The sequence below is a fragment of the Sorex fumeus genome, unplaced genomic scaffold, assembly GCF_029834395.1.
Source record: "Sorex fumeus unplaced genomic scaffold, SorFum_2.1 ptg000101l, whole genome shotgun sequence".
Taxonomy (NCBI): domain Eukaryota; kingdom Metazoa; phylum Chordata; class Mammalia; order Eulipotyphla; family Soricidae; genus Sorex; species Sorex fumeus.
Genome location: NW_026606158.1, coordinates 638,218 through 781,239, shown reverse-complemented (window position 1 = coordinate 781,239; position 143,022 = coordinate 638,218). Strand labels below are relative to the sequence as shown.

The window sequence follows — 143,022 nt, the reverse complement described above, 5'->3', positions numbered from 1 at the left end:
GCAGATGACTGGGGGGTAGGGGAGGAGAGCACAACCCTGAGAAAGCCAAACTGTTGAGAAACCACAATCCATGCAGAAAAACAACGTGTGGGACAGGGAAACGCAACAAGAATCATGGAGCATGAACTTCAGGAATGGAGTCCATCATGGAGTCTGTCAGGTCCCGCTCCATACCCAACAAAATTAGGCCAAAAAATGAGCTTGAATAGCTGAGCTAGAGGTGGTTTGTGGGTGTGGCTCCCACATACCTAACTTTTGGCCATTTTATTTCTTGGTAAACTTGGTGCCCAAGTTGTTGGGGTCTGGCCATAGGCACAGCAGCAATTTTGGGATACAGTGGGTTATCAGGAAGCCTGAAGGCACCATCAGGCTGCTGATGCACTCGTCCCTCAAGTACAGGTTGACCTACTGGTGGCACTCTAACCCCAGGCATACATTATTTATACACACTGTCCATCACAGAATACCTGCTTCTCTCCATCAGTATCCCTTGGGCTTCTCACAGACTCCCTTCTTCCCACGGGACAGTTTTATGGACAAAATCTTTAGTTCTGATGACATTGGTCCTTTGTTGTTCCCTTACTGTTTCTTTCTATCCCAAATGTGAGAGGCTTTTAAAATATTTATTTTTTTTGCTTTTGTTTTTATTCACAACTGGAGATGCTAAGGTGGAACCCCTGCTAAGGAATTACTTTAATACTTAGTAATTACTTAGTAATTCCACACTAAGGAATTACTCCTGGAAGTTTTGGGGGAGTGTACGTGATGCAGGGGATGGAACCCTGGTCAGCTGTGTGCAAGGCAAGTGTCCTGTCTACTGTACTATTGTTCTGGCACCAGATGGAAGTTTCTTTTAGTCACAAAGGACTGAGAAACAAGAAAAGAGATAAAACTTGAACAAAATCTTTGTGTTGGATTGGAATTAGAGATATTATTATAGAATCATTGTTGAATTTTCAGTACCCAATTGAATCTTCAATACAATATAAAATTAAATGAGGTGTTTGTGTGGGTATGTGTGCATTTGTGTGTGTATGTGTGTGTATGTGTGTGTGTGTGTGTGTGTGTAGTGTGCATGTGTTTGATGCAAGGGAGGAAGAAAGTAAGTGCTGGAGTTGAACAACAAACATTTGGGAAGAGTTAAATCTAGGGTGTGCTCTAGAAAAATTGCACAAGGAGGATTTAATTGTTGATGTTTCCTCCAGATCCAGAAACAAAACACTCCCATATAGATTTTAATTTATCTTTTCCATTCTGAGAGTTTTCTTTTATCAGTGACTACTCCCAGCTGTGTTCGGTTGTTGTGGTTGTCTGTGCTGGGGCACCCAGTGGTGCCAGATATGAAATGTGGGCGTCCTGCTTGCAAAGCATGCCCTTAGCACATGGACTATCTCTCCAGCCCACCTTCTCCATTCTGATGGCATTACATTTTTCAAAACAAAGGCAACATATACATCTGCATAATTTTCTGTTGTGGAGTGGTGGGGAAGGCTGGGGGTGAGAGAAGGGAAATTTGAGTTGCCTCTTCCTCTAATCTCTGATAGAGAATGCCAATTTTGGAGATGGCGGACATGTCTAGGGCTAGGGTTAGGGTTAGGGTTAGGGTTAGGTTTAGGGTTAGTTTAGAGTTACAAAGTGAGAGAAAATTTATGATAAAGTTAATAAACTACTCCAGGGGGTTAGGGGCCCCAAGGAGCAGTATCAAGAACCATCTGATCTCATGACTGCACTCATTTGTGGAATATAAAGTAACACAATAGGAAACTAACACCTAAGGAAACTAGAGATAAGGGTCAGTAGGATCATACCACGGCTTGTAAGCCAGACTAACTTGCGGGGGGAACAGTTAGTTGGTGTAGTGAAGGGACCACAAAGTAAATGATGGATGGTGGGATCGCTCAGGATAGGAGATGTGTGCTGAAAGTAGACTATGGACCAAACACGTTGGTCTCTTAGTACCTGTATTGCAAACCATAACACTCAAAAAGGGAGAGAAAGAAGGAATGTGCCTACCACATAGGCAGGGGTGGGAAGTGATGGGGTGGCAGGAGGGATACTGGGAACATTGGTGGTGCAGAATGGGCACTGGTGGAGGGATGGGTGCTCAATCATTGAATGAAACGTAATCATGAAAGTTTATAAGTCTATAACTGTATCTCATGGTGATTCAATTAAAAAAAACAAACAAAAATGAAATGAAAAAAAAATCTGATCTCAAATCTGCCTTGCCAGTACATGAAGGGATGCTGAACATAGAAGAAAAAAAGGTTGAGTGTGAGATGTTTTTTCTTGGTCTCTTTTTCATGATGAGTGACACATGGTGAGGGGCTTGTAGCATAAACAAGCATGTGCCCAGGGTTAGTCTTCAATCATGTTTGGGTACATAGGCCCACAGATGCTTGAGTATTTTCCATTTTCTAAATTAAAATGCTTTTGATTTACAAGAAGTTCACATCTTTGAAAATTTCTGGAGTTGGGCTTTCCATCTCCATGTTTGTGTGAGATTTAACCACACCCCACTGAAATCTAGAGTCCTCACACTATTCAAATGCCTCTGTTCCTCTCACTCTCCCTTCCCTTTCCGTCTGGTTTCTGTGATAGTTTTTAGAGTCCCAGGGTTTAAATGAAATCTTTTCTGTCTTCAAAATTTTTGAGAATTTTGAGTTTAGTTCCTGATGTCACCAAACTTTTGCAGATTGTGTTACTGTATTAGTCTAATGTTAGACATTTTAAATGCCTGACCACAACTTTTAAAAAAAATTGTATCTTTGATATAGATTTTTTTAAAAAAATGAATCACCATTTAAAATATTCTCTTTTCTTCTTTTTTTTATTGAATCACTGTGAGAAACAGTTACAAGTTTTCATGTTTGAATTACAATCACACAATGATCAAATACCTATCCCTCCACCAGAGCACATTCCCCACCACCAATATCCACAATATACCCCCCCCATTCCCACCCTCCCCCTGCCTCCATGGCAGACAATTTCTCCCATACTCTCTCTCTACTTTTGGACACCATACCTTGCAATACAGATACTGAGAGGTTATCATGTTTGGTTCCTTAATACTTTAAGAATACATCTCCCATCCCAACTGATACCTCCAACTCTCATTTTCTTAGTGATCCCTTCTCTATTGCAATGGCTCCCCCTTCTCCCCACTCCCCCGCTCTATGGAACAATCTTTCTGGCTCTTGTATCTACTGTCATTTAAAATATTCTTAATGTTTTATTTTTTTCTTTTGGGTCACACCCAGTGGTGCACAGGGGTTACTCTTGACTCTGCACTCAGGAATCACTCCTGGCAGTGCTCAGGGGACCATATGGGATGCTGAGAATCGAACCCAGGTTGGCTGTGTGCAAGCCAAATGCCCTACCCACTGTGCTATTGCTTCAGCCCCTAAAATATTCTTAATAGAGTTTTTTTTTTAAATGGAGCGTCCTACATCATTAATCACCAGGGAGATTTAGATCAAAACAACAATGAGATATCATTTCACACCATAGAGAATGGCCCACATCCAAAAGAACAAAAGCAACTGGTGCTGGCGTGGATGTGGCGAGAAAGGAACCCTCCTTCACTGCTGGTGGGAATGCCGACTGGTTCAGCCCTTCTGGAAAACAGTATGGACGATTCTCAAAAAACTAGAAATTGAGCTCCCATTTGACCCAGCAATTCCACTCCTGGGAATATACCCCGGAGATGCAAAAAAGTATAGTCGAAGCGACATCTGCAATTGTCTGTTCATTGCAGCACTGTTTACAATAGCTAGAATCTGGAAAAAACCTGAGTGCCCAAGAACAGATGACTTGTTAAAGAAGCTTTGGTACATCTACACAATGGAATATTATGTAGCTGTCAAGAAAGGATGAAGTCATGAAATTTACATACAAGTGGTACTACATGGAAATTATCATGCTAAGTGAAATGAGTCAGAAAGAGAGGGATAGACATAGAAAGATTGCATTCATCTGGGGAACATAAAGTAACAAAATAGGAGACTAACACCCAAGAATAGCCGAGGTAAGTACCAGGAGGATTACTCCATAGCTTTGAGGACAGCCGCACACGCTAGGGGAAAAGGCAGCTCAGATGGAGAAGGGAGCACTAAATAAAGGGTGTTGGGAGGTTCCTCTCAGGATGGGAAATGCGTGATGAGAGTAGACTATAGACCGAACAAGATTGCCACTCAATGTCTCTTTTGCAAACCACAGCACTCAAAAGGAGAGAGATAACAAAAGGGAATGCCCCGCCACAGTGGTAGGGTAGGATGGGGGGAAGGGGGGTGGGAGGGATACTGGGACTGGTGGTGGTGGCGAATGGGGCACTGGTGGAGGGATGGGTATTTGATCATTGTATAACTGAAACCCAAGCACAAAAATTTGTAAGTCTACAACTGTACCTCATGGTGTTTCACTAATAAAAATTTAAGGAAAAAAATGGAGCATCAATTATTTATTTGATCTTTGGTTTTTGAACAACACCTTTATATGCTCAGGCCTTTCTCCTGGATTAGTATCAGGAATTACTCCAGCTGTGCTCTGGCTATCATATGGGGTGCTGGGAATCCAATCTATGTTGGCAGTCCATGTTGGCAAGGCAAGGACTCTACCCACTACTCTCTCCAGCCCCTGGAGTGCTTTTAATGGAGCCGTGGAATTTTTATGAATGTTATCTACATTTTACACACGAATACTGATAGCATATTTTCAGTCACTTGTATAAATATGACGCCGAACATATACAAGCAAAGCATAACAATTTTCACCATTTTACTAATGTGAATTATAATTCTAAGCATATGGGATGCTTCAGAAGTGTTTTGTCCTTCCTGATTCAGAGATGTATCACCATAGCATAATATAATTTTATAATTTAGTATTTATTTGAATGGTTGATAATAATGTAATTGGGCAAGCAAGACTTCGGTTCTCAAATGCAAGTGCCTACAGGTGATTTCACAGGAAGACTTCTTGGTAGCTATGTTCCTCTTCTCTTTCTTTTCTCATGACCTCCAACTTGATGAACAACCCTCAAGTCCAGCAGCAAATATTGCATCATCTCAGAGGGCCACACCCCCTGGGAACCCAGCCTCTGGGAGAAGCACGTGGGCTTCCTCCTCCAGGAGGGCCCAGCAGCTACGGCCGCATATGCAGACACCGGAGTGGCTGGAGCCGCCACGCAGCCAGATGTGGAGTCGGATGCCGGTACGTACCAGCCAGGATGTACCAGCCAGGATGAGCGCAGGAGTGACCCCGGGGCCCAGCCCGCAGCACGCTGCCCTCGGGGCTGCTCCAGAAGAAAATAAAGACTCAGACCTGTGCTCGCTGGGGCTCATGATTCTTCTGGTTGTCCTTGTCCTTGACTCCCTCCCTATTTTTGCAGTCCCACAGGTCCCCGGGTTCTCCAGCGGGCACAGACCCTGACCTGCCCCTAAAGCTTTTCCAGCATTAAGGGGAGGACCTCCCGAACAGCAGCACCTGGCAAGTGTCGCCCTGCGTCCCCCAAGCCCTGCCCGTCTTCAGGGACCTCGAAGCGGTCACGTGCTAGGGCCGCTGGAGGGTCGCGTTGGTGTCAGGTTCTTGCATCCCCTCGGGTCAGCCTAGAAATATGACTGTGGTGCCACCTGCCACCTCCAGGGAGGTGAGCAGAGGGTCCCCATTGGGCACAGCCCCGCACTCCCCCATCCTCCAGAGTGGTCAGGGAAGTGGGCGGGGGGCAACCCACTGCCCTTGGCACCCCTTCTCCACCAGGGCTCTAGATGAACTTCGTGTAACCAGGGAAATAAAGGTGTGACTAAAAAAAAAACCAGTTCCTCTTTTCTTTTCCTTCCCATAACTTCTATTTGGTTTACAACTTCCGATTTTTATTACATTCTTTTTCTTCTGAGTTTAAGGGCTATGACTTTTGCTGTGTTGATCTCCACTATCAAACCTCTGCCTGAGGGTATTAGTTCTCATGCGATTCCTCTGAGCTCTGTGTGGTTTGTAGGACCTCGGTACTCCTGCAGAGCTGCTTTAAGTTGTTCTCAGAGTGAAGGGAAGGCTGGTGTGAAGACAGCAGAGCATCTCTCCTCAGTATGCCCACAGAGAGCGAGTGCAGTGAAATGAGATTCAAAAATGGACCCAAGCCCTTGGGCACCCCATCACAGGCTCCTGCAGGTAAGAAACGTTTTCTGCAAAGCTCGTAATGAGAAAAAGGATGGGGAAGGAAGAGTGTCAGCGAAGCAGAGGGGATATCAAGGGCTATTTTTTTCAGATAGGATGCAATTGGGAAATGTAGAACATGATTCTTTTATTTTGGGATCTCCCTAACAATGCGCAGGGACCCTGAGAGTCATTCCCAGTGATACCTTGTCAAGTGTCTGAACAGTCCAGTGCTAGGTCTTGAGACCATCATGTTGCTGGGCGCTGTGTGTCAGATCCTCTGTTCAGGACCACATTCTGCAATGTCTAGAGAATGACGCAGGGTCTAGCAAATGCCCTTGTGCTTTTTCTCCCATCCCAAGAAGAGAATAATTCTTAAGTGGGAATTATTAACCAAATAGGTGAGACCTTAGTTTTATGACATGATAAAGGTTAACTCTAAAGACTTAGCTGCTGGCTGTGGCATTACTTAAGGATGGACAAAATCTTGTGGAAAAATCTAGATAATTATTTGCCTGTAAACTGAAATACTTTGCAATACAAAAATGAGTGTTGGAAAACTGCAATAAAGGATCTTTCTGGCAGTGGAATGGCAGTAGAACTTTGGTGGTAGGTATGGTCAGACTCACAAAATATACAATTGTGAAGATAACTCCCTGAAATTCCATAATTTTGTAAATCAATGAAAAATAAATATATTTACCATGTGTTCCATGTGTTAAAAAGTAGGTCCTGCTATGGACTGAACATGTTTGCCACTCAATGCCTCTTTTGCAGACCACAACACCCAAAAGGAGAGAGAGAACACAGGGGATTGCCCTGCCACAGAGGCAGGGGGGATGGGGGGATGGGGGTGGGGGGATATTATCCATGGTGGTGGAAAATGGGCACTGGTGGAGGGATGGGTATCTGATCATTGTATAATCAAACCCAAGCACAAAAAATTGTAAATCTACAACTGTACCTCATGGTGTTTCACTAATAAAAAAAAATAAAAAAATTAAAAAAAAGTAGGTCCTGAAATAATATGTAGTGACAAATCATTTTTTAAAATGTCGCTAGATGAAAATAGTTCATATCTTAATAAGAAATATTTGCATTGTATTTAGATCATATATTTAAATCATTGTAGTTAAACATTTTACAATTAAGTGACATAGACATATTTAATATTAAAATGTGTTAAGATCAAAATATGAAAAACAGGAATCCTTAATAGTAGGAACTTATGCTCTGATGTGTTTTCATAAGTTTCTACAATGAATATCATAACTTGCTTTTCTTTTAAGTGTCATATTGTTTGCATTAGTCCAAAACAGGGAGAAGAGGAAAAGAAACTGGCCTAACTGTATTATTGATGAACCTAAATTAATTTCTCTTGCAGCTCCCAAAGAGAAGACTAAGTTTCCAAAGCTGAACACTTGTCGCCCCAAACTACTTCTTGCTGCATTGCTGATTCTCCTTTGCTGAAAATTTTGTTTTTCACTACCTTTATCAGTAAGTAGCTGATTAAATCTAGATGAGGTATCACCCTTACCTAAAGAGATAGCATCCTTTAGACACTGGCAATTAACAATGGATTTAAACAAAAAGCTGAAAGAGAAGTCTTTTCTAGGTGAAATATAACAAAGAGGCATCCATTGGAAACTTGGTTTTTTTTTTCTTTATTATTATTGATTCACCGTGATGTACAGGAGCAAAACTTTCATGTTTGAGCTTTGATCGTATAGTCATGAAACACCCATCCCTTCACCAATGCACGTTTTCCACCACCAAAATCCCCAGTATCCACCCCCCTTCCCATCCATACCTCCCCCTGCCTGTGTGGCAGACAATTTGTACAATACTCTCTTTCTCTACTTTAGTTTCCTTCAATATTTCAAGAGCGGACTCACTACCACTCACTCTTGCCGAAAATGCAATGCTAGACAATGTGTTTTATATTACTTGTTTGGATACAATATATTGTGGTGTGGTCAAAAGAGCAGCTGCACACCCTAGGAATTCTAAAATTCTAATAATTAGGGTCTGAGAGATCGCTGCATCAAGTTGCTTGGGTCTGAAATTCATTCATATGTCTTTGGATTGTGGCCGTGTGTGGGCTTAAGTAGATGGTGGCCAGACATGGTGTCATCTCGAAGTTCCATTGGGGCAGGGGGTAGGAGAGGGGACCACTCCTCCCCTGTCTCGTAAGTGTTGGCATTTGCAGCCACTGCCACTCGTATCTGGAGCTTGTCGCTGACATCTATAAAATGGAGATTGCCGGAACTCCTAGAGGGCAGGCAGAGGGATGGCACCTGCCCCAGTCTGGAGCAGCCCAGTGGAAACAGCCTATTGCAAAATCCAGGGCCATCTCTGCAGCAAGTTGTTCGGGTCTGAGATTCGTTTGTGTTGGATACTTGGTTCTTTATTTGAATTTATTTGCTCTTCCATGAAATAAGGCAACCAGTTCTATTTGGAGAAAGTAAAGAGTAGCTGTATGTGCACACATTTGTGTTGTAAAGTGAAACCTATAGGGTATCACTACCTACATTAGATTGTTGGATAAATGAGGACAGATGTTTATTCCTTAATTGTGTTGTTCAGGCCTTTGTAAGTGCAGATACATAGTTTGGGATGACCAAACAGAAAAGGAAATGGGAAAAAATATTTCAGGCAATATTTCCTATTGAATATTTAGCTTATTCCTTTTTTTAAATCCTACCCTATGTAGATGTTCTAAAAGTCAGTTGCAAAGAGGTAGATATTCATATCCTGCTATTTGCAATGAGCATACTCTTGGCTTAAATTAAAAAAAATTGGGCCATACCCAGAAGTGTTCAGGATTTACTCCTCACTCTGTTCTCAGGGATCACTCCTGGTGGGACTCAGAGAGCCATCTATCTATATATTATGTCTTCGGCCCTTAGATTTCAGTATTTATAATACTTTTACCTGTACATGTTTGGATGTACATTTCATTCATTTATTTGGTAATGCAACATCCAATGATGGCTACCCACTTTTATTTTTCAGCACTTGGGACAATCTGAAAATCCAAAAAGAGCCACAGGGAAATTTTCTTATAATACCAAGAAGTTCAGTGAATAGTAGAAAATTGTCGAATCATTGTTTTCAATCCTTAATAGGTGTGTGGGTGAGAAACACAGAGACAGATAGATTTCCTGAAGGAAGAGTTTTCTAGAGCCGTGTGCATTAAAATAGCAGAGAGGCATGATAGCATAGGAAAATCTGGACAATTTAATTGTAAATAACTGGAACATGTAATGGTAAGTGAACTGTGAGAAATAAAGTTGTAGATGGAAAGAATGCCCCTCAGAGGGGCTGGAGCAATAGCACAGTGGGTAGGACGTTTGCCTTGCATGTGGCCGACCCGGGTTCAATTCTCAGCACCCCATATGTTCCCCTGAGCACCGACAGAAGTAATTCCTGAGTGCATGAGCCAGGAGTAAATCCTGTGCATCGCCAGGTGTGACGCTGCCTCCCACTCAAAAAAAATGGCCCTCAGAGCTTGAAGAGTACTGTGTACAATACTAATAGTCTGGAATTTTTGTTTGATTGATTGTTTTGGGGTCTTACTCCATGATGCTCATGGATATTGACTCAGAGCTTGGGGTTGCCCCACAAGATGCTGAGGATGGAGCCAAGAGCACCTGCATGGAAAGCATGCAGTCAGCGCTTTGACCCATTTCTCCAGTTCCAAGTCTGTTTTCTCTTCCTGAAGGGAAAAGAGATAAATGATTTTTTAAAAATAATCATCTTCTCAAATTTACAATACAGCTTCCACTTATTGGTTAAAATAACAAGCATCTGTTTCTGTGATTTGACAGTTTTCGTCAATCAACTGGGAGGTTCTTTTGATTTGACTGAAATCATTCCCACATAAGCAGTCAGGTAGCAGTTAGGGACAACTTTGTGTTTGAGGAAGAGTATGCCAGTTGGCAATTTCATCACATTTATTTCATAATTTCCCAGACTAGCCTGAGTTTATCACACAAGGTGATTTTTAGGTTTACAAGAATGAAAGTGGAAGTCAGAGAAATTTCTTGAATCACAGCACAGAACTGATAAGAATTGCGCTATATATTCTGACGGTTAAGGAAGTTTTAAAATCATCCCAGTTTTCCGGTCTTCTCTCTCCTCCCCAATATCGGGCTGTGAGGGACTGCATCCAGGTCCTCACACATGCCACACAAACATTCTACCATTGATAACAAACTCCCTCATGCAAGTTAAAGGAAGTCTTAGAGCCATCTCAAATTGAAGTGATGTAAGATTAGATTCCTCTTGTTGAGGAGTAATATTGAACATGAGTGTGGCTACAGGAAAGATGGAAACCTTTGGACATTCTTGAATATATTACTGTTATTGAGAGTCACTGTAGAATTTAAAAACTGGAAGAGATATGATGATCAAATGTGACATATAGAAGAAATATGCATTTGACAGTGTTAATTGAACTTTGCAGGACAAAGTTGAAAACAGAGAATAGAATACCAATTCATTATCCACTTGCAAAACAGTGAAAACTTGTATAAGGTTTGTGGTAGTAAAGAGAAGAGGCTCATGGAAGGTAGTGATGATGCCATCAATTGAATGACGATACCACATCATATTATTTAAATGATAATGAAAAGGTAGAATCAAAGATATAAAGACTTGATGAGTACTGAGATCTAAAGATAAGATTTTTTAAATTGAATCACCGTGAGACACAGTTACAAGCTTTCATGTTTGAGTTGCAATCATATAATGATCAAATACACATCCCTTAACCAGTGCACATTTCCCATGACCAATCTCCCCAGTATACGCCCCTTTTCCACACTCCCTCTTACTCCTTGGCAGAGAATTTCCCTCATACTCTCTCTCTATTTTTGGGCATTAGGGTTTGCAATACAGATACTGAAAGGCCATCGCCTTAGGTCTTTTACCTACTTTCAACACACATCTCCCTTCCCGACTGATCCCTCCAACCATCATTTTCTTAGTGATCCCTTCTATATTCCTAAAGATAAGGTATTAAAAGAACTCAAGAGTGGCTCAGGTATTTTCAGCTGATGAACTCAAAATGGAGACATTCACAGAGGTGTCTACTATAGAATGGGTAGCACATTTATGAGTGAAGATGGTGTATTAAATTTGGGTACATTGAGTTTCAGAACCTCCAGAGGACATGTCTAGTGGGAGATATTGTCTGGATTTTGAAAAAGAGTCTGTAGTTCAGAATTATAATTACATGTAGCAGATGTAACTACTCATGCTACATCATCTGGGGAGATGCTTTCCAATGAGAGGGAAGATAAGAAATGTTGCAATTGAAAGAAGATGGATAAAGAGGAACTTAAAAGAATTTAAAAAAGCATGAGCAATAAGTGTGAGGAATATTAGATTTTTAAAAGATGCAAGAAGACTAGAGATTAAGAAGCATCAGAAAGGGATGGCAAGTGGAGGGGTGATGGAAGGGAATCTGGGGACACTGGTGCTGGGAAATGTACACTGGTGGATGGATGTGTGTTGGAAAAATGAATGACTGAAACTAATGAACAGTTTTGTAAAGGTCTATCTCACAATGATTCATCAAAATGTCAAAAAAAGAAGTATCATAGAGAAAGATGAGATAGTATCAGGAAACTGTGAGGTCCCATGAATGAAGTGAAGAGAGCTGAGTTCAAGAATTGCTAGAGGTCAAGAATCGCAAAAGGTCAAGAAGAAATTGAAACACCGTGACATACAGTTATAAAGCTTTCATGTTTGAGTTTCAGTCATACAATTATCAAACACCCATCCCTCTTCCAATGCATATTTTCCACCACGAATGTCCCCAGTATACCCTCTCCATCCCAACCCTCCCTGTGTCTCTATGGCAGACATTTTCCCCCATACCCTCTCTCTCTACTTTTGGGCATTATGTTTTGCAATATAGATACTGAGAGACTATCACGTTTGGTCCTTTACCTGCTTTCTGCACACATCTCCCATTCCGATCGATCCCTCCAACTATCATTGACTTAGTGATCCCAAGAAGAGAACCTTTAGAAATGTTCCAAGCATGTGGATGGAATATTACAAGAGTGGAGTATGAAGTGGAAGGCAGCATTGTTGGTCAGGGAGACAGCGGGAGGTGAGACAAATTTCATATTTACAGAAGGAGGTGGGTCTATCTCTAAATTGTGAGGGACTGAGTATACTGGTGTACAGAGGAGTGACAGTGGGATCGATGAAAAGGAAAAGGATAAAGAAACAAATGCTCTTCCCTCCTAATTAGATTTTTAAAAAATTATCTACAGGTAACCTAGGTCTCACATTTGATGGTTTTCTTCCCCAAAGACATAATTTTACATCTTCGTATGGAAATGTTTAACCATTTCTCACCTCTTCTCTCTTCCCCAAGGCTTAGCATTTGCATGTCTTTCACCCACTTATTGTTGAACATGAGGGTGGATAATTAAGTCTATTATATAAGAATTGTCATAGCATCCTTTATCCCATTTGAAAAATGTATGCAGTTTCAACATTTGTAGGTTTAGAATGTGTTGACTGCTTTGCAATGAGACATTTTTCACAGCTAGTATATTTCTACTTCTTTTTTTTTTTTAAAAAATTTGTATTAGTTGGTTTCATTGAAGAAAGTAACAGTAAAAGGAAAAGCCTTAGCAGTACGATGAAAATGAATGGTATAATTTTTTTTCTAGCTTTCTTTCAAAACTGTCTTAAACATGTTCAAGAAGAAACATTTACCCAAGAAGTGATTCACACTTTGTTGGAATGTAGGAAAGAAAATTTGATCATGGAAGGTAAGAACTAATAGGCACATAATGAGTTTCTGAATATAAGGGTAAAGATAAAAACAATCAATAGTTCCAGTAAGGTTCATGGGTAAAGCATACGTAAGTATTGTTTCAAAATTGTTTAAAGTATAATATATATCAAGGTTAAGTTATTTTGTGAGCATATCTTTGATTAATCTGTGAAAATGTGATTGCATAACTTTGGTTTCTTCTCTTTTTTGCCATATCGGGTGGTGCTCAGCACTTAACCTGTTTCTTCATTTAGGGATCACTTCTGGTGGCTCTGAGTACATTAAGGGAGTTTCAGGGGTAAAATCCAGGTCAGATCTGTACCTATATGTTTATTGCAGCACTGTTCACAGTAGCCAAAATCTGGAAACAACTCAAGTGCCTTAGAACAGATGACTGGTTAAAGAAACTTTGATACATCTACAAAATGGAATACTATGCAGCTGTCAGGAGAGATGAAGTCAAGAACTTTGCTTATAAATGGATAGACATGGAGAGTATCATGCTTAGTGAAATGAGTCAGAAAGAGAGGGACAGACATAGAATGACTGTGGAGTATAAAATAACATAACATGAGGCTGACACCTAAGGATAGTAGATACTTGGGACAGGAAGATTGCTCCATAGCTGGAAACCTGCCTCAAGAGCAAAGGGGAGAAGGCAGCTGGAATAGAGAAGGGATCACTAAGAAAAAGATGGCTGCTGAATGCCCAAGAACAGATGACTGGTTAAAGAAACTTTGGTACATCTACACAATGGAGTACTATGTAGCTGTTAGAAAAGATGAAGTCATGAAATTTACATACAAGTGGTACAATATGGAAAGTATCATGCTAAGCGAAATGAGTCAGAAAGAGAGGGGTAGACATAGAAAGATTGCATTCATCTGGGGGATATAAAGTAACAAAATATGAGATTAATACCCAAGAATAGCTGAGATCAGCACCAGGAGGATTACTCCATAACTTAGAGGCCAGCCGGGTATCCTAGAGGAAAGGGCAGTTCAGATAGAGAAGGGAGCACCAAATAAAGGGTGTTTGGAGGATCCTCCCAGGAGGGGAGATGCATGTTGAAAGTAGACTATGGACTGAACATGTTTGCCACTCAATGCCTCTTTTGCAGACCACAACACCCAAAAGGAGAGAGAGAACACAGGGGATTGCCCTGCCACAGAGGCAGGAGGGGATGGGGGGATGGGGGTGGGGGGATATTATCCATGGTGGTGGAAAATGGGCACTGGTGGAGGGATGGGTATCTGATCATTGTATAATCGAAACCCAAGCACAAAAAATTGTAAATCTACAACTGTACCTCATGGTGTTTCACTAATAAAAAAAAAAAATCTAAGAAAAAAAAAAAGAAAAAGATGGCTGGAAGAAGCGGCCGGGATGGAAGATGTGTGCAGAAAGTAGATAAAGGACCAAACATGATAAACTCTCAGTATCTGTATTGCAAACCATCATCCCCAAAAGTAGAGAGAGATCATGGGGAATCATGTCTGCTATGGAGACAGGGGGAAGGTGGGAAAAGAGGGTATACTGGGGATATTGGTGGTGAGGAGTGTGCACTGGTGGAGGGATGGGTGTTTGATCATTGTGTGATTGTAACCCAAACATGAAAGCTTGTAACTATCTCATGGTGATTCAATAAAATCAAAAAAAATCCAGGTCATCCATATGGAAGGCAATTGCCCTGCCCACTGTACTATCACTCCATTGGATTTCTTCAGTCTATGTTCAATCTTATTTCCCTCACATGTATGTTAAAACTGACTTCCTCAAGAGAGATCTAATACAGTTGTTTCTTAAGAAAACACAAATCTTTCATGCATATAAATGGTTTCTTAGAGAATATGCAACAAACATTTCTTCTTTTTGAAAGGTCAAAAGTTTTACTAGGTTAAAAGGTCCTACTCTTCTGACTCAACTTAACCAAGCTTATTATCTAAAAAGCTCTGACTCTGAATATAATCTCATTGAGGTTCACAGTTCCAGCCTATGTGTTTAGGGGAACACAATTTAAACCATGGCCATTTTTGAGAATTCAGTGGTTCTTGCTGTAAAGAGAAATTTTCCATTGAAAATGGGACACTTTTGCATTTTCTTCTGAGATTCTGAATCTTTTTTTTTTTTTGGTAAGGTTTCCCCACCCCCCACATCCATTTTGTGGTTTTCAGGGATACTCCTGGCACTACACTTTAGGATCACTCCAGAGGAGGACCAGGGGACCATTTTTGGTACTAGATATTGAATTTGGATCTTCCAGGTACAGGAAAGCACCCTACCTACTGGGCCCTTTCTCCAGCTCCCAAGTCCGGGACATTGAAAAATATTTTGGTTCTAGCTACCTTTCCTGACTGCACAACAGGCGAGGAAATGGGAAAATGCCAGTTGCTGCCTGATGCAGGTGGGTTCAACCTACATGAGGCCTGATAGGGACGGATCCTGCTTATTATTCGGTGAACACGGGCATTGTGATTCCACAAGATCTCTTTTTCTCTTTAAGTTTTAACAGCACACATACTAAAAATTACTTTTCTCTGGCTCAGTCTTGTATGTGTTTAACCATGGTTTTATTTCTAGCACCAAATATGACCTCCTAAGGACCATCAATGCTCACTCATGAGCATAGAGCCAGGAGTAGCCAGTGAATACTGCTGGGTGTGATCCCCAACCAACAACAACAACAACAACAACAAAAAACATCACTTGTCTTATATTGTACTAATCTGGCCAAATGTCAACACAGGGAAATCCTGGAGCTGCTGCCCGAAGAATTGGAAGCCATTTCGTTCAAATTGCTACTTTTTTTCTTCTGAGAAAAAAAATTGGACTGACAGTGAGAAGCACTGTAGAGGGATGCGGGCACATCTGCTGGTGGTTGACAGCAAGGAGGAGCAGGTACTTTCTAGGCAACGTTGGAGTCACGGTCTTGCCAGCTCTGTCCCCTGCTCCTGCTTGGGAGGAAGTTCTCATGGTCAGGGGTGTTGCTGCCGAGGAATAAGGCCTTGGATAAAATAGATGGGATTGGGCATCAAGTCTTTGCATTCTACATCTTCTTCTGATTCTATTTAAATCCTCCCCTTGCACTCCCTAATAATATTGTGGGAAATTGAGAGTACTATATGGAGGATTTAATGAAAGATGGGTATATTTGAACCTGAAATATTAGTTAATTATATGAACCTACATCACAGCGGTAGGGCGTTTGCCTTGCATGCAGCCAACATGGCCAACCCAAGTTCGATTCCTCTGCCCCTCTCGGAGAGCCCAGCAAGCTACCGAGAGTATCTCGCCTACACGGCAGAGCCTGGCAAGCTCCCCGTGATGTATTCGATATGCCAGACACAGTAACAACAAAGTCTCCAATGGAGACGTTACTGGGCGCGCTTGAGCAAATCGATGAACAATGGGAGGACAGTGACAGTGACAGTGACATACGTTTTATAAATCTTACTGTTTCAAAGGGGCTATCTCTGGCCGCATTATTGCAGGTTGCTCCTAGCAGTAGGATCTGCTTGTTGTGTGTCAGCCTTAAGCTTGATCTCCAGCGTTTTGTAGCCAATTGAGAACTACTGGTGGGGTAGGATGGCCTGGCACTTATGTCTTCAAACACTAATAAAGTGACAACAGTTGCCACAAAAACACAACAGGAAGAGAAAATAAACAATAAATGATCAGTTAAGAAAAGCCATAAAGTGAAATAGGAAAGGAATAAACATCGATGAAGTGAAAGAAGTTAACAAAGGAAAGAATTCATGTCAATAATTTCTCTCCAGAGCTTTGAAAACTCCTATCTCCTACTGATGCAATGGGGTTTAGTGTGAGATGATGATTCATGTGAACGCGCACAGATATCTCTGCCCTGTATGCTGGGCACTGCAGTTCTCTAGTGGATTCTGAATTCCTAAATTAAAATCCTAAGCATGAAGGGATATAGGCAATTATGTTAGTTGAGAATCCTTAGATATGAGACAAGCGCCTTCATGAATGGTATTAGCGTTCTTAGAAAGCAGACCCCTCATACTTTTTTTCCCTTCTCTCCATATAACCTCAGATGAGAGAAGTTTTGAAGAGGCAAGGGGTCTTTTCCTGATCATACTGTTGTTCTGTTCTGGGAACTACTTCAATTGTTTATAAGCTGCCCTGTTTGTGGGGCTTGGTGAAGAGGCCTGAACATAATCTTCCCAAGAGATGCCTTTGATCCTGTATTGTTCAGTTAAAAAAGACCTAGACCTCTGGGCAGACGCTGGTGACTTTTCATGGACTCTTTCATTTTGGTGTTATCTTTTTCCCTATTGCTATGAAGGACTCAAAATCTAGGTGGATGCTTTAAGTTATAACTCACTTCTGTTCTTTCCTAGGAATTTATTATAAAAAATATAAACAAGAATTATGCTTATCATTTGGGGCTGTCAGGATTGAAGAATGGTCACTGGGAATGGGTTAATGAGACACCATACAATAAAAATGTCACGTAGGTATTAAATTGTGTAAGGGAAACCTAAGTCCTGCAGAATGTAGGGACTTTCAGGTGCTCTAACTAGCAGCTTTCAGCATCAAGTCACTCCTCATGTTGAGATCTCGAACCAGGTACACATAACTGCTGCATTCAGAGATGTTCGTTCCAATCAGAGCAAATAGAACATTAGGAACGAGTCCATTTCTCATGAACATTGTCTTCATGAGATTCAGCTGCAGTCTGACCTTTCCACACTCACAGTTGAAATCGGCCAGCATTTGTGTCCCTTGGCTAATGTGTGGTGTTATTAGAACGATGTAATCAGTGAAGTAGAGGTGGTGTAGTTGCCTACCATCTATCTTCACTCCCATTTCTTCCCATTCCAGTTGTTGCATGACATTCCTGAGGGTGGCACTGAAGAGTTTCAGTGAGATGGTATTACCCTGCCAAACCCCTCTCTTTATGTCAATGATCACTTTCTTGTAGAATGGTGAGATCCTGGTGGTAAATCCATAATATGGCTCACAGAGGATCATGATATACTGAGTTTGAATGCCCAAGCACAAAGATTTATAAGTCTATAACTGTACCTCATGGTTTTTCACTAATAAAAAAATAAAAAATGTTTTTGTGCTTGGGTTTCAATTATACAATGATCAAATACCTCCACCAGTGCCCATTTCTCACCACCACTGATCCCAGTATCCCTCCCACCCCCAATCTCCCCCAGCTCACCCTGCCTCTGTGGCAGGGCATTCCCCCTTGTTCTCTCTCTCTTCTTTTGGGTACTGTGTTTTGCAAGAGAGGCATTGAGTGGCAATCATGTTTGGGCTATAGACTACGTTTAGCATGCTTCTCCCACCCTGGGAGGGTCCTCACAACACCCTTTATTTGGTGTTCCCTTCTCTATCTGAGCTCCCTTTTACCCTAGCATGTGTGGCTGGTCCCCAAGCAATGGAGTAAAATTCCTGGTACTAATCTCGGCCATTCTTGGGTGTTAGTCTCCTATTTGTTACTTTATGTTCCCCAGATGAATGCAATCTTTCTATGTCTGTCCCTTTCTTTCTGAGTCATTTCACTTAACATGTACTTTCCATGTAGTACCACTGGTTCACACCATATTTGAAGCACATCAAATGCACTGCACTGTCCTCCCATTGTTCATCTATTTGCTAAATCAGGCCCAGTAACATCTCCATTGTAAGACTTGTTGTTACTGTGTTATGGCATATCGAATATGTCATGGGGAGTTTGCCAGGCTTTGCCGTGCGAGCAAGATACTCTCGGTAGCTTGCCGGGCTCTCTGAGAGGGTGGAGGAATCAACATATGGTGCGGTAATTATTGAAAAAAGGGGTAGAAAGTGTCTTATGTTGTATTGGTCCTGAAAGCAGCCTGGAGCATGGGCAGCAGTTGGGTAGTGGAGGCTGGTCAATGAGAAATTTATCTGGCACCGGCAGGGTGGGTCTTATGGGTGTGACCCCTGGGTCGCTAGAGATTGGGGGAAGCAGGCAGAGGATCTCTGTTTCTGGGTCCTGTTGAGCCTGGAGTCCAAGGTCACAAAGTTTCGCCTTACCGGGTTCTGTGGGACTTCACTCATAATATCCTATGCGTGTGAAATTTATATATTCAAGACAATGAAATTCCTGTCAAGAAAAATCATAGCCATCATTAAAATATACGCCCTGCCATAAAGCAATAAGCTAGATTCTGAAGTCCTAACGTATCTTGTATTTATGTATGTGGAAAAAACCTCATAGGCCAGAGCCATAGTATAGTCGGTAGGGTACTTACATTGCATGTGTTATCCCTTGTCCCCTGGATCTATCCCTAGCAATCCATATGCCCCCTCAAACAATTTTGGGGTAATTCCTGAGTGAAGAGTCAGGAGTAACCCCTGAGCAATGGTGGGTGTGACCTAAAAGGCAAAACACAAAAAAATCCAACTCTTAGATCCTTTAGTACAGTATATTAAGTTAATACCTTAGACTCATATGAGCTATGTGAAACGTATAGGGATAGACTCTAGTTTGATTTTTTTAGATTAAGAACAGAATAATATACAATGATCTTAGATAACAGTAGTAGAATCAGAGATATTTATTCTAAGAAATGTAATTTTATTTATTTTTAAAAATTATTGTTTTCCCCTTAAACAATATATAAACACTGGAATATACAAAGTGGTTCATGATGATTTGTTTTACAGGCACTCACTATTTCAGCACCAGTCCCACCATCGTATACTTTCCCTCCACCATTGTCCCCAACTTCTCCAACCACCCCTTCAGCCTCATAGCAGGCCCTTAATAATTTATTTTATATTGCTTGTTATCAATAGTTTGCTAACATAATGATCATAAAATATTTCCCTAAAAGAAAGCTAGTGAAGATTGTTGTATCTCACCATGGAGCCATTAAGTTCTTGTATAAGAGATTACTAAGATGTTGATACAAGTTAAGCCTTCGTTTTATATTTTTAGTCGAGATTGGTTGCCTTCTACATTACATGCCATCCAATCTGGTATGCTACTTCTGGTAGCATATCAGTTTATAGAGTTTGAGATGTTGCGCTGTTGCAAAGGCTTCAGGAAGTCTAAACTTTTGAATGGGGAGATACAGCTGGAGGAGTTAAACTTTTAACTGGGTGGCAGCTTTGGAGCCTGTGTGTGTGACTTCTGGGGCCTTGGAAGTACAGGGGAGTTAGGGGAGGTAGCCCATAGCCAAATATGTAAAATCATAGATATTTCAGTTGCAAAATCTGCATAGCTGAATTCTTCTTCTTCTTCTTCTTCTTCTTCTTCTTCTTCTTCTTCTTCTTCTTCTTCTTCTTCTTCTTCTTCTTCTTCTTCTTCTTCTTCTTCTTCTTCTTCTTCTCCTTCTCCTTCTCCTTCTCCTTCTTCTTTTCCTCCTCCTCCTCCTTCTCCCCCCCTCCTCCTCCCCCCCCTCCTCCTCCTTGAATCACCATGAGATACAGCTACAAAACTTTCATTTTGATTTTCAGTCATACAATAGTTGAACACTCATTACTCCACCACTGCACATTTTCCATCACCAATGTCTCCAGTATCCCCACCTCACCTCCATCCCCAAACTTCCCCTGCCTCTTTGGGCAGACAATTTCCCCCATACTCTCTCACTACTTTTGTGCATACCTAAGCTTTTCCTGTGGATTCATTTCTGGGTGAGGCTCGTCCTGAGCAGTGGAGTCTGGCCAGGAGCATGGTGGCGGATGTGGAGTGTGCTGCTGAAGTTCTGAGTGGGCGCTAGGTTCACCCAGCCCTCTCTGGGGTGCCCTTGATGACTCAGTCTTTTGCAGGGTCTAGAAGCATCAAATCAAAGATATTTTAAACAAGTGTCACACTCCAAAAGTATCACTGTCATCACTGTCATCCCATTGTTCATAGATTTACTTGAGTGGGCACCTGTAACGTCCTGAGTTCTTCCCAGTCCTGAGATTTTAGAAACCTTTTCTTACTCATCTTTCCTAATGATTGGACGCTCATCCAGGGTCAGAGGAATGAGACCTGTTATAGTTACTGTTTTTGTAACTATATTGAATAAACCACGGGGAACTTGCCAGGCTCTGCCCGTGCAGGCAGAATACTCTTGGTAGCTTGCCGGGCTTTCCAAGAGGCTATCTATCTATCTATCTATCTATCTATCTATCTATCTATCTATATTTCTCTCTATGATTTGTTGTCTACTCTCTGAACCCCATCAAACATTATGTGGTGATTATAGAAAATGGGTAGGAAGTGTCTTATGATGTTTCTGGAGAGTGGTTTGGAGCATGGCAGTGGTTGTGTAGTGGAGGTTGGATGCCAGGGTTGGGTCCTTTGGGGCGCGGAGGGCTCTCACCTGCCCCCCTCTGGGGGAAAACAGCCTGAAGCGGAGTTCCAAAAATAGTACAGAAAGAAGCCCACACCATCCATATGACCCAGATAAATTTTTTGATCGATAAAGAGAGCCTATGCAATCAGGGCACAAGCATGGACTGAGAGAGGCAGGTCTGCAGGGAGGGTGTCTGACACAAGGGGATGGGGCAGCTCTGGGGGTTGGCAGCCCTGTTTTCAGGGGAAATGCCAGCAACAGATGGATAGGCCATGTGCGAGGAGTGGGAAAGCATTAATTTGTGTGTTTCTGACCTGACCTCCATGACGTTCTATGGTAGCCCTTAGTTTCACTGTCTCTTTTCAAAGACAGCTTGAGAAACATACTTACCCTGTTCTCTTTTTTTAGGTTCTGGCACCCAGGCGAACCCAATAAAGTCAATTATCATTGTGTTGTGTTAGATTTTGATTTCCAATCCTTCCGCTGGGGCTGGAGTAATATCCGTTGTTACTCATCTCAGTATTCAATTTGTGAGATTTTGAAGATCTACTTATGAATGGAACATTCTCCATGATCCTGTGGTAGAGTTGTCCTTGTTCATTACAGTGAGAGTAATTTGCTTTTGTGCATCTCTTATAAGCGATCAACAAAGAAGCTCTCAGCAGTCTACAACTTATGACGAATCAGTGTACCTATTTCTTCATTTTTTTTCATTTAAAAAACCAACAAGCTTTGAATATTTTCCAGTGAAGACACCATATCGAAGAACCTTTTCATCGACAAGTAGAGGGAACCTGAGTGTCCCAATTTTTGTCCAGTTGCTCAGGGGTTAGCTGTGATTACATTATGTGGCTCCTTATCTCCAAATGCTCTCTTTATGGATTGATCAACTATTGATTATTTCTGAGTTAGATAGGTCATTCTGAACTTAAATCACATTATGAAATATTTGAAAAATGATACACATTAATGGAGAAAAACTGTAGCTTTGATGCAGTACATTCTATATTTAATCATTTTTTGGTTGATGAACAGACTAATATTTCTCAGGTATTTTGATATTTTTAAAGCATATGCTATTTTTAAATATCAGTTCTGAAGACTGAGATAAAATGAAAATCTTTTCTGGGGTGGAATAGGGGCTTCTGGGATTGGTTGACCTTACCATGAGGGTCCCAGAATAGGCAGGAAAATCCAAGGAAGACTTTTAAAACCAGAACCCTTTCTTCTTATCCCTAGGCACCAGAACTTTTTTTGGGGGACTGGGGGGTGGTGGCAATAAAGTTATTATTAGTACATTTCTTTTTCCTTCTTATTTTATTAAACAGTGAGATATGCAGTTACTTATAGTTGAGTTTCAGACATACATTATAGCATCACTGATCCCCCCACCAGTGCCTACTTCCCTCCATCCTCCACCAGTATTCCCAGGTTCCCTCTCATACTCTCTCCCCGCTCCCCGAAGACTGTCCTCTTGTCAGGTACCATTCTAAATTTGGTTGTGGAAGTCTTGATTTCAGTGTGGTTGATCGTGTGGTTTGCATATTTGGCTCTATCATTCTTTCTTTTTTTTCCTTCTTGGGTCACCCCCAATATCACAGGGGTTCCTCCTGGCTCATACCCTCAGGAATTACTCCTAATGGTCCTTGGGGGATCATATGCTATGTTGTGAATGGAACCTGGGTCGGCTGAGTGCAAGGCAAACACCCTTCCAGCTGTGCTATCACTTCATTCCTGGATCTATCATTCTGTACCTCCACCTTTGTACCTTAATCCCCCGATCTGGACCCTTTTCTTTCTCCCCTCTAGTCTTTTTCCTCTCTGTACTCTGGGCCGAAGGTTGATATTGGCTCTTCCCCTTTAAAACATTGCATTTATATGTGATATTGAGAATAACCAGATAAAGAACGTTTATAATTTAATTGTCTCTCTCCTCCAGATCACCTCGTAAGAACCTGGTGCTCAGGCTGTGGCCTGGGTATTGAACCAGAAAGCTATAAAGTTCTTTTGAGAACCAGTGTTTGCTACCAAGGCACTCTGGGTATTCCCACTCAAGAGTTTTCCTCGTATCAAGGAGAAATAAACCTGATTTCATGTGCCTCAGCCCTGTCCTTTGATTCTGCTCCCATGGATGGACAAGAGCCCAGAATCATGAGGCTTTCTTGGCAATAATTTTTGGTCTCTGTGTCATACTTGTTCTGTGTGGAATTCTGGTCAAATGGTATATTTACATTTTCATTTTAGTAAAGTTCTTACAATATGCTTCGGAGAGCCCGGCAAGCTACCGAGAGTATTCGATATGCCAGACACAGTAACAACAAAGTCTCCAATGGAGACGTTACTGGGCCCGCTCGAGCAAATCGACGATCAACGGGAGGGCCTTACAATATGCTACAATATAAAATAGCATATTTGATAGAGTGGGGCCCCTGTCCATTGCATACACAGGGACAGAGACATTAGAAGTGAAGGAATAGAAGTTTATTGGGGTGCTTTCCTGGATGGACTCTACATTGGTCCCTGGAGTGGTTGGGTTAGAGCTTGACCTGGAGAGACTAGTCAGGCTTTAAAATGTCTTGTGGGGGGAAAAGGTGCAAACATGGTGGAATGTGTTAGACCTGGCCTTCTGTTATCTGTAGGGGTCCTGTTGTGAGGAAGCATGGAATGCAGTCTCGTAGCTTTCTAGGTGGGTTATAAATCCTGTCCTCTAGCTGGGTGGGGGGTGATTTTTCGATTCTGGGAATGTTGTTATGTCAGTTCCAGTCATCCTGTGGCCATAGCAAAACTCACAATATTTATAGTAAAATCTATAAATATTGTCTATTATGTTCATTGTAATTAATCACGATGAATCTCTCTCTCACTGTGGTTATCCCGTGGACTTGTTGAGGCTATGTGCTTGATGCAACCAAGTAATCGCACTTGTCACCCTCTTTTTAAATTCATCTTAAGACTAGTCATTTTTATACATATCTAAATATGTCCATGGTATGAAGGATTTGCCAGTTTACTTTCAAGAAAGAAATTTGCATTCTCTGGTAATAAGGAACTGATTTACAATAATTGTAGGGAACTATGATTTCAGCAAAATTGGGGTGGAATAAAGAAAGATGAAAAACCTTGGGAGTAATTTCTTTTTGGAAAAGTAGAGTTTAGCATGAAAGGCAGTGTAGTAGAGATAGTGATATTTGTCAATCACACAACTCTCTTTCCTCTAGTTGCTTTTTATAAATCTGGGTCAGAGGCTGTTTCCTTTCATTTTCTCTAGAGTCAGTATCAAATTCTGTTCATATAACTGACTATGTGAACTTTGTGTTTAAATGTGATATGTGGTGGTATGGTACCACCAACAGGTCAACCTGTACCTGCAGGGTGAGTGTATCAGCAGCTTGATGGTGCCTTCAGGTTTCCTGACACTCTAAAAATTGATGCTGTGCCGTTGGCCAGAACTTAGCAACTTGGAACCAAGTTTACCAAGAAATTAAACAGCCAAAAGTTAGGTATGGGGGAGACACATCCACAAACCACGTCTGCCACAGCTATACAAGCTCATTTATTGGCCTCATTTCAGAGACACATTGGTCATCTCGAAAGAGATCAAAATCCACAGTTAATCTCAGACCTGTGCATGGATGAACAGATCTGGGTAAATTGGGGGGAGGTGGTTGGCCTGATGGACCCCCTCAAGCAGATCTCCTAGCAGCCACTTGATTCCACAATCCAAAATTGCTGCCATACCCCTGATGACCCCTGCCATACCCCTGATGATGACTCCACCTTCTTAGATTGGATCTCACCAAGATATAATCTCTTGATAATTTTGGTATGTGAGTTTTGTGACTGAAATCTCCAGACTTTCCCAGAGTTGGGGTGGGTACCGCTCCTCATTTCCCAGTACTCCTGGAAGCACTGGCAGTCACTCCCATGAACCAACTCTGGTGTCACCTTTTAAGCTCTACTACTAGCCTTATTTCAGAGACCTATATATAAATCTTGAAAGAGATCAAAGGCCTCAGTTAAGCTCGGACTCATGCATGACTGAACAGACAGGGGTAAATTGGAGGGAGGCGGGGTGGCCTGTGCCCGCCCAAGAAGGGGCCCCAGCAGCCACTTGCTTCCACAATGCAAAATCTCTGCCATACCCCCGGCCTGACTCCATGTCTCAGGATGAACCTCACCAAGCTGTTGAAAATTCGGATATGTGGGTTTTGTGACTGAAATCTCCAAGCTTTCTTGGAGTCAGCATGGGTTACCTCCCCCTGCCTCCCTGTATTTTTCGGAATCCTTGGCAGCCACATCCACATCCCAAATCTTCCACCCATTTGAAAAGCTACTTCAACCTTACCATCTCCATAGAAATACTGAATGCCCTGAATAAACACCAAGACCTTTTATTGCCTGTATTGCAAAACCAAATTTCACACCAAAAAAGGAGAGAAAGAGCAAGAAGGAAACTACCTCTCATAGAGGGAGGTGGGGGTAGGGGTTGTGGGGTTTGGGATGGTGATGGGAAAATGGGGGACATTGGTGGTGGGAGATGTGTACTGGTGGAGGGATGAATGCTGGATCATTGTATGACTGAAACCTAATTTTGAACAACTTTTTAAAATGGTCTATCTCACGGATATCCAATTATATTTTTAAAAAAAAGTAGTGTGGAGTTCATGCCCAATTCAATCAGCTAATTCAATGACTAAATATATAGCAGTTCTTCTACATAAAAACAATATTAAAAAATAAAAATAAAATAAAGGTGATATTTAAGTGAAGATATATCTTTAGAATTCCAATCAACAGACAGAACTTTAAAAAATAACATAGCTCTTTATATTTATTTTAAAAATTTTACTTTTTTTGGCTCTTGGTGTCACACTTATCGACGCTCAGGGATTATTCCTGGCTCTGGACTCAGGATTTACTCCTGGCAGTGGTCAGGGGATTATATTGGATTCCTGGGACCGACCTGGGTCAGTCGAGTGCCAGGCAAATGCCCTACCTGGTGTCTTATTGCTCTGTCCCAAATAGTCTCTTTTAAATACAAATTAGAAATCTTTTTATTCCTGTGGAAAAGAGAGCATAATTATATTGAAAATAATATGCTTTATTATGAATAGTAACAAAATGTCCTTAGGGTATTTCATATGTGTAAAATGAAAGATTCTTCATTATTCTCATAGCTTCATATGACAACGATTTCTTTTTGAAAAATTAATTTTATTTTATTAAAATATTTATAAATTGAATCACTCTGAGATAGGCCATTACAAAGTTGTTCATGATGGGGTTTCAGTCATACAGTGTTCCAACACCCATCCATCCACCGGTGTACACTTCCCAGCTAATACTTGTTTTTAAACACTAAATTCAGAGGTGGCTTTTTGTTCTGTAATAAAGAACTCAAATACATTAGAGTTGAACCACAATTCTACCCAAAAAAGAAGCTATTCAATCAACTGCTATCTCTGAATATATCAATAACAATTTAAATGAAAGTGTAATAGTGTTACCACAGTGAATAAAGTGCAGAATGTTTCATTTCAATTGATTGAATTTAATTATATTTTTTACATAGCAGATACTTTTTTTAAATTTTTTTAAATTTTTTTATTTATCTATATTTCTTTCTTTTTTTTTTATTAGTGAAACACCATGAGGTACAGTTGTAGATTTACAATTTTTTGTGCTTGGGTTTGATTATACAATGATCAGATACCCATCCCTCCACCAGTGCCCATTTTCCACCACCATGGATAATACCCCCCCACCCCCATCCCCCCATCCCCCCCTGCCTCTGTGGCAGGGCAATCCCTTGTGTTCTCTCTCTCCTTTTGGGTGTTGTGGTCTGCAAAAGAGGCATTGAGTGGCAAACATGTTCAGTCCATAGTCCACTTTCGACATGCATCTCCCCTCCCTCCTGGGAGGGTCCTCCAAACACCCTTTATTTGGTGTTCCCTTCTCTATCTGAGCTGCCCTTTCCTCTAGAATGCCCAACTGGCCACTAAGCTATGTAGTAATCCTCCTGGTGCTGATCTCAGCTATTCTTGGGTATTAATCTCATATTTTGTTACTTTATATCCCCCAGATGAATGCAATCTTTCTATGTCTATCCCTCTCTTTCTGACTCATTTCGCTTAGCATGATACTTTCCATGTTGTACCACTTGTATGTAAATTTCATGACTTCATCTTTTCTAACAGCTACATAGTACTCCATTGTGTAGATGTACCAAAGTTTCTTTAACCAGTCATCTGTTCTTGGGCATTCAGGTTTCTTCCAGTTTCTGGCTATTGTAAAGAGTGCTGCAATGAACAAACAAGTGCAGATGTCACTTCGACTATACATTTTTGCCTCTCTGGGATATATTCCAAGGAGTGGTATTGCTGGGTCAAATGGGAGCTCAATTTCTAATTTTTTGAGAATCGTCCATACTGTTTTCCAGAAGGGCTGAACCAGTCGACATTCCCACCAACAGTGAAGGAGTGTCCCTTTCTCGCCACATCCGCGCCAGCATCGGTTGCTTTTGTTCTTTTGAATGTGGGCCAGTCTCTGAGGTGTGAGATGGTATCTCATTGTGGTTTTGATCTGCATCTCCCTGATGATTAATGATGTAGAGCATTTTCTCATGTGCTTTTTTGCCATTCGGATTTCTTCTTTGAGAAAGTTTCTGTTCATTTCATTGCCCCATTTTTGGATGGGGTTGGATGTTTTCTTCTTGTGGAGTTTAACCAGTATTTTGTATATCCTTGATATCAACCCCTTGTCAGATGTGTATTCGGCGAATATCCTTTCCCATTCTGTAGACTGTCTTTGTATTTTGGTCACTGTTTCTTTGGAGGTGCAGAAGCTTCTTAGTTTAAGATAGTCCCATTTATCTATCTCTGTTTTCACTTGCTTGGCCAGTGGCGTGGCATCTTTGAAGATACCATTAGCTTCAATGTCATGGAGGGTTTTGCCAACTTTGTCTTCAATCTACCTTATGGTTTCTGGTCTGATGTTGAGGTCTTTAATCCATTTTGATCTTACTTTTGTACACGGTGTTAGGCAGAGTTCTGAGCCCATTTTTTTGCATGTAGCCGTCCAGTGATGCCAGCACAATTTGTTAAAGAGGCTTTCCTTACTCCACTTCACATTACTTGCACCTTTATCAAAGATTAGATGATCATATGATTGAGGGGAGATGTCAGTGTATTCAACCCTGTTCCATTGGTCTGCAGTTCTGCCTTTGTTCCAGTACCATGCTGTTTTAATTATTACTGCTTTGTAGTAGAGTTTGAAGTTAGGGAGGTTGATTCCTCCCATTTTCTTTTTCCCAAGAATTGCTTTAGCTATTCGTGGGGGCTTATTGTTCCATATAAATTTCAGGAGTGTTTGCTCCATTTCTTTGAAGAATGTCATGGGTATCCTTATAGGGATTGCATTGAATTTATACAATGCTTTCGGTAGTCTTGCCATTTTGACAATGTTAAGTCTCCCGACCCATGAGCAGGGGATATCTTTCCATTTCCTCATGTCCTCTTTTATTTTCTGAAGTAGCGTTTTGTAGTTTTCTTTGTACAGGTCCTTTACTTCCTTAGTTAAGCTGATTCCTAGGTACTTGATTTTCTGGGGCACAGTTGTGAATGGGATTTTTTTTTCATGTTGACATAGCAGATACTTTATGGTAAATTTTCTATGTTAAATAGCATGCATTTAAAATTTTTTAAAAAGAAGTATTCCCAAATTACTCTTCAAATGACTCCAGTTAAAAGTTCTGCTTAATCACCTGCTACAGAGGCAGCCAGGGGATGGGAGGTGGGGGGGTGATGAGAGGGAACCTGGGAACACTGGTGCTGAGAAATATACACTGGTGAAGGGATGGGTGTTGGAATACTTTATGACTGAAATCCAATCATGAATAGCTTTTCAAGGGTCAATCTCACAGTGATTCAATTAAACAATTGAAATAAAGGTATAAAGGTAAAGGCCCTCCCATTGATCGTCGATTTGCTCAAGCGGGCCCAGTAACTTCTCCATTGGAGACTTTGTTGTTACTGTGTCTGGCATATCGAATACGTCACGGGGAGCTTGCCAGGCTCTGCCGTGCGGGCGAGATACTCTCAGTAGCTTGCCGGGCTCTCCGAGAGGGGCGGAGGAATCGAACTCGGATCGGCCATGTTGGCTGCGTGCAAGGCAAATGCCCTACCGCTGTGCTTTCACTCCAGCCCAAACAATTGAAATAAAATAAAATAAACAAAAAAATAGTTCTGCTTAGCAGGGCCAGACAGACCTAAGAGTGGTTAACGTTACCTGCCTTACATGCAATTAGACTAATTTTTAAAATAAAATATCAGATTTATTGAAGTACTAAGATTTACAACACTATATATAATTTTGAGGCATACATTATTTAAACACGCCTCCCATCACAGAATACCTTCTTCTCTTCATCAGTATTCCTTGGGCTGCTTGCAGCCTCCCTTTTACCCAGTGAATAGTTTTATGGACAAAATCTTCATTCTGATGATTTTGGTCCTTTGTTTTTCCCTTAGTATTTCTTTCTATCCCACATGAAAGAAAGTATTTTACAAGTATAAATACTTGTAAAAGTATTTATTGTTTTTGCTTTTGTTTATAGTCACAATTGGACTATAATCACTATTGGTAACATCTGGCTCTGCACTAAGGAATTAGTCCTGGCAGTTTTGGGGGAGCATAAGTGACGCAGGGGATGGAACCCTGGTCAGCTGTGTGCAAGGCAAGTGTCCTATCTACTGTACTACTGCTCTGGCACCAGATGTAAGTTTCTTCTAGTCACATAAAGGACTGAGAAACAAGAAAAGGCAGAAAACGTGAAAAGAATCTTTGTGTTGGATTGGAATTAGAGATATTATTATAGAACCATTGTTGAATTTTCAACACCCTATTGAATTTTCAATATAATATAAAATTAAAGGAGGTGCTTGTGTGTGTATGTGTGTTTGTGTGTGTGGGTGTGTTCGATGCAAGGGAGAAAAAATAAGTGATGGAGTTGAACAATAAACATTTGGGAAGAGTTAAATCTAGGGTGTTCTCTAGAAAGATTCTTCAAGGAGGATTTACATTGTTGATGAAACATTGTTGATGTTTCCTGCTGGTCCAGGAGTAAAACACTCCCATGTAGCTTTTAATTTATCTCCTTCTCCATTCTGAGATTTTTCTTTTATCAGTGACTACTTCCAGCTGTGTTTGGTTGTTGCGGTTGTCTGTGCTGGGGCACCCAGTGGTTCCAGATATAAAACCTGGGCATCCTGCTTGCAAAGCATGCCCTTAGCCCATGGACTATCTTTCCAGTCCTTCTTCTCCATTCTGATGGCATTACATTTTTCTAAACAAAAGTAACATCTACATCTGCATAATTTTCTGTTGTGGAGTGGGGGTGGGGGAGGCTGGAGGTGAGAGAAGAGAAATTTAGAGTTGCCTCTTCCTCTAATTTCTGATAGAGAATGCCAACTATGGGAGATGGTGGACATGTCTATGGCTAGGGTTAGGGTTAGCTTTAGAATTACAAAGTAAGAGAAGATTTATGACAAAGTTAATAAACAACTCCAAAGGGAAAGGGGCCCCAAGGAGCAGTGTCAAGAACCTCTGATCTCATGACGGCACTCATTCGTGGAATATAAAGTAACCCAATAGGAGACTAACACCTAAGGACACTAGAGATACTTGCCAGTAGGATCGAACCACAGCTTTGAAGACGGCCTCACATGCTGGGAGAAAAGGCAGCTGTGATAGAGAAGGGAACACTAAGTAAATGATGGTTGGAAGGATCGCTCAGGATGTAGATGTGTGCTGAAAGTAGACTATAGACCAAACATGTTGGCCTCTTAGTACCCGCATTGCAAGCCATAATACCCAAAAGGAGAGAGAGATAAAGAGAGAGAGAAAGACAGAGACAGACAGAGACAGAGTCAGAGGGAGATAGAGAGAGTAAGAGGGAAGTTCCTGCCACAGAGGCAGGGGTGGGAAGGAATGGGGATGGGAGGAATACTGGGAGCATGGGTAGTGGAGAATGGGCTCTGGTGGAAGCATGAGTGTTCTGTCATTGTATGATGGGATAGAACCGCCATCTCCTTCTTGCAAAATTCTACTTCACAGAGCGGGGAGAAAGGGCTGCAAAGTTTAAGAAGAGAACTCCAAGAATGACCACCAACTGGGAGCTCTTTGGCACTATTGTGGCAACATGGGAAGATGCTATTGTTGACAAGACCGATGAGGAATATGATCGACTGGTTAAGCACCTCTATGATTGTGCAAGGAGTGCAGAGAGTGGAAAAGCCACAAACAAACGCCTGTCTTCGGAAACTCTCGAGCTCATTTCCCAACATGGTTTGGCACGAGCTTCAGGCAATCACAAGCTAAGGTCTGAGCTCGCAAAGCTGTGCAGAGAAGCAATACAAGAAGTCCTCAGAGAGAGACAGGCAGCAGTGTTGGATCCTCCGTGAGCTGTATTGTGGATTCACTACCAGGATCTCACCATTCTACAAAGAAGTGATTGTTGATGTCAAGAGAGGGGTTCGGCAGGGTGATACCATTTCACCGAAACTCTTCAGTGCCACCCTCGAGAACATCATGCGACGACTGGAATGGGAAGGAATGGGAGTGAAGATAGATGGTCGGCAACTACACCACCTCCGCTTTGCTGATGACATTGTTTTAATAACACCAAACATCAACCAAGTGACACAAATGCTGGCCGACTTTGACCGTGAGTGTGGAAAGGCAGGACTACAGCTGAATCTTACGAAGACAATGTTTATGAGAAACAGCCTCGTTCCTGATGCCCCATTCGCTCTCAACGGAACGACCATCTCTGAATGCAACAGCTATGTGTACCTAGGTCGAGAAGTCAACATGACAAATGACCTGGCACCAGAGCTGTGCAGGAGGAAGAGAGCGGCTTGGAACGCCTTCAAGAACGTCGAAGAAATAGCTAAGAGGACGAAGAACCTCCGGCTCCAGGCACATCTCTTTGATTCCACTGTTCTTCCTGTATTAACATATGCCTCAGAGACCTGGGCCCTATGCAAAGAGGATGAGAACGCTATTCAGGTCTCCCAAAGAAGAATAGAAAGAGCTATGCTTGGAATATCACGTTTCACTCAAATGAGAGAAAGAATCTGAAGTTCTGACATCCGTCGACGATCAAGAATCAGGGATGCTGTCTCGTTTGCCAAGGTGTCAAAAATCAGATGGGCTGGTCACGTAATGAGATTCAAAGACGACCGCTGGACTAGAGCTGTTGCTGACTGGATTCCACAGGATGTCAAAAGACCGCGTGGCCGCCCACCTACCAGATGGTCAGACTTCTTCATCAAGATCATGAACGATCGGTTTGAGGCTCTTCATGTTCCCAGAGCGAACAGATGCCATTGGGCTACACTAGCACGCGACAGGGACAAATGGAGACGTTACTGGCGCCCGCTCGAGCAAATCGACGACTAACGGGAAGTTAAGTGATTAAGTGATTTGATTCTGTTGAGACTGAAGCAGTCATCGAAGCCCTAGCCAAACAGGGCATTCAAACTCAGTACATCAGGATCCTCCATGAGCCATATTATGGATTCACCACCAGGATCTCACCATTCTACAAGGAAGTGATCATCAACGTAAAGAGTGGGGTTCAGCAGGGTGATTCCATTTCACTGAAACTCTTCAGTGCCACCCTCGAGAACGTCATGCAACAACTGAAATGGGAAGAAATAGGAGTGAAGATAGACGGTTGGCAAATACACCACCTCCGCTTCGCTGATGACGTCCTTCTAATAACACCAAGCGTGTGCCAAGTGGCACAACTACTGGCCGAGTTCGACTGCGAGTGTGGAAAGGTTGGGCTGCCCTGAATATCACAAAAACAGGGTAATAAAATTTTATAATTTAGTAATTATAATACTAAATAATTTTGTAATACTGTAATTGGGCAAGCGAGTTTTTGATTCTGAAATGGAAGTGCCTGTGGGTGATTTCACATGAAAGATTTCTTAGTGCTTATGTTCCTCTTTTCTTTCTTTTCTCACTATGTCCAACCTCATGAACAAACCCCAAGTTCAGCAGCTCATACTGTATGATCTCAGGGGGCCACCCAACACCCCCCCCTGGAGCCCCCAGCCCAGCACAAGCAGAAGCGCTTGAGCAACTTTTGCCAAGCGGTCCAGCAGCTGGCCCAGCAGATGCAGCCACAGCCACAGACGCTGGAGTGGCTGGAGCCATGGCGCAGCCAGATGTGGAGTCAGGTGCCGGGTACCAGCCAGGACGAGTGGCAGGAGTGACCCCAGGGCCCAGCCTGCACCAGAGCACGCTGCTCTGGGGGCTGCTCCAGAGGAAAACAAAGACTCGGACCTGTGCTCGCTAGGCTCATGATTCTTCTGTTTGCCCTTGTCCTCGGCCCCTCCCCCATATTTTTGTAGGCCCGTAACTCCCAGGTCCCTCAGCGGGCACAGACCAACGCCCCGACCTACCCCTAAAAGTTTTCCAGCATTATAGGGAAGGAATCCCTGGACAGCAGCACCTGGCAGGTGTTGCACCATGCATCCCAAGCCCTGCCTGTCTGCAGGGATCTCGCAGCAGTCACACTCCAGGGCCACTGGAGTGACTCATTGGTGTCCGGTTCTTGCATCCCCTCGGGTCAGGCTGGGCACATGACTGTGGCCTTCGGGAGCCCAGGAAGGGACCTGGTGCAACTTGCAACCTCCAGGAGGGTGACCTGAGGGTCCCCACGAGGCACAGACCTGCATCCCACACTCCCCACAGTGGTCAGTGGGGTGGTAACTGGCCATCCACACTGGTCACGGAATCCCATCTCCACCAGTGCTCAAGATATGCTTCATGTATCTGTGGGAAATAAAGGTATTACTAAAAAGAAAAGTTCCTCTTTTCTTTCCCCTCCCATATCTTCTATTTGGTTTCCAAGTTCCGATTTTTATTACATTTTTTCTTCTAGTTTAAGGCCTATGACCTTTGCTCTGTTTGTCTTAGGGTCAAACGTCAGGCTGAGGGTTTTTATTCTCTTGCGCTTCCTCCTAGCCTGTGTGATTAGGGCACCTCGGTGCTCCTGCAGAGCTGTTCAAAGTGTTCTCAGGATGATGAGAAGGCTGGTGTGAAGAGAGCACAGCGCCTCTTGTCAGTATGCCGATGGAGAGCAAGTGCGGTGAAATGAGATTCAAAAATGGACCCATGTCCTTGGGCCCCCTATCACAGGCTCCTGCAGGTAAGAAACATTTTCTGCAAAGTTCATAATGAGATAAAGGATGGGAAAGAAAGAGTGTCAGCGAAGCATAGGTGATATCAGGTGCTGTTTTTTTTAGATTGGATGCAATTGGGAAATGTAGAACATGATTCTTTTATTTTGGGGTCTCCCTAACAATGCACAGGGACCGTGAGAGCCAGTCCTAGTGATACTTTGTCAAGTGTCTGAACATGTCTTGAGACCATCAGGTTGTTGGGTGCTGTGTGTCAGATCCTCTCTGTTCAGGACCACATTCTGCAATGTCTAGAGAATGACGTAAGGTTTAGCAAATGCCCTTGTGCTTTTTCTCCCATCACAAGGAGAGAATAATATTTTTTAAAATTTATTTATTGAATCACTGTGGGAAAAACTACAAAGCTTTCAGGTTTAAGTCTCGGTCATGAAATGATCAAACACATTTCCCTTCACCAGTACTTATTTTTCACCACAAAGAACCCCAATATACCCCCTCCCACCCCTCCCAATGCCTGTGATGCAGATGAATTATACTTAACACTCTATCTACTTTGATTACATTCATTATTTCGACAAAATATGCACCATTGTTGTTTACAGTTTACATCCAACAATCAGAACTGCTGAAAAGGCATTGTGAAATAATTTGTTTTCTACAGTTAGCTATGAGAACCATATGATGCTGCGCGGCCGCAATAGCAATTTTAGATTTCTGATATTTTACTTATTAAGCCTGGAAGTATTTCTGCCAAGAGACAGGTAAGTACAAGATTGGTTTCTGTGGCCCTGGAGCCATTGCCGTGCCGGAGAGCTGCTCGTGACCTCAGTAGGGCGTGAAGGACGAGCCGGGAACGCGCCCCTTCCCATGAGGTTTCAGTTGCCCCGTCACTGCCAGCTCATACCTGGCTTTCCAAAAAGCTCCAAGGAGGCCGCCAGAAGAGAGTAAATCTTAAGTGGGAATTATTCACCAAATAGGTGTGACCTTAGTTTAATGACATGATAAAGGTTAACTCTAAAGACTTAGCTAACTGCTATGGCATTATTTAAAGAAGGACAAAATTTTGTGGAAAAATCTAAATAATTATTTGCCTGTAAAATGAAATACTTTGCAATACAAAAAAGAGTGTTGAAAAACTGCCATTGAAAGATTTTTCTGGTAGTGAAATGGCAGTAGAGCTTTGGTGGGAAGTATGATCAGACTTACAAAATATACGATTGCGAAGACAACCCACTGAAATTCCATAGTTTTGCAAATCAACAAAAAATATATATACCTACTATGTGTTAAAAAGTAGATTCTTAAATAATATGTAGTGATCCAATCATTTTGTAAAATAAATGTTCAATTAAAATTGTTCATATTTGAATAAAAATACTTGTATTATATTCAAATCATATATTTAAATCATTGCAGTTCAACATATTACAATTTAGTAACAGAAATATTTAATATTAAAATATATTATTATCAAAATATTAAAAATAGGAATCCTCAATTGTAGGAACTTATGCTCTTACATGTTTTCCTAAATTTCTACAGTGAATATTATTACTTCCTTCTCTTGTAAGTGTCATATTGCTTGCATTAATCACAAAAAAGAGAGAAGAGAAAAGACTGGCCTAACTGTATTATTGATGAACGAACCTAATTTGATTTCTCTTGCAGCTCCCAAAGAGAAAACTAGGTTTTCAAAGCTGAACACTTGTTGCCCCAAACTACTTCTTGCTGCATTGCTGATTCTTCTGTTGCTGAAAATTTTGTTTTTAATTACATTTATCAGTAAGTAGCTAATTGAATCTAGATGGGGTATCACCCTTACCTAAAGAGATAGCATCCTTTAGACACTGGCAATTAACAATGGATTTAATCAGAAAAGTGAAAGAGAAATCTTCTCTAGGTGAAATGTAAAAATGAGGCATCCACTAGGAACTTGGTTCTTTATTTGAATTTACTTACTCTTCCATGAGATAATGAAACCAGTTCTACTTGGAGAAAGTAAAGTGTGTTTGCCTGTGCCCACATTCGTGTTGTAAAGAGAAATGCCCTCTAGGACATCACTACCTACATTAGACTGTTGGGAAAATGAGGAGAAATATCTGTTCATTAATAGTGTTGTTCAGGCCCTTTAAATGCAGATACATAGTTTTGGATGACCTAACAGAAAAGGAAATGGGAAAAATATTTCAGACAAGATTTCCTATTGAATATTTAGCTTATTCTTTTTTATCCTAGCCTATGTAGGTCTTCAAAAAGTCAGTTGCAAAGATATCCATACCCTGCTATCTGCAATGTGCACAATCTTGGCTTTAATTAAAAAAAATTAGGGCATACCAGGAAGTGTTCAGGATTTATTCCTCACTCTGTTCTCAGGTGCCACTCCTGTTGGGGCTCAGGGAGCCATCCATCTACTGTCCTATGTCTTCGGATATTAGTTTTAAGTATTTATAAATTTTACCTGCACATGTTTGGATGTATATTTCATTCATTTATTTGGTCATTCAAGATACAATCATGGCTGCCCACTTTTATTTTTCAGCACTGGGGGGGCAATCAGAAAATCCAAAAAAAGCCATAGGGAAATACTCCCGCAATATCAAGAAGTTCCGTGAAGAGTAGAAAATTGTCAAATCATTGTTTTCAACACTAAATAATTGTGTGTGAGAGAAACACAGAGGCAGATAGATTTCCTGAAGGAAAGATTTTCTGAGCCATATGTATAAAAATAACAGAGAGGTAAGATAGCATAGGAAAATTTGGACAGCTTAATTGTACATAGCTGGAACATATAATGTTAAGTGAACGGTGAGAAATAAAGTTGTAGATACAAAGAATAAATGGTCCTCAGAGCATGAAGAGTGCTGTGTACAGTACTAATAGTCTGGAATTTTGTTTTATTGTTTTGGGGATATTACTCCATGGTGCTCATGGCTATTGATTCAGAACTTGGGGTTGCCCCATGAGATGCTGAGGATTGGACTCATGAGTAACTGCATGGGAAGCATGAAGTCAGCACTTGGAGCTCCTTCTCCAGCCCCAAGTTTGTTTTCTCCCCCTGCCGAGGGAAGAGATAAATGATTTTTTTTAAAAACAACTCTCTTTTTAAATGTATAAAGCAGTTTACACTTAGTGGTTAAAATAACAAGCATCTGTTTCTGTGATTTGCAGTTTTTTTTCCCTTTATTTTATTTTATTTTTTTTAAAGTTGTAGATTTACAATTTTTTGTGCTTTGGTTTCAATTATACAATGATCAGGTACCCATCCCTCCACCAGTGCCCATTTTCCACCACCATGGATAATATCCCTCCCACCCCCATCCCCCCATCCCCCCTGTCTCTGTGGCAGGGCAATCCCCTGTGTTCTCTCTCTCCGTTTGGGTGTTGTGGTCTGCAAAAGAGGCATTGAGTGGCAAACATGTTCAGTCCATAGTCTACTTTCGACATGCATCTCCCCTCCTGGGAGGATCCTCCAAACATCCTTTATTTGGTGCTCCCTTCTCTATCTGAACTGCCCTTTCCTCTAGGATACCCGGCTGGCCTCTAAGTTATGGAGTAATCCTCCTGGTACTGATCTCAGCTATTCTTGGGTATTAATCTCATACTTTGTTACTTTATATCCCCCAGATGAATGCAATCTTTCTATGTCTATCCCTCTCTTTCTGACTCATTTCACTTAGCATGATACTTTCCATATTGTACCACTTGTATGTAAATTTCATGACTTCATCTTTTCTAACAGCTACATAGTACTCCATTGTGTAGATGTACCAAAGTTTCTTTAACCAGTCATCTGGTCTTGGGCATTCAGGATTTGCAGTTTTAACCAATCAACTGGGAGGTTCTTTTTATTTGACTGAAATCATTCCCACATTAGCAGTCAGGTAACAGTTGGGGACAAATTTGTGTTTGATTAAGACTATGTCAGTTGGCAATTTGGTCACATGTATTTTATAATTCCGCAGACTAGCCTGAGTTTATCACACGGTGACTTTTAGGTTTCGAAAGTGGACATCACAGAAATTTCTTGAAACCACAGCACAGAACTGATAAGAATTGTTCTCTATATTCTGATGGCTCAGGAAGCTTTAAAATCATCCCAGTTTTCCAATCCTCTCCTGTCTCCCCAATGCTGATGTGTGAAGGACTGCACCCAGGTCCACACATTTGACATGCAAACATTCTACCATTGATAACAAACTCCCTCAGACAAAGTAAAGGACGTCTTAGAGTCGTCTCAAGTTGAAGTGATGTAGAATTAGACTCTAATTGTTGAAGAGTAACATTGAATATGAGTGTGGCCACAGGAGAGTTGGAAACTTTTGGACATTTTGAATATATCACAATTATTGAGAGTCACTGTAGAATTTAAAAACTGGAAGAGATATGGTGATCAAATTTGACCTATAGAAGAAATACGCATTTGATGGTGTTAATTGAACTTAAACAAAGTTCAAACAGAAAATAGAATACCAATTCATTGTCCATTTACAAAACAGTGAAAACTTAGCTATTCGATTTTTAAAAGATGCAAGAAGACTCTTGAGATTAAGAAGAATCAGAAAGAGGGTGGATGGAGGGGGGTGATGGGAGGGTACCTGGGGACACTGGTGCTGGGAAATGTACACTGATGGAGGTGTGGGTGTTGAACACTGTGTCACTGAAATCTAATCATGAACATATTTGGAAGGGTCTATCTCACACTGATTCAGTAAAAATGTTTAAATAAAGAGATATCATAAATAAAAGCGAGGCAGAAACTGGAAACAGTGGGGTCCCTCGAATGAAATGAAGAGAGTTGTGTTCAAGAATTGCAAGAGGTCAGGAATTGCAGGAGATCAAGAAGAAAACCTTGTTTTTTTTTTTTTTTTTAAAAATTGAATCACCATGAGATAGTTACATAGCTTTCATGTTTGAGTTTCAGTCATCCAATGATTGAACACCCATTCCTTCACCAGTGCACATTTTCCATCACCAATGTCCTCAGTATACCTCCACCATCCCAGCCCTCCCCGTGCTTCCATGGCAGACTATTACCCCCATACTCTCTCTCTCTACTTTTGGGCATTATGGTCTACAATATAGATACTGAGAGGCTATCATGTTTGGTCCTTTATCTACTTTCAGCACACATCTCCCATCGAAATTCCTCCAACAGTTATTAACTTAGTGATCCCAAGAAGAGAATCTTTAGAAGTGTCCCAAGCATGTGGTTGTAGCACTACAGAGTGGAGTGTGAAGTGGAAGGCAGCATTGTTGTTTGGGGAGATAGAGGGAGGTGAGGAAGAAAGAGACAAATTCCGTCGTTTACAGGGGGAGGTAGGTCTACCTCTAAATTATGAGAGGTTGATTGTACTGGTGTGCAGCGAAGTGACAGTTGGGATAGATGAAAGGGAAAGGGATAAAGAAACAAATGTCCCTTCCTCCCAATTAGATTTAAAAAATTGTCTGCAGGTAACCTATATCTCAGAATTGATGGTTTTCTTCCCCAAAGACATGATTTTACATCCTCAGATAGAAACGGTTAACTATTTATCACCTCTTTACCCTTCTCCAAGGCTTAGCATTTGCATGTTTTTCACCAGTTACTGTTGAACGTGAGGGTGGATAATTGCCCTTAGGTCATTATACAAGAATTATCATAGCATCTTTTCTCCCATTCTGAAAAATGTCTGCAGTTTCAAGATCTGTAGGATTAGAATGTTCTAAATGCTCGGCAATGAGATACTTTTTTTCAGTTAGCATATTTCTACATTTTTTTTTATTAGTGGGTTTCATTCAAGAAAGTAAAAGTTAAGGAAAAAGCCTTAGCAGTACGAGGAAAATGAATGGTATTATTATTTTTTTAGGTTTCTTTCAAAGCTATTTTAAACTTGTTCAAGAAGAAACGTTTACCCAAGAAGTGATTCACACTTTGTTGGAATGTAGGAAAGAAAACTTGGTCATGGAAGGTAAGAGCTAATAGACCTATAATGAGTTGCTGAATGTAAGGGTAAAGATCAAAAATCAAATGTTCCAGAAGGTTCTAGGGTGAGGCATACTTTAATGCAGTTTCAAAATAGTTTTAAGTGTACATATATATCAGGCTTAAATTATTTTGTGAGCGTATCTTTGATTAATCTGTGAAAATGCGATTGCATAGCTTTTGGGTTTCTTCTCTTTCTTTTTGTCACACCTGAAGGTGCTCAGGGCTCAACATTGGTTCTTCATTTAGGGATCACTCTTGGTGGCTCTGAGTACATTATGGGGTGTCGTGGTGAAATCCAGGTCAGCCATATGGAAGACAAGTGCCCTGCCCTCTACTACCACTCCATTGGATTTCTTCAGTCTTCATTTCTTATGTTCACTCTTATTTACCTCACATGTCTGTTAAAACTCACTTCCTCAAGAGAGATCTCATACAGTTGTGTTTTAAGAAAGCAGAAATCTTTCATGCATATAAATGGTTTCCTAGAGAATACACAGTTGGGTAGGGTTGAAGCTGTGATATTCTGTTGTGTTTCAGTTTCCTCCACTTTTGAAGGTACCAGAATGGCAACACAATGTCACTGTGGGTTGCAATGACACAACAAACTGAGCACCTTAAACAATTGATATTTATTTTCTTCTAAACCCTGAAGAGGCTGAAGGGCTGAGGTCAGGTACCAACAGGATTGGTTTCTGTTGAGGAAGGTGTCTGGCTCATGGGTAGCTGTTTTCCTGCTGCGACCTCAAATGACTTCTCATCTTTTACATAGGGCAGGGAGAGAGGAGAAGGACAGAAGGAGAGAGGGAAAGGAGGTGAGAGAAGAAAATGAAAAGAAAGAGAGCGTAGAAAGAGAGGAAGAAGGAGATATGGAGAAGAGGGAGAGAGGGCAGGAGACAGAGGGAGAAACATTTCCAGTACATCTTCCTCTTTTAGAAAGGTTGAAAGTTTTCCTGGGTTAAAAGGTCCTACTCTTCTGACTCAACTTAACCAAACTTAAACAAACCAGAGTGTTTTATTTTCTAAAAGACTCTGCTCTAAATCTAATCTCATTGAGGCTCACAGTTCAAACATATGTGTTTTAGGGGAACATAATTAAAACCATGGTCATTTTATTTCATTTTTTTCTTTTTATTAGTGAAACACCATGAAGTACAGTTGTAGATTTACAATTTTTTTGTGCTTGGATTTCGATTATATAATGATCAAATACCCATCCCTCCATCAGTGCCCACTTTCGACCACCAACCATGGTCATTTTTGAGAATTCAGTGGTTCTTGTTATAAAGAGAAATTTTTCCATTGAAAACGGGACATTTTTGCATTTTCTTCTATGATTCTGAAATTTTTATTTTAAGTCCTCCCACATATACGTTTTCAGGGCTACTCTGGCACTATGCTTTGGGGTCACTCCAGGTGAGAGCCAGGGAACCACAGTGGTACTAGATACTGAATTTGGATCTGCCATGTACAGGCAAACACTCTACCCATGGACTCTTTCTCCAGCTCCCAAGTCCTGAACATTGAACAATACTTTTATTCTAGCTACCTTTACTGACTACACACAGGCAAGGAAATGGGGAAATGCCTGTTCCTGCCTGATGCAGGTGGGTTCAACCTACACAATGCCTCAAGGGGACAGATCCTGGAACTATGCAGTAAACATGGGCTCTGTGATTTCACAGGATCTCTTTTGCTCTTTAATTTTTCACAACACACATACTTAAAAATACTTGTCTCTGGCCAAAGGGTTAAACTAGTCTTGTATGTGGTTAACCATGGTTTTATTTCTGGCACTAAATCTGACCCCCTAAAGGCCAACAAAGCTTGTTCCTGAACATAGAGCCAGGAGTAGCCCCTGAACACTGATGGGTGTGATCCCCAAATAATAAAAACATCACTTGTCTTATACGTACTAATATGGCCAAGTATCAACACAGGCAAATCCTGGAGCTGCTGCCCAAAGGATTGGAAGCCATTTGGTTCAAGTTGCTACTTTTTTTCTTCTGAGAAAAGAAATTGGACTGGCAGCAAGAAGCACTGTGAAGGGATGCAGGCGCATCTGCTGGTGGTCGACAGCAAGGAGGAGCAGGTACTTTCCGGTCAACGTTGGAGTCACGATCCTGCCAGCTCCGTCCCCTGCTCCTGCTTGGGAGGAAGTTCTCATGGTCAGGGGTGTTGCTGCCGTGGCATAAGGCTATTTTAATAGATGGGACTGGGCATCAAGTCTTTGCATTCTACACCGTCTTTTGATTCCAACTAAATCTTCCCCTTGCACTCCCCCATAATATTGTGGAAAATTGAGAGTATTATATGGAGGCTTGAGTGAAAGATGGGTATATTTGAACCTGAAATATCAGTTAATTATGTGAACCTACTTGCATTTTTTAAATTATTACTTTTTCTTTGGGGGCTATTTTTGACCGTGTGACTAGAGGTGTTCCTAACAGAGAGGTTAGTCTACTGGCATCTGAGCTGGTTTTGGTGTGACAGCCTTAAGCTTGACTTCTAGCATTTTGTAGCCAAAATTTAGAACTTCTGGTAGATCAGGGTGGCCTGACCCTTATGGTCTTCAAGCACTAATAAAATAACAACAACTGCCACAAAAATAAGCAGAAAGAAGATATAAACCATACATGAACAATTAAAAAAAAGCCATAAAGTGAAATCGGAAAGGAAAAAACAGTGATGAAGTGAAATAACTTCAGAAGTTATCAAAGGAAAGAGAATTCATGTCAATAATTGCTCTCTAGAACTTTGAAGTCTCCCATCTTCTACTGATGAAATGGGGGTGGGTGTGAGATGATGATTCACTGTGAGCACGGACAGAAACCTCTGGCTGGTGTGCTGGGCACTGCAGTTCTCAAGTGGACTCTGCTCTGAATTCTCCGAATAAAAATGCTAATGCTGGGCTGCAGTGATAGCCCAGCGGGTAGGGCATTTGCTTTGCACGTGGATGACCGGGTTTGATTCCCAGCATCCCATATCATCCCCCAAGCACTGTCAGGAGTAATTCCTGAGTGCATGACCCAGGAGTAACCTCTGCTGGGTGTGATCCAAAAAGCAAAAAACAAAACAAAACAAAACAACAAACTTCAAATTGTCAAAGGGGTAAAGGAAATTGTGTCAGTGGAGCATCCTTAGGTATGAGACAGAACCCTTCAGGAATGGAATTTGTGTTCTTAGAAAGGAGAACCCCTCATACTTCTTTTCCTCCTCTCCATATAAGCTCTCTATGAGAGGTATCAATTTTGAAGAAGAAAGGGGGTCTTTTCCTGATCATGCGGTTCTTCTGATCTCAGGACCTCGTACTGCATAACTACTTCAGTTGTTTATAAGCTGCCTTGTCTGTGGGGCTTTGTTGAGAGGCCTGAACACCTAAGATAAACATCATCTTCCCAAGAGATGCCTTTGATCTTGTATTATTCAGCCACAGAAGACGTAGACCTCTGTACTGGACACTGGGTGCCTTTTCATGGACCCTTTTTTTGGTGTTCTCTATTCCCTATGCTTATAAAGGTCTCAAAATCTAGGTGAAGGCTATAAGCTCTAATTCACTTCTAATCTTTCCTAGGACTTTATTATCAAGAATTTAAAAAAGAATTGTGATTATTATTTGGGGCTGTCAGATCTGAAGAATGGTCAATGGGAATGGGTTAATGAGACACCATACAATCAAAGTGCCACGTGAGTATTGAATTTGGTAAGGGGATCCTGACTCCTGCAATCTGTAGAGACTTCAGGGTGTTCCAACTAGCAGCTTTAAAATAATATAGCTCAAGCATAACTTCCGGACATTAATTTTTATATGTAAATTTGCATTCTGCTACTAATCACCTCAAGAACTGAGTAAAGCATTATTTTCTTGTTGTCTGTGTAGAAATGAGGACATTGAATTTAGATTACTCAGGAAAACTTTCCTGTAGTGGCAATGATTATCTTCCAGCCCACGTTTATTTGATATGAACGCCTGGTTTTTTTGATATTTATATTTGCTCGAGTGGGCCCAGTAATGTCTCCATTTTGAGACTTGTTGTTACTGTGTTTGGCTTATCGAATATGTCACGGCTAGTTTGCCAAGCTTTGCCGCGTGGGCGAGATACTCTTGGTAGCTTGCCAGGCTCTCCGAGAGGGGCGGAGGAATCGAACCTGGCTCTGCCGAGCTGGCTGCACCCAAGGCAAACACCCTACCACTGTGCTATCACTCCATGATAATAAAGTTCATTTCAAGAAAAATCACAGCCATTCTTAAAATGTAAGCCTTGCCTAAAGCAATAAGAGAGATTCTGATAGTCCTTTCTACCTTATATTTATGTAGGTGAAAAAAATCTCTTAGGCCAGAAATAAAGTATAACAGCTAGTGTGTTAGCCTTGCACGCCCTCCCTCTTGCCCCTGATCTATCCCTAGCAGCTCATATGGTCCCTCAAACACTTACAGGAGTAATTCCTAAGTGAAGAGTCAGAATATCCCCTGAGCAATGCTGGGTGTGACCCAAAAAGCAAAACAAAAATAAAAACAAAAAGCCCAACTTGTAGATCCTTAAGTACAATTTAGTTAGCTTATAGAGACTCATAGGAACTATTTGAAATGTATAGGGATAGACTCCAGTTTGATTATTTTATATTAAGAAGAGAATAAGATCCTATAATGTTAGATAACATAGCAGAATGAGAGAAATTTATTATAAGAAATGTAATTTTATTTATTTAGTTTAAAATTGTGGGCTGGAATGATAGCACAGAAGTAGCGCGTTTGCCTTGCATGCGGCCCACCCAGCCAACTCGGGTTCAATTCCTCCGCCCTCTCAGAGAGCCCGGTAAGCTACTGAGAGTATCTTGCCCGCATGGCAAAGCCTGGCAAGCAACCTGTGACGTATTCGATATGCCAAACACAGTAACAATAAGTCTTACAATGGTGATGTTACTGGGCCCGCTCGAGCAAATTGATGAATAATGGGAGGACAGTGACAGTTAAAAACTGTTATTTCCCCTTAAACTTTATATAAACACTGATCTATACAAAGTTGTTCATGATGATTTGTTTTACCGGCACTCAACATTCCAACTCCAATACCTCCACCATTGTCTCCAGCTTTTCCAACCAGCCCTTCAGCCTTTCAGCATGCTGTCAATAATTTATTTTATATTGTTTATCATCAGTGGTTTGCCAACAGAATGATCATAAAATATTTCCCTAGAAGAAAGCTAGTGAAGATTTTTGTATCTCACCATTGTTCCATAGGTTCTTGTATAAGAGATTACTAAGATATTGAAACAGGTTAAGCCTTTTTTCTATATTTTTTAAATTGAGATTGGTTGCCTTTTCCATTACATCGCATTCAATCTGGTATGCTATTCTTGGTTTATCATTGTTATAGAATTTTTGATGTTGTGCACCCTCAAATGTTTCAGGAAGTCCAATTTTTTTTATTAGTGAAACACCATGAGGTACAGTTATAGACTTACAAATTTTTGTGCTTGGGTCTCAGTTATACAATGATCAAGTACCCATCCCTCCGCCAGTGCCCATCCTCCACAACCATGGGTCCCAGCATCCCTCCCACCCCCCGTCCCCCTATACCCCCTGCCTCTGTGGCAGGGCATTCCCTTTTGTTCTCTCTCTCTCCTTTTGGGTCCTGTGGTTTGCAAGAGAGGCATTGAGTGGCAATAATGTTTGGTCTATAGTCTACTTTCAGCATGCTTCCCCATCCTGGGAGGATCCTCCCAACACCCTTGATTTGGTGCTCCCTTCTCTATCTGAGCTTCCTTTTCCCCTAGCACATGTGGCTGGCCTCCAAGTTATGGAGCAAAATTCCTGGTACTAATCTTGGCCACTCCTGGGTGTCAGTCTCCCATTCTGTTACTTTATGTTCCCCAGATGCATGCAATCTTTCTGTGTCTATCTCGTTCTTTCTGACTCATTTCGCTTAACATGATACTTTCCATGTAGTACCATTTGTATGTAAATTTCATGAGAAGTCCAAAATTTTTGATGGGTGATATGGCAGGAGTTAAATTTTTAACTCAGGCAGCCTTAGATCATGTGTGTATGAGACAAAAAGGGTCTCCAGAGTACAGAGGGATGGAAGGAGGTAGACCATCCCTAAATCTGTGAAAGCCTGGAGATTTCAGTTGCAATATCTGCATACCTGAGCGTTTTTTAAAAATTGAATCACCATGAGATACAGTTACAAAGCTTTCATTTTGAGTTTCAGTCATACAAGGATCAACCACACATCCCTCCACCAGTGCACATTTTCTACCACCAATGTCCCCCATATCCCCCTACCCCCATCCCAGCCCTCCCACTGACTCTATGGCAGACACTTTTCCCCATAATCCTCTCTAGTTTTTGCATTTCTGAGCTTTTCCCATGGATATATTTCTGGGTGAGGCTCATCCTGAGCAGTGGCGTCTGGCCAGGAGCATGGAGGCAATTGTGGAGTGTGCTGCTGGGGCTCTCAGTAGACGCTAGGCTCATCCAGCCCTCTCTGGTCTGTCCTCGATGACTAAACCTTGCGAGGGGTCTAGAAGCATCAAATCAAAGATATTTTAAACAAGTCTCATACTCCAAAAGTCGTACATAAAAAGCCCATGCTATCAATATAAACAGAATAATTTTTTTTTTCACTAAAGGAGCCCATGAAATCAGGGCATAGCATGGACTGAGAGAGGCAGGTCTGCAGGGAGGGTGTCTGATACAATGGGATGGAGCAGCTCTTGGGGACTGCAGCCCCATTTTCAGGGGAAATGCCAGCAACAGATGGATGGGCCTTGTGCGAGGAGTGGGGATGCAATGATTTGTGTGTCTCTGACCTGACCTTCATAACGCTCTATGGCAGCCCTTGCTTCACTGTCTCTTTTCAAAGACAGTTTGAGAAACATACTTACCCTGTTTTCCTTTTTCAGGTTCTGGCACCCAGGTGAACCCAATTATGATAATGAACATTGTGTTTCGTTAGATTTTCGTCTCCTAGAGCACTCTTGGGGCTGGAATGATATCTCTTGTAATGTGCGTATGCATTCAATTTGTGAGATGTTGAAAATCTCCTTATGAATGGAACATTCTCCATGATCCTGTGGTACAGTTGTCCTTGTTGATTTCAGAGAGACCTAATTTGCTTTTGCGTATCTCTTACAATGAATCAACAAAGAAGCTTTCTGTCGTCTACCACTTATGATGAATCAGTGTACCTACTTCTACATTTATTCATTCAAAAAATCAACAATTGTTTCTCAAAAAATTAGAAATTGAACTCCCATTTGACCCAGCAGTACAACTTCTGGGACTATATGCCAGGGATGCAAAAAAGTATAGTAGAAATAGCATCTTCACCTGCATGTTCATTGAAGCACTGTTTGGAATAACCAGAATCTGGAAAAAACTCAAGTGCCCGAGAACAGACAACTGGTCAAAGAAACTTTGGTACATCTACTCAATGGAATACTAAGCAGCTGTCAGAAAAAGATGAAGTAATGAAAACTTGCATATAAGTGGATCAACAGGGAAAGTATCATGTTAAGTGTGTTAGAAAAAGAGGGATAGGCATAGAAAGATTGCACTCATTTGTGGAATATAAAGTAACAGAATGGGAGACTAACACCCAAGAATAGGAGAGATAGGTACCAGAAGGATTGATCCGTGACTTGGAAGCCTGCCTCACATGCTGGGGGAAAACGCAGCTCAGATAGACAGGGGACCACCATTAAAAGAGTCCTTCGAGAGCCCTCTCAGGATGGGACATGCGTGCTGTAAGTAGACTATAGACCGAACATGATGGCCTCTTAATGCCTGTATTGCAAACCACAACCCCCAAAAGGAGAGAGAGAGAGCAAGTGGGAATGCACATTTCACAGAGGCGGGGTGGGGGTAGGGGAGAGATACTGGGATCACTGGTGGTGGAGAATGGGCACTGGTGGGGGGATGGATACTGGATGATTGTGTAACTGAAATGTAAGCATGAAAGTTTGTTACTGTACTTTATGGTGATTCATTAAAAAAAATAAAAAACAAATCAACAGTTATGGAACATTTTCCGGTGAAGACACCAAATCAGAGAACCTTTTCATTGACGACTAGAGGGAACCTGAGTCTCCTAATTTTTGTCTAATTGCTCAGGGCTTAGCCGTGCTTACATTATGTGGCTCCCTATTTCCAATGCTCTCTTTATGGATTGATCAATAGAAAAATAATCCCAAGTATTGATTTTTTTCTGAGATAGATATGTCATTCTGAACTGAAATCTCATTATAAAACATTTGGAAATCAATACATGTTTTGAAAGAAAAGTTTTAGTTTGATCCAGTACATTCTATGTTTAATCATTTGTTGGGTGATGAACAGACTGTTTCTCAGGTATTTTGATATTATTTTGGTGTTATTATAGCGTATGATATTTTAAAATATCAGTTATGAAGACAGAGATAAAATGAAAATCTTTTCTGGGGAATAAAGGCTTCTAGGATTGGTTGGCCTCACCATGGGAGCCCAAAATAGGCAGGAAAATCCAGGGAAGACTTTTAAAACCAGAACCCTTTCTTCTTAACTCCAGGCATTGGAAAACAGAGCTTTTATTTGGGGGAGGGGTGGCAATAAAGTTCTTTATTAATAGCTTTCTTTTTCTTTCTCCTTATTTCATGAAAACAGTGTGATTTACAAAGTTACTCAAAGTTGAGTTTTAGACATACAGTATAGCAGCACTGATCCCACCACCAGTGCCTACTTCCCTCTGACCTCCAGCAGTATGCCCAGGTCCCCCCCCCCCCCCAACCCTCTTTCCACCCCCCAGCTGCCCTCTTGTCAGGTACCTTTCTAAGTTTGGTTGTTGAAGTCTTGATTTCAGTGTTGTTGACTCTGTGGTTTGGATATTTGCATGTATCATTCTTTTCTATTTCTTTTTCTTCTTGGGTCCCCTCCAGCATTACAGGGCTTACTCCTAGCTCATGAAATCAGGAATTACTCTTGGTGGTGCTCAGGGGACTGTAAGGGATGCTGAGAATGGAACCTGGGTCGGCCTCATGCAAGGCAAATGCCCTACCAGCTGTGCTATCACTCCAACCATGGATGTATCATTCTTTATCACCAGCTTTGTACCTTAATCCCCTGATCTGGTTCCTTCTTTCTCTCCCCTCCAGTCTTTCTCCTCCCTGTACTCTGGGCCCAAGGTTGATCTGGGCACTTCCCCTTTAAAACATTGCATTTATGTGATATTTCGAATAAACGAATGAAGAATGTTTATATTTTAAATATCTCTCTGCTCCAGATCACCTTGTAAGAACCAGGTGCTCAGGCTGTGGCCTGGGTACTGAACCAGAAAGCTATAAAGCTCTTTTGAGAACCTGTGTTTGCTACGAAGGTACTCTGGGTATCACCACACAAAATTTTTTCTCTTGTCAAGGAGAAATAAACCTGATTTCATGTGCCTCAGCCCTGTCCTTTGATTTTGCTCCCATGGATGGACAAGAGACTAGCATTACGAGGCTTCCTTGGCAATAATTTTTGGTCTCAGTATCATACTTGTTCTGTGTGAAATTCTGATAAAATGGTATATTTATATTTTCTTTTTAGTAAGGTTCTTACCATATGCTACAATATAAAATAGCATATTTGATAGACTGGGGCCCCTGTCTGTTGCAGACATAGGGACAGAGACAGAAGTTCAGGAATAGAAGTTTATTGGGGTGCATTCCCAGATGAACTCTGCATTGGTCCCTGGAGTGGCTGGGTTAGAGCTTTGACCTGGAGAGACTAGTCAGGCTTTAAAGTGTCTCGGGAGGGAAAAAGTGCAAACATGGTGGAATGTGTTGGACCTGGCCTTCTGTTTTCTGTACCGGGCCCTGATGTGAGGAAGTCTCGTAGCTTTCTAGGTGGGTTATAAATCCTGTCCTCTGGATTGGGGGGGGCGTGATCTTTGATTTTGAGACTGTTGCTATCTCAGACCCAGTCAACCTGTGGTCACAGAAAACCTCACAAAATTTATAGTAAAATCTATAACATATTGTCTATTATGATCATTGTAATTAATCATGATGAATATCTTTCTCACTGTGGTTATCCCATGGACTTCTTGAGTCTATGTGCTTGATGCAACCAAGTAATCGCACTTGTCACTCTCTTTTTGAATTCATCTGATGTCTAGTCACTTTTATACATACTAAATATGTCCATGGTATGAAGGATTTGCTAGTTTATTTTCAAGAAAGCAATTTGCATTCTCTGGTAATAAGGAATTGATTTGCAGTAACTGTAGGGAAGTATGATTTCAGCAAAATTGGTTGGAATAAAGGAAGATGAAAAACCTTGGGAGTAATTTTTTTTGGAAAAGTAGAGTTAGCATGAAAGGCATTGAAGTAGTGATAGTGATACTTATCAGTCTCACAATTCTCTTTCCTCTGCATTGCCCTTTATAAATCTGGCTCAGATGTTGTTTCCTTTCATTTTCTCTAAAGTCAGTATCAAATTCTGTTCATATAACTGACTATGAAAACTTTGTATTTAAAAGTGATATTTGGTGGTATGGTACCTCCAACAGGTCAACCTGTACCTGCAGAAGAGGGTGTATCAGCAGTTTGATAGTGCCTTCAGGTTTCCTGACACTCAAAAAATTGATGCTGTGCCTTTAGCCAGACCCTAGCATCTTGGAATCAAGTTTACGAAGAAATTAAACAGCCAAAAGTTAGGTACGAGGGACACACATCCAAAAACCTCCTCTGCCTCAGCTCTACAAGCTCATTGTAATCTTGAAAGAGATCAAAATCCACAGTTAATCTCAGACCTGTGCATGGCTGAACAGATCTGGGTAAATCGAGAGGAGGGTGTTGGCCTGATGGCCCGCCCAAGCAGATCTCCTAGCAGCTACTTGCTTCCACAATCCAAAATTGCTGCTATAGCCCTGGCCTGACTCCACCATCTTAGGTTGGATCTCACCAAGATATAATCTATTGATAATTCTGGTATGTGAGCTTTGTGACTGAGATCTCCAGACTTTCCAAATTGGAGTGGGCTACCTCCCCCCACTTCCCAATACTCCTGGAAGCATTGGCAGTCACTCCCACGAACCATCTCTGGTGCCACTCTGTAAGCTCTACTACTGGCCTTATTTCAGAGACCCATAAATAAATCTCGAAAGAGATAAAAGACTCAGGTAAGCTTGGACTCATGCATTGCTGAGCAGATGGGTAAATCGGAGAAGGGTGGGTTGGCCTGTGTCCGCCCAAGAAGAGGCCCCAGCAGCCACTTGCTTCCAATAATCCAAAATCACTGCCATACCCCTGGCCTGACTCCATGTCTCAGGATGAACCTCACCAAGATATAATCTGTTGAAAATTCTGGTATGTGGGTTTTGTGACTGAAATCTCCAGGCTTTCTCGGAGTCAGCATGGGCTACCTTCCCTGGCCTCCGTGTACTTCCGGAAGCCTCGGCAGCCACATCCCAAAGCTTCCACCCGTTTGAAAAGCTACTTCAGCCTTACCATCCCATGAAAATAACAAATGCCCTGAACAAACACCATGACCTCTTATTGCCTGTATTGCAAAACCAAATTTCACTAAAGGAAAAGAAGAGAAAGAACAAGAAGGAAACTACCTCTCATAGAGGGAGGTTGGGGTAGGGGTTGGGGCTAGAGATGGTGATGGGAAAACAAGGGACATTGGTGGTGGGAGATGTGCACTGGTGGAGGGATGGATGCTCGATTATTGTATGACTGAAACCCAATTTTGAACTTTTTTTTAATGGTCTATCTCATGGATATCCCATTATATTTAAATAAAAGGAATGTGGAGTTCATGCCCAATTCAATCAGCTAAATCAATGACGGAATAAATAGTTCTCCTACATAAAAATAATATTAAAAACAAAAATAAAATAAAAGTGATATTTAAGTGAAGATATAGCTTTCGAATTCTAGTCAACGAACTGAACTTTAAAAAATAACATAGTTCTTTGTATTTATTTTAAAAATTTTACTTTTTTGGCTCTTGGGGTCACATCACACCTATCGATGCTCAAGGATTATTCCTGGTTCTGTACACAGGAATTACTCCAGGAAGTGGTCAGGTGAGTAGATGGGATTCCCAGGATCCAACCTGGGTCAGCTGAGTGCCAGGCAAATGCCCTACCTGATGCCTTATTGCTCTGTCCCAAATAGTCTCTTTTAAATACAAATTAGAAATCTTTTTATTCCTGTGCAAAAGAGAGCATAATTACTTTGAAAAAAATATGCTTTATTATGAATAGTAACAAAATGTCCTTAAGAGTATTTTGTATGTATAAAACGAAAGATTCTTCATTATTCTCATAGCTTCACATGACAATGATTTCTTTTTGAAAAATTAATTTTATTTTAAAGGCCCTCCCGTTGATCGTCGATTTGTTCGAGCGGGCCCAGTAACGTCTCCATTGGAGACTTTGTTGTTACTGTGTCTGGCATATCGAATACTCTCGGTAGCTTGCCGGGCTCGCCGAGAGGGGCGGAGGAATCGAACTCGGGTCGGCCATGTTGGCCACTTGTAAGGCGAACGCCCTACCCGCTGTGCTATTTTATTTTATTAAAATAATTAAAAATTGAATCACTATGAGATAGACCATTACAAAGCTGTTCATTACGGAGTTTCATTCATAGAGTGTTCCAACACCCATCCATCCACCGATGTACACTTCCCAGCTAATACTTGTTTTTAAACACTAAATTCAGAGGTGGCTTCTCATTCTGTAATAAAGAAATTCATTAAAGTAGAGTTGGAGCACGATTCTACACAAAAAAGAAACTATTCAATCAACTGCTATCTCTGAAAATATCAATAAATATTTAAATGAAAGTGTAATAGTGTTATCACAGTGAATAAAGTGCAGAATGTTTCATTTCAATTGATTGAATTTAATTATATTTTTTACATAGCAGATACTCTACGGTAAATTTTTTATGTTAAATAGTATGCATTTAAAATTTTTTAAAAAGAGGCATTCCCAAATTACTCTTCAAATGACTCCAGTTAAAAGTTCTGCTTAGTCACCTGCTATAGAGGCAGCCAGGGGGTGGGAGGTGGGGGGGTGATAGGAGGGAACCTGGGGACTCTGGTGCTGGGATATATACACTGGCGGAGGGATGGGTGTTGGAATACTTTATGACTGAAATCCAATCATCAACAGCTTTGCAAGGGTCTATCTCACAGTGATTCAATTAAACAATTGAAATAAAATAAAATAAAAAAAATAGTTCTGCTTAGCAGGGCCAGATAGACCTAAGAGTGGTTAAGTTTACCTGACTTACATGCAATTAGGCTAATTTTTTAAATAAAATATCAGCTTTATTGAAGTACCAACATACACAACACTATATATGCTTCTATTTATAAGAAGGTATTCTGTGATGGGAGGCAAACATTATTTACACACGCCTCCCATCACAGAATACCTTCTTATCTCCATCAATATCTCTTGGGCCACACGCAGCCTCTCTTCTACCCAATGAACAATTTTATGGACAAACCATCTTTCTGATGACTTTGGTCCTTTGTTGTTCCCTTACTGTTTCTTTCTATCCCACATGAAAGAGACCTGTAAAAGTATTTATTGTTTTTGCTTTTGTTTATAGTCACGATTGGACATGCTCAGGGGTTACCCCTGGCTCCGCACTAAGGAATTACTCCTGGCAGTTTTGGGGGAGCATACGTGACACAGGGGATGGAACCCTGGTCAGCTGTGTGCAAGGCAAGTGTCCTATCCACTATACTATTGCTCTGGCACCACAAGTAAGTTTCTTCTAGTCACATAAAGGACTGAGAAACAAGAAAAGGGAGAAAACTTGAACAAAATCTTTGTGTTGAATTGGAATTAGAGGTATTATTACAGAACCATTGTTGCAAGGGAGAAAGAAAATAAGTGATGGAGTTGAACAGTAAACATTTGGGAAGAGTTAAATCTATGGTGTGCTCTAGAAAGATTCCACAAGGAGGATTTAATTGTTGATGTTTCCTCCTGTTCCAGGAGCATAACACTCCCATGTAGCTTTTAGTTGAGCTCCTTCTCCATTCTGAGATTTTTCTTTTATCAACGACTAGTTCCAGATGTGTTTTGTCTGTGCTGGGGCACCCAGTGGTGCCAGATATGAAATCTGGCTGACCTGCTTGTCCTGCTTGTAATGCATGCCTTTAGCCCATGGACTATCTTTCCAGTCCTCCTTCTCCATTCTAATGGCATTACATTTTTCTAAAAAAAAAAAAGTAAGATCTACATCTGCATAATTTTCTGTTGTGGAGTGGGACGGGGGGAGGCTGGAAGTGAGAGAAGGGAAATCTAGAGTTTCCTCTTCCTCTAATCTCTGATAGAGAATGCGAACTTTGGGAGATGGTGGACATGTCTATGGCTAGGGTTAGGTTTAGGGTTTGTTTAGAGTTACAAAGTGAGAGAAGATTTATGATAAAGTTAATAAACAACTCCAAGGGGAAAGGGGCCCCAAGGAGCAGTGTCAAGAACCATCTGATCTCATGACTACACTCATTCGTGGAATATAAAGTAACACCATAGGAGACTAACACCTAAGGATGGTAGAGATAATTGCCAGTAGGATGGAACCACGGCTTGGAAGAAGGCCTCATATGCTGGGAGAAAAGGCAGCTGGGATAGAGAAGGGACTACTAAGTAAATGATGGTTGGAGGATCGCTCAGGATGTAGATGTGCGCTGAAAGTAGACTATGGACCAAACATGTTGACCTCTTAGTACCTGTATTGCAAACCATAACACCCAAAAGGAGAGAGAGACAGAGAGACAGAGAGAGACAGAAAGAGACAGAGAGAGAGACAGAGACAGAGAGGGGGAAGTGAATGTACCTGGCACAGAGGCAGGGGTGGGAAGGGATGGGGGCTGGGAGGGATACTGGGAGCATTGGTAATGGAGAATGGGCACTGGTGGAAGGTTGGGTGCTCTTTCTTTGTATGACTGAAACATAACCGTGAAAGTTTGTAAATCTTTAACTGTATTTCACGGTGATTCAAATTAAAAAAACACACACACAAACATAAATGAAATGCAAAAAAAAAAAAAAAGAGAGCCATAAGATCTCAAATCCTCCTTGCTGGTATATGAAGGGATGCTGACTGCTAGAAGAAAGAAAGAAGGTTAACTGTGTGCTGTTTCTTCTTGGTCTTCTTTACCCTGATAAGTCACACACGGTGAGGGACATGCAACATAAACGAGCATGTGCCCAGGGTTGGTCTTCAATCGTGTTTGAGTGCATAGGCCCACAGATGCTTGAGTGTTTTCCATTTTCTAAATTAAAATGTTATTGATTTACAAGTAGTTCAGGTCTTAAAAGTTCTGGAGTCGGGCTTTTCATCTCTATGTTTGTGTGAGCTTTAACCATACCCCACTGAAATTCTAGATCCCTCATTCTGATCAAATGGCTCTCACTCACCCTTTCCTTTTCCTCTGGTTTCCATGATAGTTTTTAGAGTCCAAAGGTTTAAATGAGATTTGTTCTGTCTTCAAAATTTTTGAAAACTTTGAGTTTAGTTCCTGACACCACCAAACTTTTGCAGGTCTTGTTACTGTGTGAGTGTAATGTTAAATATTTTAAATGCCTGAACACAATTTTTTTAAAAAAATGTATCTTTGATATAGTTTTTTTAAAGATAAAAATAGTGAATCACCATTTAAAATATTCTTTTTTTTATAATTTATTTCTTTATTGAATCAATGTGGGAAAAGTTACAGAGCTTTCGGGTTTAGGTCTCAGTCATGTAAATATCAAACACATTTCCCTTTACCAATATTTATTTTTAACCGCAAACCCCAATAGAACCCCACCTCCCACCCCTCCCAATTCCTGTGAGGCAGTTGAGTTCTAGTTAATACTCTACTTTGACTAGATACCTTGTTTCGATAGAAGATGAACAATTATTGTTTAGGGTTTACGACCCCCCCCAATCAGACACGCTGAAACAGCGTTATGAAATGATTTGCTTTCTACAACTTTGTTTAAGAATAAAATGATGTCGCGCGGCCGCTATCGCGGGCGTGCGGTTTTGGATTTCTACTATTTTACTTATTAACCCTGGAAGAATTTCTATTAAAAGTTAGATAGTTAAGAGATTGGTTTCTGTGCTCTGGAGTCGTGGCCGTGCTGGAGAGCCGCTCGTGGGGGGCAGCTGGCGACCTCGGTCGGGCGTGAAGGACGGCCCATTACGCCCCCCCTTCCCATGAGGTCCCTGCCGCCCCCCCCTCCCGCGGCTCAAACCTGCTGTCCACAAGGCTCCCGTGTGGCCGCCATCTTTCTTTCCCGAGAGGATTGGGCGAGTGGGTCAACACCCTTTCCCCCTCCGGGCAGGCATGCTGGCGCGGTTTAACACATAGTCCATTTGCTTTTCTGCTCCAAGCGGGTGGCTCTCTGTGCTAAGTCCTTGTGCCTCCGGGGCCGTGGCCGTGCCAGAGAGCCGCTCATGGGGGGCAGCTGGCGACCTCGGTCGGGCGTGAAGGACGGCCCATTATGCCTCCCTTCCCATGAGGTCCCTGCTGCCCCCCCCCCCCTCCCGCGGCTCAAACCTGCTGTCCACAAGGCTCCCGTGTGGCCGCCATCTTTCTTTACCGAGAGCTAAAATATTCTTAATAAAGATTTTTTTTCCAAAAAACAGGAGCGTCAATTATTTAGTTGATCTCTGGTTTCTGGACAACACCTTATATGCTCAGTGCTTTCTCCTGGCTCTGTATCAGGAACTATTCCTGGCTGTGCTCGGGTATAATATTGGATGCTAGGAATGAATCCTTGTTTTCTGTGTGCAAGGCAAGGCCCCCATCCACTACTCTCTCTAGCTCCTAGAGTGTTTTTCACGGAGCTGTAAAACTTTTAAGAATACTATCTATATTTTAATAATGATTATTGATAGTATATTTTTAGCCACTTCTATAAATATGACACAGAACATGTACAACAAAGCATAACAATTTTCACCTGGTAATAATCATTTACTAATGTGAATTATAACTGTGATTAAATGGGATATTTTGGAAGAGTTTTGTCCTTCCTGATTCATGGATGTATCACCACAGTTGTAATATCACTTGTATCACTTGTCATCCTGTTGATCATTGATTTGCTCGAGCGAGCGCCAGCAATGTCCCCATTCATCTCGGTCTGTCGCATGATAGAGTAGCACAATGGTGTCTCCTCCCTCCAGGAACACGAAGAGCCTCAAACCGTTTTTTCAGGGTTTTGATGAAGGAGTCTGACCATCTTGTAGGTGGGCAGCCACACGTTCTTTTGACATCCCGTGGAATCCAGTTGGTAAAAGGTCTAGTCCAGCAGTCATTTCTAAATTGCATTATGTGTTGGGCCCATCTGATTTTTGACACCTTGGAAAATGAGGCAGCATCCCTGATCTTCAATCGTCAATGGAAGTCGGAACTCCTTGAGTGAAGTGTGATACTCCATGCATAGCTCTTTCTATTCCTCTTTGGATGATCTGAATAGCATTCTTGTCCTGTTTTTGTAGGGTCCAAGTCTCTTAGGTGCATGTTAGTGCAGGAAGAATGGTGGAATCAAAGAGGTGTGCCCAGAGCCCAAGTTTCTTCATCCTCTTAACAACTTCTTCCATGCTCTTGAAGGCGTTTCACGCTGCTCTCTTCCTCCTGCACAGTTCTGGTGCCAAGTCATTTCTTATGTTGAGTTCTCGACCCAACTGCTGTATTCCGAGATGTTTGTTCTGTTGAGAGAAAATGGAACATCAGGAACTAGTTCGTTTTTCAAGAACATTGTCTTGGTGAGATTCATCTGCAGTTCAACCTTTCCACCACCGCCCACGCTCCAGGCCACTTTCTGGACTGTGTGTAGAGCCTCATGCATGAGTGAAGTTCCACAGAACCAGGTAAGGCAGAACTTTGTGACCTTAGACTCCAGACTCAATGGAACCAGAAACAGAGATCCTCTGCCTGCTTCTCCCAATCTCCGGAGACCCAGGAGTCACCCCCATAAGACTCACCCTGCCAGTACCAGATAAATTCCTCATCACTGACCTCCACTACCTAACCACCGCCAATGCTCCAGGCCGCTTTCCTGAACACAACTGGCCACGCGATACATCATAAGATACTTCCTACCCATTTTTCATAATTACCACACCATATTTGATGGGGTTCAAATATGACATAAACCATGGGAACACCTGTAAGGGTGATTAGAGGCTGCCCTAAAAGCCTCTATCCCTCTTGGAGAGCCCAGCAAGCTACCGAGAGTATTCTGCATGCATGGCAGAGCATGGCAAGCTATCTGTGGCACATTCGATATGCCAAGAACAGTAAAAACAGTGGTCCTCATTCCCCTGACCATTACAGAGTCCCCAGTATGGCAACATTAAAAAGGATGAGCAAGGAGAGGCTGATAAAACCTCAGAGCCAAACTAGGATGCCCAAACGAAGAACGCTAAAATGACTGTCTGTAGTGTACTTTCAATGCACGTAAGCTGGCATTGGAAGCATCCATCGAGGACCTGATAATGCAAGTGCAGATGATCACATATGACATCATTGGTCTGACCAAGACGAGAAGGCATCAATCACATTACACCATTTTTGACACTGGAGAGGAACTATTCCTCAGAATATGCGATGATAGAGGTGTTGGTGGTGTTAATGTCCTTGTCAACACAAATTTGGCCATGAGCATTGATTCATTTGAATGCCTAACAGCCTGAATTGGACGATTACAGTGAATAGATGTGGCTCACTGCCAGCAGTTTCTATCTTCATTGTCTATGCACCAACATCCAAATATGATGAAGAAATTGAGAAGTTCTACATGGAGCTTGAGAAGTTCTATAAAGAAGACCGCACCTTCCACAAGATCACTGTTGGTGATTTTAATGCCAAGATAGGACCAGGAATGTCACCCTAAAACTCCACATTGGGACCCATGGCCTAGAATGGAATGAACAGGGTGAGAAACTGTCTGAGTTCATCATGTCGACCAAGACCATCCATGGTAACTCACAGTTCCAGAAGGCCGAATCTAAACGTTGGACATACGAGTCGCTTGGTGGACAGTTCCACAACGAAATTGACCATATCATATTCAATAGATGGTTTTGCCTGACCGATGTCTCTGTAGTCCCCAAATTCCAAATGGAATCTGACCACCATCTCCTTCTTGCAAAATTCTACTTCACAGAGCGGGGAGAAAGGGCTGCAAAGTTTAAGAAGAGAACTCCCAGAACGACCACTAACTGGGAGCTCTTTGGCACTATTGTGGCAACATGGGAAGATGCCGTCGTTGACAACATTGACAAAGAATATGATCGACAGGTTCAGCACCTCCATGACTGCGTGACGAGTGCCGAGAGTGGGAAAGTCACAAACAAACTCCTGTCTTCGGAAACTCTCGAGCTCATTTTCCAATGTGGTTCAGCATGAGCTTCAGGCAATCACAAGTAAAGGTCTGAGCTCACAAAGCTGTGCAGAGAAGCAATAGAGGAAGAACTCAAAGAGAGAAGAGCAGCAGTGTTGGCTGATGTGGCAGAAGCCGGGAAAAAGTATAAACAATGATAAGACCAAGGTGACTGATGGATATATCACATCTTCCAGAAGGGCAATGGAGAAGATTATCCATGACTTCTACTTGGATCTCTTTGATAGCCACGTCCTCCTGCCCACATACCAAATTCCGCAGGGTGGATTTATCATTCCCAATGTTCTCCCTTCCGAAAACCGACATGCCATTCAGTCCGTAAAGAAGAATACAGTTCCTGGTCAAGACAAATTCAGATCCGAACACCTGAAGAACCTGCCACCAGTACTCCTCAATACACTGGCTCAGTTCTTCACACGCTACCTGTCTGAAAGTTCCTGTCCCGTTGGAAAACCAGCAGGACTGTCCTGTTGTGCAAGAAGGGAGACATCCACGACATTGGCAATTATAACCCGATCTGCCTGTTGTTCGTCATCTACAAGTTATTCACACAAGAAATCCTGAATAGGATTGGCAGAACACTAGACAAAAAAAACATGCAAGCAAGCTGGGTTCCGAAAAGGATTCAGCATGATCGACCATATCCACATGGTGGCCAAGCTCATTGAGGTTTTGTGAGAGTTCAAGATGCCGCTCTGTCTAATGTTTATTGATATAAAGAATGTCTTTGATTCTGTTGAGACTGAAGCAGTCATTGAAGCCTTAGCCAAACAGGGTGTTCAAACTCAGTACATCATGATCCTCCATGAGCCATATTACGGATTCACCATCAGGATCTCACCATTCTACAAGGAAATGATCATCAATGTAAAGAGTGGGGTTCAGCAGGGGGATACCATTTCACCAAAACTCTTCAGTGCCACCCTCGAGAACGTCATGCAACAACTGAAATGGGAAGAAATGAGAGTGAAGGTAGACGGTCGGCAACTACACCACCTCCACTTCGCTGATGACATCGTTCTAATAACAACCAAGCATGACCCAAGGTGGCACAAATGCTGGCCGACTTTGACTGTGAGTGTGGAAAGGTCAGACTGCAGCTGAATCTCAGCAAAACAGCATATTATAATTTTATATTTTAGTATTTATAATACTAAATAATTTTGTAATATTGTAATTGGGCAAGCAAGTCTTCAGTTCTCAAATGCAAGTGCCTATGGGTGATTTCACATGAAAGATTTCTTAGTGCCTACGTTCCTCTTTTCTCTCTATTATCATGACTCTCCAGCCTCATGCACAACCCCCAAGTTCAGTACCTCATATTGTATGATCTCAGGGGGCCACATCCCCTGGGAACCCCCCGCCCAGCACATGTAGAAGCACCTGGGCAGCCTCCTTCAGACACTGGAGTGGTTGGAGCAATGTCACAGCCAGATGCCATGTCCAGCACCAGGTTCCAGCGAGAATAACTGGCAGAAGAGACCCCAGACTCAGCCTGCACCAGAGTACACTGCCCACAGGGCTTCCCCAGAGGAAAAAGAAGACTCGGACCTGTGCTCGCTGGGGCTCGTGATTCTTCTTTGCCCTTGTCCTCGGCTCCCCCCTATTTTTGTAGGCCCACTGACCCCCGGGTCCCTCAGTGGGCACAGACCAACACCCCAACCTACCCCTAAAACTTTTCCAGCATTAAGGGGAGGACCTCCCCAGACAGCAGCACCTAGCAGGTGTTGCCCGCAGACCCAAAGCCCTGTTCGTCTGCAGGGACCCCGCAGTGGCCACCCGCCAGGGCCACTAGAGGGATGCATTGGTGTCCGGTTCTTGCATCCCCTCGGGTCAGCCTAGACACATGACTGTGGCCTTTGGGTGACCCAGGAAGGGACCTTGTGCCACCTGCCACCTCCAGGAAGGCGAGCTGAGGGTCCCCATTGGGCACAGACCTGCATCTCACGCCCACAGAGGGGTCAGGGCAATGGGGTGGCCACTGGCCGTTCCCCACTGGTCACGGAATCCTGTCTCCACCAGTGCTCAAGATATGCTTTCTATAACTGTGGGAAATAAAGGTGTTACTCAAAAAAGTTCCTCTTTTCTTTTTCTTCCCTTATCTTCTATTTGTTTTACAAGTTCCGATTTTCATTACATTTTTTCTTCTGAGTTTAAGGCCTATGATCTTTGCTCTTTTTGTCTTTGGGTCAAACCTCTGGCTGAGGGTTTTAGATCTCATGTGCATCCTCTGAGCCTGTGTGATTAGGGAACCCGATGCTGCTGCAGAGCTATTCTAAGTTGTTCTCAGAATGATGAGAAGGCTGGTGTGAAGAGAGCAGAGAGTCTCTTGTCAGTATGCCGACAGAGAGCAAGTGCGGTGAAATGAGATTCAAATATGAACCCAAGTCCTTGGGTGCCCCATCACAGGTTCCTGCAGGTAAGGAACATTTTCTGAAAAGTTCATAATGAGATAAAGGATGAAGAAGAAAGAGTGTCAGTGAAGCCTAGGTGATATCAGGTGCTATTTTTTCAGATTGGATGCAATTAGGAAATGTAGAACATAATTCTTTTATTTTGGGATCTCCCTAACAATGCGCAGGGGCCCTGAGAATCATTTCTAGTGATACTTTGTCAAGTGTCTGAACAGTCCAGTGCTAGGTCTTGAGGCCATCACGTTGTTGGGCACTGTGTGTCAGATCTTCTCTGTTCAGGACCACATTCTGCAATGTCTAGAGAATGACACAGGGTCTAGCAAATGCCCTTGTACTTTTTCTCCCATCCCAAGAAGAGAATAATTCTTTTTTTTTGTTGGCGTTTTGAGTCACACATGGCTATGCACAGGGGATACTTCTGGCTCTGCACTCAGGAATTACACCTGGCGGTGCTCAGGGGACCATATGGGATGCTGGGAATCGAACCCTGGTTGGCCAAGTGCAAGGCAAATGCCCTATCCGCTGTGCTATTGCTCCAGCCCCAAGAAGAGAATAATTCTTAAGTGTGAACTATTAACCAAGTAGGTGTGATCTTAGTTTAATGACATGATAAAGGTTAACTCTAAAGACTTAGCTGCTATGGCATTATTTAAGGATGGACAAAATTTTTGGAAAGAAATCTAGGTAATTATTTGTTGTAAACTGAAATATTTTGCAATACAAAAATGAGTGTTGAAAAACTGCAATAAAAGGATGTTTCTAGCAGTGGAATGGCAGTAGAACTTTGGTGGTAGGTATGGTCAGAGTTAAAAAATATACAATTGTGAAGATAACCCCCTAAAATTACATAACTTTGCAAATCAATGAAAAATAAATATACCTACCATGTGTTAGAAAAGTAGGTCCTGAAATAATATATAGTGACAAATCATTTTTTAAAATGTTGCTAGATTAAAATAGTTCATTTTAATAAGAAATATTTGCATTGTATTTAGATCATATATTTAAATCATTGTGGTTAAACATATTACAATTAAGTGACATAGAAATATTTAATATTAAAATGTGTTAAGATCAAAATATGAAAAACAGGAACCTTAATAGTAGGAACTTATGCTCTGACGTGTTTTCCTAAGTTTCTACAATGAATATTATCACTTTCATTTCTTTCTTTTTTTCTTAAATTTTTATTAGTGAAACACCACGAGGTACAGTTGTAGACTTACAAATTTTTGTGCTTGGGTTTCAGTTATACAATTATCGAATACCCATCCCTCCACCAGTGCCCATTTTCCACCACCACCAGTTCCAGTATCCCTCCCACCCCCAACCCCCCATCCCACTCTACCTCTTGTGGCAGGGCATTCTTTTAAGTGTCATATTGTTTGCATTAGTCACAAAAAAGGGAGAAGAGGAAAAACTGGCCGAACTGTATTATTGATGAACCTAATTTGATTTCTCTTGCAGCTCCCAAAGAGAAAACTAGGTTTCCAAAGCTGAACACTTGTTGCCCCATACTACTCCTTGCTGCATTGCTGATTCTCCTGTTGCTGAAAATTTTGTTTTTAATTACCTTTATCAGTAAGTAGTTAATTGAATCTAGATGGGATATCACCCTTACCGAAAGAGATAGCATCCTTTAGACACTGGCAATTAACAATAGATTTAAACAAAAAGCTGAAAGAGAAGTCTTTTCTAGGTGAAATATAACAAAGAGGCATCCATTGGAAACTTGGTTATTTTTTTCTTTATTATTATTGATTCACCTTGATGTACAGGAACAAGACTTTCATGTTTGAGCTTCGATCATACAGTCTTGAAATACCCATCCCTTCACCAATGCACGTTTTCCACCACCAAAATCCCCAGTATCCCCCACTTCCCATCCACACCTTCCCCTGCTATGTGGCAGACAATTTGTACAATATTCTCTTTCTCTACTTTAGTATCCTTCAATATTTCGAGACCAGACTCACTACCACTCACACTTGCTGAAAATGCGATGCTAGACAAAGTGTTTTAGATTGCTTCTTTGGATACAATATAATGTGGTGTGGTTGAAAGAGCAGTTGTACACTCTAGTAATTCTAAAATTTTGATAATTAGGGTCTGAAGAGATCGCTGCATCAAGTTGCTTGGGTCCGAGATTCGTTCGTGTGTCTCTGGATTGTGGTCATGTGGGAGCTTAAGTAGACGGTGGCTGGGTGTGGTGTCATCTCAGAATTCCATTGGGCCAGGGGATAGGAGAAGGGAGTACTCCTCCCCTGTCCTGTGAGTCCTAGCATTTGCTGCCACTGCCACTCATATCTGGAGCTTGTCGCTGACATCTATAAAATGGAGGTCACCGGAGCTCCTAGAGGGCAGGCAGAGGGATGGCACCTGCCCCCGTCTGGAGCAGCCCAGTGGAAACGGCCTATTGCAAAATCCAGGGCCATCTCTGCAGCAAGTTGTTCGGGTCTGAGATTCGTTTGTGTGTCGGATACTTGATTCTTTTTTTTTTTTTTCCCCCTTTATTTTATTTTATTTTTTTTAAAGTTGTAGATTTACAATTTTTTGTGCTTTGGTTTCAATTATACAATGATCAGATACCCATCCCTCCACCAGTGCCCATTTTCCACCACCATGGATAATATCCCTCCCACCCCCATCCCCCCATCCCCCCGTCTCTGTGGCAGGGCAATCCCCTGTGTTCTCTCTCTCCTTTTGGGTGTTGTGGTCTGCAAAAGAGGCATTGAGTGGCAAACATGTTCAGTCCATAGTCTACTTTCGACATGCATCTCCCCTCCTGGGAGGATCCTCCAAACATCCTTTATTTGGTGCTCCCTTCTCTATCTGAATAGCCCTTTCCTCTAGGATACCCGGCTGGCCTCTAAGTTATGGAGTAATCCTCCTGGTGCTGATCTCAGCTATTCTTGGGTATTAATCTCATACTTTGTTACTTTATATCCCCCAGATGAATGCAATCTTTCTATGTCTATCCCTCTCTTTCTGACTCATTTCGCTTAGCATGATACTTTCCATATTGTACCACTTGTATGTAAATTTCATGACTTCATCTTTTCTAAGAGCTACATAGTACTCCATTGTGTAGATGTACCAAAGTTTCTTTAACCAGTCATCTGTTCTTGGGCATTCAGGTTTCTTCCAGTTTCTGGCTATTGTAAAGAGGGCTGCAATGAACAAACAAGTGCAGATGTCACTTCGACTATACATTTTTGCCTCTCTGGGATATATTCCCAGGAGTGGTATTGCTGGGTCAAATGGGAGCTCAATTTCTAATTTTTTGAGAATCGTCCATACTGTTTTCCAGAAGGGCTGAACCAGTGGACATTCCCACCAACAGTGAAGGAGTGTCCCTTTCTCGCCACATCCACGCCAGCATCGGTTGCTTTTGTTCTTTTGAATTTGGGCCAGTCTCTGAGGTGTGAGATGGTATCTCATTGTGGTTTTGATCTGCATCTCCCTGATGATTAATGATGTAGAGCATTTTCTCATGTGCTTTTTTGCCATTCGGATTTCTTCTTTGAGAAAGTTTCTGTTCATTTCATTGCCCCATTTTTTGATGGGGTTGGATGTTTTCTTCTTGTGGAGTTTAACCAGTATTTTGTATATCCTGGATATCAACCCCTTGTCAGATGTGTATTCGGTGAATATCCTTTCCCATTCTGTAGACTGTCTTTGTATTTTGGTCACTGTTTCTTTGGAGGTGCAGAAGCTTCTTAGTTTAAGATAGTCCCATTTATCTATCTCTGTTTTCACTTGCTCGGCCAGTGGCGTGGCATCTTTGAAGATACCATTAGCTTCAATGTCATGGAGGGTTTTGCCAACTTTATCTTCAATGTACCTTATGGTTTCTGGTCTGATGTTGAGGTCTTTAATCCATTTTGATCTTACTTTTGTACATGGTGTTAGGCAGAGTTCTGAGCCTATTTTTTTGCATGTATCCGTCCAGTGATGCCAACACAATTTATTAAAGAGGCTTTCCTTACTCCACTTCACATTACTTGCACCTTTATCAAAGATTAGATGAGCATATGATTGAGGGGAGATGTCAGTGTATTCAACCCTGTTCCATTGGTCTGCAGTTCTGCCTTTGTTCCAGTACCATGCTGTTTTAATTATTACTGCTTTGTAGTACAGTTTGAAGTTCGGGAGGTTGATTCCTCCCATTTTCTTTTTCCCAAGAATTGCTTTAGCTATTCGTGGGGGCTTATTGTTCCATATAAATTTCAAGAGTGTTTGCTCCATTTCTTTGAAGAATGTCATGGGTATCCTTATAGGGATTGCATTGAATTTATACAATGCTTTCGGTAGTATTGCCATTTTGACAATGTTAAGTCTCCCGACCCATGAGCAGGGGATATCTTTCCATTTCCTCATGTCCTCTTTTATTTCCTGAAGTAGCGTTTTGTAGTTTTCTTTGTACAGGTCCTTTACTTCCTTAGTTAAGCTGATTCCTAGGTACTTGATTTTCTGGGGCACAATTGTGAATGGGATTGTTTTTTTCATGTTGCTTTCTTCTCTCTCACTGTTTGCGTATAGGAAAGCCATGGACTTTTGGGTATTGATTTTATAACCTGCAACTTTACTATACGAGTCTATTGTTTCTAGGAGTTTTTTGGTGGAAGTTATTGGGTTCTCTAAGTAGAGTATCATATCATCTGCGAATAGTGAGAGCTTGATTTCTTCCTTTCCTACCTGAATGCCCTTAATATCTTTTTCCTGCCTAATCGCTATTGCAAGTACTTCCAGTACTATATTGAACAGCAGTGGAGAGAGTGGGCATCCCTGTCTCGTCCCTGATCTTAGAGGGAAGGCTCTCAGTTTTTCCCCATTGAGGATGATGCTTGCTGTAGGCTTGTGGTAGATGGCTTTAATTATGTTGAGGAAGGTCCCCTCTATACCCATTTTGGCTAGGGTTTTCATCATAAAGGGGTGCTGGATCTTATCAAATGCTTTCTCTGCATCTATTGATATGATCATATGCTTTTTATCTTTTCTTTTGTTGATATGGTGGATTATGTTGATTGATTTCCGAATGTTGAACCATCCTTGCATCCCTGGGATGAATCCTACTTGGTCATGGTGTATGATCTTTTTGATGAGTAGTTGGATTCTATTTGCTAGTAGTTTGTTGAGGATCTTTGCATCTGTGTTCATCAGGGATATCGGCCTGTAATTCTCTTTCTTTGTGGTATCTCTGTCTGCTTTTGGTATCAGTGTGATATTTGCTTCGTAGAAACTGTTTGGAAGTGTTTTTGATATTTCAATTTCGTGGAAAAGCTTAAAGAGTATTGGGAGTAAGTCCTCTTTAAAGATTTGGAAGAATTCACTAGTGAATCCATCCGGGCCAGGACTTTTGTGCTTGGGGAGACTTTTTATTACCATTTCAATTTCCTTGATGGTGATAGGTCTGTTCAGGTATTCCAGGTCTTCTTGGTTCAGCCTTGGGAGTCTGTAGGAGTCTAGGAATTTATCCATTTCCTCAAGGTTTTGATGTTCCGTGGCATAAAGCTTCTCAAAGTACTCCCTGAGGATCCTCTGAATTTCTGTGGTTTCTGTTGTAATGACCCCCTTTTCATTTCTGATTCGGTTGATTAGGGTTTTCTCTCTCCCTTTCTTTGTGAGTTTTGCTAGAGGCTTATCGATCTTGTTAATTTTCTCAAAGAACCAGCTCTTGGTTTCATTGATCTTTCGGATTGTTTTTTGGGTTTCCATCTCGTTAATCTCTGCTCTGAGTTTTATTATTTCCTTTCTCCTGTTCGGGTTGTGCTCCTTTTTTTGGTCCTTCTCCAAGCTCTTAAGCTGTGAGGTTAGGTTACTTATGTGTGCTCGCTCCTCCTTCCTGAGGAATGCTTGTAGAGCTATAAACTTTCCTCTTAACACAGCCTTTGCTGTGTCCCATAAGTTTTGGTAACTCGTGTTCTCATTTTCATTCGTTTCTAGGAATCTTTTGATTTCCTCTTTGATTTCCTGTCTAATCCACTCGTTGTTCAATAGTGCACTGTTTAATTTCCAGGTGTTTGATTTAGTTTTCTGTTTTTGTGTGTGATTTACTTCTAATTTCAGCGCATTATGGTCTGAGAAGATTGTTGATACAATCTCTACCTTCTTAATTTTATGGAGGCATGTTTTGTGGCTCAGCATGTGGTCTATCTTGGAGAATGTTCCATGTACGCTTGAGAAGAATGTGTATTCAGCTTTTTGTGGATGAAGTGTCCTGTATATATCTACTAAGTCCCTTTCTTCCATTGTTTCCCTCAAATGAAGTATGTCCTTGCTAAGCTTGAGTCTGGTTGATCTATCAAGAGGTGACAAAGCAGTGTTGAAGTCTCCCACTAGTATTGTGTTGCTATTGATGTCTTTTTCCAAATCTATGAGTAGTTGTTTTAAGTACTTTGCTGGTCTCTCATTAGGTGCATATACATTTATTATTGTAAGTTCTTCCTGTTGTACAGATCCTCTGATCAATAAGTAATGGCCTTCACTGTCTCTTATGACCTTCCTCACTCTGAAATCAATGTGGTCTGCTATAAGGATGGCTACCCCAGCTTTTTTATGGGAGCTGTTTGCCTGTAGGATTGTTTTCCAGCCTTTGACTCTGAGTCTGTGTTTGCTTTGACTATTGAGATGCGTTTCTTGCAGGCAGCAGAATGTTGGGTTCAATTTTCTAATCCATCCTGCCACTCTATGTCTTTTAATTGGTGCGTTTAGCCCATTGACATTGAGAGAGATTATTGTTATGGGATTTTGTCCCATTGTTATGTTAAAATTGGGTGTATTTGAGGGGCCTTTCTTGCCTTAAAGTAGCCCATTTAGTTGTTCTTGTAACCATGGTTTTGAGTCTATGAAGTTCCTGAGCTGTTGTTTGTCTGTGAAACTGTGTGTTGTTCCTTCTATTATGAATGAGAGTCTTGCTGGGAAAAGTATTTTGGGGGAGGCATTTATTTCATTGAGTTTTTTTACTATGTCCCACCACTGTTTTCGGGCCATGAGGGTTTCATCAGAAAAATCAGCTGTGAATTTTAAGGATGCTCCTTTGTAAGAGATTTCTTTCTTGGATCTTGCTGCTTTCAGAATTTTGTCTCTGTCTAAGGTTTTGGTCATTTTGATCAGAATGTGTCTTGGGGTATTTTTATTCGGATTTCTTCTAGCTGGTACCCTTCGGGCCTCCTGAATGTGGTCACAAGTTTTCTTCAGCTCTGGAAATGTTGTAGCAATGATGTCTTTGACAGTTTCTTCTTCATCGAGGTTTTCTTCCTGTCCCTCTGGGACTCCAATAATTCTTATGTTACCCCTCTTGGCTTCATCACGATCTTCTCTTGCCATCTGTTCCCGAATTGTGAGTCTCTTTTCCATTTTCTGCTCTTTTCGGGAGAGTCTCTGAACTTCATCTTCGAGCTCACTGATTCTGTTCTCAGCCACTGTTACTCTGCTGCTGAGGCCTTCCACTGAGCTTTTCAATTCGCCTACGAGATTTTTCAGGTCTGACATTTCTGATTGCATTTTCCTCATTTCTGCCTTCAGATCCTCTTGTCTTCTATTGGCATTGCTTTCCATTGTTTCTTTTAATTCCCTAAGCATCCTAAGTAGCTCCCTTCTGAATTCCTTGTCAGAGAGGTTGTCTAACACTACAGTACTGTTGGTGTCATCTGGGCTACACTCTTCAATATGAATGTTTGGTGGGCTTTTGCGTTGCTTTACCATTGTGAGAGGTGTGGTTTAGTCCTTCACGTTCAGTGTTACTATTCTGCTTGATATGCAGTGTGAGTTAAGATAGGCTTATGAGTTATTGGCAACTGTATTTCTAGTGGCTGAGCTAAAATAGAGAAGTTTCCATCTAAGAAGTTAGCTTATGGTTCCTATGGCATATGTAGCGGCCGCGGCTCCGGAAAGAGTCCCTGGCAATGGGCGAGGAGTTGGGAATGTCTCCTGTTTGGAATTGGAGCCGCTCAGCTTTGTTGCCCAGAGCTGGGCCTCTGTGCCCGTCCCACGCGGCTCAGGGGTTGAAAACCGGCTGTCTCGGGGCTGTTTCTAGCTGCGCGTGCCCAGAGAGGAACCCAGGCCCTTGGGGGCGGGCTGTACCTGTTGGAATTGGAGCCGTTCAGCTTTGTTGCCCAGAGCTGGGCCTCTGTGCCCGTCCCACGCGGCTCAGGGGTTGAAAACCGGCTGTCTCGGGGCTGTTTCTAGCTGCGCGTGCCCAGAGAGGAACCCAGGCCCTTGGGGGCGGGCTGTACCTGTTGGAATTGGAGCCGTTCAGCTTTGTTGCCCAGAGCTGGGCCTCTGTGCCCGTCCCACGCGGCTCAGGGGTTGAAAACCGGCTGTCTCGGGGCTGTTTCTAGCTGCGCGTGCCCAGAGAGGAACCCAGGTCCTTGGGGGCGGGCTGTACCTGTTGGAATTGGAGCCGTTCAGCTTTGTTGCCCAGAGCTGGGCCTCTGTGCCCGTCCCACGCGGCTCAGGGGTTGAAAACCGGCTGTCTCGGGGCTGTTTCTAGCTGCGCGTGCCCAGAGAGGAACCCAGGCCCTTGGGGGCGGGCTGTACCTGTTGGAATTGGAGCCGTTCAGCTTTGTTGCCCAGAGCTGGGCCTCTGTGCCCGTCCCATGCGGCTCAGGGGTTGAAAACCGGCTGTCTCGGGGCTGTTTCTAGCTGCGCGTGCCCAGAGAGGAACCCAGGCCCTTGGGGGCGGGCTGTACCTGTTGGAATTGGAGCCGTTCAGCTTTGTTGCCCAGAGCTGGGCCTCTGTGCCCGTCCCACGCGGATCAGGGGTTGAAAACCGGCTGTCTCGGGGCTGTTTCTAGGATACTTGATTCTTTATTTGAATTTATTTGCTCTTCCATGAAATAAGGCAACCAGTTCTATTTGGAGAAAGTAAAGAGTATCTGTATGTGCACACATTTGTGTTGTAAAGTGAAACCTATAGGGAATCACTACCTACATTAGACTGTTGGATAAATGAGGACAAATGTTTATTTCTTAATTGTGTTTTCCAGACCTTTGTAAGTGCAGATACATAGTTTGGGATGACCAAACAGAAAAGGAATTGGGAAAAATATTTCAGGCAATATTTCCCTTTGAATATTTAGCTTATTCCTTTTTTAAATCCTACCCTATGTAGATGTTCTAAAAGTCAGTTGCAAAGAGGTAGATATTCATATCCTGCCATCTGCAATGAGCATACTCTTGGCTTTAATTAAATAAAAATGGGCCATACCCAGAAGTGTTCAGGATTTATTCCTCATTCTGTTCTCAGGGATCACTCCTGGTGGAACTCAGAGAGCCATCTATCTACGTACTATGTCTTTGGCTCTTAGATTTCAGTATTTATAATACTTTTACCTGTACATGTTTGGATGTATATTTCAATCATTTATTTGGTCATTCAATATCCCATAATGGCTACCCACTTTTATTTTTCAGCACTTGGGACAATCTGAAAATCCAAAAAGAGCCACAGGGAAATTTTCCCATAAAATAAAGAAGTTCAGTGAATAGTAGAAAATTGTCGAATCATTGTTTTCAATCCTTAATAGGTGTGTGGGTGAGAAACACAGAGACAGATAGATTTCCTGAAGGAAGAGTGTTCTAGAGTTGTGTGCATTAAAATAGCAGAGAGGTAATATAGCATAGGAAAATCTGGACAACTTAATTGTAAATAACTGGAACATACAATGGTAAGTGAACGGTGAGAAATAAAGTTGTAGATGCAAAGAATAAATGTCCCTCTGAGGGGCTGGAGTGATAGTACAGCGGGTAGGGCATTTGCCTTTCATGCAGCCGACCTGGGTTCGATCTCAGCATCCCGTATGGTCCCCTGAGCACCACCAGGAGTAATTCCTGAGTGCATGAGTAACCCCTGTGCATCGCCGGGTGTGACCCCCCCGCCCCCGACCAAAAAAAATGGCCCTCAGAGCTCAAAGAGTACTGTGTACAATACTAATAGTCTGGGATTTTTGTTTGATTGTTTTGGGGTCTTACTCCATGATGCTCATGGATATTGACTCAGAGTTTGGGGTTGCCCCACGAGATGCTGATGATGGAGCCAGGAGCACCTGCATGGAAAGCATGCAGTCAGCGCTTTGACCCATTTCTCCAGCTCCAAGTCTGTTTTCTCCTCCTGAAGGGGGAAGAGATAAATGATTTTTTTAAAAAATTATCTTTTTAAATTTATAAAACAGTCTCCACTTAGTGGTTAAAATAACAAGCATCTGTTTCTGTGATTTGGCAGTTTTAATCAATCAGCTGGGGGGTTCTTTTGACTTGACTGAAATTATTCTGACATAAGCAGTCAAGTAGCAGTTAGGGACAACTTTGTGTTTGAGGAAAAGCATGTCAGTTGGTTATTTCATAATTTCCCAGACTAGCCTGAGTTTATCACACAAGGTGACTTTTAGGTTTCCAAGAATGAAAGTGGAAGTCAGAGAAATTTCTTGAAACCACAGCACAGAACTGATAAGAATTGCTCTATATATTCTGACGGTTAAGGAAGTTTTAAAATCATCCCAGTTTTCCGGTCTTCTCCCACCTCCCCAATGTCGGGGTGTGATGGGCTGCACCCAGGTCCTCACATGTGCCAAGCAAACATTCTACCATTGATAACAAACTCTCTCATCCAAGTTAAAGGAAGTCTTAGAGCCATCTCAAATTGGAGTGATTTAGGTTAGACACCACTTGTTAAGGAGTAATATTGAACATGAGTGTGGCTACAGGAAAGATGGAAACTTTTGGACACTCTTGAATATATCAAAGTAATTGAGAGTCACTGTAGAATTTAAAAACTGGAAGAGATATGGTGATCAAATGTGACATATAGAAGAAATATACATTTGACAGTGTTAATTTAACATGGCAGGACAAAGTTGAAAACAGAAAATAGAATACCAATTTATTATCTGTTTGCCAAACAGTGAAAACTTGTGTTAAGGTTTGTGGTAGTAAAGAGAAGAGGCTAACAGAAGGTAGTGATGATACCATCACTTGAATGATGGTACCACATCATATTATTTGAATGATAATGAGAAGGTTGTATCAAAGTGGTAGAGACTTGATGAATACTGAGCTCTAAAGATAAGATTTTTTAAAAAAAAATTATATCCCCGTGAAACACAGTTACAAGCTTTCATGTTTGAGTTACAATCAAACAATGATCAAACACATATCTCTACACCAGTGCACATTATCCATGGCCAATCTCCCCAGTATACCCCCCCTCCTTTCCCACACTCCCTCTGACTCCCTGACAGAGAATTTCCCCATACTCAACTCTTGGGCCTAAGGGTTTGCAATACAGATACTGAGAGATCATCCTCTTTGGTCCTTTACCTACTTTCAGCACACATCTTCCACCCAAGTGATCCCTCCAACCACCATTGACTAAGTGGTCCCTTCTCTATTCCTAAAGATAAGGTATTAAAAGAACTCAAGAGTGGTTCAGGTGTTTTCAGCTGATGAACGCAAAATGGAGACATTCACAGGGGTGTATACTGTAGGATGGGTAGCAGGTTTATGAGTGAAGATGGTGATTTAAATTTTGGTACATTGAGTTTCAGAACCTCCAGAGGACATGTCTAGTGGGAGACACTGTCTGGCTTTTGGAAATGAGCCTCTATTTCAGAATTATTATTACATGTAGCAGATGTAAACATTGTTACTCATGTTATCATTTGGGGAGATGCTTCCCAATGAGATGGAAGATAAGAAATGTTACAATTGAAATAAGAATGGATAAAGAGGAACTTAAAAAAAATTTTAAAAGCATGAGCAATAAATGTGAGGAATATTAGCTTTTTATTTTTATTTTTTTTAAATTTATTTATTTATTTATTGAATCACCATGGGAAAGGTCACAAAGCCTTCAGGCTTAGGTCTCAGTCATGCAAATATCAAGCACATTTCCCTTTACCAAAACTTATTTTTTACCATGAAGAACCCCAATAAAACCCCACCCCCCACCCCTCCCAGTCCCTGTGGGGCAGATGAATTCTAGTTAACACTCTATCTGCTTTGATTAGATTCATTGTTTCAATAAAAGATTCACCACTATTATTTAGAGTTTACTCCCCCCCCCCATCAGACATGCTGACAAAGCATTGTGAAGTGATTTGCTTTCTACAGCTGGGTTCAAGAATTACATGTTGGTTTTCGATTTCTGCTATTTTACTTATTGACCCTGGAAGTATTTCTACTGAAAGTCAGATAGTTAAGAAATTGGTTTCTGTGCTCTGGAGTCGTGGCCGTGCTGGAGAGCCGCTAGTGGGGGGCAACTGGTGGCCTCGGTAGGGCATGAAGGGTGGACTGAAACGCCCCCCTTCCCATGAGGTTTTAGTCGCCCCCAGTCCCCCGGCTCATACCTGCTGTCCACAAGGCTCCCATGCAGCCGCCATCTTTCTTTCCAGAGAGGAGAAGGCGACTGGGGCAACACCCTTTCCCCTCCGGACAGACCTGATGGCCTGGATTAACGCATAGTCCGTTCACTTTTCTGCTCCAAGCTGCCGGGTTCTGCATTAAGTCCTTGTGCTTCTGGGGCCGTGGCCGTGCTGGAGAGCCGCTCGCGGGGGGCAACTGGTGACCTCGGTAGGGCGCGAAGGACGGACCGGAAGGCCCCCCTTCCCATGAGGTTTTAGTCGCCCCCACACCCCCGGCTCATACCTGCTGTCCACAAGGCTCCCATGTGGCCGCCATCTTTCTTTCCAGAGGGAGGAGGGCGGAAGGGACCAACACCCTTTCCCCTCCAGGCAGACATGATGGCCTGGATTAACGCATAGTCCTTTCACTTTTCTGCTCCAAGCTGCGGGGTTCTGCATTAAGTCCTTGTGCTTCTGGGGCTGTGGCCGTGCTGGAGAGCCGCTCATGGGGGCAACTGGTGACCTCGGTAGGGCGTGAAGGGCGGACCGAAACGCCCCCCTTCCCATGAGGTTTTAGTCGCCCCCACTCCCCGGCTCATACCTGCTGTCCACAAGGCTCCCATGTGGCCGCCATCTTTCTTTCCAGAGAGGAGAGGGCGAATGGGGCAACACCCTTTCCCCTCTGGACAGTCATGATGGCCTGGATTAACGCATAGCCCGTTCACTTTTCTGCTCCAAGCTGCTGGGTTATGCATTAAGTCCTTGTGTTTCTGGGGCTGTGGCCGTGCTCCAAACTTAACTATGATTTTCAGAGAGAAACGTTGGGTGGTTTACTTCCCATGGATCACTTTGTATATAGAGAGATGTCGGCCGCGTCGTGGTTTTGAGGAAAAGTCCTAGTTCCCGCATACTCCAGCTGTGGTTGTAGAGGCTTCTGGTCACCGGGGTTCCATCTGGGGGAGGCGGGATGCGGTACCTACCCCATCTGGGGCTTCCTGATGATCTCGGCTCTTTTTGGAACCTGTTTTTTTTTTTTTTCCTTCGGGATCTGTGGATCCCGCCCTCCATGTTGTCCTTCTCTTCGGCTGAATGCTGTAAATATGGCGCTGGGGGGCGGGCTGTGGGCGTGACTTCCGGAATCTGAGGTTTCCTGGGAGTTGTAGTCCCGGCAGATTTGAGGAAAAGTCCAAGTTCCCGCATACTCGAGCTGTGGTTGTAGAGGCTTCTGGTCACCGGGGTTCCATCTGGGGGAGGCGGGATGCGGTACCTACCCCATCTGGGGCTTCCCGATGATCTTGGCTCTTTTTGGAACCTGTTTTTTTTTTTCCTTCGGGATCTGTGGATCCTGCCCTCCATGTTGTCCTTCTCTTCGGCTGAATGCTGTCGGAATATTAGCTTTTTAAAAGATTCAAGAAGACTACGGAGATTAAGAAACATCAGAAAGGGGGTGGCAGGTGGGGGGTGATGGAAGGGAACCTGGGGACACTGGTGCTGGGAAATGTACACTGGTGGAGGGATGGGTGTTGGAAAAATGTATGACTGAAACCTATTCATGAACAGCTTTGGAAAGACCTATCTCACAATGAATCAATAAAAAGTTGAAAAAAAGAAGCATCATATTGGTTAAAGAAACTTTGGTTCATCTATACAATAGAGTACTATGCAGCTGTTAGAAAAGACGAAGTCATGAAATTTACATACAAATGGTATTACATGGAAAGTATCATGTTAAGTGAAATGAGTCAGAAAGAGAGGGACAGACATAGAAAGATTGCATTCATCTGAGGAATATAAAATAACAAAACAGGAGATCAACATCCTAGAATAGTCAAGATAAGTTACAGGAGGTTTACTCCATGGCTTGAAGGCCAGTCATACATGCTATGGGAAAGGGCAGCTCAAACAGAGAAGGGAACGCCAAGCAAAGGGTGTTGGGAGGATTCTCCCAGGATGGGAGAAGCATGCTGAAAGTAGACTATAGACCGAACATATTTGCCACTCAATGCTTCTCTTGCAAACCTTAGCAACCAAGAGCAGAGAAAGAACAAAAGGGAATTCCCTGCCACAGAAGTGGGATGGGATGGGGATATGGGAGGTTTGGGAGGGTTACTGGGACCATTGTTGGTGGAAAATGGGCACTGGTGGAGGGATGGATACTCAATCATTGTATGAACAAAACCCAAGTACAAAATCTTGTAAGGTCAACAACTGTACCACATGGTGTGTCACTAATAAAAAAATTTTAAAAAAAGAAACATCATAAGTAAAGATGAGGCAGAATCAGGAAACAGTGGGGTTCCATTAATGAAGTGAAGAGAGCTGAGTTCAAGAATTGATAGAGGTCAAGAATTGCAAGAGGTTAAGAAGAGAGCTATTTTTTAAAATTGAATCACCATGACATACAGTTACACAGCTTTCATGTTTGAGTTTCAGTCATACAATGATCGAACACCCATCCCTCCACCAAATCATATTTTCCACCACGAATGTCCCCAGTATACCCTCCCCATCCCAACCCTCCCCGTGCCTCTATGGAAGACAATTTTTCTCATAGCCTCTCTCTCTACTTTTGGGTATTATGGTTTGCAATATAGATACTGAGAAGCTATCACGTTTGGTCATTTATCTACTTTCAACACACATCTCCCATTCCGATTGATCCTTCCAACTATCATTGACTATCAGTGATAGTCAGCTATCAGTGATCCCAAGAAAAGAACCTTAAGAAGTGTTCCAAGCATGTGGTTGGAACATTAAAAGAGTGGAAGGTGAAGTGGAAGGCAGCATTGTTGGTCAGGGAGATAGAGTGAGGTGAGGGGGTAAAAGACAAATTTCACTATTTACAGGGGGAGGTAGATCTATCTCCAAATTGTGAGGGATTGAGTGTACTGGTGTACAAAGGAGTGACAGTTGGGATAGATGAAAAGGAAAAGGATAAAGAAACAAGTGCTATTTCCTCTTAATTAGGTTTAAAAAATTGTCTACTGGTAACCTAGATCTCAGAATTGATGGTTTTCTTCCCCAAAGACATGATTTTACATTCTCAGATGGAAATGTTTAACCATTTCTCACCTCTTCTTCTTTCCCCAATGCTTAGTATTTGCATGTCTTTCACCCACTTATTGAACATGAGGATGGATAATTAATTACCCTTAGGTTCATTATACAAGAATTGTCATAGCATCCTTTATTCCATTTGAAAAATATACTCAGTTTCAACATCTGTAGGATTAGAATGTGTTGAATGCTTGGCAATGAAATATTTTTTCACAGTTAGCATCTTTCTACTTCTTTTAAAAAATTGTATTAGTGGGTTTCATTCAAGAAAGTAACAGTAAAGGGAAAAGCCTTAGCAGTACAATTAAAATGAATGGTATTATTTTTTTTCTAGCTTTCTTTCAAAACTGTTTTAAACTTGTTCAAGAAGAAACGTTTACCCAAGAAGTGATTCACACTTTGTTGGAATGTAGGAAAGAAAATTTGACCATGGAAGGTAAGAGCTAATAGGTCTATAATGAGTAGCTGAATATAAGGGTAAGGTAAAAAAAATCAAAAGTTCCAGTGTGTTTCATGGGTAAAGCATACTTAAGTACTATTTCAAAATAGTTAAAAGTGTAGATATATATAAGGCTTAAATTATCTTTTGAGCATATCTTTGATTAATCTGTGAAAATGTGATTGCATAGCTTTTGGTTTCTTCTCTTTTTTGCCACACTGGGTGGTGAAACCTTAACCTGGTTCTTCATTTAGAGATCACTTTTGTTGGCTCTGAGTACATTATGGGGTATCAGGGTTAAAGTACAGATTAGCCATATGGAAAGCAATTGCACTGCCCACTGTACTATCACTCCATTGGATTTCTTCAGTCTATGTTTACTCTTATTTCCCTTACATGTCTGTTAAAACTGACTTCCTCAAGAGAAATCTAATACAGTTGTTATTTTTAAGAAAACACAAATCTTTCATGCATATAAATGGTTTCTTAGAGAACGCGCAACAAGCTTATTAGATAGAGTTGATGGTTCTGATATTGTTTCATTTCCGTTTCCTCCACACTTGAAGATACCAGAAGGGCAACACAATGCCATTTTGGGTTGCAATGACAACACAAACTGACACCTTAAGCAGCAGATAGTTATTTTCTTATGGCTGAAGGGCTGAGGTCAGGTACCAACAGGATTAGTTTCTGTTGAGAAAGGTGTCTCTGGCTCACTGATAACTGTTTTCTTGCTGTGTCCTCAAATGACTTCTCATCTTTACATAGGGCAGGAAGAGGGGTGAAGGAAAGAGTGAGAGAAGGAAAGGAGAAGAGCGAAGGAAATAAAGAGGGAGAAAGAGAACATAGACAGAAAGGAGGAAGAAGGAGAGATGGAGAAGAAGGAGAGAGGGTGGGAGTGAGAGGGAGAAACATTTCCTCTTTTTGAAAGGTTAAAAGTTTTACTGGGTTAAAAGTCCCACTCTTCTGACTCAACTTAACCAAACTTATTTGCTAAAAGGCTCACCTCTAAATATAATATCATTAAGGTTCACAGTTCCAGCATATGTTTTTAGTGGAACACAATTTTAACCATGGGTGATTCTTGCTATAAAGAGAAATTTTCCATTGAAAACGGGACATTTTTGCATTTTCTTCTGAGATTCTGAATCTCTTTTTTTTTTCATTTTTTGGGTCACACCTGGTGATGCACAGGGGTTACTCCTGGCTCTGCACTCAGGAGTTACTCCTGGCTGTGCTCAGGGGACCATATGGGATGCTGGGAATCAAACCCGGATTGGCTGCGTGCAAGGCAAATGCCCTACCCTCTGTGCTATCTCTCCAGCCCCTGATCCTTTTTTTTTTTTTTAAGGTTTCCTCATCCCCACATCCATTTTGTGGTTTTCAGGGCTATTCCTGGCACTACACATTGGGATCACTCCAGATGAGGCCCAGGGGACCATTTGTGGTACTATATATTGAATTCAGATCTGCCAGGTACAGGCAAGCACCCTACCAACTGGGTCCTTTCTCCAGCTCCCACCTCTGGGGCACTGAAAAATATTTTGGTTCTGGCTACCTTCCCTGACTATACACAGGCAAGGAAATGGGGAAATGCCTGTTACTGCCTGATGTAGGTGTGCTTGACCTACACGAGGCCTGATGGGGACGGATCCTACTTACTATTTGGTGAACACGGGCATTGTGATTCCAGGAGATGTCTTTTGCTCTTTAAATTTTAACAGCACACATACTTAAAATTACTTGTCTCTGGCCAAGGGATTATGACACTAGTATGTATTTAACCATGGTTTATTTATAGCACCAAATATTACCCCCTAAGGATGATCAATGCTTATTCCTGAGCATAGAGCCAGGAGTAGCCCCTGAACACTGCTGGGTGTAATTCCCATACAAAAAAATTACTTGTCTTATATTGTACTAATCTGCCCAAGTATCAACACAGGTAAATCCTGGAGCTGCTGCCCGAAGAACTGGAAGCCATTTAGTTCAAATTGCTACTTTTTTTCTTCTGAGAAAAAAAACTGGACTGACAGTGAGAAGCACTGTAGAGGGATGCGGGCACATCTGCTGGTGGTTGACAGCAAGGAGGAGCAGGTACTTTCTGGGCAACATTGGAGTCTTGCCAGCTCTGTCCCCTGCTCCTGCTTGGGAGGAAGTTCTCATGGTCAGGGGTGTTGCTGCCTGGGAATAAGGCCATGGATAAAATAGATGGGATTGGGCATCAAGTCTTTGCATTCTACATAATCTTCTGATTCTATTTAAATCCTCCCCTTGCACTTCCCAATAATATTGTGGGAAGCTGAGAGTATTATATGGAGGTTTGAGTGGAAAGATGGGTATATTTCAACTTGAAATATCAGTTAATTATATGAACCTACATACATTTTATAAATCTTAGTGTCTCAATGGGGCTATTTCTGGCCCTGTGATTGGAGGTTGCTCCTCACAGAGAGGTTAATCTACTGATAGCCCATCTGCTATTGATGCAACAGCCCTAAGCTTGACCTACGGCATTTTGTAGCCAATTGAGAACTACTGGTGGGGTAGATGGGTATACCTGGTTCTTATGGTCTCCAAGCACTAATAAAAGGACAACGGTCACGGTTCTCCCGTTGTTCATCGATTTGCTCCAGTGGGCCCAGTAACGTCTCCATCATGAGACTTGTTGTTACTGTGTTTGGCATATGGAATATGTCACGGGTAGCTTGCCAGGCTCTGCTGTGCAGGCTAGATACTCTCAGTAGCTTGCCGGGCTCTCAGAGAGGGATGGAGGAATCGAACTCGGGTTGGCCATGTTGGCGGCTTTTAAGGCAAATGCCCTACTGCTATGCTATCATTCCAGCCCCAAAATGACAACAACTTCCACAAATATAAGCAGAAAGAAGAAATAAACAATACATGATCAACTGAGAGAAACCATTAGTGAAATAGGAAAGGAATAAACAGTGATGAAGTTTACTAACTTAAAAGTTATCAAAGGAAAGAGAATTCATATGAAAAATTTCTTCTCTAGAGCTTTGCAGATTCCCATCTCCTACTGATAAAGTGGTGGTTTGTGTGAGATGGTGATTCACGTGAGCACAAACAGAAATCTCTGCCCCGTGTGCTCTGCACTGCAGTTCTGTAATGGACTCTGCTAAGAATTCCTAAATTAAAATCACAATCGCCAAAGGGATTTAGGAAATTGTGTCAGTGGAGCATCCTTAGGTAGGAGACAGGAGCTTTCATGAACGGCATTCGTGTTCTTAGAAAGGAGACCCCTCATACTTCTATTCCTTCTCTCCATATAAGTTCACTATGAGAGCAATTTTGAAGAGGATAAGGGCTCATTTACTGATCAGACTCTATTTTCTAATCTGTGGAAATCAGTTTGCATAACTATTTCAGTTGTTTGTATGCTGCCCTGTCTGTGGAGATTTGTAGAGAGACCTGAAAACATGAGACAAACACATTTTTCCAGGAGATGCCTTTGATCCTGTGTTGTTAAGTCACAGAAGACCTAGACCTCTGGCCCGGAACTCTGGGTACCTTTCCATGGACCCTTTCATTTTGGTGCTCTTTCTCCTAAGGGTTAACAAAATTCAAATCTAGGGAAATTCTACATCACCCTAACTCACTTCATTCTTTCCTAGGACTTTATTAACGAGAATGTGAACAGGAAATATGCTTATTATTTGGGGCTGTCAGATCTGAAGAATGGACACTGGGAATGGGTTAATGAGATACCATACAATCAAAATGTTACGTGAGTATTGAATTTGGTAAGGGGATCCTGAGTCCTGCAGACTGTAGGGACTTTAGGGTGCTCCCACTGCAGCTTTTAAAACAATAGAGCTCAAATATAACTTCTGGACATTAGTTTGCATGTTTGAATTTGTATTCTTCTACTAATCACCTCAAGAAGTCTATAGAGCATCATTTTCTCTTCCTCTTTGTAGAAATAAGGACACTGAATTTATTTTTATTTTATTATTATTATTTTTTATTTTGGGTCACACCCAGCAATGCACATGGGTTACTCCTGGCTCATGCACTCAGAAATTACTCCTGGCGGTGCTCAGGGGATCATATGGGATGCTGGGAATATAACCCAGTTCGGTCAAGTACAAGGCAAACGCCCTACTCGCTGTGCTATCTCTCCAGCCCCAGGACACTGAATTTATTTTATTATTTTTTTTGAAACTTAAAAAAAATTTATTAGTAAAACACCATGAGGTACAGTTGTAGATTAACAAATTTTTGTGCTTGGGTTTCAATTATACAATGATCAAACACCCATCCCTCCACCAGTGCCCATTTCCTATCACCATAGATCCCAGTATCCCTCTCACCCCCCATCCCCCCCATCCCACCCTGCCTCTGTGGCAGGGCATTTCCTTCTGTTCTCTCTATCCTTTTGGGTGCTGTGGTTTGCAAAAGAGGCATTGAGTGGCAATCATGTTTGATCTATAGTCTACTTTCAGCATGCTTCTCCCATCCTGGGAGGATCCTCCCATCACCCTTTATTTGATGCTCCTTTCTCTATCTGAGCTCCCTTTTCCCCTAGAATGTGTGGCTGGCCTCCAAGTCATGGAGCAAAACTCCCAGGACACTGAATTTAAAGAGTTTAGATAACTCAGGAAAAGTTTTCTATTGTGGTAGTGATTTTCTTCCAACACAGATTTATTTGATATGAAAGCCTGCACTTGTGAAATTTACATATTGAAGATAATAAAATATATGTCAAGGAAATAAAATATATGTCAAGGAAAATCATTTCATTTTTTCATTTCATCATCCTGTTAATCGTCGATTGCCTCGAGCAGGCCCCAGTAACGTCTCTTTCATCCTAGCCCTGAGATTATATTCACGGCTCTTTAGGAGAATGAGACCCATCATTGTTACTGGTATTTGGCATATTTGGTACGCCACGGGGAGTTTGCCAGACTCTGCCCTGTGGGCAGGCTACATTCGATAGCCTGCAAGTTTGTCCAAAGTAGGAATGAGATAATAAGATGTCATTAAAAAGTTCTGATAAGATGTCGCGCAGCCGCGCGGTTCCGGGATCTGGATTTTATAGTCTCTGAGTCTTGGCCGCTGATGGGATTACACGGCGCCAGGGGGCCAGGTGGTGGGTGTGACCCCCACCTGCTGGAATTTGGAGGATCTGAAAATCAAAGCCATTCTTAAAATGTAAACCTTGTCATAAAGCAAATTCTAATAGTCCTAGATGTATCTTATATTTATGTAGGTGAAAAACCCTCAGCCCAGAGAGCTAGTACAGCAGGAAGGGTGTTTGCCTTGTACACTCTTCCTCTTCCCCTGGATCTATCCGTAGCAGGCGTTATGTTCCCCCAAGCACTTCTAAGAGTAATTCCTGAGTGAAGAGCCGCCGTAAGTAGCCCCTGAGCAATGGTGGGTGTGAGCCAAAAAGCAAAACAAAAACAAAAACAAAAAACCCAACTCCTAGATCCTTTATTTTATTTATTTTTTTAAAAGAAAATATTTTTAACTGTATTTTTTTATTAGTGAAACACCATGAGGTACAGTTATAGACTTAGAAAGTTTTGTGATGGGATTTCAGTTATACAATGATCAAGTACCCATCCCTTTACCAGTGCCCATTTTCCACCACCACGGGTCCCAGTATCCCTCCCACCCCCTTCCCTCTCATCCCATCCTGCCTCTGTGGCAGGGCATTTCCTTCTGTTCTCTCTCTCTCTCCTTTTCCAACTCCTAGATCCTTTAGTACAATTTAGTAAGTCAATACCTTAGAGACTCATAGGAACTATGTGAAATATATAGGGAGAGACTCTAGTTCAATTTTTTTTAGATTAAGAACAGAATAAGATCCAATGATCTTAGATCACGGTAGTAGAATCAGAGATATTTATTCTAAGAACTGTAATTTTATTTATTTTGAAAAATTGTTGTTTTCCCCTGAAACTTTATATAAACACTATGGTATACAAAGTTGTTCACGATGATTTGTTTTATAGGCACTCAATATTCCAACACCAATCCCTCCACCATTACACCTTCCCTCCAGCATTGTCTCAAACTTTTCTAACCAGCCCTTCAGCCTGATAGCCGGCTCTCAATAATTTATTTTATATTGCTTGTTATCAATAGTTTGCTAACAGAATGATCATAAAATATTTCCCTAGAAGAAACCTAGTGAAGACTGTTGTATCTCACCATGAAGCCATAGGTTCTTGTATAAGAGATTACTAAGATGCTGGTACAGGTTAAGCCTTCTGGCTAACTTTTATTAATCGAGATTGGTTGTCTTTTACACTATACCCCATTCAATCTGGTATGTTACTCTTGGTTTATCAGTGTTATACAGTTTGAGGTGTTGCACAACTGCAAATGCTTCTGGAATTCCAATTTTTTTAATGGGGTGATAAGGCTAGGGTTAAATGTTTAACTGAGTGGCAGCTTCGGGGCATGTGTGTGTGAGATTGCTGGGGCTTCCAGAAGCACAGAGAAGTGAGGAGAGGTAGCCCATCCCCAACTCTGTGAAAGCCTGGAGATTTCATTCAAAACATCTGCATACCTGAGTTTTTTTTTCCTCTTTTTTCTTTTTAACTGAATGACTGTGAGATACAGATACAAAGCTTTCATTTTGAGTTTCAGTCCTACAGTGATCAAGCACCCATCCCTCCACCAGTGCACATTTTCTACCACCATTGTCCTCAGTATCCACCCCCCTAACTCAACCCTCCCCTGCCTCTATGGCAGACAATTTCCCCCATAATCTCTCTACTTTTTGCATCCCTGAGCTTTTCCCATGGATCCATTTCTGGATGAGGCTCATTCTGAGCAGTGGAGTCTGACCAGGAGCATGGTGGCGATTGTGGAGTGTGCTGGGACTTTGTTTGAGCGGGCATTAGGCTCATCCAGCCCTCCACAGGATGCCCTCAATGACTCAACCTTATGCAGGGTCTTAAAGCATCAAATACAAGATATTTTATTTTATTTTATTTTTTTTATCATTTTTTTTATTAGTGAAACACCATGAAGTACACTTATAGACTTATAAATTTTTGTGCTTGGGTTTCAGTTATACAATGATCAAGTACCCATCCGTCCACCAGTGCCCATCCTCCCCCACCACGGGTCCTAGCATCCCTCCCACCCCCCATCCCCCCCCCCCGTCCCACCCTGCCGCTGTGGCAGGGCATTCCTCCCTGTTCTCTCTCTCTTCTTTTGGGTATTGTGTTTTGCCAGAGAGGCATTGAGTGGCAATCATGTTTGGTCTATAGACTACTTTTAGCATGTCTCTCCCACCCTGGGAGGGTCTTCACAACACCCTTTATTTGGTGCTCTCTTCTCTATCTGAGCTTCCTTCTCACCTAGCACATGAGGCTGGCCTTCAAGTCATGGAGCAAAATTCCTGGTACTAATCTGAGCCCTTCCTGGGTGTTAGTCTCCCGTTTTGTTGCTTTATGTTCCCCAGATGAATGCAATCTTTCTGTGTCTATCCCGCTCTTTCTGACTCATTTCGCTTAACATGATACTTTCCATGTAGTACCACTTGTATGTAAATTTCATAACTTCATCTTTTCTAACAGCTACATAGTACTCCATTGTGTAAATGGTAAATGTACCAAAGCTTCTTTAACCAGTCATCTGTTCTCGGGCACTCAGGTTTTTTCCAGATTCTGGCTATTGTAAAGAGTGCTGCAATGAAAAAACAATTGCAGATGTCACTTCGACTATACCTTTTTGCCTCTCTGGGATATATTCCCAGGAGTGCTATAGCTGGGTCAAATGGGAGATCGAATTCTAATTTTTTGAGAATCGTCCATACTGTTTTCCAAAAGGGTTGGACCAGCTTGCATTCCCACCAGCAGTGAAGGAGGGTCCCTTTCTCGCCACATCCGCGCCAGCACCTGTTGCTTTTGTTCTTGTGGATGTGGGCCAGTCTCTGTGGTGTGAAATGATATCTCATTGTTGTTTTGATCTGCATCTCTCTGATGATTAGTGATGTAGAGCATTTTCTCATGTGCCTTTTTGCCATTCGGATTTCTTCTTTGCAAAAGTTTCTGTTCATTTCCTCGCCCCATTTTTTGATGGGGTTGGGTGATTTCTTCTTGTGTAGTTTAACCAGTACCTTGTATATACTTGAAATCAACCCCTTGTCGGATGTGTATTTGGTGAATATTCTTTCCCATTCTGTAGGCTGTCTTTGTATTTTAGTCACTGTTTCTTTTGAGGTGCAGAAGCTTCTTAGTTTAAGATAGTCCCATTTGTCTATCTCTGTTTTCACTTGCTCGGCCAGTGGCGTGACGTCTTTGAAGATACCACTAACTTCAATATCGTGGAGAGTTTTGCCAACTTTGTCTTCAATAAACATTATGGATTCCGGTCTGATGTTGAGGTCATAAATCCATTTCGATCTTACTTTTGTGCATGGCGTTAGGCAGAGATCTGAGCCCACTTTTTTGCATGTAGCCGTCCAGTTTTACCAGCACAATTTATTAAAGAGGCTTTCCCTGCTCCATTTCACTTTTCTTGCCCCCTTATCGAAGATTAGATGATTATATGTTTGGGAGGAGATGTCAGTATATTCAACTCTATTCCATTGGTCTGCAACTCTGCCTTTGTTCCAGTACCATGCTGTTTTGATTATTACTGCTTTGTAGTAGAGCTTGAAGTTAGGTAGGTTGATTCCTCCCATTTTCTTTTTCCCAAGAATTGCTTTAACAATTCGTGGGGGCTTATTGTTCCATATAAATTTCAGGAGTGTTTGCTCCATTTCTTTGAAGAATGTCGTGGGTATCCTTATAGGGATTGCATTGAATTTGTACAGTGCCTTGGGAAGTATTGCCATTTTGACAATGTTGATTCTCCCCATCCATGAACAGGGGATATTTTTCCATTTCCTCGTGTCCTCTTTTATTTCCCGAAGTAGCGTTTTGTAGTTTTCTTTGTACTTCCTTTACTTCCTTTACTTCCTTAGTTAAGGCGATTCCTAGGTACTTGATTTTCTGGGGCACAATTGTGAATGGAATTGTTTTCTTCATGTCACTTTCTTCTCTTTCATTATTTGCATATAGGAAAGCCATGGATTTTTGGGTATTGATTTTATAGCCTGCCACTTTACTATACAAGTCTATTGTTTCTAGGAGTTTCTTGGTAGAGGTTTTAGGGTTCTCTAAGTATAGTATCATTTCATCTGCGAATAGTGAGAGCTTAATTTCTTCTTTCCCTATCTGGATGCCCTTAATATCTTTTTCTTGCCTAATCGCTATTGCAAGTACTTCCAGTACTATATTGAACAGCAGTGGAGAGAGTGGGCATCCTTGTCTCGTCCCTGACCTTAGGGGGAAGGCTCTCAGTTTTTCCCCATTGAGGATGATGTTTTCTGTAGGTTTGTGGTAGATGGCTTTAACTATATTGAGGAAAGTCCCCTCTATCCCCATTTTGGCAAGGGTTTTCATCATGAATGGGTGCTGGATATTGTCAAATGCTTTTTCTGCATCTATTGATATGATCATATGATTTTTATCCTTTCTTTTGTTGATATGATGGATTATGTTGATTGATTTCCGAATGTTGAACCATCCTTGCATCCCTGGGATGAATCCTACTTGGTCATGATGTATGATCTTTTTGATGAGTTGTTGAATTCTATTGGCTAGTATTTTTTTGAGAATCTTCGCATCCGTGTTCATCAGGGATATTGGCCTGTAGTTTTCTTTTCTTGTGGTGTCTTTGTTTCCTTTTGGTATTAGAGAGATATGGGCTTCATAGAAACTGTTTGGGAGAGTTTCTGTTTTTTCAATTTCCTGGAAAAGCTTGAGAAGAACTGGCAATAGGTCCTCTTTAAATGTTTGGAAAAATTCGCTAGTAAATCCATCTGGACCTGGGCTTTTGTTTTTGGGAAGACTTTTGATTACAGTTTCAATTTCCTTGATGTGAATAGGTCTATTCAGGTACTCTATATCTTCTTGCTTCAGCTTTGGGAGATGATAGGAATCCAGGAATTTATCCATTTCTTCTAGGTTCTCTTGTTTCGTGGCATACAGACTTTCAAAGTAGTCTCTGATGATCTCTTGAATTTCTTTAGTTTCTGTTGTGATATCCCCATTCTTATTTCTGATTCGATTTATTAAGGCTATCTCTCTCTGTTTCTTTGTGAGTGTTGCTAGTGGTTTATCGATCTTATTTATTTTCCCGAAGAACCAGCTCTTGGTTTTATTGATCTTTCGGATTGTTTCTTTGTTTTCCATGTCGTTGATTTCTGCTCTAAGTTTTATGATCTCTTTCCTTCTGCCTGATTTAGGCTCTTTCTGTTGATCCTTTTCTAAGGTCTTGAGCTGTGAGGTCAAGTTGTTTATGTGCATCGTTTCTACAGTCCTAAGATATGCTTGCAGAGCTATAAATTTTCCCCTTAATACAGCTTTTGCTGCATCCCATAAGTTCTGGTAGTTTGTGTCTTCATTCTCATTTGTTTCCAGGTATCTTTTGATTTCGTCCTTGACTTCGTTCTTGACCCACTCATTGTTCAGCATCGAGTTGTTTAATTTCCAGGTGTTTGATTTTGTTCTCCATGTCAGTGTGTGATTCACTTCTATCCTCAGTGCGTCATGGTCTGAAAAGATGGCTGATACTATTTCTATCTTCCTGATTCTGTTGAGGTATGTTTTGTGTCCTAAGACATGGTCTATTTTGGAAAATGTTCCGTGCACACTGGAGAAGAATGTGTATTCTTTCTTTTTGGGGTGTAAAGCCCTGTATAAGTCCATAAGCCCTTTCTCTTCTATTTCTTATTTCAAAGCCAATAATTCCTTGCTGGGTTTTGTTCTTGTTGATCTATCCAGAGTTGATAAGGCGATGTTGAAGTCTCCAAGTACTATTGTGTTGGTAGCGATGTCCTCCTTAAAATCTGTTAGCAGTTGTTTTAGATATTTAGCTGTTCCCTCATTAGGTGCGTATACATTTAAGAGTGTGATTTTTTCCTGCTGTATGTATCCCTTGATGAAGAGAAAATAGCCTTCACTGTCCCTTCTAATCTTTTTCAATGTGAAATTAATGTTGTCGGATACTAGTATGGCCACCCCAGCTTTTTTGAAAGGGCTGTTTGCTTGCAGGATTGTTTTCCATCCTTTGACTTTGAGTCTGTGTTTGTTCTGGCTGTTGAGATGAGTTTCTTGTAGGCAGCAGAATGTTGGGTTCTGTCTCTGTATCCATTTTGCCACTCTGTGTCTCTTAAATGGTGAATTTAGACCATTGACATTGAGAGAGAGTATGGTTATGGGGTTTTGTGTCATTTTCTGTAGGGTGTGTTGTGGTTGTAGGGTTTGTCTTGTCTTATAGTAGCCCCTTTAGGCCTTGCTTTAGGTTTGGTTTTGAGTCTATGAAGTTCCTGAGCTGCTGTTTATCTAGAAAATAGTGTACTGTTCCTTCGATTTTGAGGGAGAGTTTAGCTGGATAGAGTATTCTTGGTGAAGCATTCATTTCAGTGAGTTTTTTGACTATATCTTGCCACTGCCTTCGGGCTTGCAGGGTTTCCTCTGATAGGTCTGCTGTGAATCTAAGGGGTGCTCCTTTGTATGTGATTTCCTTCTTTGCCCTTGCTGCTTGCAGTATTGTGTCTCTATCGGCAGCATCAATCATTCTAACTATGATATGCCTTGGAGTGTTTTTGTTGGGGTCTCTTTTAGCTGGCACCCTTCGGGCTTCTTGAACCTGAATGGCTGCATTGCAGAGCTCTGGGAATTTTTCAGCAATGATTTGTTTGACGGTGTTTTTTTTGTTGGGATTGTTTCCCTGAGGTTCAGGTAGTCCCATGATTCTAATGTTGTTCCTCTTGGAATCATCTGCTAGGACTCTGATTCTCTGAAAAGCTATTTTGAGGTCCCTTGCCACTGTTTGTTGTTCCGTGTTGGCTTGGCGCAGCTGATCTTCCAGCTCACTGATTCTCTCTTCAGCTGCGGTCATTCTATTTTTAAGAGAAGAAACTGAGTTTCTCATTTCATCTACGGAGTCTTTTAATCGTGACATTTCTGCTCTCATTTCTTCGCGTAATTTGTCGATTTTTTCTGTGGTGTTACTGGCTGTCTGTCTGACCGTTTCATTGAGTTGATTGAACATCTTGATGACTTCATATCTGAATTCTGTGTCAGAGAGATCCCTTAGGTGAGCTGTATCGACAGAATGTTCTGGATTGTTTTTGTTGTCCTCCACTTGAGGTGGGGATTTTCTTTGTTTCTTCATATTGCTGAGTAGGGTGGGGACTAAATTCCTTGGGAACTAGGTTCCTTTGAATGAGTAAACAACCTGTAGCCATGTAAGCGGCCGCTGGCCGGAAAATAGGCCACGCCCACTCTGAAGCCACGCCCACTTCTGAAGAGGCCACACCTCTACGGAAAACTGGGTTTGAGACGAGAGGAGCGCCGCGTGACTACTGGAGAGGGGACGGCAGCCGCTCATGGCTGCGTTTCTCCAGGCGTCTGCCGGGATGCCTGAGGTCCCGAAGGGAGAGATGGAAGTCCCGGGGCCACACACCAGGGGCAGGGCTGACCTGGGTTTGAGACGAGAGGAGTGCCACGTGACTACTCAAATACAAGATATTTTAAACAAGTCTCATACTACAAAGGTAGTACATAAAAAAGCCCACTCTATTGTTATGACCACAATAAAAATTTTTGATTAGTAAAGGAGCCCATGGAATCAGGGCACAAGCATGGACTGAGGGAGGCAGGTCTATCTGCAGGGAGGGTGTTTAACACAAGGGGATGGGGCAGCTGTGGGGGATGGCAGCACCATTTTCAGTGGAAATGCCAGCAACATATGGATGAGCCATGTGCGAGGAACAGGGAAGCGATGATTTGTGTGTCTCTGACCTGACCTCCATAGTGTTCTATGGCAACTCTTGCTTCACTGTCTCTTCTCAAAGACATTTTGAGAAACATACTTACCCTGTTCTCCTTTTCCAGGTTCTGGCACGAAGGTGAACCCAGTAATGATGATGAACATTGTGTTGCATTAATTTTTAACCGCCAATGGGGCTGGAATGATATCCATTGTTATTTGCCTGAAGAATCAGTTTGTGAGATGTTGAAGATCTACCTACATTCTCCGTGAACCTGTGGTAGAGTTGTTTTTGTTGATTAGAGAGAGCTAATTTGCTTTTGTGCATCTCTATAAGTTATCAACAAAGAAGCTTTCAGCATTCTACCACTTATGATGTCTTCGTGTATTTCTTCCTTCATTTATTGTTACTGTCACTGCCTTCCCGTTGTTCATCGATTTGCTCTAGTGGGCCAAGTAACGTCTCCATTGTGAGACTTGTTATTACTGTTTTTGGCATATCAATTCATAAAAACATCATTTATTAAGCATTATCCAGTGAAGACACCAGGTCAGAGAGTCTTTACATTGCAACTAGAGGGAATTTGAGTCTCTCTTCATTTTTGTCTAATTGTGCAGGGGTTAGCTGTGATTACATTCTATTTTTCCTGTCTCAAATGATCTCTTTATGGATTGATCAGCAACAAAATAATCCTAAGCGTTAATTTTGATTTTTATGAGCTATATAGACTTTCTGAACTAAAATCACATTATGAAGTATTTGAAAAATAATATATGTCAATGAAAGGAAACCTTCAGCTTTGACCCAGTACACTCTGTGTGTAAACAATACTTGAGTGATGAACAGACTACTATTCCTCAGGAATTTTGACACTAGTTTAGTATTATTATAGCGTATGCTATTTAAAATATCAACTATGAAGAGTGCAAATGAAGATTGCCCTTTCTGATGTGGAGTAGGTTTCTGGGTTGGATTGGCCTCAGCCATGAAGGCTCCACAGCAGGGAGTAAAAGCTAACAAAGACTTCAAACTCAAACCATTTCTTCTTGCTTCCCAAGCTTGGGAAACTAGACTTTTTTTTAATAGTGATAATCAATTTCTTTATTAGTACATTTCTATTTTCTTCTTCATATTTTATTAAAGCTCTGTGATTTACAAGGTTACTCATAATTGAGTTTTAGACATCCAGTATTGCAACACCAATCCCACCACCAGTGCCAACTTCCCTCACTCCTCCACCAATGACAATGTGCACAGATTCCCTCCATACCCCTCTTCCCACCTCCCAATCTTCCCTCTTGTCAGGCACTTTGCTAAGTTTGGTTGTTGAAGTCTTGGTTTCAGTGTTGTTGACCCTGTAGTTTGGATACTTGGCTCCATCATTCTTGACCACCACCTTTGACTTTAATCCCCCGATCTGGCCCCTTCTCTTCTCCAGTCTTTCTCCTCCCTGTACTCTGGGCTGAAGGTTGATCTGGGCATGCCTATTTTAAAATATTGGATTTATATGTGATATTTAGAATAACCAGATGAAGATATATATATATATATATATATATATATATATATATCTTTTTGGGTCACACCCAGAGATACTCAGGGGTTACTCCTGGCTCTGCACTCAGGAATCACTGCTGGACGTGCTCAGGGGACCATATGGGATGCTGGGAATTGAACCCGGGTTGTCCGTGTGCAAGGCAAATGCTCTACCCACTGTGCTATTACTCCAGTCCCAGAACGTTTATATTTTAATTGTCTCTCTCCTCCAGATCACCTTGTAAGAATCAGGTGCTCAGGCTGTGTCCTGGGTACGAAACCAGAAAGCTATAAAGCTCTTTTGAGAACTTGTGTTTGCTACTGAAGCACTCTGGGTATTCCCACTCAAGAGTTTTCCTCGTGTCAAGGAGAAATAAACCTGATTTCATGTGCCTCAGCTCTGTCCTGTGATTCTTCTCCCATGGATGGGCAAGAGCCCATCACCATGAGGATTTCTTGGCAATAGTCTTGGTCCCAGTGTCGTACTAGTTATGTGTGGATTTCTACTCAAATGATATATTTACATTTTCTTTTTAGTAACGTTCTTACAATATACTATAGTATAGAACAGCATATTTGTTAGATTGGGGACAATATAAAACAGCATATTTTATAGACTGGGGACCCTGTCCAGTGAAGATATAGGGAAAGAGACAGTAAAAATGAAGGAATAGAAATTTATTGTGGTGCATTCCCGGATGGACTCTACATTGGCCCCTGGACTGGCTGTGTTAGAGTTTTGACCTGGGAGAGATTAAGGGGGCTTTTAAGTGTCTTGGGTAGGAAAAGGTGCAAACACCAGTGGGATGTGTTGGACCTGGCCTTCTTGTCATCTGTAGGAGGTTCTGATGTGAGGGAGCATGAAATACAGCCTCATAGCTTTCTGGGTGGATTATAAATGTGTCCTCTGGCTGGGGAGAGGGTGATCTTTGATTCTAGGAGTGTTGCTATTTCAGAGACAGTCACCATTTGGTCGAGCAAGCCTTACAATATTTATAGTAAAATCAATAATGTATTGCCTATTATGATCATTGTGATTGATCATGATGAATCTCATTCTTACTGCAGTAATCCTGGGGCCTCTTTAGCTGTGTGATTGATGCAAACAAGTACTTGTGCTTTTTACCCAGTTTTTGAATTCATCTAAAGACTAGTCACTTTTATACATATCTTAATATGTCCACGGTATGAAGGATTTGCCAATTTACCTTCAAGAAAGCAATTTGTATCCTGGGGTAATTGGGAACTTGATTTGCAATGATAAAAGGGAATTATTATTTCAGTAAAATTGGGATGGAATAAAGGAAGATGAAAAACCTTGGGAGTAATTTCTTTGTGGAAATATCAAGTGAGCATGAAAGGCAGTGAAATAAAGATAATGATATTTATCAACCCTACAACTCTCTTTCCTCTATGTTGCTTTTTATGAATGTGACTCAGAGACTCTTTCCTTTCATCTTCTCTAGAACCACTATAAAATTATGTGCATATAACTGACTATATGAACTCTGAAGATAAGTGAGGAATAGGAAGATTCACTGACCTCGATGGTTCACCGCCTCATCCTGGAGAGGGCGGCAATGGTACCAACCGACAAAGAGTGAAAGAACACAAATTTTTACAACATGCCATCTACACAGCAGAGCCTGGCAAGCTACCCGTGGCATATTCGATATGCCAAAAACAGTAAAAAAAATGGGCCTCATTCCCCTGACCCTGGAAGAGCCCCCAATACAGGAGCACTGAGAAGGACGAACAAGGAGAGGCTACTAAAATCTCAGTGTCGAACTAGGCTGCCAAAACGAAGGACAAAAATGACTATCTGCACTTTTAACTCATGAACTCTGGCATCGAAAGCATCCATCCATGACCTGATGGTGCAAGCGCAGAAGACCAAGTACGACGTCATTGCATTGACCAAAACGAGAAGGCATTGATCACATCACGCTGTTTTTGACACATGTTCCTTGGAACATGCGACAGTAGAGGTGTTGATGATGTCAGCATTGATTCGTTTGAATACCTAACAACCCGAATAGGATACTTGTGTTTGAATAAATGTGGCTTATTGCCAGCAGTTTCTATCTCTGTTGTCTACCCACCAACATCCAACTATGACGAAGAAGAAATTTAGAAGTTCTACATGAAGCTGGAGAAGTTCTATAATTTGATTTTAATGCCAAGATAGGACCGGGAAGATCACCTGAAGAACTCCACATTGGGACTCATAACCTAGAATGGAATGAACAGGGTGAGAGACTGTCTGAGTTCATCATGTTGACCAAGACCATCCATGGTAACTCGCAGTTCCAGAAGGCCGAACCTAAACATTGGACATGGGAGTCTCCCAGTGGACAGTTCCACAATGAAATTGATCACATATTATTCAATTTACAGTTTTGCCTGACCAATGTTGCTGTTATACAAAAATTCCAAACGGGATCAGACCACCGTCTCCTTCGTGCAAAATTCTACTTCATGGAGCAGGGAGAAAGGGCTGCAAAGTTCAAGAAGAGAACTCCCAGAACAACCACCAACTGGGAGCTCTTTGGCTCTACTGTGACAATATGGGAAGGTGCCATCGTTGACAACATCGACATCGACGAGGAATACAATCGACTGGTTCAGCACCTCCATGATTGTGCGAGGAACACACACACACACACACACAGAGAAAGAGAGAGAGAGAGAGAGAGAGAGCCACAAAAAGACTCCTGTCTTTGGAAACTCTTGAGCTCATTCAGCAGCATCATTTGGCATGAGCCTCAGGCAATCACAAGCTAACATCCGTGCTCACAAAGCTGTGCAGAAAAGCAATAAAGGAAGACCTCAAAGAGAGAAGAGCAGAAGTGTTGGCCGATGCAGCAGAAGCTGGGAAAAGTATTCGCTACACCTGCCTATCATTTGCCAACTACAAGACCAAGATGACTGCCCTCCGATGTCCTGCTCAGATTTCTTTGATAGCTACATCCACCTGCTACATACCAAATTCCGCAGGATGGATATGTCATTTCCAGTGTTCTCCCTTCCAAAATCCGCCACGCCATTTTTTTTGGTAAAAAAGTGTATAGCACCTGGTCCAGACAAGGTCAGACCCGAACACCTGAAGAATCTGCCGCCAATACTCATCAATACACTGAAAAAATATGCTTTACTATTAATAGTAATAAAATGTCTTAGGGCCATTTCATAGTGTAAAATCAAATATTCTTCATTATTCTAATAGCTGTATATGACAACAATTTCTTTTTGAAAAATTTATTTTATTTTTTTTATTGAATCACTGTGAGATATACCCTTACAAACTGTTCATGAAATTTACATACAACTAGTACTACATGGAAAGTATCATGCTAAATAAGTGAAATGAGTTAGAACGAGAGGGACAGACATAGAAAGATTGCATTAATCTGGAGAACATAAAGTAACAAAATAGGAGACTAACACCCAACAATAGCCGAGATAAGTACCAGGAGGTTTACTTCATAGCTTGGAAGCCAGCCGCACATGGTAGGGGGAAAGGCAGCTCAGTTAGAGAAGGGAGCACCAAATAAAGGATGTTGGGAGGATCCTCCCAGGATGGGAGATGCAAGCTGAAAGTAGACTATAGACTAAACATGACTGCCACTCAATGCCTCTTTTGCAAACCACAGCACCCAAAAGGAGAAAGAGAACAAAACGGAATATTCGCCCTGCCACAGAGGCAGGGAGGGATGGTGGGATGGGGATGGGAGGGATATTTGGATCAGTGGTGGTGGAAAATGGGCACTGGTTGAGGAATGGGTACTCAATCATTGCATAATTGAAACCCAAACACAAAAATTTGTAAGTCTACAACTGCACCTCATGGTGTCTCACTAATAAAAATTAAAATAAATTGTATAAAATAATAAAAAAATAAATACTAAAAGTGTTCCAACACCCATCCCTCCACCAGTGTAGATTTTCCAGCTAATACTTATTTTTCAACACTAAATTCAGGGGTGCCTTCTTATTTTGTACTAAAGAACTCAAATCCACTAAAGTAGATTTGAACCACGATACTACCCAAAAGAAAAACTACTCAATCAACTGCTATCATGAAAATATGAGTAACAATTTAAATGAAAATATAATAGTGTTACCACAGTGAATAAAGTGCAGAATCTTTCATTTTAATTGATTGAATTTAATTACATATTTTACATAGCAGATACTATATGGTAGATTTTTAAAAATGTTAAATGGCATGCATTTAAATTTTTTAAAAAGAAGTATTCTCAAAGTACTCTTCAAATGATTCCAGTTAAAAGTTCTGCTTAGTTGCCTGCCATAGATGCAGGCAGGGGTTGGGGGTTGGGGATGATGGGAGGGAACCTGGGGGCACTGGTGCTGGGAAATGTACACTAGTAAAGGGATGGATGTTGGAATACAGAATGACTGAAATCCAATCATGAACAGCTTTGTAAGGGTCTATCTCACAGTGATTCAATTAAACAATGAAAAAAGAGTTCTGCTTAGCAGGGCCAAATAGACCTACCTTAGAGTGGCTAAGGTAACTTGCCTTACATACAATTAGGCCAATTTTTATAAAATATCAATTTTGTTGAGGTACTAAGATTTACAACACTATATATGCTATTCAGGTACTACACTGCACTGCACTGCACTGCACTGCACTGCACTGTCTTCCTGTTATTCATCGATTTGCTTGAGCAGGCACCAGTAATGTCTCCATTGTGAGACTTCTTGTTACTGTTTTGGACATATTGAATACGCTTTCCAGGCTCTGCCGTGCGGGCGGGATACTTTCGATAGTTTGCTGGGCTCTCTGAGAGGGGCAGAGTAATTGAACCTGGGTCGGCTGCATGTAAGGCAAATGCCCTACCTGCTGTGCTATCGCTCCAGTCCTCTATTCAGGCATAGATGATGATGATGATGATGATGATGATGATGATGATGATGATTAATGTAGGAGTACTATTTGTTCAGCCATTGGTTAAGCTGATTGAATTGGGTGGGCATGAACTCCACATTTCTTTTTTTTTTTAATTTTATCACCGTGAGATAGATTTCATGTTTGAGATTCAGCCATACAATGATGGAACACCCATCCTCCCATCAGTGCATATTTTCCATCACCTACATCCTAGTCCTCATCCTGCCTCTATGGTGGACAATTTCCCCAATACAGTCTAATTTTGGGTATTATGTTTTGCTCAAAATTTCCCACACCGTTTAGGCCTACTTGCCAGGGGAAGACGCTAGATAATTTATTTTCCATTGCTCATTTTGAGTATCATCAAAGCTCACATGGTTGTAATTTTAAATGTAAATTTCTAGATTATAATTGATTGGGTTCCAGAGACATCTCTGTATGGCACTAATACATTTTGGGATTCAATTGGGATTCCATCTGGAGTTGTCAGGGAGACTGCACCTGCTCCATCTGGGATGCCCTGGTGAAATTGGCTCGGTATGGGGTCCAGAGAGATTTCCGGCACTGTGGTCTCTTCTGGGACTTGCTGCTGTGTCTCTGGATCAGGGCTGTTGGTGCGCCAAGATCCACATTACAAAATTTTCAACAGATTATATCTTGGTGAGGTCCATCCTGATACGGTGGAGTCAAGCTGAGGGTATGGAGGTGATTTTTGGATTATGGAAGCAAGTGACTGCCAGGGTCTCTGCTTGGGCGGGCACAGGTCAACCCGCCCCCTCCAATTTACCCTGGTCTGTTCAACCATGCATAGGTTCGAGCTTTTCTGAGGCTTTTAATCTCTTTTGAGATTTTTTTAGGGGTCTCTGAAGCAAGGCTGACAGTAGAGCTTACAGGGTGGAGCTGGAGTTAGTTCATGGGGGTGACTGCCAGTGCTTCCATGTGTATTGGGAAGTGGGGGAAGGTAGGCCATCTCAACCCTGAGAAAGCCTGGAGATTTCAGTCACAAAACCCTCATACTTGAATTTTCAGCAGATTATATCTTGGTGAGGTCCGTCCTGAGACGGTGGAGTCAGGCCAGTGGTATGGCGGTGATTTTGGATTGTGGAAGCAAGCAGCTGTTGGGGGCTCTGCTTGGGCAGGCACAGGCCAACCTGTCCCCCCCTCCATTTTGCCCCAGTCTGTTCAGCCATGGGCGGGTCCGAGATTAACTATGACTTTGAATCTCTTTTGATATTTATTCATGTGTCTGTTAAATAAGGCCAATAAATGAGCTTGTATAGGTGAGCTGGAGGTGGTTTGTGGGTGTGGCTCCCACATACCTAACTTTGGGTCGTTTAGTTTCTTAGTAAACTTGGTCCCAAGTTGTTGGGGTCTGGCCATAGGCACAGCGGAAATTTTGAAAGCTGAAAGCATCATCAGGCTGCTGATGTACTTGCCCCTCAGATACAGGTTGACCTGCTGGCGGCACCATACCTCCAGATATACATTATTTAAACACGCCACTCATCACAGAATAACTGCTTCTCTCCATCAGTATCCCTTGGGCCTCTCAGAAACTCCCTTCTTCCCATGGGATAGTTTTGTGGACAAAATCTTCAGTTCTGATAACATTGGTCCTTTGTTGTTCCCTTACTATTTCTTTCTATCCCAAATTTGAGAGGCCTTTAGAAATATTTATTGTTTTTCACTTTGATTTTTATTCACAACCAGAGATGCTAAGGGATTACTCCTGCTCCACACTAAGGAATTACTCCTGGCAATTTCTGTGAAGTGTACGTGATGCAGAGGATGGAACCCTGGTCAGCTGTGTGCAAGCAAGTGTCCTATCCACTGTACTTTTGCTCTGGCACCAGATGCAAGTTTCTTCCAGTCATGTAAAGGATTGAGAAACAAGAAAAGGGAGAAAACTTGAACAAAATCTTTGTGTTGGATTGGAATTAGAGATATTATCATAGAAACATTGTTGAATTTTCAATACCCTATTGAATTTTCAATCACTGTCGCTGTCCTCCTGTTGTTCATTGATCTGCTCGAGCAGGCCCAGTAACATCTCCATTTTGAGATTTGTTGTTACTGTGTTTGCATATTGAATACGTGATGGGAAGCTTGCCAGGCTTTGCCGTGTGGGTGAGATACTCTTGGTAGCTTGCCGGGCTCTCCGAGAGGGACAGAGAAATTGAACCCGGCTCTGCCAGGCTGGCTGCGTGCAAGGCAACCACCCTACCGCTAGCCCAACTCATAGAATTTTCAATACAATATAAAATTAAATAAGGTTTTTGTGTGGGTATCTGTGTTTGTGTGTTTGATGCAAGGGAGGAAGAAAATAAGTGATGGAGTTGAACAGCAAATATTTGGGAAGAGTTAAATACAGGGTGTGCTCTAGAAAGATTACATAAGGAGGATTTAATTGTTGATGTTTTCTCCTGGTCCAGGAGCACAACACTCCCATATAGCTTTTAATTGATCTCCTTCTCCATTCTGTGATTTTTCTTTTATCGGTGACTACTCCCAGATGTGTTAGTTGGTTGCGATTTTCTATGCTGGGGCACCCAGCGGTACCAGATATGAAATCTGGGTGTCCTGTTTTCAAAGCATGCCCTTAGCCTATGGACTATCTCTCCAATCCTCCTTCTCCATTCTGATAGCTTTATATTTTTATTTAAAAAAGTAAAAATAAAGCACTGGTGGAGGGATGGGTATTTGATCATTGTATAATTGAAACCCAAGCACAAAAATTTGTAAGTCTACAACTGTACCTCATGGTGTCTCACTAATAAATTTTTTTTAAAAAGGTAAAAAAAGAGTATCATATAGGTCTGCATAATTTTCTGTTGTGGAGTGGTGGGGAAGGCTGGAGGTGAGAGAAGGGAAATTTAGTGTTGCCTGTTCCTCTAATTTCTGATAGAGACGCCAACTTTGGGAGATGGTGGACATGTCTAGGGCTAGGGTTAGGGTTAGTTTAGAGTTACAAAGTGAGAGAAGATTTATGACAAAGTTAATAAACAACTCCAAGGGGAAAGGGGTCCCAAGGAGCAGTGTCAAGAACCATCTGATCTCATGACTGCACTCATTCGTGGAACATAAAGTAACACAATAGGAGACTAACACCTAAGGATGGAAGACATAATTGCCAGTAGGATCGAACCACGGCTTGGAAGAAGGCCTCACATGCTGGGAGAAAAGGCAGCTGGGATAGAGAAGGGACCACTAAGTAAATGATGGTTGGAGGGATTGCTCAGGATAGGAGATGTGTGCTGAAAGTAGACATGGACCAAACACACTGGCCTCTTAGTACCTGTATTGCAAATGATAACACTCAAAGGGAGAGAGAGAGAGAGCAAGAGAGAGGAGAGAGAGAGAGAGAGAGAGAGAGAGAGAGAGAGAGAGAGAGAGAGAGAGAGAATATGCCTACCACAGAAGCAGGGGTGGGAAAGGAGGGGGGGTCGGGAGGGACACTGGGAGCATTGGTAGTGGAGAATGGGAACTGGTGTAGAGATGGGTGCTCTATCATTGTATAACTGGAACGTAATTGCAAAAGTTTGCAAGTCTCTAACTGTATCTCACAGTGATTCAATTAAAAAAAAACATAAACAGAAATGAAATAAAAAAAAGAAAGAGAGAACCATCTGATCTCAAATTTGCCTTGCCAGTACCTGAATGGAAGCTGACTGTTAGACGCAGGAAGGAAGGTTGAATGTGAGCTGTTTCTTCTTGGTCTTGTTTTCCCTGATGAGTCTCACATGGTAAGAGGCACGCAGCATCAACAAGCATGTGCCCAGGGTTTGTCTGCAATCATGGTTGGGTACATTGGCCCACAGATGCTTGAGTTTTTTCCATTTCTAAGTCAAAATGTTATTGATTTACAAGTAGTTCACATCTTTTAAAATTTCTGGAGTTGGGCTTTTCTATGTTTGTGTGAGCTTTAACTATATGCTACTGAAATTCTAGTGCCCTCATGCTATTCAAATGCCTCTGCTTGTTCCTCTCACTTGCTCTTCCCTTTTCCTCTGGTTTTCATGATAGTTTTTAGAGTCCAAGAGTTTAAATTGAGATCTTCTGTCTTCAAAATTTTTGAAACCTTTGAGTTTAGTTCCTGACAACACCAAAATTTCACAGTTTGTGTTACTGTATTAGTCTAATGTTAAACATTTTAAATGCCTGACCACAACCTTTGTAAAATACATAAATGTATCTTTGATATAGTGTTTTTTTCAAAGATAAAGATAGTGAATCGGCACCTAGAATATTCTTAATAGATTGTTTTAAAAAATGGAGCATCCCTTCTCCCCCACCCTGACGAGACCTGGAGTTGCCACCCAAGAACAGTTCCTCCTGCTTCTTATCAACCTCCTTAACAGCCATGATCCCAGGGGCACACAAACCAATCTCAGAACTCAGCGGCTTTTAGCAGAAATGCGTCCGGACTTTGCTTTAAGCTACAGCACCGTGTCACCCCAGGTGGGAAAAGGTGTTGTCCCTTCTGCCTATTCCCTCTGGTGGAACGGAGGCCACCATCTTTCAGAGTCTACTGGACAGTCAGGTACGAGCAGGCAGTGAGGAGACATGCAGAGCCTCATGGGATGGGGGGTGGAACCGGCCCTTTTCCCCCCACTCAGATTAGACCCCGAATTGCCACCCACGAATAGCTCCTTCAGCTTCTTATGGAGCTCCTTAATAGCCATGATACGAGAGGCACACAAACCAATCTCGGAACTCAGCAGCTTTTGGCAGAAATCCCTCCAGACTTAATTACTAAAATATCAGAATTCCAAAATTGCACAGCCACGATAGTAGCAGCGTGACATTATATGCTCTTCAAAATCGTAATAGAAAACAAATTATCTAAGGATGTCTTTTCAGCAGGTCTGATTGTCAGGGGGAAATTCCAAATAATAATGGTGGGTCTTTTTGTTGAAATATTGCATGTAATCAAAGTAGAGAGAGAGTAAAGTGGAAATCATCTGCCACACTGGCAGGGGGAGGGGTGGAATGGGGTTCTTGGTGGTGGAAAATGTGCACTGGTGAAGGGATGGGTGTTTGATCATTTTATGACCAAGACTTAAGCCCAAAAGCTTTGTAACTGTTCTCACGGTGATTCAATTAAAAAATTTTTTTAAAAGGAGCATCAATTATTTATTTGAAATTTGGTTTTTGAAAACATCTTATATGCTCAGGGCTTTCTCCTGGCTCTGTATCAGGAATTGCAGCCACTTCTATAAATATGACACAGAACATGTACAAGCAAAGCATAACAATTTTCACCTGGTAACAACCATTTACTAATGTGAATTATAACTGTAAGTATATGGGACGCTTCAGAAATGTTTTGTCCTTCCTGATTCATGGATGTATCACCTCCGTGTAATATAATTTTTGACACAGGCCTTCACAATGCTTTGCAAGATGGCGCCGACACCGGTTGTACCCCTCACACTTTCCCGAACCCAGCTCACCATCACACTCTGTATGATGCGCCAGGCATGGAATTCTGCTTGTGAACCCTGCTGGAAGTCTGCACATGATTCCTGCTGGACAACACCAGCTGCTTTGCAGGATTAAAACAATGGCATCACCGGGGCGAGGAAAAACTGTGGCGGCAGCCAGTAGCATCACCACCCCTGGCTGGGCCAAGTCACAATACCATTGAGCATGTAAGAGTGACAGTAGCCTGCACAATGACTTGTCCACTGCAGGACTCTGTCCACCAACCACCGAGTGACTTGGGACTTGGCACGGGTGTTTGACACAGACCCAGGTGATGGGGTCTTGCTCTGCCAGCTATTCAACAACCTCCAGGTGCACTCCATCCACCTCAAGGAGATCAACCTGAGGCCGCAGATGCCCCTAGGCGCTGCCCAGAGATGCAGGCAGGTGCGTGTTGTCAGTGTACAAATTGTTACAGCAGGCTGATCACCAAGAGTTTACATTCGGTAGACTGGGAACACCTGCAGGGACAATTAGTGATTGCCCCAAAAGCCTCCCTCTCCCCCCTTGGAGAGCCCGACATGGCAAAGCTTGGGAAGCTACCCATGATGTACCAAATATGCCTACAACAGTAGCTAAAATGGGGCTCATTTCCCTAATTCTCAAGTTGTCTCCAGCTGAGTTGGGAAGAACTAGAGGCTCGCACTAAATAGACGGTGCGCAAGTCAACGGGCAAGACCACATCAGCCATGAGCAGCATGAAAAAGCCGCACTGCTACCTGCCTGACACAATGGAGAGATCTGCCGCTACCAGAAGTCCACCGAACTGCCTATCTGCAAACTGCTGTTCCAGTGGCTGGTGCGCAAGACCATGCAGGACTTCAAGATCGACCTGCACTCCCAGAGCCCGGCCGTCATGGCGCTACAGGAGGCATGCAAGACTTACCTGGTGGGGCTCTTCGAGGACACCAACCTCTGCACAATCCCTGCCAAGCACATCACCATTATGCCCAAGGACATCCAGCTGGCGTTCCACATATGCAGAGAGAGATCATAAAGTTTCACAATCACGATCATGATCATCCTGTTGTTTGTCGATTGCCTCGAGCAGGCACCAGTTACGTCTCCTTCGTCCTAGCCCTGAGATTCTTAAAAGTGCCACATTCAAGGCTCTTTCAGGGTTACGAGAATGAGACGCATCATTGTTACTGGTATTTGGCATATTGGGTATGCCACGGGGAGTTTGCCAGACTCTGCCGTGTGGGCAGGTTACATTTGGTAGCCTGCCAGGTTGTCTAAAGTAAGAATGAAATAAGTGGTCTTCCTGGAGCTGGGTTTTATAGTCTCTGGGTCTTGGCCAGTGAAGGATTACATGGCACCGGGGGGCAGTTGGTTGGTGTGACCCCCACCTATTGGAATATGGAGGATCTGGGTGGAGGATACTCAGCCCTGATCCCAGCAGGTTTGGAGATCTCAGCCCCAGGACTCATATGCCTTTGTTCCTCTGCCGGTACCTTCATGTATGTGGAGAGTGGTCTCAGCATGGTTGTGGCTGGTTCCAGAGGTCTTCAGCTGCCGGGGCTCTGCTTGGGATGGGGAGGGAAACTCAACCCGCCCCTCTCCAAGGGGCCCCAGCGAGGACAGCCAGGCATGGGGAAAGCATAAAGTTTACCATGCTAAAATCTCAGGGCTGGGACAAATGGAGACGATACTGGCACCTGCTTGAGTAAATCGATGATTACTGGGATGACAGTGACAATGACATTAAATGGTTGATGATATTTTTATTGGGCAAGCAAGTCTTCAGTTCTAAAATGTAAGTGTCTATGGGTAATTTCACAGGAAAGACTTCTTAGGGCTATGCTCCTCTTTTCTTTCTTTTCTGATGATGTCCAACTTCATGAGCAACCCCGAAGTCCTTATTGCATCATCTCAGGGGGTCAAACCGGCTGGGGACCCCCACCCCAGCCTCTGGCAGAACCACCTGGACAGCTTTCTCCAGGCGGGCCAGCAGCTGGTCCAGCAGCTGCAGACACTGGAGTGGCTGGAGCAGCGGCGCAGGCAGATGGGGCATCAGGTGCCCAGTGTCAGCCAGGATGATTGGCAGCAGTGACCCCAGGGCCCAGCCCTCAGCACGCTGCCCTCGAGGCTGCCCCAGAGGAAAACAAAGAGTTGGACCTGTGCTCACTGGGGCTTGTGATTCTTCTGTTTGCCCCTGTTCTCAGTTCCCTCCTTATTTTTGTAGGCCCACTCACCCCTGGGTACCACAGCAGGCAAAGACCAGCTCCCAGACCTGCCCTAAAGCTTTTCCAGCATGATGGTGAGGACGTACCGGACAGCAACACCTGGCAGCTGTTGCTTCACATCCCTCAAGCCCTGCCCGTGTGCAGGGAAATCTCAGTGGCCACACGCCAGGGCCACTCGAAGGAAGTGTTGGTGTCTGGTTCTTGCGTCCCCTCGGATCAGCCTAGACACATGACTGGCCTTCAGGAGCCCCAGAAAGGGACCTGGTGCCACGTGCCACCTCCAGGAGGGCGAGCTGAGGGTCCCCACTGGGCACACACCCGCACTCCACATCCCCCAGAGTGGTCAGGGCAGTAGGGTGGCCACTGGCCTTTCCCACTGGTCATGGAACCCCGTCTCCACCAGTGCTCGAGGTATGCTTTGTGTAACTGTGGGAAACAAAGGTGTGACTCAAAAGTAAAAAGTTCCTCTTTTCTTTTCCTTCCCTATCTTCTATTTGGTTTCCAAGTTCCGATTTTTATTACATTTTTTCTTCTAGTTTAAGGGCTATGACCTTTGTTCTGTTTGTCTTAGGGTCAAACCTCTGGCTGAGGGTTTTAGTTCCCATGCACTTCCTCTGAGCCTGTGTGATTAGGGCACCTCGGTGCTCCTGCAGAGCTGTTCAAAGTGTTCTCAGAGTGATGAGAAAGCTGGTGTGAAGAGAGCAGAATGTCTCTCATAAGTATGCCGACACAGAGCAAATGCGGTGAAATGAGATTCAAAAATGGATCCAAGTCCTTGGGCCCCCCATCACAGGCTCCTGCAGGTAAGAAACGTTTTCTGCAAAGTTCATGATGAGATAAAGGATGGAGAAGGAAGAGTGTCAGCAAAGCACAGGTGATATCAGGTACTATTTTTTCAGATTGGATGCAATTAGGAAATGTAGAACATGATTCTTTTATTTTGATAAAAGATTCTTCACAATGTGCAGGGACGCTGAGAGTCATTCCTAGTGATACTTTGTCAAGTGTCTGAACAGTCCAGTGCTAGGTCTTGAGACCATCATGTTGCTGGGTGCTGTGTGTCAGATCCTCTGTTCAGGACCACATTCTGCAATGTTTAGAGAATGACGCAGGGTCTAGTAAATGCCCTTGTGCTTTTTCTCCCATCCCAAGAAGACAATAATTCTTCAGTGGGAATTATTAACCAAATAGGTGTGACCTAGTTTTAATGACATGATAAAGTTTTAATGACATGATAAAGGTTAACTTAAGCTGCTATGGCATCATTTAAGGATGGACAAAATTTTGTGGAAAAATCTAGATAATTATTTGCCTGTAAACTGAAATACTTGGTAATATACAAAAAAGACTGTTGCAAAATTGCCGTAGAAGGATTATTCTGGCCTTGGAATGGCAGTTGAACTTTGGTGGGAAGTATGATCAGACTTACAAAATATACAATTGTGAAGATAAGTCCTTGGAATTCCATAATTTTGCAAATCAATGAAAAATAAATATACCTACCATGTGTTAAAAAAGTAGGTTCTTAAATAATATGTAGTGATTCAATCATTTTGTAAAATAACATTGTATTAAAATAGTTTATATATGAATAAGAATATTTGCATTGTATTTAAATCACGGTCATGGTCCCCTCGTTGTTCATCAATTTGCTTGAGCAGGCCCAGTAACGTCTCCATTGTGAGACTTGTTACTGTGTTTGGCATATCGAATACATCACGAGTAGTTTGCCAGGCTTTGCCTTGTGGGCGAGATACTCCTGGTAGCTTGCCGGGCTCTCTAAGAGGGGCGGAGGAATTGAACCCAGCTCGGCTGGGCTGGCTGCGTGCAAGGCAAACACCCTATGCTGTGCTAAGGCTCCAGCCCATTTAAATCATATATTTAAATCATATTTAAATAATTGAAATTTAACATTACAATTAAGTGACAGAAATATTTAATATTAAAATATATTAAGATTAAAATATTAAAAATAGGAATCCTCAATTGTCGGAACTTAGGCTCTTACATGTTTTCCTAGATCCTACAATGAATACTATTACTTCCTTTCCTTCTAAGTGACATACTGTTTGCATTAATCAAAAAACAGGGAGAAGAGGAAAGACTGGCTTAACTGTACTATTGATGAACTTAATTTGATTTCTCTTGCAGCTCCCAGAGAGAAGACTAGGTTTCCAAAGCTTAACAGTGGTTGTCCCAAACTACTTCATGCCTCATTGCTGATTCTTCTGCTGCTGAAAATCTCATTATCAGTAAGTAGCTAATTGAATCATGATGGGATATCAATCTTACCTAAAGAGATAGCATCCTTTACACTGGCAATTTAACAATGGATTTTACCAGAAAACTGAAAGAGAAGTCTTCTCTAGGTGAAATATAAATTGAGGCAACAATTGGAATCTTGGTTCTTTATTTGAATTTAATCACTCGTCCATGAAATAATGAAACCAATTCTACTTGGAGAAAGTAAAGAGTATTTGTATGTGTCCACATTTGTGTTGTGAAGCGAAATCTATTGGGCATCACTACCTACATTAGACTGTTGGGTAAATGAGGACAAATTTCTATTCCTTAATAGTGTTGTTCAAGCCCTTGTAAATGCAGATAAATAGTTTGGGATGACCAAACAGAAAAGATAATGGAAAAAAATTCAGGCAAGATCTCGTATTAAATATTTAGCTTATTACTTTTTATCCTACCCTTCTAAAAGTCAGTTGCAAAGAGGTTGATATCCATACCCTGCTATCTGTAATGTGCACAATCTTGGCTTTAATTAAAAAATTTTGGGCCATACCCAGAAGTGTTCATGATTTATTCCTCATTCTGTTCTCAGGGATCACTCCTGGTGGGCTCAGGGAGCCATCTATCTACTCTACTCTCTCTTCAGCAGTTAGCTTTAAGTATTTATAATATTTTACCTGTACACGTTTGGATGTATACTTTGTTAATTTATTTGGTCATTCAATATACAATGATGGCTGCCCGCTTTTATTTTTCAGCAGTGGGGACAATCAGAAAATGCAAAAAGAGCCACAGGGAAATTTCCCCACAATATCAAGATGTTAAGGGAAGAATAGAAAATTGTCAAATCATTGTTTTCAACACTAAATAAATGTGTGTGAGAAACACAGAGACAGATTTCTTGAAGGAAAGATTTTCTAGAGCCATGTGTATTAAAATAGCAGAGAGGAATGCCCATGCCCTGCCACGGAGGCAGGGTGGGATGGGGGGGATGGGAGGTGGGATGGATACTGGAATCTGTGGTGGTGAAAAATGGGCACTGGTGGAGGGATGGGTATTTGATCATTGTATAATTGAAACCCAAGCACAAAAATTTGTAAGTCTACAACTGAACCTCATAGTGTTTCACTAATAAAAAGTAAAATAAATAAATAAAACAGAAAAAAAGAAATTAGTAACAAAAAAAAATAAAGTTGATTATTCTTAAAAAGAATTATTCTAAAAAAGAAGCAGAGAGGTAAGATAGCATAGGAAAATCTGTACAATTTAACTGTAGATAACTGGAACATAAAATGGTAAGTGAACTGTGAGAAATAAAGTTGTACATACAAAGAATAAATGATCCTCAGAGCATGAAGAGTGCTGTGTACAGTACTAATAGTCTGGAATTTTTGTTTGTTTTGCGGGTCTTACTCCATGGTGCTCATGGCTATTGATTCAGACCTTGGGGTTGCCCCACGTGATGCTGAGGATGGAGTCAAGAGCACCTGTATGGTAAGCATGCAGTCAGCACTTGGAGCTCCTTCTCCAGCCCCAAGTTTGTTTTCTACCCCTGAAGAGGGAAGAGATAAGTGATTTTTTAAAAACAATTCTGTTTTTAAATGTATAAAGCAGTCTACACTTAGTGGTTAAAATAACAAGCATCCGTTTCTGCTATTTGGTAGTTTTAACAAATCAACTGGGAGGTTCTTTTGATTTGACTGAAATCATCCCACATAAGCAGTCAGGTAGTGGTTAGGGACAAGTTTGTGTTTGAAGAAGAACATGTCAGTTGGCAATTTGATCACATTTATTTCATAATTCTCCAGAGTAGACTGAGTTTATCACACACAGTAACTTTTAGGTTTCTGAAAGTGGACCTCAGAGAAATTTCTTGAAACCACAGCACAGAACTGATAAGAATTGCTCTCTATATTCTGATGGCTAAGGAAGCTTTAAAATCATCCCAGTCCTCTCCTGCTTCCCCAACGTCGGGTTATGATGGACTGTACCCAGGTTCTCACACATGCTACACAAACATTCTGCCATTGATAACAAACTCCCTCAGACAAACTGAAAGAATTCTTAGAGTTGTCTCAAGTTGAAGTGATGTAGGATTAGATTCCAATTGTTGAAGAGTGGTAACATTGAAAATGAATGTGGCTACAGGAGAGGTGAAAACTTTTGGACATTCTTGAATGTATCACAGTTATTGAGAGTCACTGTAGAATGTAAAAACTGCAGGAGATATGGTGATCAAATTTGATGTATAGAAGAAATATGTATTTGATGGTGTTAATTGAACTTTGCAGAACAATGTTGAAAACAGAAAATAGAATACCAATTCATTATCCATTTGCAAAACAGTGAAAACTTGCCCTATTCGATTTTTAAGAGATGCAAGAAGACTCTTGAGATTAAGAAGCATCAGAAAGAGGGTGGATGGAGGGGGGTGATGGGAGGGTACCTGGGGACACTGGTGCTGGGAAATGTACACTGATGGAGGTGTGGGTGTTGGAACACTATGTGACTGAATTCTAATCATGAACAGCTTTGGAAAGGTCTATCTCACAGTGATTCAATAAAAACGTTTAAATAAAGAAGTATCATAAAGAAATGTGAGGCAGAATCAGGAAACAGTGGGGTCCCACGAATGAAATGAAGAGAGGGGGTTCAAGAATTGCAAGAGGTCATGACAGGAACCTTTTTCTTTTTAAGTGAATTACCATGAGACAGTTACAAAGCTATCATGTTTGAGTTTCATTCATACAATGATTGAACATTCATCCCTGTACCAGTGCAGATTTTCTACCACCAATGTCCTAAGTATACCTCCACCATCCCAACCCTCCCCCTGCCTCCATGGTAGACAATTTCCCCCATACTCTCTCTCTCTCTACTTTTTGGCATTATGGTTTACAATATAGGTACTGAGAGGCTATCATGTTTGGTCCTTTATCTACTTTCAGAACACATCTCCCATCCCATCCCTCCAACCGTCATTGACTCAGTGATCCCAAGAAGGAAACCTTTAGAAGTGTCCCAAGCATGTGATTGGAGTATTACAAGAATGGAGTGTGAAGTAGAAGCCCGCATTGTTGGTCAGGGAGGTAGAGGGAGGTGAGGAAGAAACAGACAAATTTCATCATTTACAGGGAGAGCTAGGTCTACCTCTAAGTTGTGAGAGGTTGAGTGTTTCAGTGTGCAGCGGAATGACAATTGGGATAGATGAAAGGGAAAGGGATAAAGAAACAAATGCCCTTTCCTCCTAATTGAATTTAAAAAATTGTCTACAGGTATCCTAGGTCTCAGAAATGATGGTTTTCTTCCCCAAAGATATGATTTTACATCCTCAGATAGAAATGTTTAACCATTTATCACCTCTTTACCCTTCTCCAAGTCTCACAATCGAGAATGTTATTGGGACCGATTGGCAAATGGATGAAAAATGGGAGGACAGTGCTACAGTGCTACCCTTCTCCAAGGCTTAGCATTTGCATGTGTTTCACCACTTTCTGTTGAACGTGAGGGTGGATAATAGCCCTTAGGTCATTATACAAGAATCAACATAGCATCTTTTATCCCATTCTGAAAAATGCCTGCAGTTTCAACATCTGTAGGATTAGAATGTGTTGAATGCTCGGCAATGAGATATTTTTTTCAGTTAGCATCTTTCTACTTCTTTTTTTTTTAAATTGTATTAGTGGGTTTCATTCAAGAAAGTAACAGTAAAGGAGAAAGCCTTAGCAGTACGAGGAAAATGAATGATATCATTTTTCTTCTAGGTTTCTTTCTGAAATGTTTTAAACTTGCTCAAGAAGAAACATTTACCCAAGAAGTGACTCAGACTCTGTTGGAATGTAGGAAAGAAAACTTGATCATGGAAGGTAAGAGCTAATAGGCCCATAATGAGTTGCTGAATATAAGAATAAAGATCAAAAATCAATAGTTCCAAGGGGTTTATGGGTCAAGCATACTTATATGCTGTTTCAAAATATTTTTAAGTGTACGCATATATCAGGCTTAAATTATTTTGTGAGCATATCTTTGATTAATCTGTGAAAATGTCATTGCATAGCTTTTGGATTTCTTCTCTTTTTTTTGCCACACCTGATAGTGCTCAGGGCTCAACCCTGGTTCTTCATTTAGGGATCACTATGGTGTCTCTGAGTACATTATGGGGTGTCAGGGGTGAAACCCAGGTCAGCCATATGAAAGGCAAGTGCCCTGCCCATTGTACTACCACTACATTGGATTTCTTCAGTCTTCATTTCTTTTTTTTTTTTTTTTTTTTTTTTTTTTTTTAGTGAAAAACCATGAGGTACAGTTATAGGCTTACAAATTTTGTGCTTGGGTTTCAGTTATACAATGATCAAGTCCCCATACCTCCACCAGTGCCCGTCATCCATCCCCATGGGTCCCAGCATCCCCCCCCCTCATCCCCCCCCCCCCCCGTCCCATCCTGCCTCTGTGGCAGGGTATTCCCCCTTGTTCTCTCTCTCTTCTTTTGGGTACTGTGTTTTGCAAGAGAGGCTTTGAGTGGCAATCATGTTTGGTCTATCGACTACTTTTAGCATGCTTCTCCCACCCTGGGAGGGCCCTCACAACACCCTTCATTTGGTAATCTCTTCTCTATCTGAGCTTCCTTTTCACCTAGAGCCTGTGGCTGGCCTTCCATTCATGGGGCAAAATTCCTGGTACTAATCTCAGCCATTCCTGTGTGTCACTCTCACTTTTTGTTGCTTTATGTTCCCCAGATGAATGCAATCTTTCTGTGTCTATCCCGCTCTTTCTGACTCATTTCGCTTAACATGATACTTTCCATGTAGTACCACTTGTATGTAAATTTCATAACTTCATCTTTTCTAACAGCTACATAGTACTCCATTGTGTAAATGTACCAAAGTTTCTTTAACCAGTCATCTGTTCTTGGGCACTCAGGTTTTTTCCAGATTCTGGCTATTGTAAAGAGTGCTGCAATGAACAAACAATTGCAGATGTCACTTTGACTATACCTTTTTGCCTCTCTGGGATATATTCCCAGGAGTGCTATAGCTGGGTCAAATGGCAGATCAAATTCTAATTTTTTGAGAGTCGTCCATACTGTTTTCCAAAAGGGTTGGACCAGCCGGCATTCCCACCAGCAGTGAAGGAGGGTCCCTTTCTCGCCACATCCGCGCCAGCACCGGTTGCTTTTGTTCTTGTGGATGTGGGCCAGTCTCTGTGGTGTGAAATGATATCTCATTGTGGTTTTGATCTGCATCTCTCTGATGATTAGTGATGTAGAGCATTTTCTCATGTGCCTTTTTGCCATTCGAATTTCTTCTTTGCGAAAGTTTCTGTTCATTTCCTCACCCCATTTTTTGATGGGGTTGGGTGATTTCTTCTTGTGGAGTTTAACCAGTACCTTGTATATCCTTGATATCAACCCCTTGTCGGATGTGTACTTGGTGAATATCCTTTCCCATTCTGTAGGCTGTCTTTGTATTTTGGTCACTGTTTCTTTGGAGGTGCAGAAGCTTCTTAGTTTAAGATAGTCCCATTTGTCTATCTCTGTTTTCACTTGCTCAGCCAGTGGCGTGACATCTTTGAAGATACCATTAGCTTCAATATCATGGAGAGTTTTGCCGACTTTGTCTTCAATAAACATTATGGATTCTGGTCTGATGTTGAGGTCATAAATCCATTTTGATCTTACTTTTGTGCATGGTGTTAGGCAGAGATCTGAGCCCACTTTTTTGCATGTAGCCGTCCAATTTTGCCAGCACAGTTTGTTGAAGAGGCTTTCCCTGCTCCATTTCACTTTTCTTGCCCCCTTATCAAAAATTAGATGATTATATGTTTGGGAGGAAATGTCAGTATATTCAACTCTGTTCCATTGGTCTGCAGCTCTGCTTTTGTTCCAGTACCATGCTGTTTTAATTATTACTGCCTTGTAGTAGAGTTTGAAGTTAGGGAGGTTGATTCCTCCCATTTTCTTTTTCCCAAGAATTGCTTTAGCTATTCGTGGGGGCTTATTGTTCCATATAAATTTCAGGAGTGTTTGCTCCATTTCTTTGAAGAATGTCATGGGTATCCTTATAGGGATTGCATTGAATTTGTATAGAGCTTTGGGAAGTATTGCCATTTTGATGATGTTGATTCTCCCCATCCATGAACAGGGGATATTTTTCCATTTCCTCGTGTCCTCTTTTATTTCCTGAAGTAGCGTTTTGTAGTTTTCCTTGTACAGGTCCTTTACTTCCTTAGTTAAGCTGATTCCTAGATACTTGATTTTCTGGGGCACAATTGTGAATGGGATTGTTTTCTTGATGTCACTTGCTTCTCTTTCACTATTTGCGTATAGGAATGCCATGGATTTTTGGGTATTGATTTTATAGCCTGCCACTTTACTATACAAGCCTATTGTTTCTAGGAGTTTCTTGGTAGAGGTTTTAGGGTTCTCTAAGTATAGTATCATGTCATCTGCGAATAGTGAGAGCTTAATTTCTTCTTTCCCTATCTGGATGCCCTTAATATCTTTTTCTTGCCTAATCGCTATTGCAAGTACTTCCAGTACTATATTGAACAGTAGTGGAGAGAGTGGGCATCCTTGTCTCGTCCCTGACCTTAGGGGGAAGGGTCTCAGTTTTTCCCCATTGAGGATGATGTTTTCTGTAGGTTTGTGGTAGATGGCTTTAACTATATTGAGGAAAGTCCCCTCTATCCCCATTTTGGCAAGGGTTTTCATCATGAATGGGTGCTGGATCTTGTCAAAAGCTTTCTCTGCGTCTATTGATATGATCATATGATTTTTATCTTTTCTTTTGTTGATATGATGGATTATGTTGATTGATTTCCGAATGTTGAACCATCCTTGCATCCCTGGGATGAATCCTACTTGGTCATGATGTATGATCTTTTTGATGAGTTGTTGTATTCTATTGGCTAGTATTTTGTTGAGAATCTTCGCATCCGTGTTCATCAGGGATATTGGCCTGTAGTTTTCTTTTCTTGTGGTGTCTTTGTTTCCTTTTGGTATTAGAGAGATATGGGCTTCATAGAAGCTGTTTGGGAGAGTTTCTGTTTTTTCAATTTCCTGGAAAAGCTTGAGAAGAATTGGCAATAGGTCCTCTTTAAATGTTTGGAAAAATTCGCTAGTAAATCCATCTGGGCCTGGGCTTTTGTTTTTGGGAAGACTTTTGATTACAGTTTCAATTTCCTTGATGTGAATGGGTCTATTCAGGTACTCTATATCTTCTTGATTCAGCTTTGGGAGATGGTAGAGATCCAGGAATTTATCCATTTCTTCTAGGTTCTCGTGTTTCGTGGCATAGAGACTTTCAAAGTAGTCTCTGATGATCTCTTGAATTTCTTTAGTTTCTGTTGTGATATCCCCATTCTTATTTCTGATTCGATTTATTAGGGTTCTCTCTCTCTGTTTCTTTGTGAGTGTTGCTAGTGGTTTATCTATCTTATTTATTTTCTCGAAGAACCAGCTCTTGGTTTCATTGATCTTTCGGATTGTTTCTTTGTTTTCCATGTCGTTGATTTCTGCTCTAAGTTTTATGATCTCTTTCCTTCTGCCTGATTTAGGCTCTTTCTGTTGATCCTTTTCTAAGGTCTTGAGCTGTGAGGTCAAATTGTTTATGTGCATCATTTCTATCGACTTAAGATAGGCTTGCAGAGCTATAAATTTCCCCCTTAATACAGCTTTCGCTGCATCCCATAAGTTCTGGTAGTTTGTGTCTTCATTCTCATTTGTTTCCAGGTATCTTTTGATTTCATCCTTGACTTCGTTCCTGACCCACTCATTGTTCAGCATCGAGTTGTTTAATTTCCAGGTGTTTGATTTGGTTCTCCGTGTCTGTGTGTGATTCACTTCTATCCTCAGTGCATCATGGTCTGAAAAGATGGCTGATACTATTTCTATCTTCTTGATTCTGTTGAGGTGTGTTTTGTGTCCTAGCACATGGTCTATTTTGGAAAATGTTCCGTGCGCACTGGAGAAGAATGTGTATTCTTTCTTTTTGGGGTGTAAAGCCCTGTATAAGTCCATAAGCCCTTTCTCTTCTATTACTTCTTTCAAAGCCAATAATTCCTTGCTGGGTTTTGTTCGTGTTGATCTATCCAGAGGTGATAAGGCGATGTTGAAGTCTCCAAGTACTATTGTGTTGGTAGTGATGTCCTCCTTAAAATCTGTTAGTAGTTGTTTTAAATATTTAGCTGTTCCCTCATTAGGTGCGTATACATTTAAGAGTGTGATTTCTTCCTGTTGTACGTATCCCTTGATGAAGAGAAAATAGCCTTCACTGTCCCTTCTAATCTTTTTCAAGGTGAAATTAATGTTGTCAGATACTAGTATGGCCACCCCAGCTTTTTTGAGGGAGTTGTTTGCTTGCAGGATTGTATTCCATCCTTTGACTTTGAGTCTGTGTTTGCTCTGGCTGTTGAGGTGAGTTTCTTGTAGGCAGCAGAATGTTGGGTTCTGTCTCTGTATCCATTTTGCCACTCTGTGTCTCTTAACTGGTGAATTTAGACCGTTGACATTGAGAGAGAGAATGGTTATGGGGTTTTGTGTCATGTTTCTGTGCGGGTGTGTTGTGGTTGTAGGGTTTGTCTTTTCTTATAGTAGCCCCTTTAGGCCTTGCTTTAGGTTTGGTTTTGAGTCTATGAAGTTCCTGAGCTGCTGTTTATCTATAAAATAATGTACTGTTCCTTCGATTTTGAGGGAGAGTTTAGCCGGGTAGAGTATTCTTGGGGAAGCATTCATTTCCATGAGTTTTTTGACTATATCTCGCCACTGCCTTCGGGCTTGTAGGGTTTCTTCTGATAGGTCTGCTGTGAATCTAAGGGATGCTCCTTTGTATGTGATTTCCTTCTTTGCTCTTGCTGCTTGCAGTATTGTGTCTCTATCGGCAGTATCGATCATTCTAAGTATGATATGTCTTGGAGTGTTTTTGTTGGGGTCTCTTTTAGCTGGCACCCTTCGGGCTCCTTGAACCTGAATGGCTGCATTGTGCAGCTCTGGGAAGTTTTCAGCAATGATTTGTTTGACGGTGTTTTTTTCGTTGGGATTGTTTCCCTGAGGTTCAGGTAGTCCCATAATTCTAATATTGTTCCTCTTGGAGTCATCTGCTAGGACTCTGATTCTCTGTAGAGCCATTTTGAGGTCCCTTGCCAGTGTTTGTTGTTGCGTGTTGGCTTGTTGCAGCTGATCTTCTAGGTCACTGATTCTCTCTTCAGCTGCGGTCATTCTATTTTTAAGAGAAGAAACTGAGTTTCTCATTTCATCTATGGAGTCTTTTAATCGTGACATTTCTGCTCTCATTTCTTCGCGTAATTTGTCGATTTTATCTGTGGTGTTGCTGGCTGTCTGTCTGACCGTTTCATTGAGTTGATTGAACATCTTGATGACTTCATATCTGAATTCTGTGTCAGAGAGATCCCTTAGGTGAGCTATATCGACAGAATGTTCTGGATTGTTTTTGTTCTCCTCCGCTTGAGGTGGGGATTTTCTTTGTTTCTTCATATTGCTGAGTAAGTTGGGGACCAAATTCCTTGGGAACTAGGTTCCTTTGAATTAGTAAACACCCTGCGGCCGCGTAAGTGGCCGCCGGCCGGAAAATAGGCCACGCCCACTCTGAAGCCACGCCCACTCTGAAGCCACGCCCACTACTGAAGAGGCCACACCTCTACGGAAAACTGGGTTTGAGAGGAGAGGAGCGCCGCGTGACTGCCGGAGAGGGGACGGGGACGGCAGCCGCTCACGGGTGCGTTTCTCCAGGCGTCTGCTGGGATGCCTGAGGTCCCGAAGGGAGAGATGGAAGTCCCGGGGCCACACACCGGTGGCAGGTCTGACCTGGGTTTGAGAGGAGAGGAGCGCCGCGTGACTGCCGGAGAGGGGACGGGGACGGCAGCCGCTCACGGCTGCGTTTCTCCAGGCGTCTGCTGGGATGCCTGAGGTCCCGAAGGGAGAGATGGAAGTCCCGGGGCCACACACCGGTGGCAGGTCTGACCTCCAGTCTTCATTTCTTATGTTCACTCTTATTTACCTCACATGTCTGTTAAAACTCACTTCCTCAAGAGAGATCTAATAGTTGTGTTTTAAGAAAGCAGAAATCTTTCATGCATATAAGTGGTTTCCTAGAGAATACACAATTGGATAGAGTTGAGGTTGTAATATCCTGTTTTGTTTCAGTTTCCTCCACTTTTGACGGTACCAGAATGGCAACACAATGCCATTTTGGTTTGCAATGACACAGCAAACTGAGCATCTTAAACAATAGATATTTATTTTCTTCTAGACCCAGAGGCTTAAGGGCTGACGTCAGGTACCAACAGGATTGGTTTCTTTGAGGAAGGTGTCTCTGATTCATGGATAGCTGTTTTCCTGCTGCGACCTCAAATGACTTCTCATCTTTTACATAGGGCATGGAGAGAGGAAGAGAGAGGGAGAGAAGGATAGGATGATAGAGAAGGAAATGAAGAGGAAGAAAGAACATAGAGAGAGAGAGAGAGGAGGAAGAAGGAGAGATGGAGAAAAGAGGAAGAGGGTGGGAGAGAGAGGGAGAAACATTTCCGGTACATCTTCCTCTTTTTGAAAGGTCAAAAGTTTTACTGAGTTAAAAGGTCCTACTCTTCTGACTCAACTTAACCAAACTTATTTTCTAAAAGACTCTGCCTCTAAATATAATCTCATTGAGGTTCACAACTCCAGCATATGTGTTTTAGGGGAACACAATTTACACCATGGCCATTTTTGAGAATTTAGCTCTTCTTGTTATAAAGAGAAAATTTTCCATTGAAAACGGGACATTTTGCATTTTCTTCTGAGATTATGAAACTTTTTTTTAAGCTCCCCCAAACATACATCTTGTGGTTTTCAGGGCTACTCCTGGCACTTCACTTTGGTATCACTTCAGATGAGGCTCAGGGTACCATTTGTGGTACAAGATACTGAACTTGGATCTGCCATGTACAGGCAAGCACCCTACCCATAGACTCTCTCCAGCTCCCAAGTCTGGGACATTGAACAATACTTTGATTATAGCTACTTTTCCTGACTGTACACAGTCTAGGAAATGGGAAATGCCTGTTACTACCTGATGCAGGTGGGTTCAACCTACATGATGCCTGATGGGGACGGACCCTGCTAACTATTCGGTGTACATGGGCTCTGTGATTCTACAAGATCTCTTTTGCTCTTACACAGCACAAACAAACAAAACAAACACTGTCCTCCCGTTGTTCATCGATTTGCTCGAGCAGGCCCAGTAATGTCTCCATTTTTTTGAGACTTGTTACTGTGTTTGGCATATGGAATACGCCACAGGTAGCTTGCCAGGCTTTGTCATGTGGGCAAGATACTATTGGTAACTTGCTGGGCTCTCCGAGGGGGATGGAGGAATCAAACCTGGCTCGTCAGGCTGAGTTGTGCACAAGGCAAACACCTACTGCTCACAGCACACATACTTAAAATTTCTTGTCTTGGCCAAAGTGTTACGGCACTAGTCTTGTATGTGTTTAACCATGGTTTTATTTCTGGCACAAAATATGACCCCCTAAGGATCATCAAGGCTTGTTCCTGAGCATAGAGTCAGGAGTATCCCCTGAACACTGCTGGGTGTGATCCCCCAAAAATAAAATCATCACTTGTCTTATATTGTACTAATATGGCCAAGTATCAACACAGGCAAATCCTGGATGCTGCCCGAAGAATTGGAAGCCATTTGGTTCAAATTGCTACTTTTTTTCTTCTGAGAAAAAAATTAGATTGACAGTGAGAAGAGCTGTTCTGGGATGCAGGCGCATCTCCTGGTAGTTGACAACAAGGAGGAGCAGGTACTTTCTGGTCAACGTTGGAGTCACGGTCCAGCCAGCTCTGTCACCCCTCCTTGGTTGGGCGGAAGTTCTCATGGTCAGGGGTGTTGCTGCTGAGGTATAAGGTTTTGAATAAAATAGATTGGAACAGTTATCTAAGTCTTTGCAAGCTACACCTTCTGATTCCATTTCAATTTTCCCCATCAATACAGAGTGTATTTAGAGTAGCATATGGAGGCTTGAGTGAAAAGATGGGTATATTTCAACTTGAAATATCAGTTAATTATACGAACCTACATACATTTTATAAATTACTACTGTTTCAATGGGGTTATATCTGGCCCTGTGATTGGAGGTTGCTCCTAACAGAGAGGTTAATCTACTGGTGGCTGATCTGCTATTGGTACATCAGCCCTAAGCTTGACTTCCAGCAATTTGTAGCCAACTGAGAACTACTGGTGGGGTAGGGAGGTCTGGCTCTTATGATCTCCAAGCACTAATAAAATGACAACAACTGTCATAATAACAAGCAAGCAGAAGAGGAAATAAACAATATATTATCAGTCAAGGAAAGCCATGAAGTGAAATAGCAAAGGAATAAACTGCTATGAAGTGAAATAACTTAAGAAGTTCTCAAAGGAAAGAGAATTCATGTGGAAAAAGTTTTCTTCCAGAGCTTTTCAGACTCCCATCTCCTGAAGTGGAGGTGAGTGTGAGATGATGATTTATGTGAGCATGGACAGAAATCTCTGCCCTGTTTGCTGGGCACTGCAGTTCTCTAATGGACTCTGCTCTGAATTCCTAAATTAAAATCCTAATCGCCAAAGGGATATAGGAAATTGTGTCAGTGGAACATTCTTAAGTATGAGACAGGACCCTTCATGAATGGCATTAAGGTTCTTCGAAAGGGACCCCTCATACTTCTTTTCCTTTTCTCCCTAAAATCTCACTATGAGAGGTTTTCATTTCATTTCATTTCATCATCCTGTTATTCGTCGATTGCCTCGAGCAGGCCCCAGTAACGTCTCTTTCATCCTAGCCCTGAGATTATATTCAAGGCTCTTTAGGAGAATGAGACCCATCATTTTTACTGGTATTTGGCATATTTGGTACGCCACGGGAGTTTGCCAGACTCTGCCCTGTGGGCAGGCTACATTCCATAGCCTGCAAGTTTGTCCAAAGTAGGAATGAGATAATAAGATGTCATAAAAAAGATGTCCTGATAAGATGTCGCGCGGCCGTGCGGTCTTTGGCTGCCGGAGCCCTGGTCGGGGCGGGGAGGAAAGCTCAACCCGCTCCCCTCCAAGGGGCCCCGGCGAGGAACAGCCAGGCGCGGGGACAGGAGACTGCACTCTTCTCATCCGTCCGGGAGCTGGATTTTATAGTCTCTGAGTCTTGGCCGTTGATGGGATTACACGGCACCAGGGGGCCAGGTGGTGGGTGTGACCCCGCCTACTGGAATTTGGAGGATCTGGGTGGAGGATGCTCGACTCCAATCCGAGTAGGCTTGGAGATCTCGGCCCCGGAACCCGCATGGATTTGTCCCTCTGTCGGTACCTTCATGTGTGCGGAGAGTGGTCTCAGCATGGTGGTGGCTGGTCCTGGAGGTGTTTGGCTGCCGGAGCTCTGGTCGGGGCGGGGAGGAAAGCTCAACCCGCTCCCCTCCAAGGGGCCCTGGCGAGGAACAGCCAGGCACGGGGGCAGGAGACTGCACTGTTCATGAGACTGCACTGTACTATGAGAGGTATCATTTTCAATAAGGAAGAGGCTCTTTTCCTTACCATGCTGTTCTGATATGGAGACATCAGTTTGCATAACAATTTCAGTTGTTTATAAGCTGCCCTGACTGGAGGGCTTTGTAGGCAGGCCTGAACAACTAAGACAAACACATCTTCACAAGAGATCCCTTTGATCCTGTATTGTTCAGTCACAGAAGACCTAAACCTCTGGGCCAGACCCTGGGTGCCTTTTCAGGGACCCTTTTATTTTGGTGTTTTTTCTCCTAAGGCTTTAAGAATACAAATCTAGTGGAATGCTACATAAACTCTCACTGAGTGTTTTCAAAGGGCCCGTGGCGCTCATCTCTCCCTGCTCTCCGGTGGTCTCAGGCTGTTTCCCCCACACTGGGGGGTGGGGCGACAGCAAGGTAGGTGAAGGAAGGAATGAGGGCCAGGCTAGTCGGTATCAATTGTAGATTATTCCAATCTTCACTCCCCTTCTACTTCTCTCTCTCAAGCCTGAGCCCCTCTCACTTCTGACTGCCCTATGGAGCCCAAGCCTGAGCCCCAGCCCCCTCATAGCTTACAGTTACAGCTTAGTTTATATAGCAATCATGTAGGGTGGTGACACAAAGGTGGGTTGAACATTAACAAATCAACAAAGAGAGGTAAAATCACTCCTTGCAGAGATTAACTCAAGGATTAAAATCTCATCTAAAGAGATTACTCCAGATTACTAGGAGATCGGCTCAAGGGTGGGATCCCAACGAAGGTGTGTTTCTTCCTCAGCTAGTAATCCAATTAAATAGTTGTAGTGAATCTACTTCCAATATTTCTAGCAATATCATTCTGTATGAGCACTGTAAGAGATATAAACTTACAGTTTGGTTCTTCCTGAGGACGTCTCACTTTATAGTCCTCAGGCCAGGTTAGTCTTCCTAGCTCCAGCAGGGTCCTAGTCTTGTCATTACCTTTGGATCATGACAGCATTTGTCTATGACCATGCCCTCAACTTATAGTTGAGTATTGTGGTGCTTTGGCCTGGTCCATTTTGATGTCAGGGTAGCTCACAGTTTGCCCTGGGTCTATTCAGTCCCTCGTTGGGACTCTGCTTTTGGGGTGCAGGAACTAAGGGCAACTGAGTCAAGAAAGCAGATGCCCAGGAGTAAATATTATTCGGAGTCAATCAACTCCCAAGTTACGATCACGATCACGACCATCTTGTTATTCGTCAATTGCCTCAAGCAGCCCCCAGTAACGTCTCCTTTGTCCTAGCCCTGAGATATTTTTAAAAGTGCCATATTCAAGATTCTTTTCAGAGTCAGGAGAATGAGACCCATCATTGTTACTGGTATTTGGCATAATGGGTACGCCACAGGGAGTTTTGCCAGACTCTGCCGTGTGGGCAGGTTACATTCGGTAGCCTGCCAGTTTGTCCAAAGTTACAAGCATAATATTAACTGTCTTCCTGTGTCCATACAGAAAGGACATTGCTTTAAGGTAAACTATACAAAAGACGTAGCTTACAATACAACTTCAGTGTCCTTAGAAGGATCTGATCTTACAAGCCAAGTGACTCTGATTAGGGAGAAAAGTTGATTAGTAATTGGGGAGGAGAGCACGAGAAGACTTTACAGATAAATACAGAGGAATGGGAGTGACTGTGTGGGTGTAACCAATAAACCTAAGCTCCCTGTGGCAATGTTATCCTACACTCTCACTCACTTCTATTCTTTCCTAGGACTTTATTATCAAGAATTTAAAAAAGAATTGTGATTATTATTTGGGGCTGTCAGATCTGAAGAATGGTCACTGGGAATGGGTCACTGAGACACCATACAATCAAAGTGTCACGTGAGTATTGAATTTGGTAAGGGGATCCTGAGTCCTGCAGAACGTAGGGACTTTAGGGTGCTTCAAACAGCAGCTTATAAAGAATATAGCTCAAACATAACTTCTGGACATTAATTTTCATATTTTAATTTGCACTCTGCTTCTAATCACCTCAAGAAGTCTATAAAGCATCATTTTCTTTTTCTCCGTGTAGAAATGAGGACACTGAATGTAGATAACTCAGGAAAAGTTTTCTGTGGTGGCAGTGATTATCTGCCAGCCCAGGTTTATTTGATATGAAAGCCTGTGCTTGTGAAATTTACATATTCAAATATAACATAATTTATGTCAAAAAATTATAGCCACTCTTAAAATTTATTCCCTGACCTAAAGCAATAAGCTAAATTCTGATAGTCCTAAAATATCTTATATTTAGTTAATGAAAAAAACCTGTTAGGTCAGAGCAATAGTACTGAATGCAGGGTGTTTGCCTTGTGTGCATTGCCTCCCACCTCAGGATCAATCCCTAGCAGCCCAAATGGTCCCCCAAGAACTTACAGAGTAATTCCTGAATGAAGAGCCAGGAGTAATCCCTGAACAATGCTGGGTATGACCCAAAAGTCAAAACAAATACAAGACAAAGAAAAAGATCCAACTCTTAGTCCTTAAGTACAATTTAGTAAGTTAATACCTTAGAGATTCATATGAACTATGTGGAGTACATTGGGATAGACCATAGTTTGATTTTTTTAGATTAAGAAGAGAATAAGATACAATGATCTCAGAGAACAGTAATAGAATCAGAGATAATCATTCTAAGAAATATTATTTTATTTATTTATTTAAAAATTGTTGTTTTTTCTTAAACTTTATATAAACACCGTGGTATACAAAGTTGTTCATGATGATATTTTTACAGGCACTCAATATTTCAACACCAATCCCACCACCATTATGCCTTCCCTCCACCATTTTCTCGAATTTTTCCAACCATCTGTTAGCCTCATAAATAATTTATTTTATATTACTTGTTATCAATAGTTTGTTAATAGAATGGTTATAAAATATTTCCCTGGAAAAAAGCTAGTGAACATTGTTGTATCTCACCATGAAGTCATTAAGTTTTTATATAAGAGATTACTAAGATGTTGATACAAGTTAAGCCTTCTTTTTATATTTCAATAATTGAGATGGGCTGGAGCGATAGCACAGGGGTAGGGCATTTGCCTTACAAGCGGCCAACACGGCCGACCCGAGTTCGATTTCCTCCGCCCATATCGGAGAGCCCGGCAAGCTACCGAGAGTATCTCACCCGCAGGGCAGAGCCTGGCAAGCTACCCGTGACGTATTTGATATGCCAAACACAGTAACAACAAATCTCATGATGGAGACATTACTGGGCCCGCTCGAGCAAATCGATGAACAACGGGAGGACCGTGACCGTGACCATGAATAATCGAGATTGGTTGCCTTCTACATTATATGCCATCCAATCTGGTATGCTGCTCCTGGTTTATCAATGTTATAGAGTTTGAGATGCTGCGAATCTGCAAATGCTTCTGGAAGTCCAAAATTTTTCATGGGATGATACAACGGGAGTTAAATTTTTAACTGGGTGGTAGCTTTGGGGCATGTGTGTGTGACTTCTGGGGCAACCAGAAGTACAGGGAGATGGGGGGAAATGGGGAGAGGTAGCCCATCCCCAATTTGTGAAAGCCTGGAAATTTCAGTCACAAAATCTGTATACCTGGGCTTTTCCTGTGTATTCATTTCTAGGTGAGGCTCACCTGAGCAGGGGAGTCTGGGCTGGAGCATGGTGCCAGTTGTGGAGTGTGGTGCTGGGGCTCTGTTTGAGTGGCACTAAGCTCACCCAACCCTCTGTGTGGTGCCCTCAATGACTCAGCCTTGCTCAGTGTCTAAAAGCATCAAATGAAAGATATTTTAAACAAGTATCATACTCCAAAAGTAATACTTAAAAAAAGTCCATGCTATCGATATGACCAGGATAAAATTATTTAATCACTAAAAGGAGCCCATGGAATCAGGGCACAAGCACGAACTGAGAGAGGCAGGTCTGCAGGGAGGGTGTCTGACACAAGGGGATGGGGCAGCAGTGGGGAATGGCAGCCCCATTTTCAGGGGAAATGCCAGCAACAGATGGATGAGCCTTGGGTGAGGAACAGGGAAGCAATGATTTGTGTGTCTCTGACCTGACCTCCATAATGCTCTATGGCAGCCCTTGCTCACTGTGTCACTTTAAAGACAGTTTGAGAAACATACTTACCCTGTTCTCCTTGTTCAGGTTCTGGCACCCAGGTGAACCCAGTCAGTGCAATGAACATTGTGTTGTGATAAGTTATTGTTCCAAATGTCACCATTGGAGTTGGTATGATGTCCCTTGTTCTGTGTCTGAGCATTCAATTTGTGAGATGTTGAAGATCTACTTATGAATGGAACATTCTCCATGAACCTGTGGTGGAGTTGTCCTTGTTCATTACAGAGAGAGCTAATTTGCTTTTGTGTATCTCTTATAAAGGATCAACAAAGAAGTTTTCAGCACTCTGCTACTTATGACGAATCAGTGTACCTATTCCTTCATTTATTTATTCATGCTCGAGTGGGCCCAGTAATGTCTCCATTGAAGACTTTGTTGTTACTGTGTCTGGCATATCGAATATGTCACGGAGAACTTGCCAGGCTCTGCCGTGTGGGCGAGATACTCTCGGTAGCTTGCCCGGCTCTCTGAGAGGGGCGGAGAAATCGAACTCGGGTTGGCCATGTTGGCTGCGTGCAAGGCAAACGCCCTACCCGCTGTGCTATCGCTCCAGCCCTTTATTCATTCATAAAAATCAACAATTATTGAACATTTTCTAATAAAGACATCATATTGAAGAACCTTTTCATCAACAATTACAGGGAACCTGAGTCTCCTAATTTTTGTCCAATTGCTCAGGGGTTAGTTGTGATGACATTATGTGGCTCCCTATCTCCAATGCTCTCTTTATGAATTGATCAATAGGAAAATAATCCCAACTGTTGATTTTTTTTTCTAAGCTAAATGTGGGCTGGAGCGATAGCACCATGGGTAGGGCATTTGCTTTGCATGTGGCTGACCGGGGTTCAATTCCTCCACCCCTCTAATTTGGAGAGCCCAGAAAACTACTGAGAGCAGAGCCTTTCAAGCTCCCCGTGGTGTATTTGATATGACAAACACAGAGGTGTGGTGGGGTGGGGGATGGGATGGGGATGGTGGGAGGGCTATTGAGTTCATTGGTGGTGGAGAATGGGCACTGGTGGAGGGATGGGTACTCGATCAATGTATAACTGAAACCCAAGCATAGAAGTTTGTAAGTCTACAACTGTACCTCATTGTGTTTCACTAATTAAAAAGAAAAGAAAAGAAAACCCAATACCTTAAAAATTTGAAATATTTCATCTGATTTCTGTACTCTACTTTCACTGTTCTTGAAGTTTACTCTGAAAAATCACATTTTAAACTTTTAATTATAAAAATAAAATATACAAGAAATCCATTAACTATTCTTTTTCAGAAAAAAAACCAGAAAAATAATTTACGTTAGTGGAAGAAAAGCTTTTGACCCAGTACATTGTATGTTTATTCATTTTTGGGTGATGAACAGACTAATATTCCTCAGCTACTTTAGTATTATTTTAGTATCATTATAGCGTATACTATTTTATCGCTGGAGCGATAGCACAGCAGTAGGGCGTTTGCCTTGCACACGGCCAGCCCAACCCAGCCGGGTTTGATTCCTCCGCCCCTCTCAGTGAGCCCAGCAAGCTACCGAGAATATCTCGTCCGCATGGCAAAGCCTGGCAAGCTACCTGTGGCATATTCGGTATGCCAAAGACAGTAACAACAAAGTCTCATAATGGAGACGTTACTGGGCCCTCTCAAGCAAATCGATGAACAACGGGAGGACAGTGACAGTGACAGTGATGCTATTTTAAAATATCTGTTATGAAAACTGAGATAAAATGAAAATCTTTTCTGGGATGGAATAGGGGCTTCTGGGATTGGTTTGTCTACCCATGTGGGCCCCAGAACAGACAGCAAAAGGGGAACTTTTAAAAGGAGATTTTTATTTATTTTTTAATTTTTATTTATTTATTTTTTAATTTTTATTAGTGAAACACCATGAGGTACAGTTGTAGATTTACAAATTTTTGTGCTTGGGTTTCAATTATACAATGATCAAACACCCATCCCTCCACCAGTGCCCATTTCCCACCACCACAGGTCCCAGTATCTCTCCCACCCCCCATCCCCCCATCCCACCCTGCCTCTGTGGCAGGGTATTTCCTTTTGTTCTCTCTCTCCTTTTGGGTGTTGTGGTTTGCAAAAGAGGCATTGAGTGGCAATCATGTTTGGTCTATAGTCTACTTTCAACATGCTTCTCCCATCCTGGGAGGATCCTCCCAACACCCTTTATTTGGTACTCCTTTCTCTATCTGAGCTCTAATGAGAGACTTTTAAAACCAGAACCCTTTCTTCTTACCCGGAAGGCATCAGAAACCAGAGCTTTTTTCTTTTTTTTTTTTTCTTCCATATTTGGGTGGTTGCAATCAAGTTCTTTAATAGTACCTTTCTTTTTCTTTCTTCTTATTTTATGAAAGCAGCGTGATTTACAAAGTTACTTATAGTTGAGTTTTAGACATACAGTATAGCATCACTGATCCCACCACAAGTGCCAACTTCCCTCCCTCCTCCACCAGTGTGCCCAGGTTCCCTCCCATACCCTCTCCCCAGTCCCCCCGGACTGCCCTCTTGTCAGGTACCATTCTAAGTTTGGTTGTTGTTGAAGTCTTGATTTCAGTGTTGTTGACACTGTAGTTTGGATATTTGGCTCTATCATTCTTTTCTTTTCTTTTTCTTTTCTTTTTTTTCTTTTTGGGTCATACCCAGCGATGCACAGGAATTACTCCAGGCACATGCACTCAGGACTTACTCCCGGCGGTGCTTAGGGGACCATATGGGATACTGGGAATCAAACCCGGGTTGGCCGAGTGCAACGCAAACGCCCTACCCACTGTGATATTACTCCAGCCCCAGTTTTACCATTCTTTACCACCACCTTTGTACCGTAACCCCCCGATCTGGCCCCTTCCTTATCTCCTCTCCAGTCTTTCTCCTCCCTGTACTCTGGACCCAAGGTTGATCTGGGCATTTCCCCTTTATAACTTTGCATTTGTGGGGCTGGAGCAATAGCACAGCGGATAGGGCGTTTGCCTTGCACGCAGCCAACCTGAGTTCGATTCCCAGCATCCCATATGGTCCCCTGAGCACCACAAGGAGTAATTCCTGAGTGCAGAGCCAGGAATAACCCCTGTGCATTGCCGGGTGTGACCCAAAAAGCAAAAAAAAAAAACCTTTTGCATTTATATATGATATTTAGAATAACCAAATCTAGAATGTTTATATTTTAATTGTCTCTCTCCTCCAGATCACATTGTAAGAACCAGGTGCTCAGGCTATGGCCCAGGTATGGAACCAGAAAGCTATAAAGCATTTTGAGAACCTGTGTTTGCTACCAAGGCACTCTGGGTATTCCCACACAAGAGTTTTCCTCATGTGAAGAAAAAATAAACCTGATTTCATGTGCCTCAGCCCTGTCCTGTGATTTTTCTTCTTTGGATGGCCAAAAGACCATCATGTGAGTATTTCTTAGCAATAATTTTTGGTTTCAGTGTCATACTTGCTCTGTGTGGAATTTTGCCCAAATCACTTGTATCACTTGTCATCCCATTGCTCATTGATTTGCTCGAAAGGGTGCCAGTAATGTCTCCAATCACCCCTGTCACATGCTAGTATAGCCCAATGGCGTCTGCTAGCTCCAAGAACATGAAGTGAGGACCGTTATTGTTATGGTTATAGAATACACCATGGGTAGCTTGCCATGCTCTGCATGTGGGGGGATACTCTTGGTAGCTTGCCGGGCTCTCAGAGAGGGATGGAGGAATCAAACCCAGATCAGCCATGTGCAAGGCAAACGTGCTACCCACTGTGCTATTGCTCCTGTCCAAATAGTATATTTAAATTTTCTTTTTATAAAGTTCTTAAAATATGCTGCAATAAAATGTTATATTTTATAGTTTGGGGACAATATAAAACAGCATGTTTGATAGATTGGGGCTCCTGTCCGGTGCAGACATAGGGACAGAGACAGTAAAAGTGAAGGAATAGAAGTTTATTGGGATGCATTCCCAGATGAATGCTACATTGTCCCCTGAAGTAGCTGGATTAGAGCTTGACTTGGGAGAGAATAAGGGGGCTTTAAGTGTCTTCGGGGGAAAAGGTTCAAACACCAATGCGATCTGTTTGACCTGGCCTTCTGTTACCTTAGGGAGTCCTGACGTGAGGAAGGAAGGAATACATACTTGTAGCTTTCTAGATGGGTTAAAAAATCCTGTCCTAAAGCTGGGGGGAGCGTGATCTGTGATTCTGGGAGTGTTGCTCTCTCATAGCCAGTCTATATTTGGTCCAAGCAAATCTTACAATATTTATAGTAAAACCTATAGTGTATTGCCTGTTACGATCATTGTAATTGATCATGATAAATCTCATTCTTACTGTGGTTATTCTGTGGGTCTCTTGAGGCTATGTTCATGATGCAACCAAGTAATTGCGCTCGTTGCCTTGTTTTTGAATTCATCTAAAGACTAGTCACTTTTATCTATATCTAAATATGTCCATGGTATGAAGGACAATTTTCTTTCAAAAAAGCAACTTGTATTCTGGGGTATTAGGGAACTTGATTTGCAATAATAATAGAGAACTATGATTTCAGTAAAATTGGGGTGGAATAAAGGTAGACTAAAAACCTGGGGAGTCATTTATTTGTGGAAGTGTTGAGTGAGCATGAATGGCAGTGAAATAGATAGTGGTATTCGTCAATCCCACAACTCTCTTTCCTCTATGTTGCTTTTTTATGAATGTGGCTCAGAGGCTGTTTCCTTTCATTTTCTCTGGAGCCCCCCAAAATTCCATTCACATAACTGACTATGTGAACTCTGTGTTTAAAAGCGATACTTAAGTGAAGAAGCATCTGTTGAATTCCAATCTAATGAATGAATGGGCAGAACTTAAAAAATCGTAGCATAGTTCTTCTTTCTCTTTATTTTTAAATTTCACTTTTTGGCTCTTGTGTTTGTGTGAACTTTATCACACCCCACCAAAATTTTATTTTGTTTTTAATTTAATTTTTTTTTTATTGAATCACCCTGAGCACAGTTACAAAGCTTTCAGATTTAAGTCTCGGTCATACAATGATCAAGCACCCATCTCTTCACCAGTGCACATTTTCCACCACCATGAACCCCAGTATAACCTCCGTCCCACCCCTCCCCCTGCCAGTGTGGTAGATGATTTTCATTGTTCTCTCTTTCTACTTCGATTACATTCAATTTTTCGACAGAAGACTTACCATTATTATTTGGTGTTTTCCCCCAACATTCAGACCTGCCAAGAAGGCATCACTAGATAATTTGTTTTCTATTGCTGAAAATGAAGAGCATATGATGTCTCGAGGCCTCACTAGTAGCTGCGCAATTTTGGATTTCTGATATTTTAGTAATTAAGTCCTGAGGGATTTCTGCCAGAGCTGCTGGGTTCCAGGATTGGTTTGTGTGCCTCTGGGATCATGGCCATTCAGGAGCCAGAGGAGCTGTTTGTGGACAGCAACTCGGGACCTCATCAGGGCGGGGAGAAGGGCAGGTTTCAGTCCCCATCCCGTACCCCACCAATTTTTAGAGCCCTCATGCTATTCAAATGACTCTCTCTGCTTGTTCATTTCACTCCCCCTTCCCTTTTCCTCTGGTGACCACCAGAAAAACACCATAGTTTTTAGAGTTCAAGGGCTAAATGAGATCTTTTCTGTCCTCAAAATTTCTCAAACTCTTGAATTTATTTTCTTTCACCACCCAAATTTTGCAAGTAATGTTACTGTATTAGTCTAATGTTAAACATTTTAAATGTCTGACCACAACTTCTTTGATAAATAACCTTTAATATAGTGTTCTTTAAAGATCACTGTCACTGTCAGTCCTCCCAGAGTTCATCGATTTGCTCGAGTGGGCACCAGTGACGTCTCCATTGTGAGACTTGTTGTTACTGTTTTTGGCATATTGAATACACCACGGGGAGCATGCCAGGCTCTGCTGTGCGGGCCGGGATACTCTTGGTATTGTGCTGGGCTCTTTGAGAGAGATGGAGGAATCAAACCCGGGTAGGCCACATGCAAGGCAAACAGCTTACCTGCTGTGCTATTGCTCCAGGACTGGAACCGTTGTACTTTTACAAAATCTAGATTTTTAGAAATGATTACTGATAGTATATTTTTAGCCACTTCTATAAATATGTCATAGAACATGTACAAGCAATGCACAACAATTTCCATCCATCCAGTAACGACAATTTACTAATATGAATTGTAATTGTAAGCATATGGAATACTTTGGAAATGTTTTGTCCTTCCTGATTTATCTATGTATTCCTCGAGTGTAATATGATTTTATACTTTAGTAGTGATTTGAGTCTATGGTCATATTTTTATTGGGCAAGCAAATCTTTGGTTTTAAAATGCAAGTTCCTAAGGGTAATTCACAGAAATTTCTTAGTTCCTCTTTTTTTTTTCTTTTCTCATGACGTCCAACCTTATGAATAACCCCCAAGTTCAGCAGCTCATGTTGCATCATCTCAGGGGGCCACACCCCAGCCCCAGGCCGAACCACCTGGGCTGCCTCCTCCAGGCAGGCCAGCAGCTGGCCCAGCAGCTGCAGGCACAGACGCCGGACTGGCTGGAGCAAAATTGGCGAAGCCAGATGCAGCGTCTGGCACCTGGTGCCAGCCAGGGGACAAGCCCAGGGCCCTCAGAGTGTGAGCAGAGATTGGGGGACACCGCACTAGCCACTGCACCCTGTCTCCACCGCTGTCCGAGCTGCAACTTGTAAATGGTGGGGAATAAATTTGTGACTTCAAAAATAAAAAGTTCCTCTTTTCTTTTCCTTCTCACATCTTTGACTTGGTTTCCAGGTCTCTATTTTTACTGCATTTTTTCTCCTGAGTTGAAGGGCTACTATTTTAGCTGTTGGTCTTGGGGTTCAAGCTTCTGGCTGAGGGTTTTAGTTCTCATGTGACTCCTTTGAGCCTGTGTGACTAGTGGGACCTCGGTGCTCCTGCATAGCTTCTCTAAGTTGTTCTCAGAGTGATGGGAAGGCTGGCGTGAAGAGAGCAGAGTGTCTCTTCTCAATATGATGACAGAGATCACGTACGCTGAAGTGAGATTCAAAAATGAACCCCAGCCCATGGTCATCCCATCACAGGCTCCTACAGGTAAGAAACGTTTTCTGCAAGTTCATAATGAGATGAAGGATGGGGAAGGAAGAGTGTCAGCGAATCATAAGTGATATTAGTTGTTATTTTTTTTTAGATTGGATGCAACTAGGAAATGTATGGTTGTCAGTGGCTTGAGTTGTCTAATAAGAAACAGGAGGAGGTATGAATACCTCAAAAGTGAGATGTGAGAATTAACCCTCACCCTCACTCCAGTCAGGCTAAGGGAAGTGCTGTTTAGTTGATCATTGTTCTGCCTTGTGGGGTTGAGTGAGTTTACAGTCAAGAGATGGGTGTTCTGCTCTTGTAACCTCTGGCTTAGATGCAGCACCTTTGATGAAGGAATGAATGGACTCTATTCCTTGATTAGTTAGAGTGGAAGAGGTTTTCACGAACTGTGTGTGTTCATTTGTGTATTAGTTGTGTATTCAGGGACAACAAAAGACCTCTGCAGGTAAAAGACTAGAAAGTCTTACAAAGACAGTTTATTACTTCTCAAAGGAAATGGCTCTGACATCAGAAAATTCTTTTCTTGGTGGTGGGGGGCACAGTAGACAATCTTTTTGGGTTATTCCTGTCTGTATACTCAAAAATCACTCCTGACAGGGATCAAGGGACCATGTTGGGTACCTGGTATAAAACCCGGGTCATGTGGTGGTGGAAAATGGGCACTGGTGGAGGGATGGGTGTTTGATCATTGTAAAATTGAAACCCAAGTACAAAAATTTGTAAATCTTCAACTGTACCTCATGGTGTTTCACTAACAAAAATTTTTTAAAAATATGTAAATGATGGAAAATGGGCACTGGTAGAGGGATGGGTACTGGATCATTGTATAACTGAAACCCAAGCACAAAAATTTGTAAGTCTACAACTTTACCTCATGGTGTTTCAATAATAAAAATTAAAAAAAAACAAAAACCAAAAAACAACCCCGGTCAGCTGTGTGCAGAGTAAGCACCTTATCTGCTATACTATTTCTATGGCCCCACCCAGAAATTTCATTTCATGCCAGTTTCCAAGATGGATTAAATACAGTTTTGGGATGTGGGGCAAGGTGATTTGAGTTGAGTATCATGTAATAGATCTTATGCAGAGAGGAAAACAGAAAGAAAAAAGCATATATAGTTTGAGACTAAAAACACGATGTATGTGTGGTCATAATTGTTCATGTTTTCCAAAAATGTGGAAATATAAAGAATTCTCAAGAAAATTTCTTCCTGTAACATAAACTGCATATAAACTTTACCATATGTCGAAGTATTCATTATAGAAAACATAAAATTTAAGTTATATTTATTATTATCATCTAGGATACTAGTAATTTAGATTTTAATGCATGTAACTCCAGATGTAAGTAAATGTAAGTATTTCTTTTGTAAAATTGAAATCATATTTTATATTACTGAGGGGGTTTATCCTTACTTGGGAATATATCATGACTTTGAGAAAATGAATTTATTTTTTTCTTGGGGGCCACATCCAAGCTACTCATGAGCTTCTCCTGGGTCCATGAGGGGGGAGGTCTCTCCCAGTGGTGGTTAGGGGATCATGTGTTGTCAGGAAGATAACATGGGTCTCCAGCATGCAATACATACACTCAGTTCTTTGAGTTATTTCTCCAGCCAAATAGTTTCTTTCATTGAGATAATATTGGCTTGTAACAGAGCTTAAAATCTTTTGTACAGTGGGTAGGGCATTTGCCTTGCATGCAGCTGACCCAGGTTCGATTCTCAGCATCCCATATGGTCTCCTGAGCAACGCCAGGAGTAATTCCTGAGTGCAAAGCTAGAAGTGTTCCCTGTGTTACTCCAGATGTGACCCGTCTCACAATGAGAATTGCAATGAAATATCACCTCACACTAATGAGAATGGTCCATGTTAAACATATTGGAAACAGTGTTGGTAAGGATATTGGGAAAAAGGAACTCTGACATACTTTTGGTGAAAATGAAATTGGTGTACCCTGTAGAAAATGCTATGGAGATTCCTCAGGAAAATAAACATGAAAATTCTATATGATCCATGATAACTTTTCTGGTCACTTATGAATATGTTGGCAGAATCTCCTGCCCCTGTGCCAGGCTTTCTTCACCAGGGCATCCTCAGAGGGGGCGGGTTGAGTTTCCCACCCCGCCCCAAGCAGAGCCCCAGCAGCTGAAAACCCTCCAGATAAATTAGATTTAATTAGAACCCAGCCACAGCCATGCTCAAGGCCTCTTTGTACATGCTCAGATGTGCCTAACACATGAAGGAACTGACAGAGGAACCCAGTTATGTGGGACCCATGACTGAGATCTCCAAGCCTGCTCGGATAGAGACTGGGCCTCCTCCACCCAGATCCCCAGTTTTCCAGTAGCTTGGTAGTCACACCCACACACTGCCTTTTGGCGCCATGTAATCTCATCAACGTCCAGGAGCCAGAGACTATAAAACAAAGCTCCCGGAAGAGAGCAAAGCAGTTTTTCCTGGAGCATGTAGCCGCAAATGCTGATGTATTGATGTACCTAAAGCAGCACATATGTGTTTGGTTTTAACATACTTGCTCGTATTCTCTTATACACGGGCTTAAAGGGCTCCAGAATGAAATCAACAACCTTTACACACTTCCCTCTTATTGTGGTGGGAAGATGCTTGCTGATTGGGTGGGTGTTTGAATATTTTCTGTAATGAACTATTGTGGACTACTTTATGAAAATACAGTGTATAAAATTTGCAAAAGAAAAAACAAGAAAAGGATATGTTTACCTCTATGTTTATAATTGCATTATTCACTTTAGTCAAAACATGGGATCAACATACATGCCCATCAAGAGATGGTTGGATAATGAAATTGTGGTATATGAATTCAATACAAAATGTTGTTAAAAAAAGATAAAATCCTCATTTTTCGAACAAAATGGATGGAACTTGAGGTGATTATGGGAAGTGAAATAAGGAAATGAAATACATTTACTAGGTCATTGCACTTATATAAAGTAAAAGTAAGTAAAGGCCCTCCCGTTGATCGTCGATTTGCTCGAGCGGGCCCAGTAACGTCTCCATTGGAGACTTTGTTGTTACTGTGTCTGGCATATCGAATACTCTCGGTAGCTTGCCGGGCTCTCCGAGAGGGGCGGAGGAATCGAACTCGGGTCGGCCATGTTGGCCGCTTGTAAGGCGAACGCCCTACCCGCTGTGCTATTCCTCCGCCCCACTTATATATGAAATATAAATCACTAAAGCAAGTGAACTCAAAACCCAAGAGAACTGGACCTGGGGATAATTCAATGGTAGAGTGCTTACCTTGAAAGCACAAAGTCAAGAGTTCGATTCCCATCACTGCCCCCCATGCTAAGTGTGATTCTGTCAGCATTGCTGTTCATGATTCATTCTGCCACAGCAGAGTCTGTGCCCACCATCAAGCGTGTTCCAGCTCTTCAACCACATGTGAAACCTCTGGTGAGCACCACAACATTGCAACTAGGTGTGTATTTCCTGTCACAGCAACCAACAACAAAGGGAAAGAAGGGGACAAAACCCTAGGTCCAATAAATAAATAAATAAAGCAATAAAACTAACTCAGAAGAGTTTTGTTGGGAACTCTATTAATTGCAGAGGTGGGAGGAAAGGTTAGAAGGATCTTTCTGGCCATGTAAATGGCAGTAGAACTTTGGTAGTAGGTATGATAAGACTTATAAACATATAGGAATGTGAAACATGGGGTTGGAGCAATAGCTCAGCAGGAAAGGTGTTTGTTTTGCACGCGGCCGACCCAGGTTCAATTCCCAGCATCCCATATGGTCCCCCGAGCACACCCAGGAGTAATTCCTGAGTGCATGAGCCTGGAGTAAACCCTGTGCATCGCCAGGTCTGATCCAAAAAGCAAAACAAAAGAAAAAAAAACAGGATTGTGAAAGCAACCCCTGGAAATTCCATTATATTGTAAATCAATGAAAAGTAAGAGTTATATATCATATGTTAAAAATAGAATATTATCAAATAATATATGTGATCCAGACATTTTGTAAAATGTTGCTATTAAAATGTTTAATATTTAAATATAAAAATATTTAAGTTATAGCATACTTAAATATATTACAATTAAACAATGTATAAATATTTAATATTAAATTATTTTCATATCAAAATGTTAAAAACAGTAATTCTTAATGGTAGGAATTCATGTTCTTACATATTATCCTAGGTTTCTACAATGAGTGCTATTAGTTACTTTTCTTTTAAACATCACACTGTCTGTATTAATGTGCCACTCACAAAAAAGGGAGAAGAGGAAGGACTGGCCTGACTGTATTACTGACTGACCTAATTTGGTTTCTCTTGCAGCTTCCAAAGAGAAGACTAGCCCTCCCCAAAGTAACTCTGTCAAACTACTTCTTGCTGCATTGCTGATTCTTCTGCTGCTGACAATCTCATTTTTAATCACCTTTATCAGTAAGTAGTTAATAGAATCAGGGAGGAATATCTCCCTTACCTGAAGAGATAGGTAAGGGAGATGAGACACTGATAATTCAACACAAGATTTTTAGCAGAAAGCTGAAGTCTTCTCTAGGGGAAAGAGAACAATAAGCAGTCTTTGGAGACTTGGTGCTTTATTTGAATTTAGTTTCTCTTCCATGAAATAATGACACCAACTTTCTTTGGAGAAAGTAAAGTCTATATGTATGTGCACATATTTGTGTTGTAAAGTGAAACCTCTAAGGCATCACTGTCTACATTAGACTTAATCACTTATCACTTAATCCCCGTTATTCATCGATTTATTCAAGCGGGTGCCAGTAACGTCTCCATTCATCCCGGTTGCGTGCTAGCGTAGCCCAATGGTATCTGTTCGTTTTAGGAACATGTAGAGCCTCAAACCGATCATTTAGGGTCTTGACGAAGAAGTCTGACCATCTTATAGGTGGGCGTCCACGTGATCTTTTGATGTCTCGTGGAATCCAATCAGTAATGGCTCTAGTCCAGCGGTTGTCTGTAAACCTCATTACGTGTCCAGCCCATCTGATTTTTGATGTCTTGGCAAATGAGACAGCGTCTCTGATTCTTGAGCGTTGACGAAGATCAGAACTCCGGATTCTATCTCTCATTTGAGTGAATCGTGATATTCCAAGCATAGTTCTTTCGATTCCTCTTTGAGAGACCCGAATAGTGTTCTCATCCTGTTTTCGTAGGGTCCAGGTCTCTGAGGCATATGTTAATGCAGGAAGAATAGTGGAATCAAAGAGATGTGCTCGTAGTTGGAGGTTCTTTGTCCTTTTAGTTATTTCTTCAATGCTCTTGAAGGCATTCCAAGCCGCTCTCTTCCTCCTGCGTAACTCAGGTGCCAGGTCATTCATCATGTTGATTTCTCGACCTAAGTATATATAACTGTTGCATTCGGAGATGGTGGTTCCGTTGAGAGCGAATGGAGCGTCAGGAACAAGGCTGTTTCTCATAAACATTGTCTTCGTAAGATTCAGCTGTAGTCCAACCTTTCCACACTCACGGTCAAAGTCCGCAAGCATTTGTGCCGCTTGGCTGATGTTTGGTGTTATTAGAACGATGTCATCAGCAAAGCGGAGGTGGTGTAGTTGCCGACCATCTATCTTCACTCCCATGTTTTCCCATTCTAGTCGTCGCATGATGTTCTCGAGGGTGGCACTGAAGAGTTTTGGTGAAATGGTATCACCCTGCCGAACCCCTCTCTTGATATGGATGATTACTTCTTTGTAGAATGGTGAGATCTTGGTAGTGAATCCGCAATAGAGCTCACGAAGGATCCTGATGTATTGAGTTTGTACGCCCTGATTGGCTAGGGCTTCCATGACCGCTTCCGTCTCAACAGAATCAAAGGCCTTCTTTAAATCAATGAACGTTAGACATTAGACGGTTTGGGAAAATGAGGACAACACTCTATTCCTTAGTAGTGTTGTTCAGGCCCTTTAAAGTGCAGGCACATAGTTTGGGATGACCAAGCAGAAAAGGAAACAGAAAAAATATTTCAGCAGAGTTTTCTAGTGAAATTTTACCTTTTTTTCACTATCAACATCGATGTTGTAAAAGTCAGTTGCAAAGAGGTAGATATCCATATTCTGCTATCTGCAACATGCGTATCTTTGTCTCCAGAATTTTAAACAATCTTTGGGGCCATACTCAGAAGTGTTTAGGGCTTACTCCTCAATCTGTGATAAGGGATCACTCCGGTGGGACTCAGGGGACCATCTATCTACTATACTATCACTTCTGCCTCTGGCTTTAAGAATTTTAAAGATTTTTAAAGATTTTTAAAAGGTATGAAAAAGTGCTGATTTGGATGTATATTTTATTCACTAATTTGGTTATTCAATATGAAGTGGTGACTACTGGCTTTTTTTTTTTTTATCCAGCACTGGGACAGCAAAAGGAACCTAGAGAATTTCCCCATAGTCTCAAGAAATTCAGAGAATAGTGGAAAACTGTTGAATCAACCAGTGGTTTCAACACTATATAAGTGTGTGGGTGAGATGCAAAGAAGTTGTAAAGGTTTCCTGGAGGAAGCGTTTTCTGGAAGAGTAACAGAGAAGTAAGAGAGCATAGGAAAATCTGGGCGGCATAATTAGAAATAACTGGAACATATCATGTTGAGGAACTGAGAGAAATAAAACTGTAGATGCAAGAAATATTCCCCTCAGAGCATGAAGTGTGTTATGTACAATACTAATAGTCTAGAATTTTTGTTTGATTTTTTTGGGGGGGGTATTGCTCCATGATGCTAATGTCTACTGACTCGAAGCTTGGGGGTAGCTCTGTGATGAGGATGGAGCTGAGAATACCTGCAAGCAAAGCACACAGTCAACCCTTTGAGCTATATTCCCAGCCCAAATCTGTTTTACCCCCGAAAGGTGTTTTCAAATCACTTATCTTTTGCTGATGAGTAAAACAAGTTTTCACTTAATGGTTAAAATAACAAGCACCTGATTCTGTGAGTTGGCAATTTTAACCAATCAACTAGGAGGTTCTTTTTGTCTGGCTTAAATTATTCACACACAAGCAGTCAGGTAGAGGTTGCAGACAACTTAGTGTTTGAAGAAGAGGATGTCAGTCGGCAAACATGGGCAATTTGGTCACAGTTGTTTCACAATTTCCCAGAATAGCCTGAGTTTATTTGGAAGGTGACTTTTAGGTTTCTGAGAATTGAGTGGATGTCAGTGAAATCTCCTGTAACCACAGCATAGAATTCATCAGAATTGCTTCCATACATTCTGTTGGCTAAGGACATCTTAAAACCATCAGCTTTCCTGACCTCTCCCAACTCTCTGATCTTGGGGTGCAAGGTGTTGAACCCAGGTCTACACACATGTCACAGAAACATTTTATCATTGATATCAATATCCCCCAGACCTAACTAAAGGAAGTCATGAGTTGTCTCAAGTTGAAGTGATGTAGAATTAGATATCACTTGTTGAAAAGTAATATTGAAAATAAGTGTGGGGACTGGAGGGATAGTACAGTGGGTAGGGCGTTTGCCTTGCTTATAACCGGCCTGGGTTTGATCCCCGGTATCCCATATGCTCCCCCAAGCACTGCCAGGAGTAATTCCTGAGTGCAGAACCAGGAGCAACCCCTGAGCATCGCTGGGTGTGGTCCAAAAAATCAAAACCAAAAAATAATGAGTGTGGTTACAGGAAAGATGGAAAATCATGAGCTTTCTTATAATAAGTAATTGAGAGTCACTGCAGACTTTAAAACGTGGAAGAGATATTGTAATCAGATTTGATAGAAATGCACTTTTGTCATTTTGTTATTTGAAACTGACAATTGAATACACCCAATTGCAATACACGTACTTTAATTGAAATATACTTTGGTAAGTTGTGTTAACTGAATATGCCAGGACATAGTTGGTTATAAATAAAAGAATGCCAGTTCATTATTCATTTGCAAAATAGTGAGAACTTGACCCAAGGTTTGTGGTAGTAAAGAGAAAAGGAGGAATCTTTGAATAATACCGAGAATGTAGAACCAAGGATATAGAAGCTTGATGAATACTGAGATCTAAATATAAGGTATTTTAAGAACTCAAGCATAGTGCAGGTATTTTCACCTGATAACTCAATAAATCAATAAATCGCTGGAGCGATAGCACAGAGGTAGGGCGTTCGCCCTACAAGCGGCCAACATGGCCGACCCGAGTTCGATTCCTCCGCCCCTCTCGGAGAGCCCGGCAAGCTACCGAGAGTATTCAATATGCCAAACACAGTAACAACAAAATCTCCAATGGAGACGTTACTGGGCCTGCTCGAGCAAATCGACGATCAACGGGAGGGCCTTTACCTTTAACTCAATAACATAGATATTCACAGGTAGTAGGTTTATGAGTGAGGTTGGTGATTTAAGTTTGGGGTACATTGATTTTTGTTGACTCTTGAACCTCAAGTGGACCTGTCTAGTGGGAGACATATTGGCCAGATTTTGAAAACGAAGCCTGGATTTTGGAATTATTCCATGTTGCAGAGGAAACTGTGGGTACTCATGCTATCACTCAGGAAGAGACTTTCCAATGAGAGGGAGGATAAGAAATTTACAATTGAAAGAAGGATGGATAAAGAGGAGTATAAAGTAATTAAAGAAGCATCTGCAAGAAATGTGAGGAATATTAGATTTTAAAAGAGGTGTGAAGACAATTGAGATTAAGAAGCATCAGAAAGAAAGGAGTGACAAAACCAGGAAACAGTGGTGTCCCAAGAATGAAATGAAAAGAACTGAGTTCAAGAATGGCATAGCTTCAAAATAATCAGGGTCTCACAGAGTAGGTAATGGGTAACCTCCCCCCATCTCCCTGTTCTTCTGGGAGTCAGAGAGCCTTGCCCATAAACTGCCTCTTGAGTCATAGAATCTCATTAATGGCCATGATCCAAAAACTCACAAATAAATTTTAGAAGAAATCATCATCAGCAAGCTGCAGAGATACCTCCAGACCACAAAGTCTCCATCCAGTTAAAAATTTAACTATAGTTGTATCACAGTTTTCAAAATTTTAGAATTCCTGGAGTGTGTGACTGCAAATGGGCTACACAACATCTCATACTCTATACCACTGCTCTACCAGGAGTAGCATACCACATTAGATGGTTAAAAAGTAGAAAGCAGGGGCTGGAGAGATAGCACAGCGAGTAGGGCATTTGCCTTGCGCGCGGCCAACCCAGGTTTGATTTCCAGCATCCTGTATGGTCCCCTGAGTACTGCCAGGAGTAATTCCTGAGTGAAGAGCCAGGACTAACTCCTGTGCATCAGCAGGTGTGACCCAAAAAGCAAAAATAAATAAATAAATAAATAAATAAAAGTAGAAAGCAACCAATCTCAACAAAACAAAACAAACACACATAAAAGCCGTTGGGCTTAATGGCTCCAGGGTGAGATACAACAATCTTCGCACACTTTTTTCTAAAGAAACATTTTTGGTTCACTAGCGAATTGTACATAAGAAGCAACACAAAATAAAATATTTCAGGCCTGCTCTTGGGGCAGTCTTCGGTGATGGTTGGGAAAATATGAAATAATGGTGGTGGGAAGGTATAATGGTGGTGGGATTGATATTGGAATGTTGACTGTAATAAATTATTGTAAACAAGTTTATATTACAAAAAAGAATTGCAAGAGGTCTAAGAAAAGAGTTTAGAAGTGTCCCATGGATATGGTTGGGACATTACAAGAGTGCAGTGGTTGAAGTGGAAGTTAGCATTGGTTGGTCAGGGAGCTCATGAGAGGTGATGAAGAAAAAGAGAAATTTCACCATTTAGAGAGGGAAGTAGATTTATCTTAAAATGTGAGAGATTTGAGTGTACTGATGTGCAGAAGAATGACAGTTGGGATAGACGAAAGGAAAAAGGATAAGAAACAAATGATCTTCCCTCCTTGCTAGATTTTTTAAAAAAATTTCCCTTTCTACAGGTAACCCAGACCTCAGAATTGATGATTTTCTTCCCCAAAGACATGATTTTATATCCTCAGAAATGTTTAACCATTTCTCACCTCTCCCTTTTCCAAGGTTTAGCATTTGTATACATATCACCAACTTTTTTTTTCACCCACTTTTTTATTGTTGAAGGTGAGGATGGATAATTGCCTTTAGATCCATAATAAAAGAATTGTTGGGGGCTGGAGAGATAGCACAGAGGGTAGGGCTTGCACGTGGCCGACCCAGGTTCGATTCCCAGCATCCCATATGGTCCCCTGAGCACCACCAGGAGTAACCCCTGTGCATCGCCAGGTGTGACCCAAAAATCAAAAAAAAAAAAGAATTGTCATAGCATCTTTCATCCCATTCTGAAAACAAACCTATTATTTCAATATCTGTAGGATTAGAATGTGTTGAATGCTGGGCAATGAGGTACTTTTTCCACAGTTAGCATCATTCTATTGGAGCAATTATGTATTATGGGCTTTGTTCAAGAAAGTAACAGTAAAAAGAAAAACCTTAGCAGTACCACAAAAATGATTGGTGTTATTCTCTTCCTAGTTTTTTTCCAAAAATATTCTAAACTTGTTCAAGAAGAAAAGTTTACACAAGAACTGACTCACACAATGTTGGAATGTAAGAAAGAAAACTCGACCACGAAAGGTAAGAACTAATATGCATAGAATTGAATTGCTGAATATACTAGTAGAACTCATGACTATACTACTAGAACTAATGTATATATAATTATTACTAATTATAATAATTGATAATATAAAATAATATACTGATATTTATATAAGTTTCTGATCATACTAGAAGAACAATTATGCATATAATTTAGCTGTGGACTACACTATATTACACCCTACACCCCTTGTGGCAAGCTTCCAACCACGGAACATTCCGCCTGACCCTTGTTTCCACTGTCCTGTTTCCACTGTCATGCTATGTTTTTCATTATTTTTTTTTAGTTAAATCACTGTGAAACAAACAGTTACAAAGTTGTCCATGACTGGGTTTCATCATGTATATTCCAACACTCATCCCTTCACCAGTGTACATTTCCCATACATATCAATAGCTCCAGTAAGATTCATGGATACAGCATACTTAAGAGCTGTTTCTTAATAGTTTTAAGTGTGCCTCTATATCAGGCCTCAATTATTTTGTGTGATATTA

General features: G+C 41.9%; 2 protein-coding genes across 2 annotated transcripts in view; both read left to right on the top strand.

The window, feature by feature from the left end:
• Window positions 1-34,386: 34,386 nt before the first annotated feature.
• Window positions 34,387-91,147, top strand: LOC130042526 (C-type lectin domain family 4 member A-like). Its single transcript, XM_056134708.1, has 5 exons — window positions 34,387-34,468; window positions 77,963-78,064; window positions 80,013-80,164; window positions 81,703-81,815; window positions 91,000-91,147. Exons 1-5 carry the CDS (start codon window positions 34,387-34,389, stop codon window positions 91,145-91,147), a joined length of 597 nt encoding a protein of 198 aa, XP_055990683.1.
• Window positions 91,148-131,842: 40,695 nt separating this feature from the next.
• Window positions 131,843-143,022, top strand: part of LOC130042541 (C-type lectin domain family 4 member A-like) — a 16,512-nt gene continuing 5,332 nt past the window's right edge. The window contains exons 1-3 of the mRNA XM_056134723.1: window positions 131,843-131,924; window positions 136,251-136,358; window positions 142,402-142,503. Of these exons, the coding sequence (XP_055990698.1) occupies window positions 131,843-131,924; window positions 136,251-136,358; window positions 142,402-142,503 (292 nt within the window). The remainder of the gene's footprint in view (window positions 131,925-136,250; window positions 136,359-142,401; window positions 142,504-143,022) is intronic.

What these genes read in the sequence shown, in the direction of transcription:
- LOC130042526 (XM_056134708.1), top strand. Translation starts at nt 34,387, where the DNA reads ATGCCGATGGAGAGCAAGTGCGGTGAAATGAGATTCAAAAATGGACCC. An exon ending in AGAAAATTTGACCATGGAAG is followed by an intron (nt 78,065 to 80,012) that starts GTAAGAGCTAAT and finishes GTATCAACACAG; the next exon opens with GTAAATCCTGGAGCTGCTGC. An exon ending in CCATACAATCAAAATGTTAC is followed by an intron (nt 81,816 to 90,999) that starts GTGAGTATTGAA and finishes CTCCTTTTCCAG; the next exon opens with GTTCTGGCACGAAGGTGAAC.